The sequence below is a fragment of the Artemia sp. Qi Xiang Cuo genome, chromosome 13, assembly GCF_049724085.1.
Source record: "Artemia sp. Qi Xiang Cuo chromosome 13, ASM4972408v1, whole genome shotgun sequence".
NCBI classification, from domain to species: Eukaryota; Metazoa; Arthropoda; class Branchiopoda; order Anostraca; family Artemiidae; genus Artemia; species Artemia sp. Qi Xiang Cuo.
Window position 1 is genome coordinate 44509725 of NC_142806.1, and position 138209 is coordinate 44647933.

Here is a 138209-nt window from a genome sequence, read left to right on the forward strand (position 1 = left end):
CTAGTGTTTTTTTTTGTGTATGTAATTTTTTGTTTGCATGTAATTTTTTGTGTGCATTTAAGTTTTTGTGTGTGTGTGTTAGTTTTTGTGTGTGAGTGTAAGTGTTTTTGTGTCTAAGTTTTTGTGTGTGGGTGTAAGTTTTGTGTGTGTGTGTGTGTAAGTGTGTGTGTGTGTGTGTGTGTGTGTGTAAGTTTTTGTTTGTGTAAGTTTTGTGTGTGTGTGTGTGTGTAAGTTTGTGTGTGTGTGTGTGTATGTGTAAGTTTTTGTGTGCATGTCAGTTTTGACGTGTGTGTGTAAGTTTTTGTGTGTGTGTGTGTGTGTGTAAGTTTGTCTGTGTCTTAGATTTTGTGTGTGTTATTTTTGTAGTGTGTGTGTGTTAGTTTTCGTGTGTGTGTGTGTTAGTTTTTGTGTGAATGTGAGTTTTCGTGTGTTTGTGTTAGTTTGTCTGTGTGTGTGTGTGTGTGTGTGTGTGTGTGTAAGTTTTTTTGTGTGAGTTAGTTTTTGTGTGTGTGTGAGTAATTTTTTGTGTGTGTGTGTGTGTTAGTTTTTGTGAGTTTGTGTAAGTTTTTGTGTGAATGTAAGTTTTTGTGTGCATGTAATTTTTTGCGTGTGGGTGTAAGTTTTTGTGTGTGCGTGTAAGTTTTTGTGTTTCTTAGCCTTTGTGTGTGTGTGTATTATTGGGTGTTCCTTTTATTTTGTTTTTTTTTTGTTTTTTTTTTTTTTTTTGTGTGTAAGTTTTTGTGTGTGTGTAATTTTTTGCGTGCATTTAAGTTTTTGTGTGCATGTAAGTTTTTTCGTGTGGGTGTAAGTTTTTGTGTGTGTGTGTAAGTTTTTGTGTGTGTAAGTTTTTGCTTGTGTTTGTAAGTTTGTTTGTGTGTGTGTGCGTCTGTGTGTTTGTTTTTGTTTGTGTGTGTGTGTGTGTGTGTCAGTTTGTGTTTTTGTTTTTTTTTTTGTTTGTGTTTTTTTTTTTTTGTGTTTTTGTCTTAGTTTTTGTTTTTGTATTTGTTGTCGTGTGTGTGTTTGTTTTCGTGTGTGTGTGTGTGTGTGTAAGTTTTTGTGCATGTGTGTGAGTTTTTTTGTGTTCATGTGTAAGTTTTTGTGTATGTGTGTGTGTGTTAGCTATTGTGTGTGTGTGTTAGTTTTGGCGTGTGTGTGTGTGTTATAGTGTGTGTGTGTTTGTAAGTTTTGTGTGTGTGTGTGTGTGTGTGTTTTAGTTTTTGTGTGCATGTAAGTTTTTGTGTGCATGTTAGTTTTAGTGTGAATGTGTAAGTTTTTGTGTGTGTGTGTGTGTGTGTGTGTGTGTGTGTGTGTGTGTGTAATTTTGTGTGTGTGTGTATGTTTTTGTGTGTGTGTGTGTGTGTGTGTGTTTGTTTTTTCGTGTGTTTGTAATTTTTAGTGTGTGTGTGTGTTTGTTTTGGTGTGAATGTGTAAGTTTTTGTGTGTGTTAGTTTTGGGGTGTGTGTGTTATTTTTGGTGTGTGTTTTTGTGTGTGTAAGTTTTGTGAGTGTGTGTGTGTGTGTGTGTGTAAGTTTTTGTGTGTGTGTGTGTGATTTTTTTTTTGTTAATGTTTTTTTTTTTGTGTGTGTGTGTGTTATTTTTTTTTTGTGTGTAAGTTTGTGTTTTTGTGTTTTTTTTTTTGTGTGTGTGTTTTTGTTTGTTTTTTGATTGTGTGTGTGTGTGTGTGTGTATTTTCTTGTGTGATTGTCATTTTTTGTGTGAATGTTAGTTTTCGTGTGAATGTGTAAGTTTTTGTGTGTGTGTGTGTGTGTGTAAGTTTTTGTGTTTGTAAGTTTTGTCGTGTGTGTGTAATTTTTCGTGTGTGTTTGTGTGTGTAATTTTTGTGTGTGTGTGTGTGTGTGCAAGTTTTTGTGCGTGTGTGTGTGAGTTTTTTTTTGTTCATTTGTAAGTTTGTGTGTGTGTGTGTGTATGTGTGTGTAAGTTTTTGTATGTGTGTAAGTTTTGGAGTGTGTGTGTGTAAGTTTTTGTGTGTTTGTGTGTGTTAGTTTTTTGTTTGTTTGTGTGTGTGTGTAAGTTTTTGTGTGCATGTAAGTTTTTGTGTGCATGTAAGTTTTCGTGTGTGTTAGTTTTGGCATGTGTGTGTTAGTTTTCTTGTGTGTGTAAGTTTTCGTGTGTGTGTGTGAGTTTGTGTGCGTGTGTGTAAGTTTTTGTGTGTGTGTAAGTTTTTGTGTGCATGTATGGTGACCGGGGGAGGACATTTGGGGCCCAGGGAGGGCGTTTGGGGATTCGGAGGCCCTAGAGGATTGAGTGGTCTTTTGGGAGCCCGGGGGACCTTTGTGGACCGGGGGAGGGCCTATGGGAGCCGGGTGGTCTTTTGGGCGCCCTGTGGGCCTTTGGAGGTCCGGGGGGGCAGTTGGGGGCCTGGGGGACATTTGGGGACCGGTGAAGGGCCTTTGGGACCCCGTTGGTCCTTTGGGAGCTCGATGGGGCGTTGGGGGGCCGGGGGATGGCCTTTGTGGCACTGGGTGGGCTGTGGGGGGGCTGGGGGACCTTTGGGGACCGGGGAGGGCCTTTGGGGCTCGGGTATGGCCTTTTTGGGGTCTGGGGGCCCTTTGGGACCCCGTTGGTCCTTTGGGAGTCCGGTGGACCTTGGGGGGCGGGGGGAAGGCCGTGGGTGGTCGGGGGGGGCTTTGGGGAGCCTGGGGGACCTTTGGGGACCAAGGGAGGGCCTTTGGAAGCCTGGGGAGGGCCTTTGGGTGGCCCGGGGATTGCCTTTGGGGGTCTGGGTGGGCCTTTGGGGGTTCCGAAGGCCCTTTGAGACCTTGGGGGGCCTTTGGGGGGCGGGGGGAGGGCCTTTGGGGCACAGAGAGGGCCTTTGGGGCACAGGGAGGGCCTTTGGGGCACAGGGAGGGCCTTTGAGGCACAGGGAGGGCAGTTGAGGGCTTGGGCAACATTTGGGGACCGGTGGAGGGCCTTTGGGATCCCGTTGGTCCTTCGGGAGCTCGATGGGCCTTTGGGGGGCCCGGGGATGGCCTTTGGGGCTCTGGGTGGGCCTTTGGGGGCTCCGGTGGCCCTTTGAGAGCTTGGGAGGCCTTTGAGGACCGGGGGGCTTCCTTCGGGGCACAGGGAGGGCAGTTGAGGGCCTGGGGGACATTTGGGGACCGGTGGAGGGCCTTTGGGATCCCGTTGGTCCTTCGGGAGCTCGATGGGTCTTTGGGGGCCCCGGGGATGGCCTTGGGGGGTCTGGGTGGGCCGGGGGGGGTTCAAGTGTACCTTGGAGCGCGTGGAGGGCATGGGAGGCCCGGGGGGGCTTACAGAGAGGCCCAGGACGGGACGTTGAGGGCTGGGGGGACAGTTGCGGACAGGTGGAGGGCCGTTGGGATCCCCTTGGTCCGTCGGGAGCTCGAGGGGCCTTGGGGGGCCCCGGGGAGGGCCTTGGGGGGTCTGGGTGGGCCTTTGAGGACCGGGGGCTTCCTTCGGGGTTGGGGTGGGGTATGAGACGCCTTTGGGGTTGGGGTAGAGGACCTCACAACACTGTTAAAATACAACTTGTGTATTATAACGACCACACTCAAAACCTCTTCCAAAATCTCTTCAAAAATCACCTTTTAAAATGTCTCTAGCTGTTTCGCCGAAATAGTTCCATAAAATAGCTAAAACGGTTTCACCAAAATTAACCCTAAACGGAATTTTGGCATGTTCCTTTTGTTTGGCATCTCTGCGCCAATTCATTTCAAATTATTTGGAAACCTTTTCGCGCGCTAAGATCAATACGTCTGCTCGGAAACGATTCTCTTGTTAGAAACAACAAATTAATTTCCCTTTCGTGAATCAATTCTCTATAGAACAACAAATTAATTCCCCTTTTGTGCCAATCAATCAATCATGACATCATGTGTGATCTAACTGTTTCTCGGTGACAATTCTCTTTGGAAATGCAAGGACATTAATTAACTTGACGTCATCTGTCAGACATTAATTAACTGTTTCCGGGAACCTCATAACATCTGGCTCAAATAACAATAACAAATACTATTTCTGGATCATAACATCTGCCTCGAACAGGAAGGAAGTGTCATTAACTTTGCTTCGAACGACAACAACATTGACCCCATTAACCACGTGTTCTCTCTAATGACTCTGTTCAAAACAACAACAACATTGACCTTGGCATTTTGCCTCGGAAACAATAACAACATTGACATTCGCTAAGAGCGTGCCAAAAACACAGCTGGAGAAAGAGGTCATTGACCGATTACGCAATCATTCTCACTAATGACTCTATGCCCATATATGGTGTGCTGATCGGAGTATAAGATAGCTCTCTACTGACTTACGCATAAATTCTCTTTTCCACTTTCCTTAGCATTTCTCACCTAAACTAAAAAGTAACAGAACTCAAATAAAATATTCAAATTTGGAAAACCATGTTTTCCAAGAGGGGGTATTTTCCAGGGAGGGGTTTTTCCATGGGAGGGGGGATAAATACCTAGACCCGTAGACAGTGAAAGAGTGAAGGGAACCACCACTAACACACATAAAACAAGAGAAATAGATCTGGCCTTAAGAATTTCTGACTTAAGAGTTTAATTTTTGAATTAAAATCAGGTAGTTGTGGACGTCAAGTTATATGCTAATTGTAAAAAAAGCCAAGACAGATAGTCCGAGGGAGTGAGATCGTAAATCTGGCATGAGCCCTTTTTTAGGATTGTATAAAAATGATGTCATTTCACTTGTTGATATATAAGTCTATTTATTTATTTTCTATTATATTTTCTTTGTTTTTGTGACAACAAAAAAGAGCTTTTTTATTAATCATCTTTACAGTCATTTATATTATGACTTTAAAAATCTTGCACGAGAGTTTAGTTATACGAGGGTTCAGTTACCCGGTGGTTCAGTTGCACGGTGGTTCAGTTGCTTGGTGGTTCAGTTGCACGGTGGTCAAGTTGCACAGTGGCTCAGTTACACGGTGGTTCAGTTGCAGGGTGGTTCAGTTGCTTGGTGATTCAGCTGCACGATGGTCCATTTGCACGGTGGTTCAGTTGCACGGGGGTTCAGTTGCATGAGGGTTCAGTTACACGGGGGTTTAGCTAAATGGGGTTGAGTTGCAAAGGGGTTGAGTTGCAAGAGGGTTCAGTTAAACGGGGTTCAGTTACACGGGGATTCAGTTGCCCTGTGGTTCAGTTGCACGGTAGTTCAGCTGCACGGTGGTTCAGTCGCACGGCGGTTCAGTTGCACGGTGGTTCAGTTGCAGTGGTTCAGTTGCTTGGGGTTCAGTTAAATGGTGGTTCAGTTGCAATGGAACCGTACTACTAAATCAACGGATGCAATTGTTCCATTTCATTCATTCACAGGGTTTCTAGAAAAGGTTAAAACTTTCTTAGGTTTTTTGCGCTGGCTAGCCTTTTATCTTCGTAAGAGACAGCCTTGATTCCTCTAGAAAAATATGTTTAGCGATTCCTCACAAATTTTATCGGAATTGCTATTTATTTTCCAGAACCTTTGATTAAAGAAAATAATTTAAATTGTTGGTAATGGAATACTCACCGTTCTGAACTGTAAAATTGGAGGAACTTTGTCTGCATTCCTTCTTAGCTGAAATTAAGAGGTTTGTAGTAGGCTGGCATATTGAGAAGGAATGTAAAAACATTAGTAGAAAGGGGTAAGATGGTACGAACAATATATAATTTATTCATGGTTTATTGATCCACTAAGGGGACGAGATTTCTGAGAAATTGATTTGCATAATCGACGGAGAATTATTGATTCTAAGGTGGACTAAGAAACAATATGGCTTCTCTGGTCTTTAGGTCTGAGAGATAAATTAATATTCTATTTTTAAATATGGCTTCTCTGGTCTTTAGGTATGAGAGATATATTAATATTCTATTTTAATATGGCTTCTCTGGTCTTTAGGTCTGAGAGATAAATTAATGTTCTATTTTTAAATATGGCTTCTCTGGTCTTTAGGTCTGAGAGATAAATATTAATATTCTATCGAAGCCATAACAGTGTAACTAGGAACACCTTAGATTGTTTCGGAAATTCATACGAGATCAAGACAGATTGAATATATTTGACACGGGAAATGGTTTCCTGGGAAAATCCTGGGAATGTGACAGCGCAGGGATGCCGAAACAAAGAAACACACACAAATTACTTTTAGGGGATTATTTGGGCGAAACAAATTAATCAGCATTTTAGGGATTTTTTGGGCGAAACAGTTTGAAACATTTTAGAAGATGATTTGGGGTGAAACTCTGTGGTCGTTATAATACACAAGTTCCATTTGAACAGTTTTGTAAGGTTCCCTACCCAAACCCCAAAGGGGCCCCTGCACAGCTTTTTTGTCCCCCCCTCATTTTTTTTGTTTGGCACGCTTGAGACACATCAGGGCTCCCTCCCCCGAGGATCCCTCCACCCTGGGCCCCAAAAGAGCCCCCCCGGCCCCCCTTCCCAATTTTTTTAATAATTTTTTCCGCACTTGAGACACAGAAGATTCAGACATGCAAACAGAGAAAGACATGCACTTTAGACATACAAACCAACAAAGATAAATTCTTGGACTTGCAAACACCAACCCAAACATTCAACCAAATAGATTCAGACATACAAACAGAGAAAGACATGCACTTTAAACATACAAACCAACTAAGACAAATTCTTGGACTTGCAAACATCAACCCAGACATATAAACAAATAGATTCAGACATAAAAAAAGAGGAAGACAGACACTGTAGACATACAAACCAACAAAGACAAACACTTGGACTTGCATACACCAACCCAGACATACAAAAAAATAGATTCAGACATACAAACAGAGAAAGACAGTCACATTAGACATACAAACCAACAAAGACAAACACTTGGACTTGCAAACACCAACCCAGACATACAAACAAATATATTCAGACATACAAACAGAGAAAGACAGGCACTTTAGAAATACACACCAACAGAGACAAACAGTTGGACTTGCAAACTCCAACCCAGACATACAAACAGAGAAAGACAGACACTATAGACATACAAACCAACAAATACAAACACTTGTACTTGCAAACACCAACCCAGACATACAAACAAATAGATTCAGACATACAAACAGAGAAAGACAGACACTTTAAACATACAAACTAACAAAGACAAACACCAACCCAGACATAAAAACAAATAGATTCAGACATACAAACAGAGAAAGACAGACACTTTAGACATACAGACCAAAAAAGACAAACACTTGGACTTGCAAATACCAACCCAGACATAAAAACAAATAGATTCAGATATACAAACAGAAAATGACAGGCACTTTAGACATACAAACCAACAAATACAAACACTTGGACTTGCAAACACCAACCAAGACATACAAAAAAGTAGATTCAGACATACAAACAGAGAAAGACAGGCACTTTAGACATACAAACCAACAAATACAAACACTTGGACTTCAGCAAAAATGTGGAATTTTGCATTTTTGACAGAGTGGAAAGATTGTGTACGGGAATTAATTTTACATGAGGAGGGGGGTTTCCAGGAGTGAAATTTTCAGGGGGAAATTTTACCAATTTTTTCGAGGAGACAGAACGGACAGAATTCGAACCATAGCAAGGATTTTGTACGGGGATTAATTTTACAAGAGGAGGGGGTTTCCAGGGGTGAAATTTTCAGGGGGGAATTTTAACAGTTTTTTTTCGAGGAGACAGAAAGGACAGAATTCGAACTTTAGCATAGGGAGCTTGGTGTTGAGAAGGGAGACAATAGATATATATGACAATACACAATTGAAGCATCAAATACAAAATTCCACCATATTGCACAGAAATACCAAAACCATAGGTTAGGTTAGATTAGCCTACGTACGCGCGCGTACGTGAGCTAACCTAACCTATGGTTTTGGTATTTCCGTGCAATAATATGAAATTTTGTATTTGATGCTTCAATTTTATGCTTCAAAGTTGGTGTTTGCAAGTCCAAGTGTTTTTCTTTGTTGGTTTGTATGTCTAAAGCGTCTGTCTTTCTCTGTTTGTATGTCTGAATCTATTTGTTTGTATGTCTAGGTTTGTGTTTGCAAGTCCAAGTGTTTGTCTTTGTTGGTTTGTATGTCTAAAGTGCCTGTCTTTCTCTGTTTGTATGTTTAATTCTATTTGTTTGTATGTCTGGGTTGGTGTTTGCAAGTCCAAGTGTTTGTCTTTGTTGAATTGTATGTCTAAAGTGCCTGTCTTTCTCTGTTTGTATGTCTGAATCAATTTGTTTGTATGTTTGGGATGGTGTTTGCAATTCCAAGTGTTTTTCTTTGTTGGTTTGTATGCCTAAAGTGTCTTTCTTTCTCTGTTTGTATGTCTGAATATATTTGTTTGTATGTCTGGGTTGGTGTTTGCATGTCCAAGTGTTTGTCTTTGTTGGTTTGTATGCAAAAAGTGGTAGAGTTTTGGGTGAAAAGAATGAGTACTTAGGAGGGACATTAAGAAAGGAACTTGTTCTGAAATAATATAATAAAGCCTTTTGAAAAGTATTGCTTGATGTTGGAGTATTCAAACAAGTCGTAAAGTATTTTTGGGAGTGAAAAAGATGAGTACTTTAACTTATAAAATAAGATTATGAGGGACATTACGTAAATAGCTTGTTCTGAAAAGATATATTCGGGGGGGGGGGGAGCCAAAAATTTGGGTTTAGGGGGGAGGGGGCCCTTCTGTGTCTCAAGTTCACAAAAAAAATATTAAAAACGGGGGGGGGCTCTTTTGGGGCCCAAGGAGGAGGGGGCCCAGGGGTAGGGGGGCCCTTCTGTTTCTCAGGCGCGGAAAAAAATGGGGGGGGGGGGAAGTTGGGCGGTGGCCCCTTTGGGTTTTGGGTAGGGGACCTTACTACACTGTTCAAATGGAATTTGTGTATTATAACGACCACAGAGTTTCACCCCAAATTTTCTTCTAAAATGTCTCAAACTGTTTCGCCCAAAAAATCCCTAAAATGCCGATTAATTTTTTTCACCCAAATAATCCCTGAAAAGTAATTCCTGCGCGTTCCTTTGTTTCGTCATCCCTGCGCTGTCAAATTTGAAATTCCCAGGAAACCATTTTCCGCGTAAAATATATTAAATCTGTCTTGATCTCGAATGAATTTCTGAAAACACATCTAAGATGTTCCTAGTTACACTATTATGGCTTCGATAGAATATTAATATTTATCTCTCAGACCTAAAGACCAGAGAAGCCATATTTAAACATATAATATTAATTTATCTCTCAGACCAAAAGAGCAGAGAAGCCATATTTAAAAATAGAATATTAATTTATCTCTCACACCTAAAGACCAGAGAAGCCATATTTAAAAATTAAATATTAATTTATCTCTCAGACCTAAAGACCAGAGAGGCCATATTGTTTCTTAATTCCCTTAGAATCGATAATTCCCCGTCGATTATGCAAATCAATTTCTCAGAAATCTAGCCCCCTTCGTTGATGTAAATTAAGTTCTCAGAAATCTAGTCCCCTTAGTGGATCAAAAAACCATGAATAAATTATGTACTGTTCGTACCTTCTTACCCCTTTCTACTAACATTAAGTAGCAAAAGAGCAATAATCTGATAAGATGAACCACTTTTACTTCGACTGTCAATAAAAACACTGTCTTAAATCTTGAAATACCATAAAATATACCTGGCACAAATTATATGTGATAGAATATTCGTGTATCTGAACTAGCTTAGGTGTATTGAAAAAACTGGAATTCTACGTTTCAAAGAATGTCATCTTTCCCCATCAAAGCATTCAAATTCCAAATTGAGTATAATTATGACTAATCAAGGATTCTAATTATCGGTTTTCAATGTTACACATTTTAACACTGACAGTTTTCAACTTTTCAACACTAATGGTTACTTATTTGTAGGCAACGCATCCCTTGTATTCTGTCCAGTAGCCTTTATTTTTATTTCTTAGGTGCTGAACTTGATTTCGAGTTACTAGTTCTTGCGACATCCTCGGTGATAAATTTTGAAGTTTCGCTTACTGGGGGCAAAAGTTTGTTCTTGACTAGATTGCGTCTGACGCTGGAACCATGAAAAGCAAAAACAAAATCCTCGCGTGAGAGTCAAACTAAAAACACCAGCATGAATACGCAAGCTCATAAAAAAAAATGTCTTACAAATTAGTATATTAGAGCTTACAGTGTTTCTTGTGTGTAAAAATAATGTCTTGTGCTGCGAAAACAAAATTTCATCTGGAAATTATCTAGACGACCTCTTGACCCAACACTTTTGGGAAAGAAATAAAACAAGTAGCTCATTCTAACCTTCAAGAGACAAATAATCGAAGTCAAATAGTTTCTCAAAGTAAAGATATAATACTTTCACTACTCTTCTTTTTTTTACAGCTATACAACTATTCCACTTATAATGCTGGCATTATTTTAACCTTCTAATATATACATACTTTTATCGATATCGGTAGCAGGGCCGTATCCATTATTTTTTTCGGGGGGGGGGGTTCACAAAAGGTTCCTTTTTTCGGTGGGGGGTTTGCAAACAAAAATCTTTAAAAAAGGAAGTAAAAATTTCTTTAAATTTATTTGTTATGTTTTTACGATGCGGACAAAAATTTCGGGGGGGGGGGGTCAAACACCCTTCCCCCTGGATACGGCCTTGCTCGGTAGCATTACATTGGCTGTAGCAATAGTAATTTTAATACTTTCATTACCACGTTCAAGCCCAAAATATTTTGTTCTTTTCAACTTCTTTTTAAAAAAATTAAACATGCAATATTGAATGTATTTGCAGCGTATAAAGCAGTCAGTCTTAGTTATTAACTTTTAATAGCTTGAAGCTATTAAAAAGAAACTGAATTCATCTCAAAAAGAAATTCCTATGGTGCATACGTGAAAACGTAGATTCGGTCTGCAGAATAGCCAGCGGCAACTATTTCTCGGTAGCCATCTCCGTCCAGATCCGCAATTGCCATTTTTCCTGAAAGAAAGACGGTGCATTAGGCCTGGAGTTCGCAAGTGGAGTCTGCATGGGCTACTTTCAGTTCACAAGGTCCATAAAATATTTCAGGGGTTAACAGACAAAAGATAGTAAATTAAAGACCTTTAATGATATTTGGATAGTTGTTGAGTAAAATTAAATAAAGAAGCAAGCTTTTTCACCTGAAAGTAAGGAGCAAAATTAAAACTCAGAACGAAAAAAAACTATTCCTTATATGAAAGGGTTCCCCCTTCTCAATACCTTGCTCTTCAAATATCTTATGGACAAGGTCCATAAAATATTTCGGGGGGTAACAGACAAAAGGTAGTAAATTAAAGACCTTTAATGATATTTGGACAGTTCTTGAGTAAAATTAAACAAAAAATCAAGCTTTTTCAACTGCAAGAAAGGAGAAAAATTAAAACTCAAAACGAATAGAAACTATTCTGTATGTGAAGGGGTCCCCCCTTCTCAATACCCTGCTATTCACGCTAAAGTATTAAGCACTTTTTAAAAGGCTTCAAATTTTAATTAAACGACTCTTGTGTTTCATGAGTCGTTCTTAAAAAATTGTAACAAACAGCCAAAATTTAGCGTAAAGAGCTAGGTATTGATAAGGGGGGTAGCCCCATCATATATGGAATAATTTCTGGTTTTTTTTTAGTTTTAAAGTTACTCCTTACTTTCAGTAAAAAAGATTGTTTTTTTATTTAATTTCTGACCATTTTTCAAATAATCCACGTAAACCTGGCTCACCCTCCATAAAAAAATTCCCTCTCCTCTAGGGGAATTCCTCCGTGAAAAGTTCCTCCCACTTAAAATACACCCCCTCCCCAAAAATTCCTTCCGGACAATTCCATCCACATAAAATAGAGTCGCCAAAGAGAAATTAAGACAATTAGAGCGAACTTTGTAGGCCTATATTAATTCTGACAAATGTTTCTCTGTGTAAAATTTCTTCTTTAAAGTTCACCCCCAGAAACATCCCACCCAATTGAAAATTTCCCGGTAGAAAATACCCCTTCCCCACAGAAAACTCCCCTAAAAAAATATCTGTATACTTTCTAATGACCAATACTATATATAAGCAATGGGCATAGCTTGTAGTTCTACCCCAGGGGTAGTTGGGCCCAAGTCATCCTCAAGGACAAAGCTATTAGATCTTTCAACTATGCCGAACAAAATAGATATCTTAAAGTTATTATCGGACGACTTTGGGAAAAAGAGGCGTAAGAGGGGAGCTAGCTACCCTCCATTTTTTTTTTTTTTTTTTTTTTTTTTTTTTTTTGATTTTCGATCAAATGAGCCCAATCCCGATCTTCTAGGACCACTGGTTCGATACGATAATCGCTGGGGAAAAATTAAAAAAAATATATAAAACAAATAAACACGCATCCGTGTGTAGTAAAGTTTGGCTGTAGTAGAGTGGCTATTAATCTGGCCCGTGAAAAGGGTGTGGGGCACTGTCTTAAGGTGACTAATACTAGGATAGAGTTTCCTTAGTTTTGGCCTCACTAATTATACAAGGCGTGCCTACTGGTATAGATGAGAAGCTTCAATAATTTTATAGAGAGGATGAATATAAATATGATTAATTTTATCGGACTCAACAGCAACGATACATGGGTCTGGCTATATACATGCCACGGGGACTATTTGTCTCACAGAATATACGAACACAATAATATAATTATAAACTATAAGATATTCAAAAGTACTCCTAAGTAAAATGGACCAGAGGTCACCCGAAATAGCAATAATCAAAAAGTTGCTTGATACAATAAAATGTATCTTTTATACCTTAGGTCAACTACGTCTTTCGGCGCCACAAACGTACATAAGCAAGGAAGCGGTTATTTTTCAATATCTTTGAACGCCCGCATTCAAGGATAGTCTTCCAAGATATGTGGTGCTTCATATGGTTAGATTTCACTTCGTATCTAAATAAAGGGGTATTTCTAAAACCGATTATTTTATTTTGTGTCATAAATATTTTATTTCATGTTAAATCAATTTCTGCTTAATTGGTCAGGTTAGGTTCCTTAACTTTTAAGACCCCTTTTTCGAAAATCAAATCGAAATTTTTCAAAATTTTGAAGGGTGCAGGGGGGGGGGTTCTGGTTGCCCTCTGATCACTTTTGACTCTTAAAAAGAGAATTGGAACTTTCAATTTCCAATCAAATGAGCCTCCCCAAAAGTTTATACATCCACCCCTTCCATAAAACAATAACATGTTAACAATGAGCTGCTAGCAAAACTTATAGCCCTTGTCCCGGTGGCCGGAGTCAACCCCGGAGGTATAGTTATTTTTGCTTTTCAACTAATTTAAACAGAATGAGTAACTCGAAATATTGATTGGATCCATTTTGGGAAAAGAGGGCTTGGGGGAGGGTTAGCTGCCCTCTAACTATAATTGACTCGAAAAAGAAACTAGAACTTTCAATTTTCATTCAAATGAGCCTAGTCTAAAGTTTATACGACCACACCTTCCATAGAAAACCTTATATGCCCCGGGGCACAGCTTACAGCCCATGCCTCCGGGTTCTGGGGGGTTGTGTCAACCCTTGAGGCATTGTTATACAATCTTTGAACTATTTTTAACAAGATGGTTATCTCAAAATTTTGATAGGATGCGTTTGGGGAAAAGAGGGCGTATGGAGGGGGCTAGTTGACCTCCGATTAAAAAAGAGCGAAAACTTTCAATTACCGTTAAATTGAGCCTCATCTATAGTTTATATCAGTACCCCTTTCATAAGAACTTTATATGCCCCTGGGTTATAACTTACAACTCTTGCCCTTGGACTCTGAGGGGTAGTGTCAACCCCAAGAGCATTGTTATATGACCTTTGGACTATTTTGAACAGAATAGGTATCTCAAAATTTTGATTGGATTCATTTGTGATAAAGAGCGCATGGGGAGCTAGTTACCTTCAGATCACTGTTGACTCTTAAAAAAGGCACTAGAATTTCCGATTTCAAGTCGAATGAGCTACCTCCAAAGTTTGTAAGACCACTCATTCCATGAAAACCTCATATGCCCCATGAGCATAACGGACGACCTTAGCCCCCAAAGTTGAGGATGGGAGAGGGTGTCTTAGTGGTGTCAAGACTACTTTTGCCACCAATTATGCAGATCGAAATTTCTTGATTTATTGATTTAGGTTCAAACAGGGTGCAATCTGCTTACTCTACTAAAAAAATTAGTGACGAGAGGGCTGTTTCCCTCTCAGGACTTAATTGAAAGAGGACTTTATGGATATCCATGCTAGTTAGACTGTATAGACCATTCTCGAAGGATATCATTATGTAACCTGCTGTGTAATCACATCATCCTTCTACCAGAAGTTAGCCCGACTTGCTCTTCTTCAACAACCAGGCTTTTCCTTCTAAGCGTGAGTTAAATCAGGGTCTACAGCAGCTGTGAGTATTAAGTCAAAAGATTTGAAAAGCTTAATGGAAGACTGAAGGCGTGAGCCTCATCCCCAGCAAAGATTGATTCTTTTTGTGAGATTGGGTGACTCGAGACCTCACTTGAGTAAAGCTAGTCCGTGCTGAAAGACACTAATGCTGACCTGCAACCTGGATGTAGCAAATACTCTTTTCACGGGGGCCGAAAGATGTGCCTCCAGCCAAGAAAAAAAATGCCAATTTTATGCAGTCTTTGGTAACCCGAACAAAGCAAGAACTTATTTGTAGGGGGTGAAATTTCGAGCCCAACTGAACCAAATTTCTGTTACAGCCGAAGCTCCTAGCCCAGCTGGAAAAATTTCTTTTTGCGACATTTTCTAGTTCGCAAAAGATTTTCTTTTCGTCACCCCATAGCCTTGCAACCCAGGATTACCCTTTACAGGCTAAAGAATATTATATCTTTTTGTATATAGCTAAAAATTGTTTTTGACGTGATATCTTACCTGATGTTGTTGCTTGAGTATCAACCAATATCTGCTTATCATACGTCCAATCAGTTGGAACTTCGGACAGAGGTCGCAATACATACACTTTTCCATCATCGTCACCGGATACTGTTAGCCAGGGCTTATGCTGCCTAAAAATAAACTTTGACATATAATGAATTTCCTTTATAATCATATAATCAAAAAACCTTTAGAATACATTTTTTCAAGGGATTTCAAATACCCGTTTAGGATTGGGACTCTTGTTGGACCTGCAAGTAAATAACTTGTTGTCACTATTTATGTTTATTAATTAAAAAAGCTTTTTCCACATAATAAGTTTTTCAAAGAAAAGTAAAGAACTCCATTAAACAAAAAACAGAGCAAAAATAGAAATAAATAATCTACCAAGCGTGAAACTACCAAAAATCAGAATCGATAAATAAATGAAACCCAAAACGAACAGAAACTACAATTAATAACCGAGTCAAACTCAAAACGAGCAGAAATTAATATAAGTTGGGCTCAAAACCCCTATGCCTTCCCAAGGCCAGAATATAATTTGCACTTTACTGAAAAAAATACAAATGAATGTGTATTGTCAGTTTATTTACATATACTAATATTTAGTAATCAAAATGTTAATATTATTTGATTTATTAAAGTTATAAAAGTAAAAAATTTTTATTTTTTTCAGTAAAGTGCAAATTATGTTCTGGCCTTGGGAAGGCATAGGGGTTTTGCGCCAAACTTATGTTAATTTCTGCTCGTTTTGAGTTTGACTCGGTTATTTATTGTAATTTCTGTTCGTTTTGGGCTTAATTTATTTATCGATGCTGATTTGTGGTAGTTTCACCCTTGGTAGATTATTTTATTTTATTTTTGCTCATTTTGTGTTTAATGGAATTCTTTACTTTTCTTTGAAAAACTTATTTTGTGGAAAAAGTTTTTTTTTTAATTAATTTCTGTTCGCTTTATATTGACATAGTCTTTTCAGAGAAAAAGAAAATAATACTTTAAATCTTTTCGTTTTTTTAAGAATTTATAGTTTGGCCTGCTATTTGTATGCTGGAGAAAATTTTTCAGCCATTTTTAACAACATACACCCTCTTAAATAGTAGTGTTTAATTTAGTTTCATACCTCCTCTAGTTGAACTGAAATGGAAAACTTGATACCATTCGCAAAAAAATCTGTTTACTTTCTTTGATAGCTTGGATACATTTACGCTATTTTGATTTGGTTAAATTTTAAGACCAGAAGCAGTCCCAAAATTTAGAACATAATAGCCTCAGTCGTTCTTGGGATACTGCTGAGATGCCTTATTGGGAATTAGTATTAACACATTGCATTTTGATTTAATCTTATGGCAACATTTAGTTTTTAAACATAAAGTCAAATGGGAGGGCGGGCGTGGGAGGGGATTAGTGTCCCTCCAATCACTTTCGCCTATTAAAAAAGGGAATCGGCCCTTTCTATTTTTCAATCGAATGAGCCCTTTTCGAAGTTCCTACGACAACTCCCTCGATACAAAGTGCCCTTGTCTAAACAACAACAACAACAAAAAAATAATACATTATACCCACATCGATCTTTTCTATAAAAAATATCAAACCGTCCAATCACTTTCGACTATTAAAAAGGGCACCAGGCCTTTCGATTTCCAATCAAATGAGCCCTTTTTGAGTTTCTACGACAATACTTCCTATAAACACCTTATATGCCCCCAAGGCATAAATTACAACCCTTACCCTAAGGGCTGTGAGGGTGGTTGTCATCCTCTAAGACCTAATTTCAAGAACTTTCAAGTACGTTAAAACAAAAGGCTATCTAAAAATTTTGATTGGATGTGTCTGGGAAAATGGTGGACGTGAGAGGGGCGCTAGTCTTTCTCCAATCGCTTTCAACTATTAAAAGGCACTAGCCCTTTCAATTTCCAATCAAATAAGCCCTTTTGAAGTTTCTACGACAACACTTTCAATAAAAACCTTATATGCCCCCAGGGGATAACTTACACCCCTCGCCCTGAGGACTGGGGGGGGGGGGTTCATCCTCAAAGACCTAATTTCCAAAATTTTCTACTACGTCGAACAAACTGGCTATCTGAAAATTTTAATCGGATGTGTTTGGGGGAATGGTGGGCATGAGAGGGGGGTTAGTTACCTTCCAATCACTTTCAACTATTAAAAACGGCACTAGGCCTCTCAATTTCAAATTCAATGACTATCTAAATGACTATCAAGTGGCTATCTAAAAATTTTGATTGGATGTGTTTGTGGAAAAGGTGGGTGAGAGAGGAGGGCTAGTTGCCCTCAAATCACTTTCGCTATTAAAAAGGGCACTAGGCCATTGAATTTCCAATCGAATTAGCCCTTTTTCAAGTTTCAAGGACAAAGATCTCAATAAAAACTTATATGCCCCCAGGGCATAACTTATAACCCTTACCCTGAAGACTGTGGGGGGAGTTTCCTGCTCATAGGTATAATTTCCTGAACTTTAACTGCGTGGAACAAAATGGCTATCTCAAAAATTTGATTGGATATGTTTGAGGAAATGGTGAGCGTGGAAGGGGTGTTAGTTGCCTTCCAATTACTTTCGACTATTAAAAAGGCACTAGCCATTTCAATTTCTAATCAAACGAGCCCTTTTTGAAGTTTCTATGACAACGCGTTCTATAAAAACTTTATATGCCCCGTGGCATAACTTACAACCCTTGTCCTGAGGGCTGTGAGGGGGTTGTCATCCTCAAATACCAAATTTCCAGAACTTTCTACTATGATGAACAAAATGGCTATCTGAAAATTTTAATTGGATGGGTTTGGGGGAATTGTGGGGGTGAGAGAGGGATTAGTTACCTTCTAATAACTTTCAACTATTAAAAAGAGCACTAGCCCTCTCAATTTGAAATTGAATGAACCCCTTTTGAAGTTTTTACGACAATTCTGTCATTGAAAACTTTATATGCCCCCGGGCATAACTTACAACCTTTACCCTGGGGACTCTGGGGGGTTTGTCATGCTTAAATACATAATTTCCAGAACTTTCAAGCACATTTAACAAAATGGCTATCTCTAAACTTTGATTGAATATTTTGGGGGAAATGATGGGCGTGAGAGGGGGGTTAGTTACTCTCCACTCACTTTCGACTACTAAAAAAAGCAATTTGAATTTTCAAACAGATGAGCCCTATCTGAAATTTCTACAACAACTTTCTATCTAAACCTTATATACCACCAGGGCACAGATTACAACCCTTACACTGAGGGCTCGGATGGGGTTATCATCCTAAAAGACTTAATTTTCAGACATTTTAACTATGTTGAACAAAATAGATACCTCCAAATGTTTATTGGACGTCTTTGGGGAAATGGTAGGCGTGAGAGAGGTGATAGCTGCCCTTAAATCACTTTCGACAATTAAAAGGATGCTAGCCTTTTCAATTTTCCATTGAATAAACCCTTTATGATGTTTGTACAATATCGCTTTCTATAAGAATCTTACCTGCTCCCAGGGTATAACTTAGCCCTGAGGGCTGTGGGTGGGATGGGTCGTCATCCTTAAAGACCTAATTTCCAAAACTTTCAATTACGTTGAATAAAATGGCTTTCTAAAAATTTTGATTGGACGTGAGTAGTATGTTACCTTATACTTTGCTGACGCCCCCGTACCAAACAGGTTTCTGGGGGGTATAATCTGGTTTGGTGAGTACAGTCTGGTTTGGTGGGTATAATTCCTCTCACATGGCATTATACTTCTAGGAGACACATAGCAATTTCAACGTTATTCTATAGAAGCTTTGCATAACATGTTATGAAGGACAAGTTTTTTTTATATAATTTACATTTGACATTTTTGCAAAAAGGGATAAGGAATTCGCAAATTGGACTCTATGAACGATATTAATTAATGTTTTGAATAATAGGAGTGTGAATGATTCTAATTAGTGATTGGATTGTTTGACGGTGGAGAAAAAAAAGGATTAAACTGATTAACAGTTAAGGTAACCCCGAAGGGGTTGTTAACTCAGGTAATTTGTTACTTGACCTAGCTTTACCTCTCCGATGTGGTCTGTATAATACACAAGTAACGTTCGAAAAGTATTGTCAATTTAAAATAGGATCTAACGTTCCCTTCGTCCCCCCATTTCTGAGGGCAAGGGAGGGGGGGGAGGTCAATTTTGGAGGGAAAACCAAAAATGCTCAGAATCGAAAATAAATGGGATCTGCCTCAAGGCCAAGGCTCAGAGGCCCTTCGTTCCCCAATTTCTGATGGCAGAGGAGGGGGGAGAGTCAATTTTGGAGGGACAACCAAAAATGCTCAGAATCGAAAATAAACGGGATCTGCCTCAAGGGCAAGGCACAGAGGCACCATGTGCCCCTAGTTCTGCGGGCAGGGGAGAGGGTGAGTCAAATTTGGAGGGAAAATCAAAAATACACAGAATCAAAAATAAAGGGGATCGGCCTCACGGGGAAGGCTCAGAGACCCTTCTTTCCCCCATTTCTGAGGGCCGGGGAGGGGGAGTCAATTTTGGAGGGAAAACCAAAAATTCTCAGACATGAAAATAAAGGGGATCTGCCTCAAGGGCAAGGCTCAGAGGCCCCTCCTTCCTTCATTTCTGAGGGCAAGGGGGAGAGGGATTCAATTTTGGAGGGAAAACCAAAAATACTCAGAATCGAAAATAAAGGGAATCTGCCTCAAGGGGAAGGCTCAGAGGCCCCTCCTTCCTCCATTTCTAAGGGCAGGGACGAGGGGGAGTCAATTTTGGAGGGAAAACCAAAAATACTCAGAATTGAAAATAAAGGGGATCTTCCTCAAGGTGAAGGCTCAGAGGGCCGTCCTTCCTCCATGCATGAGGGTAGGGAGGAGGGGGAGTAAATTTTGGAGGTACAACTACAAATTTTCAGCATCTAAACTAAACTGCCTCTCACTCTCGGGGGAGTCTCAGTGGCCCCTCTGTCCTCAATTTATGAGGGCAGGGGAGAGGGGGAGTTACGTTTGTAGAGAAAACAAAAAATACTCAGAATCGAACGGGCTGTGTGTGTCTCTTTGGGCTGTGTGCCGCTGCGGGGTGTTTGAATCTTTTTGATCTGGGTATGTTTCTTTAGGCTGTTTGAGTCTTTTTCGTCTGTGTTTGTTTCTTTTGAATGTTTGTGTCTCTTAGGGACCGTGTGTGTCTCTTTGGGCTATGTGTGTCTCTTTGGGCTGTTTGTGTCAGTTCGATCTGCGTATCTTTACTTTGGATGTTTGTGTCTCTTAGGGAACGTGTGCGTCCCTTTGGGCTAGGTGTGTCTCTTTGGGGCGTTCTTTGGGCTGTGTGTCCCTTTGGGGTGTTTGAGTCTTTTTGATCTGTTTATGTTTCTTTGGGCTGTTTGAGTCTTTTTTGTCTGTTTTTGTCTAATTGGGGTATTTGTTTCTCTTTGGGCTGTTTGTGTATCTTTGGGCTATGTGTGTCTCTTTGGGCTGTTTGTGTCATTTTGATCTGTGTGTCTTTCTTTTGGATGCTTGTGTCTCTTAGGGACCGTGTATGTCTCTTTGTGCTATGTGTGTCTCTTTGGGCTTTTTGTGTCATTTTGATCTGTGTGTCTTTCTTTTGGATGTTTGTGTCTCTTAGGGGCCGTGTGTGTCACTATGGGCTATGTGTGTCTCTTTGGGGTGTTTGAATCTTTTGGTCTGTATGTGTCTGTATTGTCGTTTTTTTTGTATTTTGGGGGTGTGTTTGTCTCTTTGGGGTTTGTGTTTGTTTTTGGGCTTTGTTTGTCTCTTTAGACTGTGTGTGTGTCTCTTTGGGCGGTGTGTGTCTCTTTAGGCTGTGTGTCTCTTTGGGCAGTTTGAATCTTTTTGGTCTGTGTGTGTCTGTTTTGGCTTTTTTGTGTCATTTTGGGCTTTGTGTGTCTCTGTTGGATGTGTGCGTCTCTTTGGGCCGTGTGCATCTCTTTGAGCTGTATGTGTCTCTTGGGCTGTTTGAGTCATTTTGGTCTGTGTGTGTTTCTTTTGGCTGTTTGTGTCTCTTAGAGGCCATGTGTGTCTCTTTGGGCAATGTGTGTCTCTTTGGGGATGTTTGAATCTTTTTGGTATGTATGTGTCTGTATGGGCGTTTTTTGTCCAGTTTATCTGTGTTTTTGTCTCTTTGGGGGTTTTTTTTATATTCGGACTGTGTTTATTTCTATTTAGCCTGTGTATGTCTCTTTTGGCTGTGTGTGTCTCTTTAGGCCCTGTGTCTCTTTGGGCAGTTTGAATCTTTATGGTCTGTGTGTGTCTCTTTTGACTGTTTGTGACGTTTTGGGCTTTGTGTGTCTCTGTTTGATGTGTGCGTCTCTTTGGGCCGTGTGCATCTCTGAGCTGTATGTGTCTCATTGGGCTGTGGGTGTCTCTTTGTGATGTGTGTCTCTTTAGGCTGTGTGTGTCTCCTTGGACTGTGTGTCTTTTTTAGGGTGTCTGAGTCTTTTTGGTCTGTAAGTGTCTCTTTGGGCTGTTTGAGTCTTTTAGGTCGGTGTTTGTCTCTTTGGGTTGTGTTTCTCTTTGGGCTGTCTGTGTCTCTTTGAAATGTTTGTGTCTCTTGAGGCTCTGTGTGTCCCTTTGGGCTGTGTGTCTCTTTGGACTGTTTGAGTCTTTTTGGTCTGTTTGTGTGTCTCTTTGGGCTGTTTGAGTCTTGTTGGTCTGTGTTTACCTCTTTGGGCTGTTTGTGTCTCTTTGGGCTGTGTGTGTTTCTTTGGGCTTTGTGCGTCTCTTTGGGCTGTGTGTCTCGTTGGACTCTTTGAGTCTTTTTGATCTGTTTGTGTCTCTTTGTGCTGTTTGTGTCTTTTTGGGCTGTGTTTGTCTCTTTGGGCTGTTTGTGTCTCTTTGGGCTGTTTGTGTTTCTTTGGGCTATGTGTGTCTCTTTGGGCTGTTTGAGTCATTTTGGTCTGTGTGTCTTTCTTTTGGCTGTCTGTGTCTCTTAGGGGACCGTGTGTGTCTCTTTGGGCTATGTGTGTCTCTTTGGGGCGTTTGAATCTTTTGGTTTGTATGTGTCTGTATGGGCGTTTTTTGTTTCTTTGGGCTGTGTGTGTGTCTCTTTGGGCTTTGTGTGTCTCTTCGGGCTGTGTGTGTATCTTTAGCCTGTGTGTGTGTCTCTTTGGGCTGTGTGCATCTCTTTAGGCTGAGTGTCTCTTTGGGCAGTTTGGATCTTTTTGGTCTGTGTGTGTCTCTTTTGGCTTTTTGTGTCGTTTTGGGCTTTGTGTGACTCTGTTGGATGTGTGCGTCTCTTTGGGCCGTGTGCATCTCTTTGAGCTGTATGTGTCTCTTGGGCTGTTTGAGTCTTTTTGGTCTGTGTATGTTTCTTTCGGCTATTTGTGTCTCTTAGAGGCCATGCGTGTCTCTTTGGGCAATGTCTGTCTCTTTGGGGGGTTTGAATCTGTTTCGTCTATCTATGTATGTATTGGTGTTTTTTGTCTATTTTGGGGGTGTGTGTATGTCCTTTGTATTTTTGTTTATATTAAAGCACTTTGTCTGTATATTTATCCTTTGTGTGTCTCTTTTGACTGTGTGTGTCTATATATGGTTTGTTTATATTTTGTCTTTTTGTATATGTATTTTGTGTTTGTGTCTCTCTTTTGGCGGTTTGTGTCGTTTTGGGCTTTGTGTCGCTCTGTAGGATGTGTGCGTCTCTTAGGGCCGTGTACGTCTCTTTGAGCTGTATGTGTCTCTTTGAGCTGTTGGTTTCTCTTTGTGATGTGTGTCTCTTTAGGCTGTGTGTGTGTCTCGTTGGACTGTGTGTCTTTTTGAGGTGGCTGAGTCTTTTTGGTCTGTATGTGTGTTCTCTTGGGGCTGTTTGAGTCTTTTTGGTCTGTGTTTGTCTCTTTTGGCTGTTTGTGTCTCTTTGGGCTGTTTGTGTTTCTTTGGGCTTTGTGAGTCTCTTTGGGCTGTTTGTCTCGTTTGACTGTTTGAGTCTTTTTGATCTGTTTGTGTCTGTTTGGATTGTTTGAGTCTTTTTGGGCTGTGTTTGTCTCTTCGGGCTGTTTGTGTCTCTTTGGACTGTTTGTGTTTCTTTGGGCTATGTATGTCTCTTTGGGCTGTTTGAGTCATTTTGGTCTGTGTTTGTTTCTTTTGACTGTTTGTGTCTCTAAGGGGTCATGTGTGTCTCTTTGAGCTATGTAAGTCTCTTTGGGGTGTTTGAATCTTTTTGCTCTGTATGTGTCTCTTTGGGATTTGTGTGTCTCTTCGGGCTGTGTGTGTCTCTTTAGCCCGTGTGTGTCTCTTTGGCTGTGTGTGTGTCTTTAGGCTGTCTGTCTCTTTGGGTTGTTTAAATCTTTTTTATTGTTGTGGGTCTATTGATGCTGATTTTGTGTCTATTTTCTATGTGTGTCGCTTTGGACTGTTTGATTGATTTTTGCTCTGTTTCAGTGTATTTCTGCTGTTTGTGTCTCTATTAGCTATGTGTGTCTATATGGGGTGTGTGAATGTTTTTTGCCTGTATGTGTCTGTATGAGCGTTTTTTTGTCTCTTTGGGCTGTGTGTGTGTCTCTTTGGGCTTTGTGTGTCTCTTCGGGCTGTGTTTGTCTCTTTGGTTTGTGTGTCTCTTTGGTCAGTTTGAATCTTTTTGGTCTGTGTGTGTATTTTTGGTCTGTATGTGTCTCTTTGGGATATGTGTGTCTCTTTGGGCTGTTTTGAGTCTTTTTGGACTGTGTATGTCTCTTTCGGTTGTTTGTGTTTCTTTGGACAGTGGGTGTCTCTTTGGGCTGCGAGTTGATTGGCAGAAGTATGTATTAGTGAAGTTATAGTGGAGGGCGAGTTTCTAGAGAAAAATCTAAGTTAATAAGGGTTTTTGACCGTAAACTTTTGTAAGAAAATTATGGAAAATACAATTCGTCGGTTCATAGATGAAACTTAAGTCCAGGTATGGATCGAAATATCAGCTATTTCTGTAGAATCTGAGCTAAAAAGGGTTTTTGATCATAAACTCTAGTTTCCTATAAGAAAATTAGGGAAAATACAAGTCTATCGTTCAAAGATGAAACTTACTTCCATTCTCTGGTTCAAATGTAGAAAAACCCGTGTGGGTGAGTTGAAATAAAAAATAATTAACAAGAAATGACTGAAAAGTGTTTTGGGGGAGATGGCTTGATTGGCAGAAGGATGTATTAGCAAAGTTATAGTGGAGGGCGACAAAGTCTTCAAAGTCAAGGCTATAAGAAAAAAAAAAGTTCTGTATATTTTTGTAAGTTTGTAGTTTACGCACTAATATCATATCAATAACGATTCTATTTGAACTTTCTCCAAGTTGATCAATCAAATGTGAAACTTAGGTCCATTCTCTGCTTCAAATGTAGAAAAATCCGTGTGAGTGAGTTGAAATAAAAAAATTTTTTTTTTAAAAATGACTAAAAAGTGTTTTGGAGGAAATGGCTTGATTGACAGAAGGATGTATTAGCGAAGTTATAGTGGTGGGGTGACAATGTCTTCAAAGTCAAGGCTATAAGAAAAAAAAGTTCCGGATATTTTTGTTGGTTTGTAGTTTACGCACTAATATCAATATCAGTAATGATTCTATTTGAACTTTCTCCAAGTTGATCAAATCGGTCTCTAAACGGTTCATGATAAAAAAAAGTTTGAGACAAGAAAAAAAAACTAAAATAATGTCGTGAAATCATTTTCAACACTCAGAGAAGTTCTTTTTTTTGTGTGTAAGTTTTTGTGTGTGTATGTGTAAGTTGTGTGCGTGTGTGTGTGTGTGTTAGTTTTTTTTTGTGTGTAAGTTTTTTGTTTGTGTGTAATTTTTTTTTGTGTGTGTGTTAGTTTTTTTTTTATGTGTGTGTAAGTTTTTTTTTGGTTTGTTTTCAAGTTTTTTTTTTGTGTGTGTGTAAGTTTTTTGTGTGTGTGTAATTTTGTCTGTGTGTGTGTGTGTATTTTTTTTTCGTGTGTGTAATTTTTTGTGTGTGTGTGTAATATTTTGTGTTTTTGAAAAAAATAAAATAATGTCTTGAAATCATTTTAAACACTCAGAGCAGGGGGGGTGTTGGGATTTAATCATAGAGAAACAACGAATTTACTTTTTAAAAAAGTCTGACTCAAAGAAGTTTCGTTCTTTTCACTGGCTTGAAATTGCATACAAACGAGCCAATCAGGTGTTACAATCCTTTTGTTTGCTCTAAATTGTGTAAGTATCCGTGTGTGCGTAAATTTTCTGTGTATGTATAAGTTTTTGTGTGTGTGTAAGTTTTTTTCGTGTGTGTATGTGTAAGTTTTTCTGTGTGTGTGTAAGTTTTTTGTATGTGTGTAAGTTTTTGTGTGTGTGTAAGTTTTTGTGTGTGTAAGTTCATGATAAAAAAAAGATAGTTTCAGGGGAAGAAACGTGATTAAACACGTTTTGAAACTACATGTTATTTGCTTGCCTTTCCTTGGAACCTTTCCAAACGAGCGGGGATTCCCCACTGGTTCCTACCCATTGCAAAAAGTGAGCAGTACGAAAACTCCACGTTTTCAACCAGACTGGTTTTTTAGACAACACCCATTTTTAGGGACCAATCAGAGACAGCGCAGGTACACGCACAGACACGACACACAAACAGAGTCATAGTGAGAGAGATATCCAAAAAGTTGGGTTGATCTAAGTTTACTTAGAGTGGCGCGCCACTCTAAGTGAACTTAGATCAACCCAACTTTTTGGATATCTCTCTTACTATGACTCTGCTTGTCTGTCGTGTCTGTGCGTGCACCTCCGCTGTCTCTGACTGGTCCCTAAGAAATGGGTGTTGTCTAAAAAACCAGTCTGGTTGAAAACGTGGAGTTTTCGTACTGCTCACTTTTTGCAATGTGTAGGAACCAGTGGGGAATCCCCGCTCGTTTGGAAAGGTGCCAAGGAAAGGCAAGCATATAGCATGTAGTATCAAAACGTGTTTAATCACGTTTCTTCCCCAGGAACTATCTTTTTTTTATCATGAACTTACACACACAAAAACTTACACACACACAAAAACTTACACACATACAAAAAACTTACAAACACACAGAAAAACTTACAGATACACACACAAAAAAAACTTACACACACACAAAAACTTATACATACACAAAAAACTTACGCACACACGGCAACTTACACAATTTTGAGCAAAAAAAAGGATTGTAACACCTGATTGGCCCGTTTGTATGCAATTTCAAGCCAGTTAAAATAACGAAACGTCTTTGTGTCAAACTTTTTTAAAAAGTAAATTCGTTTTTTCTCTTTTATTAAATCCCACCCCCCCCCCCCCCCCTGCTCTGAATGTTGAAAATGATTTCACAACATTATTTTATTTTTTTCACACACACAAAATCTTACACACACACACAAAAACTTACACACACACGCAAAAAACTTACACACACACACACAGAAAACTTTACAAACACACAAAAAACTTACACACACAAAAAAAACAACTTACACACACACAAAAAAAAAACTTACACACACATAAAAAAAAAACTTACACACACACAAAAAAAAATTACACAAAAACAAAAAACTTAAAAAAACAAAAACAACTTACACACACACACACAAAAACTAACACAAACAAAAAAGAACTTCTTTGAGTGCTGAAAATGATTTCACGACATTATTTTAGTTTTTTTTTCTTGTCCCAAACAATTTTTTTATCATGAACCGGTTAGAGACCAATTGGATCAGCTGGGAGAAAGTTCAAACTGAATCGTTAATGATATTGATATTAGTGCGTAAACTACAAACCGACAAAAATATCCAGAACTTTTTTTCTTATAGCCTTGACTTTGAAGACATTGTCGCCCCTCCACTATAACTTCGCTAATACATCCTTCTGTCAATCAAGCCATTTCCTCCAAAACACTTTTCAGTCATTTTTTGTTAAAAATTTTTTTTATTTCCACTCACTCACACGGGTTTTTCTACATTTGAAGCAGAGAATGGACCTAAGTTTCACATTTGATTGATCAACATGGATAATGTTCAAATAGAATAGTTACTGATATGATATTAGTGCGTAAACTACAAACTTACAAAAATATTCAGAAATTTTTTTTTTCTTATAGCTTTGACTTTGAAGACTTTTTCGCACTCCACTATAACTTCGCTAATAAATCATTCTGACAATCAAGCCATCTCCCCCAAAACACTTTTCAGTCATTTATTGTTAATTTTTTTTATTTCAACTCACCCACACGGGTTTTTCTACATTTGAACCAGAGAATGGAACTAAGTTTCACATTTGAACGATAGAATTTTATTTTCCATAATTTTCTTATAGGAAACTAGAGTTTATGATCAAAAACCCTTATTAGCTCAGATTCTACAGAAATAGTTTATTTTTCGATCCGTATCTGGACTTAAGTTTCATCTATGAACCGACGAATAGTATTTTCCATAATTTTCTTACAAAAGTTTACGGTCAAAAACCCTTATTAACTTAGATTTTTCTCTAGAAACTCGCCCTCCACTATAACTTCGCTAATACATACTTCTGCCAATCAACCCGCAGCCCAAAGAGACACCCACTGTCCAAAGAAACACAAACAGCCGAAAGAGACATACACAGTCCAAAAAGACTCAAAACAGCCCAAAGAGACACACATATCCCAAAGAGACACATACAGACCAAAAACACACACACAGACCAAAACGATTCAAACTGACCCAAGAGACACACAGCCCAAAGAGACACACACACAGGCTAAAGAGAAACACACAGCCCGAAGAGACACACAAAGCCCAAAGAGACACACACACAGCCCAAAGAGACAAAAAAAACGCTCATACAGACACATAAAGGCCAAAACGATTCAAACACCCCAAAGAGACACACATAGCCCAAAGAGACATAAACAGCCCAAAGAAACACAAACAGAGCAAAAAGAAACAAACAGACCAAAGAGACACAAATAGCCCATAGAAACACAAACAGCCCAAATAAACACAAACATATCAAAATGACTTAAACAGCCAAACGAAACACACAGCCCAAAGAGACACACACAGCCCAAATAAGCACACTCGGGCTAAAGAGCCACACATAGCCTGAAGAGACAGACAAATCCCAAGGAGACACATAAAGATCAAAAAGATTCAAACGCCCCAAAGAGACACTCATAGCTCAAAGAGACACACATGACCCCTAAGAGACACAAACAGTCAAAAGAAACAAACACAGACCAAAATGACTCAAACAGCCCAAAGAGACATACATAGCCCAAAGAAACACAAACAGCCCAATGAGACACAAACATCCCAAAGAGAAAAACACAGCCCAAAAAGACTCAAACAGCCCAAAGAGACACAAACAAATCAAAAAGACTAAAACTGTACAACGAGACACACAGCCAAAAGAGACTCACAAATCCAGAAGACACACAAATAGCTCAAAGATACACAAACACCCCAAAGAGACACACCCACACCAAAAAGACTCATAAAGCCACAAGAGACACACACACATACCGAAAAGACTCAGACACCCCAAAAAGACACACAGACCAACAAGACACACACAGCCTCAAGAGACACATATCACAAAGAGACACCAACAGCTCAAAGAGACACATACAGCTCAAAGAGACGTACACGACCCAAAGAGAAGCACACATCCTACAGAGCGACATAAAGCCTAAAACGACACACACAGCAAAAAGTGACCTACACACAGACAATTCCTATTAACACTTCCAGCAGATATAAACAGCAATCGGAGACAAACCCATCAAAAAGAGACACACACAGGAAAAAGAGTAATACCAGCAGACCTAGTAGACACAAAAAGCTAACCGCGACCTAAACCCCCCTCAAAGAGACAAAAAACGCCCGTACAGACACATACATACCAAAAAGATTCAAACCCCCCAAAGAGACACACACGGCCCCTAAGAGACACAAACAACCAAAAGAAACACACACAGACCAAAATGACTCAAACAGCCTAAGAGACACAGACAGCCAAAAGAAAGACACACAGACCAAAATGACTCAAACAGCCCAAAGAGACATACATAGCCCAAAGAAACACAAACAGCCCAAAGAGACAAACACAGCCCAAAAAGACACAAACAGCCAAAAGAGACACAAACAGCCCAAAGAGACAAACACAGCCCAAAAAGACTCAAACAGCCCAAAGAGACACAAACAGATCAAAAAGACTCAAACAGTCCAACGAGACACACAACCCAAAGAGACTCACACATCCAAAATAGACAAACACAGCACAAAGAGACACAAACAGCCAAAAGAGGTAAACACAGACCAAAACGACTCGAACAGCCCAAAGAGACACACAAACAGACAAAAAAGACTCAAACAGTCCAAAGATACACACAGCCCAAAGGGACACACAGAGCCTCAAGAGACACAAACAGCTCAAAGAGACACAGAAAGCCCAAAGAGAAACACAACCCAAAGAGACAAACACCGACCTAAAAGACTCAAACAGCCCAAAGAGACACTTACAGACCAAAAAGACTCAGACACCCCAAAAAAGACACACAGTCCAAGGAGACACACACAGCCTAAAGAGACAAACATCACAAAGAGACACCCACAGCCCAAAGAGACACATACAGCTCAAAGAGACGTACACGGCCCAAAGAGATTCACACATCCAACAGAGAGACACAAAGCCCAAAACGACACAAACAGTCAAAAGAGACACACACAGACCATAAAGATTCACACTGCTAAAATATACTTACAACCTGATTAGACACACACAGTCAAAAGAGACACACACAGGATAAAGATAAATAAAAACATTTCGAAGATAAAAACACCCACAAACTAGAAACAAAATCACCTAAAATGGAAACACCACATACCTACAGACACAGAAATATCAAAAAGATTCAAACATCTACAAAGAGACACACATTGTCCAAAGACACAAACATAGCCACTAAGAGACACAAACAGCCAAAAGAAAAATACACAAAACAAAATGACTCAAACAGCCAAAGAGACACATACAGCTCAAAGAGATGAACACGTCCCAAAGAGACGCACACATCCAACAGAGACACACAAAGCCCAAAACGACACAAAAAAGCCAAAAGAGACACACACAGACCAAAAAGATTCAAACTGCCCAAAGATACACAAAGAATAAATAGACAAAAACAGCCAAAATAGAAAAAAAACAAGTCAATATAGACAACACAACCCCTATTAGAAAAAAACCCACAAAAGGGAAAAACCACCAGCACAAAGAGACAAAACACGCCCATACAGACACATACACACGAAAAGATTCAAACATCCAAAAGAGATACACAAAGCCCAAAGAGACACACACGGCCCCTAAGAGACACAAACATCCAAAAGAAAGAAACACAGATCAAAATGACACAAACAGCCCAAAGAGACACACATAGCCCAAAGAGACACAGACGGTCCCTAAGAGACACAAACATCCAAAAGAAAGACACACAGATCAAAATGACACAAACAGCCCAAAGAGACACACATAGCCCAAAGAAACACAAACAGCCCAAAGAGACACAAAGACCCCCAGGAGACAAACACACACCAAAAAGACTCAAACAGCCCAAAGAAATAGAAACAGATCAAAAAGACTCAATCACGCAAAATGGACACACAGCCCAAAGAAAGCCCCACAGAGACAAACATAGCCCAAAGAGACACACACGGTCCCTAAGAGACACAAACAGCCAAAAGAAAGACACACAGATCAAAATGACACAAACAGCCCAAGGAGACACACATAGCCCAAAGAGACACACACGGTCCCTAAGAGACACAAACACCCCAAAGAGACAAACACAGACCAAAAAGACTCAAACAGCCCAAAGAAACATATACATATTAAAAAGACTTAAACACCCCAACGGGACACACAGCCCATTCGATTCTGAGTATTTTTGGTTTTCCCTCCAAAATTGACTCCCCCTCTCCCCTGCCCTCAGAAATGGAGGAAGGAGGGACCTCTGAGCCTTCCCCTTGAGGCGGATCCCGTTTATTTTAGATTCTGAGAATTTTTGGTTTTCCCTCTAAAATTGACTCCCCCTCCTCCCTGCCCACAGAAATGGAGGAAGGAGGGCCTCTGAGCCTTGTCCTTGAGGCAGATCCCGATTATATTAAATTCTGAATATTTTTGGTTTTCCCTCCAAAATTGACTCCCCCTCTCCCCTGCCCTCAGAAATGGAGGATGGAGGGACCTCTGAGCCTTCCCCTTGAGGCAGATCCCGTTTATTTTCTATTCTGAGAATTTTTGGTTTTCCCTCCAAAATTGACTCCCCCTCCCCCCGGCCCTCAGAAATGGAGACAGGAGGGGCCTCTTAGCCTTGCCCTTGAGGCAGATCCCCTTTATTTTCATTTCTGAGCATTTTTGGTTTTCCCTCCAAAATTGACTCCCCCTCCCCTGCCCTCAGAAATTGGGGAACGAAGGGCCTCTGAGCCTTCCCCTTGAGGCAGATCCCGTTTATTTTCGATTGTGAGTATTTTTGTTTTTCCCTGCAAAATTGACTCCCCCTCCCCCCTTCCCTCAGAAATGGAGGAAGGAGGGGCCTCTGAGCCTTGCCCTTGAGGCAGATCCCCTTTATTTTCAATTCTGAGCATTTTTGGTTTTCCCTCCAAAATTGTCCCTCCCCCCTCCTCCGCCCTCAGAAATTGGGGAACGATGGGCCTCTGAGCCTTGGCCTTGTGGCAGATCCCCTTTATTTTCGATTCTGAGCATTTTTGGTTTTACCTCCAAAATTGACCCCCCCCCTCCCTTGCCCTCAGAAATGGGGGGACGAAGGGAACGTTAGATCCTATTTTAAGTTGACAATACTTTTCGAAAGTTACTTGTGTATTATACAGCCCACATCGGAGAGGTAAAGCTAGGTCAAGTAACAAATTACCTGAGTTAACAACCCCTTCGTGGTTACCTTAACTGTTAATCAGTTTAATCCTTTTTTTCTCCACTGTCAAACAATCCAATCACTAATTAGAATCATTCACACTCCTATTATTCAAAACATTAATTAATATCGTTCATAGAGTCCAATTTGCGAATTCCTTATCCCTTTTTGCAAAAATGTCAAATGTAAATTATATCAAAAAAACTTGTCCTTCATAACATGTTATGCAAAGCTTCTATAGAATAACGTTGAAATTGCTATGTGTCTCCTAGAAGTTTAATGCCATGTGAGAGGAATTATACCCACCAAACCAGACTGTACTCACCAAACCAGATTATACCCACCAGAGACCTGTTTGGTACGGGGGCGTAAGCAAAGTATAAGGTAACATACTACTGACATGTTTGGGGCAAAGGTTGGCGTGAGAGGGGGGTTATTTGCTCTCAAGTTAATTTCGACACTATTTAAAAGGGCACTAGCCTTTTGACTTTCCAATCCAATGAGCCCTTTTTCAAGTTTCTACAACAAAGATTTCAATAAAAACTTATATGCCCCCAGGGCATAACTTATAACCCTTGCCCTGAAGACTTTGGGGGGGGGGAGTGTCCTGCTCAAAGGTATAATTTCATGAACTTTAAATTGCGTGGAAAAAAATGGCTATCTAAAAATTTTTATTGGATTTGTTTGGGGAAATGGTGGGCGGGGAAGGGGTGTTAGTTGTCTTCCAATCACTTTTGACTATTAAAAAGGGAACTAGCCATTTCAATTTCCGATATTATGAGTTTTTTTTTAAGTTTCTACGACGACACGTTCTATAAAAACCTTATATGCCCCCAGGGCATAACTTACAACCCTCACCCTGAGGGTTGTGGGGGAGTGTCCTCCTCAAAAACATAATTTCTCTATGAGATCCTCAAAACTAAACAAAATGGCTATCTAAAAATTTGGATTGGATGTGTTTGGGGAAAAGGTGGGCGAAAGAGGGGGGCTAGTTGCCCTCAAATCACTTTCGACTATTGAAAAGGGTACTAGACCTTTTAATTTACAATCAAATGAGCCCTTTTTCAAGTTTCTAGGACAAAGATTTCAATAAAACTTATATGCCCCAGGGCATAACTTATAACCCTTGCCCTGAAGACTGTGGGGGGACTGTCCTGGTCAAAGGTATAATTTCCTGAACTTTAAACTGCGTGGAACAAAATGGCTATCTCAAAATTTTGATTGGATGTGTTTGGGGAAATGGTGGGCGTGGAAGGGGTGTTAGTTGCCTTCCAGTTACTTTCGACTAGTAAATAGGCCACTAGCCATTTCTATTTCTAATCGAATGAGCCCTTTTTGAAGTTTCTACGACAACGCGTTCTATAAAAACTTTATATGCCCCCTGGCATAATTTATAATCCTTGTCCTGAGGGCTTTGAAGGGGTTGTCATCCTCAAAGACCTAATTTCTATCTGGAATTCAACTACGCTGAACAAAATTGCTATCTCAAAACTTTGATTGGACGTGTTTTGGGAAATGATGGACTTGGAAGGGGTGTTAGTTGCCTTCCAATCACTTTCGACTATTAAAAAGGTCACAAGCCACTCCAATTTCCAATTGAATGAGCCCTTTTTGAAGTTTCTACGATAACATCTTCGATATGAAGTGCCCTGCTCTAAAGCAAAAAAAATAAGAAATGATACATTGTGCCAACATCGTTCTTATATGCCCTCAGGGCATAACTTACAACCCTTGCCTCGAGGTTTGTGGGGGAGTGTCCTCCTCAAAAACATATTTTCTATCTGGAAATCAACTACGCTAAACAAAATAGCTATCTCAAAATTTTGATTGGATATATTTGGGGGAAGGATGGCCTTGGGGGGCGGGGCTAGTTGCCCTTCAATTAATTTCGACTATTAAAAAGGGAACTAGACCTTTGAATTTCTAATAGAATGAGCCTTTTTTGAAGTTTTTACGACAACACCTTCTATAAAAACCATATATGCCCCAAGGGCATAACTTAAAGGATTTGCCCCGAGGGTTGTGAGGGAGTGTCCTCCTCAAAAATAAATTTTCTATCTGGAAATTAACTACGCTGAACAAAATGGCTATCTCAAAATTTTGATCGGATGTGTTTTGGGGGAATGAATGGCTTGGGGGATAGTTGCCCTCCAATCACTTTCGACTATTAAAAAGGGCACTAGCCACTCCAATTTCCAATCGAATGAGCCCTATTCGAAGTTTCTACGACAGCTCCTTCGATACGAAGTGCCCGGGTATGGAGAAAGAAGAAAAAAATAAATAATACATTGTGCCCACATCGTTCTTTACTTAAGCAGCGCTAGTGCGCTGTCTATGATTTGACCACGGCTGGATTCTTGTTCATTAAGGTACATTGTATCTTCAATTCACTATTAATGCCCAAGTACAAGCCGCTTCACTTTCGATTGCGATCAAGTTAATCTGAAAGGATGGATTTAACTAGTTTTGGGCGATATTTTGATTAATCGATAAATAGATATATTGATATTTTTACTTTTGATATTCTATATATCGATATCGATATTTCATATCAGCTTTTTGCTATCTCAAGGATTTGCCGACGTTCAGTAACGCAAATGGTAAATAAAGGGTATTTTGTATAACTTTTGTTATTAATGATTGTATAAATGATTTGAATTTTGCCATGGGCACGAATCTTGGTAGCTGAGCGCTAGAAACAGGGGTGCGCTGACGTTAGAGGGTTGCCGTAGAAATTCTATGATATTTTCCATATTATTACTACATTTTATGTTATCTCGAGCAAGATCGTTTTTAGCCTCTTTCATCACCTAGCCGAAGCCCGGATTCCGTCCCAGGAATGACTAGGCATAGATCAAACTCCCCTACTGCGTGTAGGATGGCTGGATTCCGTCCCTGGAATGAAACAAAACTGACCAAACTCCCCCATAGCAAGTGGGGTGGATGGTAGCAAGAATTTCTCGAAATAGAATTTTCCCTCCTTTCCGTGTTTGGATATTTTAGTGAAAAATGTACCCCTGGGCTAAGAGAAACCGTTCAGGGGGACTGGACACTTCCCCGGAGGTCAGCAGCAAGCAGTGGACGGAGGCTTGATAACAATAAATGTACGCTTGAATCTCCTCCCCCACAGATGGTTCCACCTCCTCTGGAGTCCTTTTCCTTCGTCTTTTCTTAAATTTGGCATGTTATTCTTTATCATTTTAAAGCCACAATAACACCTAAGAAAATCTACATCTATTATCAATGCATCCTCTGAAAATGAAGGCTACTAGGTGCGAGCCGGAAGATATTGTTAGGATATCGTGATATATCCATAAATTTATCTTAATGAAAAAAGGGTATTTCCTTAAACACTCTTAATATGTCTTAAATTTGCATCTAATATCACTCCCATCCCCCTTCTTATCCACCTGGGTCTTAGGTTAGAAGTCTCGGTTTTCAATAATGCACGGTTCTTTTTTTGCAAATATGATAATATGACACTTTCATCTTTAATTTTTTGTCGTGTTTTTTTTGTGTTTTACTGCTCGTCAATTCGTTTTTATTTTCATTGTCTGTGTTTTTAAGATTTTTGTTTGGGAGGAGTAAGACACGCATTTCCCCTTTATTTGAAAGCAAAAACGCCCCGGAGTGTATCAAATTTGGCTGTAAACACGTTGTTCTAGTGTTTGCCAACAAATTGGGAATCTCAGGTGTCGTGCAATAGTTTATTTTTAGAATATGGTTCAAGATACAAAATATTGATAAGGGTTTCATGGTGGACTTGCTTGGAGCGCTGCACAATTGGAATAAAATGACCTTTTGTGTCCTGGTGGGGTCAAGAACTCTAGAAAAAAATGAACGGTGTTTCGAGCGAAAATGAAACGCCGAAAAAGAAAGGCTTTTGGGCAAAAAATCTCAAAATGGTATTATCTGGCAGTGATGGATGCGCAATCATTACATAAAGTGTCTACCGCCATTAAGTTAGGGGATAAAGCTTTGGGAGTTTTGGGCGAAAAAAGAAACGCCGAAAAACATGAGGGTTTTCGGCGAAAAATGTCAGAATGGTATTCTCTGGCAGTGAGGGATGCGCAATCATTGCGTAAAGTGCGTGCCGCCATTAAGTTAATGAAAAAAAGTATTACGTGACACTGTTGCACAATCATTACGTATGGTTTGGGCTACAACCAAGGATTCCCCCATGGGTTCCTTAGGGTTACGCAAAATTGCGTCAAGCATATTAGACCTGTCTGTTTGAAACGGGGTAAGTCTAAAGATGTCAGTGGAGTCCAGAGGGATGTGTCATGGAGTCTTGCCAAGTATGTTCCCTTTAATAGAACAGGTGACTGCACTGTGCAGGTGCGAGGGGATGGTAGTTCCACTTATCTGGGCCCTTTAAGGGAAATGGGTGTGTTGCGTGGTGTAACATACGCTAGAAACAGGGGTAAGGGGCTAGGTGGTTATTATTAAATCTTGTGTATTATACGGACCACATTCCAAGTAATCATATAATATAAAAATGAAATCCTTTAAATCTTTCCAGCTGTCACCTAGAAACAGCTGGCCTAACCCAACCATTGAACTCTTGCCAAGGGCTGTCATAGAAATTCAAGTAACCTAACCTAACCTTTGAACTCTTGCCAAGGGTGGGAATTTGACAGGTGTGACGTCCGAGGGATCCGTTTAAAGTCCAATTTTAATTTTCCCATGGCTGCCGTGACGCCAGAGGGCTATGTTTGAATCTTGCCTAGAAACATGGCTGCGCTTGAATCCTATGGGAAAAGGGATAGGGCTCCGTTTGAAGTGCCTACATCCCCACTACTGGAGTGGTTAATAATAAAGGCACAGAAGTAAGAAGATGTGAAAAATTACAATGCGAATTGGATATTGACTCTATGATTAGCCATCAATGGGCTCAGTACTAGTACAGTTACGATTAATACCAGCATAACTGAAAAAAAAACAGAATTAATAAGAGAAAACTTTTTTTGAGAAAAGAAAATCTGTATCATCCACCACTGAATAGAATTAGTAATAGCAAAATTATTAAATTTTGATTTAACGGTATTCACGATGCGATTTTTTTTTCTTTTTTTCTTGCTTCAAAAAAGATTACGCTAATCCCAGCTGGGTGACTTTTGTTCTTCAGTAGTTATAGCCTGATTTCAATGGTGTTACGTGACTTTTCTCATAATATTATATATCACTCTACGTCTACCTACACTGAGCATGCAGAGATAAATGCACTGATTTGTTTTTCAGGTATATCATTTGGATCTTACGACATTTTAGTCTTTTATGGTTGTCAGTTCTGTTTTTTAATAGGTAATTTTCATTTCTTTGGTTTAAGAAAAAAGGAATAAGTATGTATGACGCTTGAAAAGAAAAGAAACATTTAACAATTTATGTCAGTTTTAAAAATTCAGATCCATAAATAAGTTTTAACACTCTACTTTAAAATCTTTGACATGTAAAGCAAAACTATTGAAGAGCCTAAGTCACCTTCCCATTACCAATTTTGTCCTTTAAACTTACCGTCCATCATTAAGAATCTCATTTTCATATGCCAAAGAAGGATAAAATGGTTTTGGTGATCCAGGAGACATGCTTTGACCTCCGAATATATAGTTTGGCTCAAATCCATCGGCTATTGTAATTCGGTTCCAGCTTCCCTCCCTAGATTGACAATATGTTCAGAATTACTAACTAGGTTAAAAGTTGCTCTGCTGCTGAAACAGCTATATAGTAATCAGATTTACAAAAGCAGAGTTTGCTTTTTGCCTTTTTTTATATATAAATCACATAGCTAATTCATAAAAGCATAATTTGTTACAACTTTAACATGATCGGAAAGCTCAAGTAAGATTTAGATTTGTTTAAAAAAAAAAAAAGTTCTTTATGCAATATTTGTGTTCCTTAAAATCCAAAACCATCTAAATAACAGGCAAAAACACACCGTGGCAGTAAAAAAATCTTTTCCGTTAGAAAAAATATCCTACTCATGCATAAGTACACTTACCAAATTCATCACAAAATTAAAGGATAAATCACCAAGTTTTCTGTAATATGCTACTGCTTCATCTCCTTAAAAAGAGCAAAAAAGTAAGAAATCACCTATACTAACGAAATTTTTATGTTAAACAGTTTCTATTTGATCTGAATTCTCTTGTAATATGAATAAAATATAAATGAAATACCTATTTTACGAGTCAAATAGTTTGGCACTTGATGAATTAATAACACACTGGGCAGGCCTTATACCTCTCATAAAAAATTATGCATCTAATAATGGTTGCCCCTGGTTGGTTACCCTTGACTGCTTTTGATTCTCGTTCCGTGCTGAGCAAAGTATAATCACCTACGGAACAAGTACTGACAAAACCTATCCTCTCCACACAAAAAAGTGACCCTTTGTATACCTATGCAAACCTGGCAACTAAAAAGCGTAGTTACACAATTCATCCCGGTCACTCGTCGCCTGAATCACGCTCTAGCATAATTATTGGCCGGAGCAAAGTACTTTGACTCGGAGCGATTAAGTAGTATAACATTTTGCGTCTAGAGGCGCTGAGGTACGCGGGGTCGCTTTTGGAGTGTTTTGTCAGTACTTGTTCCATAGGTGATTATACTTTGGTGCTGAGCTTTCTTTTGTCTTGTAAGGTTTCTAAATAGGTTCAAACTTTTAAACATGTTTTATGATAGGGAGATTGATGAAAATTAGATTTTTCTTTCATTTAGTCTATTTTAATTATGATTTGTATGTAGGTTAATGCGTATCACCCTACAGGATCCTGGTGAATTCTTGACACTATTGTGTCTATATAGAAAAAAAATAGAAATAGTTTGATAATGTTAACATATTGTTTACGCTTGGGTGTTAAAGATAAAGTACGTCTGTGCTTTGATTTAATTTTTTTTTTGTTTTTTCACACATTTAGACAGTAGTATGAGACTGTTCTGCTACAACAATATTAGCTAGGAGAAAAAAAAGGTCAATGAAGGTAGTGGTAAAGGAATTCGCTGCTTAGAAAGAAAGTTTTAATAGTTTTTGAGATGGTGACTAAGGTGTCATTATTTTATTTAGTTCAAAACTGCTCGACTTCTGTTGGCCTCAAGAATTCTTAGTCGCAGAGGTATTCTTCTTCAACAATATTTGGTACTTAGCAGTAGTCTACTCACCTTGAGCTGAAACTTAAACTTTTCTTGAAAATGAAGCTATTTTGTAGGCTATAGTCTTAAAAAGCCTTTTGTCGATTTTGGTAAACTGTTGATGCAAACCTTTTCCCTTATTAACATCTACTCCTTAGTAGCTTTGTTATTTTTTCTCGTTCAGCATGTTACAGAAACAAATTAAGGTTTTTAGTCAGTTTCTCTAAGTCAATTTTAATTCATTTTCATACTTTACCGGCAATAGGAGCTGTCTAATTAGGAAACTAAACTATCTACAATTTGTTGAGTTTTCTCTATTTTTTTGAAATTTGAGAATGATTTACATCCTCAAGTTCACTACATGACTATAATTTTTAAGTCCTAACAACGAGTTTAACTGAGGAGTTGAGCCAGGCACCAAAAGCTTAATGATTAATTAAATTTTAGGAAGGCTTTTTGGATTCCTTTGGCTAAAAATATCAGTCCTACTTTATACGTTTGCGATGACCTAAGTTAGGTCATAATTGCTCAGTAAAACTTTAGTAAATTAGCAAATTATTGTTTATTAAAATTAGGTATAATTGTTTAGTAGAATTTACTAAGCCTAAAAAGGCAGTGGAGCTGCTTGCCTTGGCTGGTTAGTAGGCTACTCCATTTAAATTATTGAGGAGTGACACTTTTGGCTAATTGGCCCTTTCCCAATATTTATATACATCTCTGTAAAGAATGATTTATCGAAAACTGAATTATTTCATTGCTAATTAGTAGAAATTCAATATCACACCATATTTATCGCTGGTTGCTGTATCAGGATTAGGTTTCGTATCGTATTTGTTGAAACTAGTAGCCTACTTATATTTATGTTTGGTTGCATACAATTTGTATTTGAGGCTAAAACAAACAATATTCCCTTTTTGGATTCACAGCTACTGTTTAGCCATAACAGTGCTCCGGTTGTTGTTCGGAAATATTAAACAATATGTAGTTCAACTTAAAATTAATAGATTGAGAGGAAACTTCTAGGGGGGGGGGGAATATGGAACGAATGCAAATGTGCTCTTTCAGGGGTATTGAGAGTAATTTTTTTCCCCAGAAGTAGCCACCATTGTACAAAATTATCATAGTGTTACCGGTATGTAAGCTAAAGATATTGAGAGGCATAAGTCCTCGGGTCTATAAAATGATTCCAAAGGCATAGTTTTTGGACCTTTCAATTATGCTGAACAAAGTGGCTATCTCAAAATAATTTTAATGTATCTGATTAATATAAACGGAAAAAGGAAAACTTACGGGAAAGAGTCGGGGATTTCATAGACATAAACACTCCCAACCTTGATGCTAGTATTGTATGCGGTGGCAAGGAATTCAATTTTTCCATCTCTGTTGAAATCGTCAACATATACATCAAAAACTTGACCGCAGGTGTCGTCAATGATAATTGATTGAATCTAAAATAGTTATGTTATCACTTCAAGTAAACTATTTAAAAGGATATAGTGTGAGTTGTGATTTGGAGTGGGCAAAATTCCACCGAAGAAGGGGCTTTGGCTCTGGGTCCGTTTACAGCCGTTATATAGCAAAGTACTGGCATTTGAGTAGACCCAACTTTTTAAAGCTCAAAGCTATGGATCCTGGCGAAAACATATACTCAGTTGGAGGTGTATGGGACTCCTTGGCGTAAAATTTTAAAATATAATATATTGAACAGAGTCAAATATTTCGTACATCTTATAGGTAGTAGTGCCCTTTTTCTTGTATTAATTCAAAGGACATTTTCCAAAAGCAATTTTTCAAAGGATTTAGCATCGATTTAGCAAATATCCATTTAGTTGCACTAGTTAAACTAAATTTAAAGAAAAACAAAGCATTTCCTTGGAAGGTAAAAAGCAAGTTTAAAACTTAAAATTGACAAAAACTGCAAAAATTAATAAATAAAGCCTGAAACGAGCAGCAATTAAATTTAACAATTAGGCTAAGCATATGAATAAACAGAAATTTGTTATGAATAGATAAAACAAAATCCTAAGACAATTATAGATTAAAATAAAAAAATATTAGTAACTTTCTACAAACAACAGCAGAATCCAACCCATAAACATTCTAAAGGTTATATTGTCATTTAAATTCTACTGAAAATCAAATAGACTGCCTCAAACATTCCTGATTTTTAAGTTTTACTTTGAGTGTCTGTTTTGTACACTTTTCGATGAGATGAAATGGAGGGGGAAAAAAATGATGAAAAAAAAGTCCTTTTAAAATAGCAAATTATAAATATTCTCTAACGTATTTGAGGAACTGCAGTTGCGTACAACGAATTTTTAAGTCTATCTGCAAAGGAAAATTTGGGGTGGGTGGAGAGACGGATTTTCAATCATACAATTGAAAATGTATGTATGACTCTGGTTTGGGCAAGCAGCAACATCCCCAACTTTCTGCTAAAAGGATAATTATTGGGGATGAGTGTTTGGTTTTGAAGGATTAATGGGCTGACTACATGGCTCAGTCATTAGATTCAAAGTCCTCAAAGGGTTCCCGTTGAACCAACGAACAACATGCTAATCTTTATGCAAAAAAGGGGGTGTAGGCGATGGAAGAGTCATAATCCCTCTTTTTACCTCCAATAATACAATTTGAAAGGCTATAAAGCTAACGATGGGCAAGATAAGGTATATTCGAGAGACTAAGAGATTACTTCGAACCTTCAATCATGCAGATTGAAAATTCTCTTGCGGTTCCAGTTCCAGCAAAGTGGCAAGTGCCCAACTTCCCAATATAAAGCCGACCAATAGGTGACAAGGGGAAAGGCCGAAGGCCTACTTTGTAACCCAATTCATTCAAAATTAAAGCAGTAGCGATGACTAATTAAGTAAAAGACCAATGCTTCTCCCATGCATGCACAATTCGGTGTAAACCGTTATACAATAAGTAGCCAGAAAAAACAACAACAAATAAATAAGAATACACTGAAGTCAAACCACTATTTACTAAGTCGACACTACTGCTCTCGCTCAGATTTCTGCTAGTTTAGATTTAGTTTAGTTTTTAGTTAGATTTTGTTTTAGGTTTAGATTTGTCATCTTATATTTCTCGTTGGTGACTCAAATTAACATGTGGAAATTTTCTGGGGAATTGTCCGGAGGAAATTTTCAGTGAAGTTTGAATTCTCTGTTTTTTTTTTCGTGGAGGGGGGAATTTCATCGGGAGAAATTATCTTTGGGGGAATTATTACCAGGAGAAATTCTCATTGGGGACATTTTCTGTTGGAGAAACTTTCTATTTGGGGGAGGGAGGATTTCCGGGAAAATTTTCCACAATGGGGAATTCCGCCAAGAACTGAAAAACGATCAGAAATTAGCCAAAAAAAAAAGTCTGTTTCAAATGATAGTATGCCAAGGAGAATTTTTATGGCGGAATCATTCGCAAAAAAATTTCTGGGGCAAAGTTGCAGCGAAGATGGAATTGTCCGGGGATAATTTCCCGAGAGGAAGGATTTTAAGTGGGAGGAAATTCCCACGGAGGAACTCTTGGGGGAGGAATTTTCCATTGAGAGGGAGGTGGATTTCCAGGAATTATTTGAAAAACGATAAAAAATTAAACAAAAAAAGCAATGTTTTCTACTGGAAGTGAGAAGGAACATTAAAACTTAAAACGAACCAAAATTATTCCGTATATGAGGGGGGATGACTTTCTTCAATATCTCGCTCTTTACGTTAAAGTTCGACCTGTTTTTCAATTCTTTAAGAACGACTCCTGAAATCCAAGGACCGTTCGATTAGAATCGATAACATTTTTAAAAGTACTAAAAAACTTTAGGATGAAGAGAGGGGTATTGAGGAGGAGGCATCCCCCCTCATATACAGAATAATTTATGTCCGTTTTAAGTTTTAATCTTGCTCCTTACTAGTTTTTTTTTTACTTAAAACAATGTAGAGCAAACACAAGATCAGTCGATTCATGTACGTACATTAAGAGGATCGTTCCAGCCACCAGGTGCACTTTTATCAATAAAATAGAGCGTCACTTTTTGTTGCCAAAATTCCCCTCCTAAAATGCAGTCATAAGTGTCACCATTGGAAGTTAACTCCAGTGTTCTGAAATGTACATCTGGTCCCATAGTAACTAAAACGTGTTGATTCCATCCTTCGACAGCTGCACCAGGGTTTTCAAGCCATGCCAGTTGTTGCTCTTGGTCAGCTACAAAGAAAACAATTCTAATCAGATTTTTTGAATTTTTTGTTTTGTACTGTAATTTTATAAAGCCTACTTTTACAGGAACTATTAAAATTAGTATATTTTTTTTTCACTTACAACAACGCGATGTTAACTAGCTTGACTTCCCAGAATACGTTTACAATTTTGTCAACACTTACCATGTAATTAAAATGACTCAGGTATTGTTATTCATTGCTCCTAAGAAAATAAATCCCAAATAGGGAGGTGGTAGCTCTTCTCTTATTTTTGGTATTTTTGTTCGTTCAAGATGTCAACTGATTATTCATTTAAATGTCTGAGCGTTTTAAGATTAATTTATTGATCCATAGTAGCCTATTATCTGTTATATAAATTTTCATTCCTGTTCTATGTTTCCTTTTTTTCATTTATATTAATTTCTGTACGTTTTTAGAAGAATTACAGCGTGAGGTTTTAATATAGCTCGTTACTTTTCTTTGAACCCCTATTTATTTTGGAAAATAGTTTTATAAATTAGTTTTTTCTTTTTTAATCTACCAAGTTTTATTATGGATTAATTTTAATATTAGTTCTGAATTTTTATTTTGACTCTGCTTAAAAACTAAACGTTGAGTTGTGATTTAAATTTTGGGCAAAACTTGAATGTTCAGTCAAATGCATAAGAAACTCAATCAGTAGTAATTTTGCACAATAGTTTTTTATTCATATTTTTACTATATAATTTAGGATGGATGGTGAGCGGGAGTTTTATTCATATGAATTGGAAATATACGTAATTTTTTGTTTTCTATAAGGCTGAACTCATTCCTTTGATAAAGTGGCGGAGACCTTCATTAAGACAAAAAGGTCGATACCATTCCTTGAACATCCTTGGATATATATATATATATATATATATATATATATATATATATATATATATATATATATATATATATATATATATATATATATATATATATATATATATATATATATATATATATATATATATATATATATATATATATATATATATATATATATATATATATATATATATATATATATTATATATATATATATATATATATATATATATATATATATATATATATATATTTATATATACCAACTTTGCTCCTTAATTATCGTCTTAAAGTAGGTTCCCCTGCGTTCATTTAAATATCCTGAATTTTTCAATTCTATCGGCAAATAAAAAAAAGTCATGCAAATGATCGATACAACCAAATTTTTATGCAAAAATTGTTTTCCTAATTAAGGTCCCCGTGGTCAAGCATACTTACAATGAAAGTTCGCTACCAGACAAAGAAAAACTAGCTTTGACCAATTTTGGTGTTTCACGAATTCATACAAACCTTTTTTTCGAAATCTTTTCTTCTCTAAAATTGTTTTGTCTAGTGTATACGCCCCGTATGTTGCTAGCTGATCGGATACAAAAGAAATATAGGCCTATTACAGGCGTCGTGAATCAATACAAAGTTTTGTAAAAAAAAAAATCAACAGTTTTGTCTTTATTGACATCCCTTTGTTCCTGTCTTTATACCTAGTGAGTTAAGAGAACAGGAGAAAATAAACTTGTAGCACTGTTACAGCCATCACCCATCGATACAACCAAATTTCCAAGCCTTTGTTTTGATTGAGGTCTACCTGGCCTTGTCTACATACCCCTTAAGTTTCGCAAAGATGTAGAGTAGTAGAGATGTAGAGCATGCTTAGTAGAGATGAAACCAATTTTTGGGCCCCTTTTCAGGTGCCATAAATTGATTCAACCCAAATTAGTGCCCGATATTTACCTATATAGATTATTTTAGTTTTCTCTGAATAGAATTCCGTTCTTAGTACTGACCGAATTGCTGTTTTGTGAGTAGGTAAGACGATGTGTTACCTTAAAGAATTGCCCCATTTTTTCTATTATGAACTTTTTTAGTTTGTGTGGCCAAACAGTTTAGATTATGATTGGGCAGTCTTGCTAAAAAAAAAGCAGTAAAGCTTAGATAAGAGATTCGAATAAGCATCAGAAACTAAGAACCAAATATACATTCCTGGAAATCCTAAGAAAACACTTAATTTCACCCGTTTTGTGCCGGCGATATAGATATCCCGATTAAATGAAACTTACATCATGAAAGTGAGAATGTTGTTTTTTCGATTAAATGCAGCATAATCTTCTTTTTAAATTCAGAAAAGAGCAGTCCCTAAAAATGTTTAAGTATACTTCCAAGGAAAATGTTAGAAATCAGCTAAAGGAAAATATCATTCGAGTAATTTGATAGCTGTGGGAGTATCCTGTGGTGCTACCCGCTTTGATTGAAAGCCTTACTGTCACAGGAGATGTATTATTTATGCTTTAGGCACATTGAATAGGCAGCGCTTTGCTTATCAATTAGTCTAAAATTATGTTTTTCTTTATTTTTTCTTTATTAACTAGCCTTTTGTTAGTTTTTTTTTTAATTGTTGAAAAGTTTAAGTCTCCCTATTAATTTTAGCCCAACCTTTAAGGAAATATCAGTTGAGCGGCCTGGCTGGTTTGGGAGTTCCCTGTGGTGCAGGGAAAAATTGCTAATTTTACATTGTCTTTGAGACGGCCAGTCAATGTTGAGGCTCACAAAATAATTTATAAGGAATCGAATGACCTTAAACATTAGGAGTGGGACCATACACACAAAATACTATTTCAGGGAGTAGACTATAGAAAATTGTAGACTGTTTCGTGGTAAACACAGAAAAATATTGCCATAAGTTTCTAATGTCACGAATCAATGCAACCTGTTTTATCAAAATTCTTCGCTTTTATTTAGGTTCTTTTGGCTCTTCTGCGTATAACTTAAAATCCGATCAGCCAAGTATTTTTCCCTTGTCCCAGGGACTTACGGTGGTAAGTTTCAAATAAATCAAGAAGAATAAATTTTGACCCCTTACTGGGCCCCTTAAGAACCCCCCCCCCCCAAAAAAAAAGAATGTGCAGTCCTCTTAGCTGATGCAGCAAGCTAAAATTTGCAGGCTTTATGATGGCCGTCACTTAACCCAATCAAGATGGTAAGCAGCTCGGGCCTTACACCCTTATGTCACAAATCGCTCCTAACTTGAAATTAACTTAAAAAAAAATTTCACAAATAAGGTTTTCAAAGAAAGGTAAAGAGCTCTACTAAGCCAAAAAAGAGCAGAAATAAAGGCAAATAACCTTCCAAGTGTAAAATTACCCCCCACGACAATCAATAAATGAATGAAACTCAGAACGTTCTCACTAAATAATTGAGTCAAATTCAAACGACCAAAACTTACCATTAATAGTGCTGAAAACTCCTATGCCTTCTCAAGACCAGAACATAATTTACACTTTACTGAGAAAATGCAAATGACCGCGGATTGTCAGTTTAATATAGGCCTATATATATATATACTTATATTTATTCCTTTAATTTTAATAGTTTTAATTTATTAAAGTAAAAAAAAAAAAAAAAACATTGTAAGCGTATTTCGTTTTCAGTAAAGTGAAAATTATGTTCTGGCTTTGAGAAGGCATGTGGGTTGTCAGCACCACTCATGTTAATTTTACTTGGTTTGAGTTTGGATTGATTATTTATTATAATCTCTGTTCGTTTTGAGTTTCATTTATTTATTGATGGTGATTGGTGGTAGTTTTATGCTTGGAAGGTTATTCATCTTTATTTCTGCTTTTTTTTTAGGTTAGTGTTGCTCTTTACTTTTCTTGAAAAAAAAACTTTGAAAAAGTTTTAAAAATCTATTTCTGTTCGGTTTTTATTGAGATAGTCTTTTTCATGGAAAAACAAAATATTTATATATTTTCTTTTTTTCAATAAGAATCAATAGTTTGGCTGGCTATTTGTATGTTGGAGAAACTTCTTTCAACAATTTTTAATCCTGACAGAAATAGTGTTGTCTAATTTAATTTTATACCTCCTCAAGTTCACCTAAAAAATAAAACCTAATATCGTTCCCAAAAGATTCTATCTATGTTCTTCGACAACCTGGATACACCTACACTCTTTCTATTTATTTAAATCATCAGAGCAGAAGTAACTAAATTAGTAGCCCCAGAGTTCAAATTAATACCCCCAGTCGTTCTTGATATATTACTGAGGTGTCTTATTGGCAACCATATACACAATGCCTTTTGACTTAATCCTAAGGCAACATTGAGTTTTAAAGCGTAATGGGCCCATTACATAATTGTGGGGGGTTGACATACCCATTATCCCTAGAGACATAGTTGCTGGACTCTTCTGCTATGCTGAACAAAATTACTGTCTCAAAATTTTGATTGGAAATGTTTGGAAAATGAATGGCTTGAGAGGAGGGCTGCTTGCCTTCCAATCTCTTTTTATTCTTAAAAAGGGCACTAGAACTTTTAATCTTGAATCGAGTTATTTCATTTAAAAGTATCAATGATATTTCTAGCTATTATAGAGCGACGCTGCCTATGATATTGCTTATATACTCTTTTGAACACCTTCATGCATATAGTTTGTTCGTTTAATTGAAACTCCACCTAAACGTTCCCTAAAATTTTCACCTTAAATCCCTTAGCATCATTAGTTACAGCAGCTGTTGTGGTAATATTAATAGTAAATGTATTGCCTTTTGGTGATTTGAACATCATTCTCATTAAGTCCTGGAATTTTCATATTAATACAGTTAGCCATTGCTATGACGTTGCTGATATATCTTTTTGATAACCTCTATTTTTACATACTTTTGCTATTTTCATCTTAATGCTCTTAGCTTTACAAGTAATTACAATTACTTAATAACTTAATCAGGGTTTTATTTACATTAAACAAATGAATACATCAACCGCCAGAAGCAAACTTGTTTAGGCTATACACCCTTCAAAGTAACCCTGATATTTACATCACTATTAACAACAGAAAACAATACTAAATAAAAAAAAGTAAAATAAAAAAAGATACGGAACAACCTAGTGTGACTCATAACCTGCAACTTAGTGTGACTCATAAATAAAAACCAAACAATAACTAATTATCACCATTCTCTCACTATCACCCTCTCAAAACCACAAAAAAAATACAGCTGAGAAACCACCCGAGGGAAAATCGCTAAGAAATATTGTATTCTCCAAAACAGAGATTTTAACCTCCAAAACACAGAGATTTTAAACTACTCCTAAAACTAGCAGTATTTTCTTCAACTAATAATTCATTTGGTAAACTATTATAAAACCCTGGTCTAACGTAACGGATAGAGAAGAATAATCTTCGTGTTAAAGCCTGAAGTCATCTTATCTGGGATGCTGTTCTGGTTGAGTATTCGTGGATGTTACATCCAACCAGGAATATTTGAGCGAAACATTGTGGTAATAATCCACGCGCAAACTTAAACAATAACAAAGCTGAATAAAATTTAGAAACTCCATATAAAGGAAGAATATGTCCTTCAACATATCTCCTTTTCGCTAATTAAAAAAAAACAAGTTTTTTTAACTGAAAGTAAGGAACGACGTTAGTAGTAAGGCAATAGGGAATCCAGCCAGTGATTGCGTAATATGCCTTACCACGGGTCAGTCACCTATTACAATGAACGGTACATGCCTTAGCAGACAGGTTTTCTAATGTGACACTCATTTTTTTGTGTGTCAATCGGTTAGAGAAAGCTGGTGGTTACTCCATATGATAACTTGATTAGTCGTTTTTTTAAAAAACTTGGCAAGCTATAATGTACTCAAGCAAAAACCCTATATAATGTCCATACACTGCATTCCGTTTTTCATTATGTTTTAACACATTGATTATATTACACTATATATTATTAACTTTGAAAACAATGGATTCGTCAATTTTCAATGTGATTACACTTTTCATTCTATTATTCCCCCCCCCAAAAAAAAACAAAAAAAAAACGTTTTACTAGTAAATTCAAATTTCAGGGGGCACTTAGCCCCTCCCCTCCAACAATACAAAATCTTAAGAATATGATGAGTATATTCGATAGAAATGGCAAAGCACGCTTTTTTCCATTATGTAAATAAAATCTCTCCTCCACAGCTATGTTTACAAGTTTTAATTGTTTTGAAAAACAGTTCTTTATCATTCAGAAACAAGCTTTTTCCAAACATGTTGTATTTTTCCGGTTTGAATGAAAAGCTTGCGTGTTACAAAGAGATTGATAGTTTTGGGAGTCAAATTTCACAGGCTCTTGCTATAAAAACTCGACTTTACAGCTCTTAATGCTGTTCTGGGTGCTAAACGAGTCATTACCAAGGACTGGAATCCCCCATGAGAATGGTGACATACGCCAACTGGCAAAATACTGGAAAAGGGTACAGAAAATCTGCAACTACGAGTGCCTGCATGGCTTCTGATTCAGATTGCTTCTGAGTGATGTTTAATGTCATATTTTTGGTCATTTTTGGTGCATTTACAGAGTAGTACAGAGTACTACTTTGCAGTTTTTCAGTTTTTGCAGTTTATCCAGAGTTTTTGCAGTACAGAGTAGTTGGAACCTCAGATAACTCAAAGCTTATAAACCCAGTTCCAGTTTTAAAAATAAAAGATGCCGTTATCTAGATATTTAAGGTGATTTAAGAAATAGTAAAAGATATGGTCTCTATTGTACAATTTGTGGGGGTATAGCCAACTCGAGCTTATAAGGTGAATGAAGGATCTTTTAAAGGCATTTTGGAGAAAAATATTGTTTCAACATTAAAATCTCCAGTACGTGTTAGACCAGATCATAACCCCCAAAGTCACTTCTTTTATCAGTCGTAATTTAAAAAGATTTTTTTTCCTGTATTGTTTGTAGGCGGTAGCGTACATTAGGAGAGGGCTATATGAGCAATCCCCCCTCCATCGAGATCTTCATAAAAGGGAAAAGGAGGATTTGTATGCAAACTATTAAATGTAAAAACATGTCACAGCAACTGGTTTTGGGCCATATTCTTTAATAATACAATGTTAAATTAGGCCCTGATTAGTATTAACATCTTCATCTAGGACCAATTTCAGCCTGGTGCTATAAACGATCGTAAACGGCCGAAAAATAACTACTTTTTTTGGCCTGTAGTAAAATATTACGGTACTGTTGTATTAGCTGGAACCCACGCGATATATTATATAGGGAACACCTTTAAGCCATTATATACATCACGCCTTAATGAGCAATAAAATTTTTGCCTTTAAACAAGAGGAGGAGGAGGGCAAAATTTGACATCTTAAGCATTTATCCAACAAAATTGAAAAAGGGGATTTTTTTTTTCATATTACATTTTGCCTTCTTTTTAAGGAAGAGGATACGTGCAATTACCCCCCTTTGGAAAAGAAACCAAGATGGAGTGAAGCTACATTCATGCAAGCCGCAAGGCCATCTATTATCAAATATGCTGGTAGAATTACACATGATCTGGACCAGCCAACGACCACACAACTTATGATGCCAGGGCCCTCTCACGCCAGCGTTAGGCCTATGCAAACTGGAAGGAAATTGAACAGAGATTGGACTGCGTCTCATAATGCCCCAAATAAGTTTATTCATCATAATGCGGTTTAACTCTTACATTTTTGGTCAGGGGTTTCTTATGTAGCAGCATAATTATATTTTTTCAGTATATATATATAATTTTTGTTTTTACTCTTTTCAAACATAAGACACAATTTCTTAAGCGCATAACTTTTGATGAGTGAAACTTAAATTTGTTTCTAAACTATTCTATAATAATCATATTTCATTTTATTTCATTAACCAAATTAGCAGTATATAAAGGAATGCTTATAACACTGAAATAGCTTATCATACATTTCTAAAAAACCTTACCTCTAACTTCTCTTCTAACCAAGACGTTTTCTAATGCAGTAATCCAATAGTCCTTTAAACAAACTAACTATATAAAAACAGAAAATTCACTATTTTACAATTGAGAACCATTCTTAAACTGCTATATGTTTTTGCACTAAGCTTTTGCGCATTCCGGCGCTTATCAAAATCTCCCATCACTACACCTGAATTTTTAATCCCCCCGACAGGTATAATTTGAATTTTAAGTGCGACTTGCAAAGTGGGCTTTAAATAACAGGATGTCTATCTCCGATAAGATATATTAACACAGGAAAAAGGTATTTTACTAATTTCCAATTATGTCTTCACAGTGATGTCAAGAAACATTATTTGGGCGAACCCATTTCTAGCAATTATTTCGAGGAAACAGTTAGGGGCATTTTAAAAGGTGTTTCCGAAAAAAAACTTGAGGGTGTTATATTTGAACGGTATTGTGAACTCCAACACCCCAGCTCGGAAGGGCTTTAAAGCTCCTACACCTAAGGGAGCTCCTGGTTCCCGAGGGACACTCACGGGGGGGCTCTACAAAGGAGCATCCGTCATTTTAATTGCGCTTTTATTGTTGATATGGATGGAAAAAAAAGTTCTTCTCTCTTACGATGATTTATTTCGTCCAGGTCAACTACGTCCACGACTTCAAACAAATCTGTTGCAAAATGACATAGGATAGTCCAGAATATCGAGAAATTTACTCCAACACCACCCATTGATATATGGGCTTCGTGTCCAATAACCAAAGCTGAATAGCAAGGGTTCATACAGTATACTGCATCAGTTGAACGATGCTTAAATTTTATTGAGAGTTATATTCATGAGGGTCAAGCACTCGAATTGGACCCATATTTCACGTTTTTAGTCTAAAAATTTTCGTAATAAAACCATTAGTTTTATATGTCATCGTTTTGTTCTAACTTATCTCCTAGGAATAAGAGTTCATTTTCCTGACTAAAACAATATATATTTTTTTAACTAGTTCTCGTTTAACTATGAAAGACATGGCATTTTAACTTTTTTTTCTTCTTCTTTTAATTTTTCAGGTGGTGGTGGGGGTGGGACAATGACTCCGAAACATTGATTTTGTTTATTAGCTTTATAAAAAATAATGGTTATTTCACATAAAAAATAAAACTTTTTTTCTACTTATTAATGATATAGCACCACCGCCAGCATTGAGTGATGAAACACGTGAATTCACAGGACCAATTCTTTCACCACCAACGGAGTTCAGTGATGAACCTACACTAGTTCTAGAGAGTATGGAGTGGCATAGGGGTTTCCTCAATGATGTTTTTGGGGAAATGGCTAGCCTAGACGACTTAACCTGTGATATTGACATACTTGAGGATCCGGGGTGGGCAGATAGTCTTATGCGTGAGCATTTAGGTGATGTTACTAGTGCATCTGAACCGGGTCCTCATAACGAAATTCCATCACAGGACAAAATAGGCTGGCTCGGCCAGTGGTCCCCAAACACCTTGGAATATGTACTAGAGGACTGCCTCATGCCATATTCCCCCAATGTTATTGAATAGACTGGGAGTGATGGTGTTATTAACAATTCCCTGTCACCCTCCACCATTCCACTTAAAGATATCGGTAGTAGTAGTAATACAACAGCAACAGTATCCCCTCTTCCGGATTTTTTCTGTCCAACTCTGCCTTGCACCACACATTGGTCTACAGTGCCAAATTCGGTGACCCCTTCAACTCTCTATGGTTAGGGGATATAATAACAGATCCCTCGGCCATTACAAATTCATATACTGATAATATTCGAGCCATTCTTGAACAAAAAATGAGGGTTTGGGGAGTGGGGGTCAGTTTAAAAGCATCAATAGGACTAAAAATATTTTTTTTAAATGAAAGTGCAGGTGAGATGTATTCGAAATACTTGCATAAAGAGATGTTGGCAATTCACCCGCATTTATCAAATTACGGGGCAGTTTTTCTAAATTGGGCTAATAGTATTCAAATTAAGTGGGAAAATTATCACAAGGGGGGTAGTGGATCTGTGGTTTTATTTATTGAAAGTTTAAATGTTAATATTTGTAGGTTTAAAAAGGATTTTATTGTAAGAGGGGGAGCGGGGAATATTGAATTAAATATCATTCAGATTTAGAGGGGTCTAAGGGGATACAACGAATCTGTTTCGATACGAGGCTGCAGTGTTTCAAGTATGCATTTTTAATTGCCGCATACAGACCTCTTTAAATAGATGCATCTAAGAAAAAAGTTGGATGAAATGGCAGTTAATGATAGGGAGGGTTCAAAGTTCCCCAAAGTAGATTTTAATTGTTTAAAAGATCAATTTCCCGTGACATTAAAAGGAATAGATATTTTCGAGCGGGCTAATGCACATTTAAATATTGGTTTCACGGTGTTGCAGTATGAACCAGAATTTGAAGAGGGTCAGCGTTCGGATAAGAAGGGTGTATTATTTCCAGTGCGGGATCCTTCAATTGAATCAGTAGAACATTGGGTGTGGCTTCTATACACCCCACCCACAGACTCCGATTCAATTGGTCATTTCAATCCAATTACGGATATTAGTAGGGTTTTGCGGGAGGGTAAAAAGTGGGAAGGTGTGTGTTATTACCGTCCAACATGCCTCTCAATATTTCGCTCTGATATAAAGTTAAAGGATCACATGAAACACTGTAAACGTCATCGATACCAGGCTGTGGAGACGGTAAGCGGAGATAGAGCGATCTTACGTTTTAAAAATTTTCAAAACACGCTCCTGCAGAGCAATAAGATCGCTTCGGACTGTGAGGCTAAACTGACAGACGTGTGCGATCCGTCAAATTCAAATCGTGTTAAAATACATGAAGCCATAGGGGTCTCTTACGCTCACGCGCAACGAGATTCCAATAATACCATACAAATGTTGGATATAGTGGAGATGTTTAGTCACAGTGAAGACTGCATGCCCTCGGCATTGGTCAGTATAATCAAAACAGTGAATTGTGCGAGGTTACACCTTCGTTATACAAACGATCTGATGTACATATCACCACAAGAACTAATGGCTAGTAAACTTAGTAACATGGGTTTTGGGTTTGCAAGGGGGAATCCTAGGACGGTGTGGGGACGGGGGGCAAGAGGACGTTGATCGACCATGATCATTTATGGCAGGACATTACATCGAGGGGGGAGTAACTTTAGAGTGGTAGCACACCAGTCATGCAATTTAAACGTTAGACAACAATATTTCGTACCTGTTTTTATACACAATTCCAATTAGGACTTAAAGTTTGTTCTTCCGGAGTTGGCCCGCATTGCCAATGGGGGAGTTGTAGATGAAGCATGGATAGATGGTTCTTTTTCATATAATATCATACCCAAATCATCGGAGAATCTACTGCTGCTAGAATTCATGTGGAAAACAGTCTGACAAGGGTAACACGTGCCTGACTAAAATCCGTTTTTTAGACTCTTTCAGCTTCTTCCCCAAATCTTTAAGTCAATTGTTTCAGTTACAGAAAAGTGACAATTTTTATAGCTTCCCCCTCCTCAAACAGCGTTTCCCCGATGATTAAATGTATGATTTATTAACGTGTAAGGGTATATATACATATGACTATTACAACTCTGGCTCGAGGCTAGATGAGGTGTCACTACCACCCATTGAAGCTTTTTACAATTCTCTTACTGATAGTGAGTGCACCACTAGCGACTACGAATTTGCTAAGAGGGTTTGGGCAAAGGGCGGATGTAAAAATGAGTGGGATTACTGTAAACTTTACTTGGCCAGTGACGTACTCACTCTTCTGGATATTGTGTTCAAAAATACGGATAAAATCTATGGGGAATTTGGGTTGGATTTAGGTTATTATTTTTCCACTCCTCATTTGGTGATGGACTTGATACTTAAAATCAGCAAAGAAGAAATAGGTCTGATCGCCGATGTGGATCGGCATCTTTTTGTAGAGAGATAAATGTGGGGGGGGTATGTTTTTTACGGGGATCGTATCATGAAAACTGATCCGAGTGGACAGCACACCGATTAAAAGTCTGACGCATTTTTTTTGGATATGAATTCTCTCTACCCATCGGCAGTGTCTCACTACTGTTTGACGTGTGGCAATTATAACTGGCCTGACAATCTCTGTGCTTCGAATGTCCCTGACAGTGCCAGTGTTGACGAGAATGGGGCACAGGGATGGTTTTTTGAAATTGACGGTTAAATAACCATGGAAATCCATGACTCGGTAAAAGACTTTATTTTTCCGTGCATAAATAGACCGGTGGGTAGGGACTCTCTGAGCCCCTACAATTTATCTTTAGTAGAGGACGGGAGTATGCAATGGGTACCTTCAAAACAAAAACTAATTGCCAACCTCAACCCGAAGCATGAAATCGTCGTTCAACCCGTTCATTTAAAATGGATGATTGCTAGTCTTTTCAAAGTCAGAAGTATTTATAGAAACCTCAACTTTGATCAAAAGACTTATATAAAAACTTTTATTTACATCTGTATCTGTAAACGTTCACAATCGAAAACAAAGGTTGAAAAAGAAGTCTGTAAAATCATTTTGAACTCAGCTTTCGGTAAAATGTGCGAGAGCGTACGACACAGAAGTTGATGTGACATTGTAACCAACCCCAAAGATTGTGCTCGAATCATTGCGGATCCAAACTTCACATCGTTCACAATCATAGACTCTAATATGGTGCTCCTACATCGCAAAATAAGAAACATTGTATTAAATAAAAATATTGCAGGCGGAAGTGCAATAACTGAAACATCCAAGAAACTCATGTTGTCCTTTTATTATAATGTATGCAAGGTACAGTGGCCGATTGAGGGACAAGTTCAAGTGTACTACAGGGACACTGATTCACTCACTGACACTGGACACTGATTCGAAACTGAAAATCTATTGAATGATTTGGAAAATGGCGAGTACATTAGCTCACGAATGGACTACACTATTTGAGACAAATCCCTCTATCCAGAGCAAGTGAAACGCCTGGCCCCAAATCAATAGTTAATGCTAAAATCTGAAATGGATAGTAATATTATATAAAGTAGTGTTTTTGCTGGACCGAAGGTTTACTGTGTGGAAACGAACAGCAAGAATATCAAACAAGTTTGCAAGGGTGTAAACACAAAAATTGTAAAAAATAATTTCTATAAGAGTGTGAATGAAAACTGTGGAAAACGTAGTCTAGTAACATGAGTAAAAGTAATGGTGAGTCGCGCTCTACAGTTTAAAAACTACACAGTTGTAGTGGAGAAAAACGAAATGTCAATCATATTGTACAAATTATATGTACTTGAGGATGGTGTGAAGTTACTACCACACGGTCATTATTTAATTTCACACCGAGTTGAATGTAATTATTAAAGAACAAAACTCGGTATATAAAAATTAACTTAAATTCACAAAAAAAAAATTGGATGGAAGGGATTTTTGGGTAATTAGGTGTTTTTTTTTTAATTCTTTTTTTTTCTTTATCACAATCAATTTAAAATGTGTGTGTGTGTGCAAAGAAGATACATTTAAACTATTTACTGCCAGCCCCGGCCTAATCCTGCAGGACCGGGCCCCCGCTTCCGGCCCCGGAACTCCCACCCCCGGCCGCCGCAGAAGCCGCCCCCCGGGGGGAGGGGGGACCCCAAAATTTAAAATGTTGTAAATAAAAGTGTATGATATTATTTTAAGTGCATTAGTCCAATAAATGTCGTATTTTTTTTATAAATAAACAAAAAAAAAGTGTATTTATTTAAGTGTTTTTTTTCTAGTGGTTATGAAAATGTTGTATTTTTTTATTATAAATAAATTAAAAAAGTGTATTTTTTTTATTCATGTTCAATGTGCCTTTTTCAATGTAGTATTTTTTAAAAGTATTCTTACCTTTTTATGTATATAAAAAAAGAAAATATTATTATTTATTGGTCTTCTTCTTCTTCTTCTTCTTCTAATTATTCTTGAATTGAGTAGTAGTAATAGTGAAATTATTTAGTCATTAAACAGACATAGTCTACAGTTAGTTGTCTAGGTGAACTGTTGAAGGGAACATGTATCAATTTAAAACACCATTCAGATCGTTTCTGTGTGGACCGTCAATGTCGGGCAAAAAAACACTCTTAAAGAAAATAATTAAAAACTGTGATAAAATATTTGTGGAAAAGCCGAAAAAAATCTACTATTGTTACAGTATTTGGCAGGAGTCATATGATAAAATAAAAGCAATTGCCACGACGGGGTTGGTGCATATACAATTCATACAGGGACTTGATGTTTTCAGCATTATTGAACAAAACTCTTGGTTGATCATTGACGATCTGGCTGAATCTATTGAACAATGGTCCCAGGAAATGCTGCAACTGTTCACTGTTCGCTCTCATCATGAAGAGATTTCCGTTACTCTGGTTCTACATAATCTCTTTCATCAGAGCAAATGTATGCGAACACTTGCATTGAACTGCACCTACTATATCATCTACAGAGTTATTCGTGATTCTAGCCAGCTAATAAACTATCAATAAAGAAATATATCCAGGAGCCCACAATCTTCTGCTCTCAGCATACAATCAGGCAACTAATAAACCCTACGGTTACATCCTATTGGATCTTAATCAAGATACACCCGAGGATCTGCGTGTAGTCACAGATATTTTTGACGATGAAATTACAGTATATCTCTCTGTGAACACTAAAAAGACCTATTAGTTGCTATCATGACACTGAAGAAACTACATGAAAATAGACATTTGTTTTCAGTTCTAAGCACTTCAAAACCTCCGCTTAGGAAAGCAATACTCAAACACGGTATTGACAATGATTTCATTAATCTAATATCCGAACTTTGTTTTGACCAAGGGTAATGTTCAAGTGCCAGAAGTAGTTAAGCAACAGGCAAAGCAACATCGTTCCATTGTACGTACATTGGCCTCTAAAAAGAAAGGAAATAATTTTAAAAGGAAACGACTTCTTCAGGCGGGCGGTAGCTTTTTCACACTTTTACTGCCAATAGTTGCAGGACTTGTAAACAGTTTTCTCTAGACTGAGAATGGCGAAACCCTATAAATTGACTCCAATAGAACTCGCTCTCTCACCTGTCGAACACTTTGAGAACAATCTGAGTAAATTCCTTGACAATGAGAATATTGAGGATGATAAAAAACTGCTTTTACTTCAAGATACACTTCGCTGAGTGGAAAAACACAGGTTCTATTAGTTAAAGCTCACTGCTGCTGCTGCTGCTGATTCAAAAAAAGAGTCATCCCCGTAACAGTCTGCTGTAACAAGATTGTAGAAGGAGGAATTGGATTAAATTGTATTATAAACTGGAGCTCTAATGCCCCACTCTTATCGTGAAAAATGTACATGACTCATAGCCTATCTCCTGGAAAGTGGTCAAGATCACATTCAAGTTGAGAGCAATGGGACAGGGATTATAATTCAGGGCAAGAGCTATAATCCACTTGATTTAATCTATGACATGGTTACAAATCGTAAAGGACTATTATCTTTTGACAGTCATCTATACAATTTTATAAAGACATTAAACTTCCCCAAAAGTCTTATTGGAAATAGAAAAATTCTAAAAAAATTAAATGAACATGCATCATCATCATCATCATCATCAAAACATTTGAGACAATTAAAAAACGAAATTGTGGAAAAAGATTTTAACTCAATTTTGGAAAATACTAGTACACCGCTGATAGCTAGACAAAAGCGAAGACACATCAACTCAGTGTCACCAACAACCAGCCAGTCACCAACAGCCAGTATACAAAAGGGTAGTGGACGTTACACAGCGTGTTTACGTTTAAAATGTTTGAAGTTTTGAAAGGTATTTATGAAAATATTGGCGAGGCGGGGAGTTTAACTTCCCCCACCACTCTATCCAAAGTCACTGGTGTTCGATCTAAAAGTGTAAAAGACTATCTAAAAAATGAATCAAGTTAAACTCTGCACTGAAATCATAGACTTCATGCCACTCAATATTGAAAAACTAAAGCCTTTCACCCATTGCATATAATGCAAGCAGATCTCCTGACTCTAGATGAGCTTCAAAGACGTCACAATACACCGTACAAGTACATTCTACTTGCAATCAGTTTTTTTAGTCGCTATGAATATGCAATTCCATTGCGATCAAAGAGAGGTGTTGAAGCTGCTCAGGCCATTGAAAGTATTCTCGAAGAGGATTCGTATAAAAAAATTCAAACGGATCGCGCTAGTGAATTTGTTAATCCCATGTTGCAAAAGTACTAGAGAAATATAGTACACTGCTCTATCATAGTAACGGTCCTATAAAAGCTGCATTGGCCGAACGATTGATAAGAACTATTCGACTTTTAATTTCAAGATATTGTACATTTAAAAATACATCGTCTTTTATTCATGATCTAGATAAAATCATATTGACTAATAATAAACGACCTCATCGATTATTGTCCAACTCTACGCCAACGGAAGTTCATCATTCTGATCATGATACAATTGTAACCTTTCTTAAACAGTATTCCAATGAATCGGCTGTCAAGAAGAAGAAAAATAAATTCAATGTTGGTGATACTGTTCGAATTAATAGAACAACTAATATTTTTGAAAAGGGAAATTACTTATGGTCCACAGAACTTTTTAAAGTGGCAAAAATACTAGACACTAAGCCCATAACTTATCGCCTGCGTGATACCAAAGATGAAGAGATTCTCGGCGGCTTTTATGACTATGAACTATTAAAAGTTAAAAATGCTAGTGAAATCTATCAAATTGAAAGATATTAAAGACACGTACTCGCAGGGGTAAGAAACAGTTACTTGTTCGGTGGCTAGGATACAACTCTGATTTTGATTCTTGGATCGGTGTTGAAGATATTGACAATGCCCAATGATTTCTATGTAACTTTCATGTCCAACGTTTCCGATCCTCTCTACAATGACTTGAATACGACAAGTGATTTTTGGACAAAACTCTCCCCTGCCATCAAATTTAACGGTGCATATGAAGTGGCTCTTGTCGACTGTATTCTTAAAAATACCTATGACATCCTGAGAAAGGATCGTTCTTATGATATAAAAGTTATACCACTCGATTAGACTATGAAAGGGTTGAACTCTGTCGACTGTGAATCGGATGAAGCACTTAAATCTAGTTAATATACACAGGCTAAGTTAGAAGAAATTGAATACTATAATAGGGGGGATTTGTGTGGTTCTATCAAAAGAAAAATCTCATATCACAGGAATGGTAATTTTTACTTTATTTATTCATTGGAACATGATAGGATTTACATTACCTCACCTCTTGACACTGAAATAATTATTCTCAATGATAATCTGAGAGATGTTCTTGACTTTAAACAGAATATGATCAATGGGAAAAATGGTGACACCGTTTACAGGATGAATCAAGTTATTTTTGCTGATTATCCACCTAGTTTCGACTCGGACTCTTGAATATTTATCTATGCATCCTTTTTGTAAGCATCGAGAGTCTGTAATTCAAATATCCCCCTTCTCAATTTTTTTGAGTGCAAAAAAACCCTTGAACTTGTTAATCACTATAACATAAAGCAGCTTCAGTATGTTCCTGTAAACACTTCGTATTTGGAACTCTGTCAGTTAACACTAAGAAGTAAATTGGGTGATCCTCTAGCAATAACAAAAGGCTTAGCAGTGATTACATGTCATTTTCGACCCATTGTCAACGACAGTACAATCGTCAAAAATTAACAATAGATTTGTTCCATTTGTCTACCCACAGACTGATTGTTATGTTGATGCACTTTGTTTGTATTAAAGAGAGAATGAGTGGATCTGTTCCCAGGGACGTTCTGAAATGGCCGACTACGATCTTGATAGTCTGTGCGCTAGGCTATTTTGTGTAGCGCTATCCCTTTACGAAAAATATATTATACCTGCCACGTAGAATATTGCAGTCTACACACTCAAGGTTTGGGGTTCGGGCATAAATTTCAAGGATAGTGTAAAGGAAAATATTCGATCTTCAGTAAGAGCCATTGGTGAGCAACTAAAATTTTGGAACACCGGGGAGGGGTTGAAAAGGATGCGTTCGCGTCATTCACTCATCAGTCTCCACCCAGTCAAGAAGAAAAGAACAACAATAATGACTCCGAGGAATAAAATAAGGAAGATCGATAAGCAGAAGAAGAAGAAGAAAAAGAAAAAGATTGTTAGATCAAAGAAGGAGGTCTTCTCTTAAAATGACTTATCTCCCCCACAAGGGATCACATCCACCACTTAGCTCCTCATTATATATATTCAATGCTGAATATGTTGATGTCAGTGTCAAGTATGGACTTCTATGAACAATTGCACCCCCAACAACCCCTCTCGGAAAATATACACTTTCAAATATTTTCCAATGAAGATTATTTCATTGATTTGTCGTCAACATTTATTTATCTAAATGTTGTAGTCAAGAAAAAGTAAGATACTACAACTCAAACGGCTGGCGATGGTATCTCCTATGAAAACTGTATTCTGAACAACCTTTTAAAGCCAATTAATGTATTTATTAATGGAGTATTGGTGACCAATAGCAATAATTTATCCAATTATGCAAGCTATATACAATTTATGATGATGACGCCAAAGGCTTACAAGGAATTGAGAGGAAAATCATTGGGCTATGAATATCGATTAGGTGTTGATACTGACGGTTAGTTGACTACTGCAGTGACCCAGGAGTATCATCTAGCTGGTAAATTAAATCATAACATATTCAATATATCCAAATGGCTACCCCCCAATGTAAAGATTGATATAAAGCTACAGATGGCCCCATCAAATTTCATTTTGAGAAAAACACTTCCTGCAGCACCCGATGCAAATGTTATTATCACATCGGCAATTCTCCACGTCCGAAAACAACAGGTTATGAGCTCTGTTGCATTGGCAGTGGAAAAGCTAAGAGCCAATGGTAACAACATTAAACTTCTTGTCCCCCATACGATCACCAATCAACGTCACATTGCCACCGGCTCTCGGAGCTATAGCGAATCATCATTTATCAATAGAGAAATCCCATCAAAATTGGCTTTGTCCTGTGTGAAGAGTGGCAGTGCCATTGGATCCTGGACTGAATCCCCCCATGATTTTAATATTTTTGGTCTATTTAGCCTAGTTTGCAAAGTGAATAGTATTCCACTGTACACTTTATCATTTGACAAAAATCCTATAGAACTCTGTACAAGTTGACTATGCAATCCCTAGATTATGACTCTCAACTATTTGAAAATGGAATAACCGATTCAATGTTTTCAAAAAATCATGGGGTTATTGTTTTGGATTTGTCAGGCACACAAGATATGACCATAGTACGAACAGAGAATGTACGTTTAGAGTGTACATTTGCCAATGCTCTGACCAAGAGTATCACGCTAATATCACTGAGTAAATTTGAAACCTATTGGGAAATCACCCCCGACGGCAGTGTTCTACTAGACCTAGCACCATGAACACAAACCAAATATTCAACGTATTCAGTATGGATCCATACATGTCCCGGAACAAGTCCCATTGCATACCTTCGGACTTCATTGAAAAATTTCCAAGTGTTAACAATACCCTTATCAGTGTTAATAGCAGTCCATAAACTTTGACGACCGGTCATGGGCTATGCATCTTTCAAACAGGGAAGAATATTGAATTTTTTGACCCTCTTGGCCTATCGTATAAATTCTACGCGCCACACATCAGCAACTTTATTGAAAGCAGTGGGAAAACCCTTATTCAAAATCAACGACGAGTACAGGATTTAACGACTAAGACATGTGGCTTTCATGCACTACTCATTTTCATGTTCAGATGTCGTGGCTACACTTACAAGCAGTTTCTCAACATCTACGTTGACTTACCTCAATTGAACGACTTTCTAGTGGAGAATATACTTACAAGTGTATTTAATATTGATTTTAGTGCCCTGAGAATTAAATGTTCTAAAGATGTATGTGAAATTGTTTATTGATAAAAAAAAAATTTATTTACATGATAAAATGAATTTTCTACTCTTTAGATTTCCTCCACTACTCGGTCTTTTCTAACGAAGACGAGCGTGGGTAGATTTTCCGAATTAGAAACGCAATGATCCTGAAATGCTACAAATCCAGGGTCATATTATCTACAATAGATTGAAACTTATATCTTTCCATATCTCTTTGTATAGTAAATAACACTCTTAGCATTCATTCTATAGAATTCACATGTTTGAATTTGCTTATTTGAAGGAATTTCACAAACAGTGTGCTCAAGTGTCGAATCACATTCCGTCACAGCCAAATAAAAATCAGTGTGCTTATAATCATAACACCCAGTGTCCTCACAACGATGAAGTAGAAACCAAATTCTTTTCTTGTGCCAACAGTTGAATTGTTGACCCGGTTTCTCCTCCCAGAACAATCTAAAACCACGACGATACCAATCTCGTAGCAATAAACTAAAATCGCGGTTAGAATTCTTTCAAATCATACCGAGATATGTATTCTCCAACTGATTACATTTATCATAATGACAATTGGAGCATAGGTGGCCTCTAGGATGAGAGTCACACACCTCTTCAAGACAGGAATTACAACCTTTAATTTGTATAGCATATCCTCTATGCAATTTACACGGGTTGCATAATCTACACTTTTCATCATAATCATCAATCATTGTGCAATTCCCACATGATGATGACCTTGCAAAGTGTGTACATACATGAACGGACATGTATGAAACATTTTGTCATAGTTGACACTCGCTACCACAATGAAACTGAGCTAGCAACAACAAAAAATTGTCTGAGATAGAGAGAGAGAGAGGAGTAAAATCATCCTTGAGCACCATCTTTCTCATGAAAAAAGTCCTAAATTTCAAAACTAATGTTTAAATGCTTATCCACAATATCATTTTGCCGTGTTGTGATCAATATATCAATAAATTGGATAAATGCATCTGGACTACGACATAGAAGCTTTATACAATAGTCTAAAGATTGAGAATCAGTTTTCATTATATCAACAAGCATTCCCCGAAAAAATATCTTCCTTTGAATAGACAACTGTAGAAAATCATCATCTAGAATCAAACATTTTTCCATAAGAATTTTTCCATAAGAACTAGATTCCTCATGATTCGCTCTTTCTCGGATCTATCCATTTCTTAGAATCCTAACTCTCTCTCAACCATGTTCAGAGTAATCCGAATTGCTTTTTGTACTTTTGAAAATATACACTAATCTTTTATAGAAAGAAAAAAAATACCTTCGATTTAGAAACATTTTTATTGAACATAATTACAATAATAACATTCACTGATGCATTTTTTTCTCATCACTATATTTCGATAGGACATCTAATGCTGATCAAAGTTTATTTATATGGAGAAAATTCACTTTCTCAGCAAAACATAGTTGCTCCTCCTTCTTACACTTGCTTAATGATATCACGTATCCTGCATAAATAATTTCCCATTCAAGATATAGGCCACAACCAGCAGATATTTCCATAGCTACATTTGGTGCTCGTATATTATTGCTGCTGCTGCTGTAGGTTCCATCAATAATATTCAATAACGTAAATGCACCACTAATTTTTTTCTCCACTAATATCCTCTAAAATAAACTATTCTCTCTCTGAAATCAATTCTCCTACTAATAAGAACTACATTGAAAATTACTCCTTATATCCGAATCCAACTACTAATCAAGTTAGTGTGACCGCCGCTCTCTCTCTCTGTTTGACCTCCAAAAAATGGGTGTCACATTATAAAACCCGTCTGGTAAGGTAAGTATCGTTCGTAGTAATAGGGGACCGACCAGTGGTAAGGCATATTACGCAATCACTGGCTGGATCCATAGATGACTGACCCGTGGTAAGGCATATTACGCAATCACTGGCTGGATTCCCTATTGCCTTACTACTGACGTTAAAACGAACAGAAATTATTCCGTATATGAAAGGGGCTGTCCCCTCCTCAACGCCTCGTTATTTACACTAAAGTTTGACTTTGTCACAACTCTATTTTTTTTTTAACAATGAAAAACTTTAGCGTAAAGAGCGAGGCGTTGAGGAGGGGACAGCCCCTTTCATACACGGAATAATTTCTGTTCGTTTTAAGTTTTAACGTCGTTCCTTACTTTCAGTTTTTTTTGTTTTTTTTAATTACAAACAAAGAACTACAGTAGTTAAATCCCACGCGCAAAGCAAGTACTGTAACACTTGTTCAATTCCCCTCTCTTTTCATCGAAAGATAGATTATCTTGCACAATTTCCGATTGCAATCTGTGTGGAGTAATCCTTGTGTGGAGTAGTTTTTTCTTATATTAAATGCTTACTAGGAATCTTAATTTTTGAATCCGTCTGTTTGATCTCTCTTTATTATTAATTAGTTAAAAAAGCTTTTTCTTCAAAATAAGTTTTTCAAAGCAAAGTAAAGAATTCCACTAAACCAAAAACGAGCAAAAATAAAATCAAATAATCTACCAAGCGTGAAACTACCACAAATCAGCATCGATAAATAAATGAAACCCAAAACGAACAGAAATTACAACAAATAACCGAGTCAAACTCAAAACAAGAAGAAATTAAGATGAATAGGGCTCAAAACCCTTATGTCTTCCCAAGACCAAAACATAATTTGCACTTCACTGAACAAATATAAATGTTTTTACTTTTATAACTTTTATAAAATCAAATAATATTAACATTTTGATTACTAAATATCAGTATATGTATATTTAACTGACAATGCAAATTCATTTGTATTTTTCAGTAAGGTGCCAATTATGTTCTGGCCTTGGGAAGGCATAGGGGTTTTAAGCCCAACTTACGTTAATATCTTGTTGTTGAATCTTAATCGGTTATTTATTGAAATTTCTGTCTATTTTGTGTTTCATTTATTTATCGTTGCTGACTTCGGATAGTTTTACGCTTGGAAGATTATTTGATTTTACTTTTGTTCATTTTTGTTTAATGGAGATCTTTACTTGTCTTTGAAAAACGTATTTTGTGGAAAAAGTTTTTGTAATTAATTTCTGATCGTTTTATATTGACATAGTCTTTTCAGGGAAAAAGAAAATAATAATTGAAATATTTTCGTTTTTTTAAGACTTTATAGTTTGGTCTGCTATTTGTATGCTGGAGAAAGGTTTTTAGCAATTTTTAACAAACTACACCCTTTTAAAAATCTGGACACAAATAGTAGTGTTTAATTTAGTTTCATATCTCCTCTAGTTGACCTGGAATAGAAAACTTGATAACATTCGCCAAAAAATCTGTTTACTTTATTTGATTGCTTGGATACACTTACGCTATTTTGATTTGGTTAAATTTTAAGAGCAGAAGTAGTCCCGAAAGTTCGAAAATAATACCCTCTGTCGTTCTTGGGATACTGCTGAGATGCCTTATTGGGAATTAGCATTAACACAGTGCATTTTGATTTAATCTTAATGCAACGTTTAGTTTTTCAACATAATAGGCAAATGGGAGGGTGGGCGTGAGAGGGGGACTACTTGTCCACCAATCACTTTCGACTCTCAAAAAGGGCATGAGCCCTTTCTATTTTCAATCGAATGAGCCCTTTTTGAAGTTCCTACGACAACTCCTTCGATACGAAGTGCCCTGGTCTAAACAAACAAAAAAAATAATACATAGTAGGCTACCCATATCGATCTTTACTATAAAAACGTCAACCCTTCCAATCACTTTAGACTATTAAAAAGGGCACTAGCCCTTTCAATTTCCAATTGACTGTGCCCTTTTCGAAGTTGCTATGACAACGCTTTCTATAAACACCTCATATGCCCCCAGGGAATAAATTACAACCCTTGCCCTGAGAGCTGTGAGGGGGTTGTCATCCTCAAAGACCTAATTCCAAAACTTTCAACTACGTCACTCAAAATGGCTATCTCAAAATTTTGATTGGATGTGTTTGGGGAAGTAGTGGGCGTCAGAGGGGCGTTAGTTGCTCTTCAATCACTTTCAACTATTAAAAAAGGCCCTAGCCCTTTCAACTTCCAATCGAATGAGACCTTTTGAAGTTTCTACGACAAAGCTTTCAATTAAAAACATTATATGTCCCCAGGGCAAAACTTACAACTCTTGCCCTGAGAGCTGGGGGGGGGACTGTCATCCTCAACAACCTAATTTCCACAGCTTTCAACTCCTTTGAAGAAAATTGCTATCTTAAAATTTTGATTGGACGCGTTCTGGGATATAGAAGGCATCAGAGGGGGTTATTTGCTCTCCAATCAATGTCGACTATTAAAAAGAACACTAGCCCTTTCAATTTCCAATCAAATGAGCCCTTTTTAAAGTTTCTATGACAACACTTTCTATAAAAACCTTGTATGCCCCAGGGCATGACTTACAACCCTTGCCCTGAGGGTTGTGAGAGGGTTGTCTTCCTTAAAAACACAATGTCTGGGACTTTCAATTAAGTTGAACCGAGTGTTAATCTCAAAATTTTTATTGGATGTGTTTGGGGAAATGGTGGACGTGAGAGGGGGGTTAATTGCCCTCCAATCACTTTCGATTATTAAAAAGGGCACTAGCCGTTTCAATTTCCAATCGAATGATTCCTTTTTGAAGTTTCTACGACAACGTTTTCTATAAAAAAAACTTATATGCCCATAGGGCATAACTAACAACCCCTGCCCTGAGGTCTGTGGGGGGAGTGTCCTCCTCAAAAACATAATTTCTGGACGTTATACCTACGTCGAACAAAATGGCTATCTCAAAATTTTTATTGGATGTGTTTGGGGAAATGGTGAATGTGAGAGAGGTGTTAGTTATCCTCCAGTCACTTTCGACTATTAAAAAGGGCACAAGCCCTTCAAATTTCCAGTCTAATGAGCCCTCTTCGGAATTTCTACAACATCAATATCTATAAAAACCTTATTTGCACTCAGGGCATAACTTACAATCCTTGCCCCGAGGGCTCTGAGGGGGTTATTATTCTCAAATACCTAGTTTCTTAACTTTTAACTACGTTGAACAAAATGGCTTTCTAAAAATTTTGATTGGATGTGTTTTGGGAAAAGGTCGGTGTTAGAGGGGGGTTATTTGCCCTCCAATCACTTTCGAACTTAAAAAGGGCGCTAGCCCTTTGAATTTCCAATTGAATGAGCCCTTTTTTAAGTTTCTACGACAAAGTTTTCTATAAAAACCTCATATACCCCCAGGGCATAACTTACAACCCTTGTCCTGAGGACTGTGGGTTGGTTTTCATCCTCAAAGACCTAAGTCACAGAACTTTCAACTACGTTGAACAAAATTACTATTTCAAAATTTTGATTGGATGTGTTTGGGGAAATAGTGGGCATGAGAGAGGGGTTAGTCGCCCTCCAATCACTTCTGACTATTAAAAAGGGCACTAGCCCTTTCAATTTCTAATCGAATGAGCCCTTTTTGAAGTTTTTACGACAACACTTTCTATAAAAACCTTGTGTGCCCCAGGGCATGACTTACAACCCTTGCCCTGAGGGTTGTGAGAGGGTTGTCATCCTCAACGACATAATTTCCGGACCTTTCAACTACGTTGAACAAAATGGCTATCTCAAAATTTTTATTGGATGTGTGTGGGGAAATGGTGGGAGTGAGAGGGGGGTTACTTGCCCTCCAATCACTTTCGACTATTAAAAAGGGCACTAGTCATTTCAATTCCTAATCAAATGATTCCTCTTTGAAGTGTCTACTACAACGTTTTCTATAAAAAAAAAAAAACTTATATGCCCATAGGGCATAACTTACAACCCTTGCCCTGAGGGCTGCGGGGGGAGTGTCATCCTCAAAAACATAATTTCTGGACGTTTTACCTACGTCGAACAAAGTGGCTATCTCAAAATTTTGATTGGATGTGTTTGGGGAAATGGTGAATGTGAGAGAGGTGTTAGTTATCCTTCAGTCACTTTCGACTATTAAAAAGGGCACAAGCCCTTCAAATTTCCAGTCGAATGAGCCCTCTTCGAAGTTTCTACAACATCAATATCTATAAAAACCTTATTTGCACCCAGGGCATAACTTACAATCCCTGCCCCGGGGGCTCTGAGGTGGTTATCATTCTCAAAGACCTAGTTTCTTAACTTTTAACTACGTTGAACAAAATGGCTTTCTAAAAATTTTGATTGGATGTTTTTTGGGAAAAGATCGGCGTTAGAGGTGGGTTATTTGCCCTCCAATCACTTCGACTACTAAAAAGGGCACTAGCTTTTTGAATTTCCAATCGAATGGGCCCCTTTTCAAGGTTCTACAACAAAGTTTTCTATAAAAACCTTATATGCCCCCAGGGCATAACTTACAACCCTTGCCCTGAGGACTGTGGGGGGGGGGTTTCATCCTCAAAGACCTAATTCCCAGAAATTTCAACTACGTTGAACAAAATGTCTATATCAAAATTGTGACTGGATTTGTTTGGGAAAATGGTGGGCGTGAGAGGGGGGTTAGTTGCCCTCCGATCACTTTCGACTAACAAAAAGGGCAGTAGCCCTTTGAGTTTCCAATCGAATGAGCCCTTTTTAAAGTTTCTACGACAATGCTTTCTATAAGAACCTTATATGCCCCCAGGGCATAACTTGCAACCCTTGCCCTGAGGGTTGTGGGGGAGTGTCCTTCTCAAAAATACAACTTCCATGTGGAAATCAACTACGCTGAACAAAATGGCTATCTCAAAATTTTTAATGGATGTGTTTGGGGAAATGGTGGGCGTGGAAGTGGTGTTAGTTGCCTTCCAGTCACTTTCGAATATTAAAAAGGGCACTAGCCATTCCAATTTCCAATCAAAAAGCCCTTTTCCAAGTTTTTTCGACAACTCCTTCGATACGAAGTGCCCTGGTCTAAAGAAAAAATAAATAAATAATACATTATGCCAACATCGTTCTTTACTTAGGCAGCGCGATTGCGCTGCCTATGATATAAAATAACTTTGCAAATATTAGTTGAGATTAAAAAGTATCGGGAAGCATCACTATGCAGTGAAATTTTCCTCGCTTTACTTGATGATTTTGGCCGCAGTGAAGTTAACATAGACACAAAAACCAATTTCACTTTTTGACGGCAAAAGAAAAACTTTAAACGGAATATTCTTTACCACTTTGCATGTCCAAACTTTTGCCCAAAAAACATATCCATTTTCCCATCTGTCATAGAAATGTCGCATTGGTTTGGCCTGCATGCAAACAAAACCAAAAACTTAGATCACCTAATTAGAATATTCCGAACTCAGGAAATTTAAGTCCCTAGCCTAGATCACCAACGGTTTAAGAATGGAACTTAGAAATATTCTTTGCATGTCTACATAACCGAGTCCTCAATCTTTTGTGACGTTTGTTTTTTCAGTTGAGTGAACAATTATTACAAAACATTCAAAAAGTTTGATGGGCTTGAATCGGCCATTACAGTATGCAGATGAATTTATTTTCGAACGGGAATTGAATTGGGGGTTGAGTTTTAGAAAATTCTCTTTTATTTTGGCCTAAAAAACTAGATACTCAATCAGTCGACCGTCATAACCAGTCCATTTCCTTGTCACACGGGCGAGATTGAAGGGAACCTTCCGCTATTCACCCTTCACAGGAATATGTTTCGTCATCTTTCAGTTGTTTCAGGGATATTAATTATACTACTACCTCAAACAGAAGCACAGAGTATGTAAACAAAAAGCGTGAACATGAATTATTACAGGGACAAACGGTGGCCTTTCATGAGGTGGCATAACTCGATTGGGAGAAGGGGAGGGAATACCTCTCTAAAGATTTTTACTTATATACACGTTTCCAGGGGGAGTTTTCCGATTCAATTTTATGTAAATTTTATGTTTAATTTTGTGAACTAAATGACAAAATCTTTGGGAGCAAATTTAGGGAAAGTCCCTGGCTTCAGCCCACGGTTGAATATGCTCACTATTGAAAAACCCCGTATTTATTATTAACATTATAACTATTGTCATTTCTATTATCTTGTATTGCTGTAACCATTAGACTATTACTGTTTAATCGTTTTTATGTTTGAGATTTCCCGAAAGAAATTAAGAGTTTGTCTTGGGCAGGTGACAAGAAAAAAGAAACATTTCATAGGCGTTGTTGAAAGAACTTCTCTCCCACGGTGCCCATTCTGACTCTCTATGATTAGGGGTGTCATAGAGATGTCATCTCTTGACAAAATTTGTCAATATTCTTTTCCTAAAACGCTTTTTTTGTCCTAAATGACTTTTAAATTATATATTTCTTTGTGAACAACAACTCTTTTGGCATCTATATTTATTTGCATTGTTATGTCTCTATTTTCAATGAAAATTTGTTGTTGTTCCAAATTATTTTTTTTCTTTTCTATATTTTGGCTTTCCATGTTTTTCTATATTTACAAATATTTTTGTATGGGTGAAAGATTTTGTTTCCTTTATGTATTAAATAAATAAAAAACAAGTTTTTTTAACTGAAAGTAAGGAGCGACGTTAAAACTTCAAAAGAACATAAATTATTCCGTATATGAAAGGGGCTGTCCCCTCCTCACCGCCTCGCTCTTTACGCTAAAGTTTATCATTGTTTAAAAAAAAATAGAGTTGTGAGAAAGTCAAACTTTAGCGTAAAGAGCGAGGCCTTGAGGAGGGGACAGCCCGTTTCATATACGGAATAATTTCTGTTCGTTTTAAGTTTTAACGTCGTTCCTTACTTTCAGTTAAAAAAACCTGTTTTTTATATTTAATTTTTGAACGTTTTTGAATTAATAAAGGTTTTGATTTCGGCTCACCGTATAGGAATAATAAAAAAAAATTGAATATTAATTTTACTTTTATTTGGTTAAATGGCTTTCTCGAAACCTGTTTAATTTTATTTAGGAACGTTTTTATTAGTAATAAATATACGTAACTTACGAATTAACTTACGTAACGAACCTCTATATTCTTATATTTTTAATACGTATATTAGAGGGTTCACCCCCTAGTCAAAACCTTGCTCTTTAAGCTAAAGTTCGAATTTTGTTCCAATTCTTTAAAAATTACCTCTTAATCACAAATGCCGTTAATTAGAATAAATAGCTCTTATGAAAGTACTAAATAATCTTTGTCTTAAAGAGCGAGGTATTGACTAGGGGATGAAACCAATCATATATGTAATGTTTTCTGTCATTTTAAGTTTTGATGTTGCTCCTTACTTTCAGTTAAAAAACTCGTTTTTTTATATATAATTTCTTATCTATATTTAAAAAATGCTGGGAAATCCGGTGCCCCCTTCATAGCAATGTCTCTTCTCCCATGAAAACTTCCTTCATGGAAAGATCCTCCCATATAACCCCCGATCCACCCCCCCCCCTACCAGAAAAAGTGCCCTCTGAAAACGTATGTATACTTCCCAATAACCAATACTATATGTTAACATTGGGTAAAGTTCATAACTTTCAGCCCTCCCCCTGGGGACTTCGGGGGATTAAGTCATCCTAAAAGACATATTTATCATATTTTCAACCATGTTGAACAAAATGGCTATCTCAAAATTTTGATCGGTTGACTTTGGGAAAAAAATGAGCGTGGGAGGGGGCCTAGTTGCCCTCGATTTTTTTGGTCACCTAAAAATGGCACTAGAACTTTTAATCTCCATTTGAATGAGCCCTCCCACGATATTTTAGGACCACTGGGTCAATACGATCGCCCCTGGAAAAAAAAAACAAACAAATAAACACGCATCCGTGATCTTTCTTCTGGCCAAAAAATGCAAAATTCCACATTTTTGTAGATAGGAGCTTGAAATCCCCGCAGTAGGGTTTTCTGATACGCTGAATATGATGGTGTGATTTTCATTAAGGTTCTATATATTTTAGGGGGTCTTTCCCCCTTTGTTTTGAAAATCAGCCAAATTTTCTCAGGCGCGTAACTTTTGATAGGTATGACTAAACTTGATGAAACTTATATATTTGAAATCAGCATTGAAATTTAATTCTTTTGATGTATCTATTGGTATCAAAATTCCGTTTTCTATAGTTCTGGATACCATTTAGCCGGGTCGCTCCTTACTTACAGTTCGTTACCACGAACTGTTTGATACACCTTCTTTATCACCACAAAGCACTTTAATAGCCGAGTTCTGCATCGCATGAGGCGGAACTAAATGTGTTGGGAAAGGGCCAAACAACATTACAACAACCAAACAACATTACAGTACAAAAGGTTCGGGTGAACAGTAGAAAAATACGAAGACCTTAGTACATCACAGGGAAAAAAATTCCTCAACTTTCTCATAGTCCCAACATTCCTTGCAATCTTGCTACTTAACAAATCTATGTTGGGTTTATAACTTAAACTTTCGTCTATCAGGACACCAAGGTATTTGACAGTCTTTTGTCACTGGATTCAAGCATCAACAAGTCTAAGCTCATTAATCCATGGATAGTAATAGGGGCTTCTTCCGTAAACCAAAAATCGTGATTTAGTATTATTTGACTTCAGTTTGTTAGCTCTAGTTCATTTACCAATTTGGTTCATACCCAGAATAAGCTTTTTCATGAGTTGCAGTTCCGTCTTCACTGCCACAGCAAAATGTACATCATCCGCAAATAGCGCAATAATTAACTTTATAGTTTCACTGACGGAAAAATTCAGGTCAAACGACAAATCCTCAACAGCTCCGCACAAGTCATTAATGAAAATTAAAAACAATGTAGGCCTGATCACAGACCCTTGTGGCACACCATATTCAACTTTCTTTGCACCCGATAAGGTACCACAAACACTCACATACAACGAACGATTATGAAGGAAACGCCTTAAAAGACCTAAGAACGCACCTCAAAATCCAAAATTATCAAGTTTTGCAAGCAGAATACCATGATCAACCGAATCAAAGGCCTTCACAATATAAAGGAAAACTGGAGCCACTTTCAAACCAGCCTCCAGGGCATCATTAACGAGTGGCACCAAAAACAGAACGGCCTGATCCGTCGACCTTCCTTTTCGGAATCCAAACTGGGTTGGACTTAGAAATCTCCGTGATTCCAGAAACTCTATCATTCTAGCATTTATTATCTTCTCAAACACTCTACTTAACACTGGGAGAAGAGAGATAGGTCTATAATCATGGAAAGAATTCTTACCACCACCTTTAAATAACGGAATAACATTAGCCGACTTAAAGCAATCAGGAAAAATACCACATTCTATACACTGATTAAATAGGTGCACCAAATGCTCTGATACACCTGGAAATCCATGCTTCATAGCTTTCAGGGAAAAACAATCATTACCTGCAGCATTAATCTTCATGCTCCAAACTGTCTTTTGGAGCTCCTCAACATTAATCAGACGCAAATGAGCAGAAACATCACTAGCCACAGGTAAATACTGAACAAAAGACTCTTCTAAAGAGGATGAGGATCCTGTGCCTGAAATACTTTTTGCAATATTTGCAAAGTGGTCGCACATATGGTCAGCTATTTCCTGAGGTGATAAGGCACAATCTGGGGTAACTGAACTCTGGGTTGGGCGGATTACCGAGTTGATTGTTTTCCAGGTCTTGGCAAAATTTTCTTCCGACTTTTGAAATTCTTCTCTGAAATATTCTATTTTAGCTTTTCAAAGTAGCTTATTCAATTCATTATAATATTTTCTATACCTCTCTTCAGTATACGGTGATGTATTAGAATGCTTGAATAACCACCTCCTTTTCATTATTGCAGCCATCAGTCCTTTAGAAATCCAAGGTTTAACTGGTGTCTCAATTCGAATTGACTGCCTTCACGTATTACAACATGACTTCCATAATTTGTTCACTTTACCATACCATAAACAAAACTTCATATTTACATCAAATTCACTATCTTCAAGGAACTCAATAGAGGTAGTGGTTGAAGTATCAGCAGTAGCAGCAGTATTAAATTTAGCAGCGGTAGTAGCAGTAGTAGTAGCATGCAAATATTGCCTTTTGCTCAATTGATCTTCAATTTTAGGCATTTTCTGAAACTTCCAACTTAATACTCAAATCCATTTTTGAGGTAAGTTCTTTTGACATTTTGAGGTACCCTCTTGTAATTTAGTTCAAATTTCCCCTCAATATTTTAAATGTAGTAATTTAGTTGGAATAGCAGTAGCTGTGGAAGCAGTAGTAGTGGTGGTAGTAGTAGTAGTAGTAGCAGTAGCCTACAAATGTCACCTTTTTAGTCAATTAATGCATACATTTCCCAATAACATATACTTTGTGTAAACAGTTAACGAATTGCCTAACTTCAACCCTTGTTCATGGGGCTGTGAGGAGGTTGACATCCCCAAAGAAGTAATTAAAGGATCTTTAAACAATGCTGAAGAAAAATTATGGTTGTGAGGGGGGACAGTAGGGAATTAGGTATTCCTCCGAACGGGGCACCTCTGCTGCGATCTATAATCGAGGCTAACGGTACCTAACCACATAGACAATGTTATTGATCCACGAAGGGGAACTAGATATCTGAGAAATTGATTTGCATAATCGACGGGGAATTATATCATGAGGGGATTTCATTTTTAAATATGGCTTCTCTGATCTTTAGGTCTGAGAGATAAATTAATATTCTATTTTTAAATATGGCTTCTCTGGTCTTTAGGTCTGATAGATAAATATTAATATTCTTTCGAAACCATAATAGTGTAAGTAGGAACACCTTAGATTTTTTCAGAAATTCATACGAGATCAAGACAGATTGAATATATTTTACGCAGGAAATGGTTTCCTGGGAATTTCAAATGTGACAGCGCAGGGTTGCCGAAACAAAGGAACACACAGAAATTACTTTTAGGGGATTATTTGGGTGAAAGCAAATTAATTGGCATTTTAGGGATTTTTTTGGGCGAAAAAGTTTGAGACATTTTAGATGATGATTTGGGGTGAAACTCTGTGGTCGTTATAATACATAAGTTCCATTTGAAGAGTGTTGTAAGGTCTCTTAATCCAACCCCAAGGGCCCGCTCCCCCTGGGCCCCCAAAGGGCCCCCGGGCCCCCAAAGAGCCCCTCTCCCCCCGAAGCCCAAAAGAACCCCCGGGCCCCCCAAAGAGCCCCCCAAACACACACACTTTCTTAATACTTTTTTTGCGCACTTGAGACAAAGAAGGACCTCCTTCACCCTCAACTTTTTGGCTCCCCCCCCCCCCGAATATATCTTTTCAGAGCAAGTTTTTTACGTAATGTCCCTCCTAAACCAATTTTACAACTTGAAGTACTCATCCTTTTCACCAACAACTTTACAATATGGCTTTTTGAATACCCAAACACCAAGCAATACTTTTCAAAAGGCTTTATTATATTTTTTCAGAACAAGTTCTTTACGTAATGTCCCTCCTAAACCAATTTTATAACTTTAAGTGCTCATCCTTTTCACCCACAAATTTACTTTATGCTTTTTGAACACCCCAACACTAAGCAATACTTTCCAAAGGCTTTATTATATTTTTCAGAACAAGTTCTTTTCTTAATGTCCCTCCTGAACCAATTTTACAACTTGAATTACTCATCCTTATCACCCACAACTTTACTTTACGACTTTTTGCATACCCCAACACCAAGCAATACTTTCAAAAGGCTTTATTATATCTTTTCAGAACAAGTTCTTTACGTAATGTCCCACCTAAACCAATTTTACAAGTTGAAGTACTCATTGTTTTCAAACACAACTTTACTCTACAGCTTTTTGAATACCCCACCAAGCAATACTTTTCAAACGGCTTTATTATTTCTTTTCAGAACAAGTTCTTTATGTAATGTCCCTCCTAAACCTATTTTAAAAGATGAAGTACTCATCCCTTTTCACCCACAACTTTACCTTACGGCATTTTGCATACCCCAAAACCAAGCAATACTTTCAAAAGGCTGTGTTTTATCTTTTCAGAATAAGTTCTTTACGTAATGTCCCTCCTAAACCTATTTTACAAGTTGAAGAACTCATCATTATCACCCACAACTTTACCTTACGGCTTTTTGCATACCCCAAAACCAAGCAATACTTTTCAAAGGCTTTATTATATCTTTTCAGAACAATTTCTTTACCTAATATCCCTCCTAAACCAATTTTACAAGTTGAAGTACTCATCCTTTTCACCCACAACTTTACTTTGCAGCTTTTTGAACACCCCAACACCAAGCAATACTTTCAAAAGGCTTTATTATATCTTTTCAGAACAAGTTCTTTGCGTAATGTCCCTCCTAAACCAATTTTACAACTTGAATTACTCATCCTTTTCACCCGAAACATTACTTTACGACTTTTTCCATAGCCCAACACCAGGCAATACTTTTCAAAGGGCTTTATTATATCTTTTCAGAACAAGTTCTTTGCGTAATGTCCCTCCTAAACCAATTTTACAACTTGAAGTACTCATCATTTTCACATACAACTTTACTTTACAGCTTTTTGAATACTCCAACACCAAGGAATACTTTTCAAAAGGCTGTATTATAACTTTTCAGAACAATTTGTTTCCGTAGTGTCCTTCATAAGCCAATTTTACAACTTGAAGTACTCAGCCTTTTCACACACAACTTTACTTTTCGGCTTTTTGCATACCCCAACACCAAGCAATACTTTTCAAAAGCTTTATTATATCTTTTCAGAACAAGTTCTTTATGTAATGTCCCTCCTAAACCAATTTTACAACTTGAAGTACTCATCATTTTCACACACAACTTTACTTTACAGCTTTTTGAATACCCCAAAACCAATCAATACTTTTCAAAAGGCTTTATTATATCTTTTCAGAACATTTTCTTTACGTAATGTCCTTCCTAAACCAATTTTACAACTTGAAGTTCTCATCTTTTTCACCCACAACTTTACTTTACGACTTTTTGCATACCAAAACACCAAGCAATACTTTTCAAAGGCTTTATTATATTATTTCAGAACATGTTCTTTACGTAATACCCCTCCTAAACCTATTTTACAAGTTGAAGTACTCATATTTTTCACCCACAGCTTTACTTTACGGCTTTTTGCATACCCCAACACCAAGCAATACTTTTCAAAAGGCTTTATTATAATATTTCAGAACAAGTTCTTTAGGTAATGTCCTTCCTAAGCAAATTTTACAACTTGAAGTACTCATCTTTTTCACCACCAACTTTACTTTACGACTTTTTGCATGCCCCAACACCAAGCAATACTTTTCAAAAGGCTTTATTATATTATTTCAGAACAAGTTCTTTACTAATGTCCCTTTTAAACCAATTTTACAAGTTGAAGTACTCACCCTTTTCACACACAACTTTACTTTATTGTTTTTTGAATACCCCAACACCAAGCAATACTTTTCAAAGGCTATATTACATTTTTCAGAACAAGTTCTTTTCTTAATATCCCACCTAAACCTATTTTACAACTTGAAGTATTCATCCTTTTCACACAAAACTTTACTTTAAGGCTTTCTGAACACCCCAACACCAAGCAATACTTTTTAAAGGCTTTATTATATAATTTCAGAACAAGTTCTTTACGTAATATCCTTTCTAAACCAATTTTACAAGTTGAAGTACTCATTGTTTTCACACACAACTTTACTTTACAGATTTTTGCATACCCCAACATCAAGCAATACTTTTCAAAAGGCTTTATTATATTATTTCAGAACAAGTTCTTTACGTAATGTCCCTCCTACAGCAATTTTACAAGTTGAAGTACTCACCCTTTTCACACACAACTTTACTTTATTGCTTTTGGAATACCCCAACACCAAGCAATACTTTTCAAGAGGCTTTATTATATTTTTTTCAGAACAGGTTCTTTACGTAATATCCCACCTAAACCAATTTTACAACTTGAAGTACTGATCCTTTTCAAACAAAACTTTACTTTATGGCTTTTTTAATACCTCAACACCAAGCAATACTTTTCAAAAGGCTTTATTATGTCATTTTCGAACAAGTTGCTTTCTTAATGTCCCTCCTACACCAATTTTACAAGGTGAAGTACTCAACCTTTTCACCCACAACTTTACTTTAAGGCTTTTTGAATACCCCAACACCAAGCAATACTTTTCAAAAGGCTTTATTATATTTTTTTTTTGAAAAAGTTCTTTACGTAATGTCCCACCTAAACCTATTTTACAACTTGAAGTATTCATCCTTTTCACGCACAACTTTACTTTACGGCTTTCTGAACACCCCACACCAAGCTATACTTTTCAAAAGGCTTTATTATATTATTTCAGAACAAGTTCTTTACGTAATGTCCCTCCTAAACCAATTTTACAAGTTGAAGTACTCACCCTTTTCACAAACAACTTTACTTTATGGCTTTTTTGAATACCCCAACACCAAGCAATACTTTTCAAAAGGCTTTATTATATTTTTTCAATACAAGTTCTTTACGTAATGTCCCTCCTAAACCTATTTTACAACTTGAAGTACTCATCGTTTTCACACACAACTTTACTTTTTGCTTTTTGAACACCGCAACACTAAGCAATACTTTTCAAAGGCTTTATATTATCTGCTCAGAAATGTTCTTTACGTATTGTCCCTCCTAAACCAATTTTACAACTTGAAGTGCTCATTATTTTCACCCACAACTTTACTTTACGACTTTTTGCATACCCCAACACCAAGCAATACTTTCAAAAGGCTTTATTATAAATTTTCAGAAAAAGTTCTTTACGTAATGTCCCTCCTAAACCAATTTTACAACTTGAAGTACTCATCTTTTTCACCCACAACTTTACTTTGCGAGTTTTTGCATACCACAAGACCAAGCAATACTTTTCAAAGGCTTTATTATATTATTTCAGAACAAGTCCTTTACGTATTGTCCCTCCTAAACCATTTTTACAAGTTGAAGTACTCACCCTTTTCACACACAACTTTACTTTATGGCTTTTTGTATACCCCAACACCAAGCAATACTTTCAAAAGGCTTTATTATATTTTTTCAGAAGAAGTTCTTTACGTAATGTCCATCCTAAACTTATTTTACAACTTGAAGTACTCATCCTTTTCACACACAACTTTACTTTATACTTTTTGAACACCCCAACACTATGCAATACTTTTCAAAGGCTTTATTATATCTTTTCAGAACAATTTCTTTACGTATTGTCCCTCCTAAACCAATTTTATAACTTGAAGTACTCTTCTTTTTCACCTTGAACTTTACTTTACGACTTTTTGCATACCCCAACACCAAGCAATACTTTCAAAAGGCTTTATTATATCTTTTCAAAACAAGTTGCTTACGTAATGTCCCTCCTAAACAAATTTTACAACCTGAAGTACTCATCTTTTTTAACCACAACTTTACTTTACGACTTTTTGCATACCACAACACCAGGCAATACTTTTCAAAGCCTTTATTATATATTTTCAGAACAAGTTCTGTACGTAATGTCCTTCCTAAACAAATTTTACAACGAAGTACTCATCTTTTTCATCCTCAACTTTACTTTACGACTTTTTTCCTACCCGAACACCAAGCAATACTTTTCAAAGGCTCTAATATATCTTTTTCAGAACAAGTTCTTTACGTAATTCCCTCCTAAACCAAATTTACAACTTGAAGTAATCGTCCTTTTCACCCACAACTCTACTTTACAACATTTCTGCACACCAAAACATCAAGCAAGGTTCCACTTCAGTTCAGATTTTTCCCCAAAGACATAAATTTAAAGTCCTCCTCCCAATTTTTGTAGAAGATAGAAAAGTTATACATTGATCGTGAATATTTCACCATGAAGATAAGGAGCTTCACTTTAATTCTGAGATTTTTACCAAAGTCATAAAACCATAGGTTAGGTTAGGTTAGGTTAGCCTATGTACGCGCTCTTACATAGGCTAACCTAACCTAACCTAACCTATGGTTTTGGTACTTCTGTGCAAAAATGTGGAATTTTGTGGTTAAGTTAGTTTAGTATTGTCATTAATATCTATTGTTTCCCTTCTCAACACCTAGCTCTTTACGCTAAAGTTTGAATTCCGTCCGGCCCGTCTCTTCGGGAAAAATTTGTAAAATTTCCCCCAGAAAATTTCACCCCTGGAAACCCCCCTCCTCTTGTAAAATTAATCCCCGTAAGAAATCCATCCACTCGGTCAAAAAAGTAAAATTCTACATTTTTGCTGATAAGAGCTTGAATGATTGTCTTTAATAATAGAACGACGCACTCTTTTTCTAATTTAAAAATTTGAGGAGCAAATCCCTAAAATAAAAGAGCTAAAATTTAATTTAAAAGTTAGCTTACGTCTCCGGAAAAAATTGGTAAAATTTCCCCTGAAAAATTTCACCCCTGGAAAATCCCCCTCCTCATGTAAAATTAGTCCCCGTGCAAAATCCCTCCACTCGGAGACTTTTTATTTTTTTTGAGAAAATTAGAATTGGACTATAACTTTTTTCTTTTCTTTGAGAAAATTCAGAAGAGAACTTGAACTTTTCTTCAATTCGTTTTGAAAACTCAAAATTAAAGTGGAACATTTTCTCTTCTTTGAGAAAAAATTCAGAAGAGAAATTGATCTTTTCTTCACTTCTTTGAGAAAATATAGAATTAAAGCAGAAGCTTTTCTCTTCTTGGAGGAAGAATTCAGAATTTAAGTATCTACAGTAGAATTTAGAACAGAACTTTAAATTTTTCATCTCTTTGAGAAAAATCAGAACTGAAGTGGAACCTTTTTATTTTCTTGGAAAAATTAGAAAAGAACTTGAACTTTTCTTCACTTCATTGAGAAAATTTAGAAATAAAGTGGAACTTTTTAGCTTCATGGTAAGTATTCACATCTAAGGTATTACTTTTTCTATCTTCTACACAAAAATTTAGAACAGGTCTTTAAATTTTTCATCTCTTTGAGAAAAATAGAACTAAAGTGAAACCTTCTGATTTTCATGGGAAAAATTAGAATTGATCTGTAACTATTTAGAACAGAACTTTCAATTTTGTCATATCTGAGAAAAATCAGAATTGAAGTGGAACCTTTTTATTTTCTTGAAAAAAAATACAATTGATCTTTATCTTATTTCTTTTTCATTGAGAAAATTCTGAAGAGAACTTGAATATTTCTTGCCTTCGTTGATAAAATTTGGAATTAAAGGGGAGCTTTTTAGTTTCATAAAAAATATGCACAAACATAATTTGACCTTTTCTATCTTTCATGGAAAAATTTAGAACAGAAATTAAAATTTTGTATACGTTTTGAGAAATAATGAAGTGAAGTGGAAACTTTTTTTTCATTTTCTTTGGTAAATTTCAGAATTTAGTTAACTTTTTCTCTTCTTTAAGAAAATTTAGAGGAGAACTCGAACATTTTGCACTTCGTCGAGAAAACTCAGAATTAAAGTGTAACTCCTTATCGTCATGGCGAATATTCACGATCAAAGTATATCTTTTTTCTATCTTTTACGAAAAATTTGGCACAGAACTTGAAGTTTTCTTCACTTCTTTGACAAAATATGTAATTAAAGCTTAACTTTTTCTCTTCTTGTAGGAAAAATTCTGAATTGATGTAACTAGGATAAAGTTTAGAACAGAACTTAAAATTTTTTCATCTCTTTGAGAAAAATCTGAATTGAAATAATAAAAATTTAGAATTAGAGTGAAACTTTTTATCTTCATGGAAAATACACAATCCTAGTCTAAATTGTCCTATCTTCCATGGAAAAATTTGGAACCGAACTTAAAATTTTTATGTCCTTTGAGAAATTAAGAACTGAATTGGAACCTTTTTATTTCTTGAAAAAATAGAATTGATATGTAAGTTCTTTGGTAATTCCGAATTGAGCTAACTTTTCACAATCAATGTATAACTTTTTCTATCTTCTATGAAAAATTTGGAATAGTACTTTAAATTTTTTCATCTCTTTGAGAAAAATCAGAACTGAAGGTGAACTTTTTTATATTCTTTGGAAAAAATAGAATTGATCTGTAACTAATTTCTTTTTCATTGAGAAAGTTCAGAGGAGAACTTGAACTTTCCCCCACTTTGTTGAGAAAATTTAGAATAAAAGTGGAACTTTTTATCTTCATGTAAAATATTCACAACTATGGTATAGCTTTTTCCATCTTCCACGGGAAAATTTAGAATAGAACTTTAATTTTTTATGTCTTTGGGGAATTAAGAACTGAAGTGGAAGCTTTTTATTTTCCCTGGAGAAATTAGTATTGAAGTGTAAGTTCTTTGGTAAAAGTCAGAATTGAGCTAACTTTTTACGATCAGAGTATAACTTTTTCTATCTTCTATGAAAAATTTTGCACAGTACTTCGAATTTTTTAATCTCTTTGAGAAAAATCTGAACCGAAGTGGAAAACTTCTGTTTTCTCTGAAAAAAATAGAATTGATCTGTAACTTATTTCGTCCCATAGATAAAATTAGAATCTAAATGGAACTTTTTATTTTCATGGAAAATATTCACAATCATAGTATAACTTTTCCTATCTTCAACGCTAAAATTTAGAACAGCTTTAAATTTTTTTATGACTTAGGGGAAAATCTCAGAATTAAAGTTGAGGTCCTTATTGTCATGGTGAAATATTCACGATCAATGTATAACTTTTCCTATCTTCTACAAGAAATTTGGAGGAGAACTTTAAATTTATGTCTTTTGGGAAAAATCTGAACTGAAGTGGAACCTTGCTTGATATTTTGGTGTGCAAAAAAGTTGTAAATTAAAGTTGTGGGTGAAAAGGTTAAGTACTTCGAGTTGTAAAATTGGTTTAGGAGTGACATTACGTAAAGAACTTGTTCTGAAATAATATAATAAAGCCTTTTGAAAAGTATTGCTTGGTGTTGGGGTATGCAAAAAGTCGTAAGGTAAAGTTGTGGGTGAAAAGGATGAGTACTTCAACTTGTATAATAGGTTTAGGAGGGATATTAAGAAAAGAACTCGTTCTAAAAAGATATAAAAAAGCCATTTTAAAAGTATTGCTTGGTGTTGGAGTGTACAAAAACTTGTTCTGAATAGAACTGTATTCAAAAAGCTGTAAAGTATAGTTGTGTGTGAAAAGGATAAGTACTTCAAGTTGTAAAATTGGTTTAGGAGGGACATTACGTAAAGAACTTGTTCTGAAAAGATATAATAAAGCCTTTTGAAAAGTATTGCTTGGTGTTGGGGTATGCAAAAAGTCGTAAAGTAAAGTTGTGGGTGAAAAAGATGAGTACTTCAAGTTGTAAAATTTGTTTAGGAGGGACATTACGTAAAGAACTTGTTCTGAAAAGATATAATAAAGCCTTTGAAAAGTATTACTTGGTGGTGGGGTATGCAAAAAGCCTTAAGGTAAAGTTTTGGGTGAAAAGGATGAGTACTTCAACTTGTAAAATAGATTTAGGAGGGACATTACGTAAAGAACTTGTTCTGAAAAGATATATTAAAGCATTTTGAAAAGTATTGCTTGGCGTTGGGGTGTTCAAAAAGCTATTATTTGAAAAAAACTACGTTTTCTAAAGAGTTAAAGAGGCTGAGTTACAAGGTCGAACCTTAAAACGTGCAGGGATTAGGAGGCACAGTTGGGGGGCTGCCGCCCCCAAACCCCGCTTTCGCAGCCTTTAAATAAAAAAAAAATTTAAACTGAAAGTAAGGAGCGACATTAAATCTTAAAACGAACAGAAATTATTCCGTATATGAAAGAGGCTGTGCCCTCCTCAACGCCTCGCTCTTTACGCTAAAGTTTTTATTGTTTAAAAAAAGAGTTGTGAGAAAGTCAAACTTTAGCGTAAAGAGCGAGGCGTTGAGGAGGGCACAGCCTCTTTCATATACGGAATAATTTCTGTTCGTTTTAAGATTTAATGTCGCTCCTTACTTTCAGTTTAAATTTTTTTTTTATTTAAAGGCTGCGAAAGCGGGGTTTGGGGGCGGCAGCCCCCCAACTGTGCCTCCTAATCCCTGCACCTTTTAAGGTTCGACCTTGTAACTCAGCCTCTTTAACTCTTTAGAAAACTTATTTTTTTTCAAATAATTTCTGCACTTTTTTGTACATTTTATTACTTATTATTGCTTGACTAACTGTTAGCTGATCGTGTCAGGAGTTAATGTTGGGGGGCTGCCGCCCCCCAAACCCCCCGCTCTTGAACATTCTTGTGTTAAGGCTTTTAATTCCTGAATACTCAAATCACGTCGTACAGGGTGCCTCCTAATCCCTGTACGTTTTAAGGGTTGACCTTGTAACTCAGCCTCTTTAACTCTTTAGAATTATTTTCAAATAATTTATGCACGTTTTTGTACAGTTTATTACTTATTAGTTGCTTGACTAACTGTTAGATGATTGTGTATTATTCTTTTCTTTCTCGACAGGGTGTTTTAAGGGTCGACCTTGTAACTCAGCCTCTTTAACTCTTTAGAAAACATAATTTTTTTCAAATAATTTAAAAAAGAAACTGAGTTTTTTTTTTAATTTAAATTCATTATATAAAAAATTTGACCTAATGGTGAATCGAACTCGGGTTTTCCGCCTGACTGTCAGGAATCTCACCACTACACTAAATAGACATAACTGAAATTGTTTTTTAATAACTAAATGAATCTTCTTGACGCAAGCAAAACTTGATATTTGGTTTTTGGAAAACAGAGAAGAAGTGATCAGATTGAATTGAAATTTTGAGGAAAAGCTCCCAGGCCCCAGGAAAGATCATGGTTCAAATTTCAGCCCGATCAGACAACGTTAAAGGGGGGTTGTGGTCAGAAAAATTAACATGGGCTAATATAGGAAAAGAAGGTTTTTCGTAAATATAAATTCGGGGGATATTTTTTTCGGTCTGAAAATATCAAAAGGCCCTAACAGGTCGAATTCTGCTTCGAATGAGTCCTCATTCAACCGGATCCAGTGCCAACTGTGGCCTGTAGGCGCGGCTAAGAAAAAAAAAAGAACTGATGATGAATTTTAAGTGGCTATATTTGGTTTTTTGAAAACAGGGACGGAGTGATCAGATTGAGCTGAAATTTCGAGGATAAGCTCCCGGGCCCTAGGAAAGCTTAACCTCTAAATTTCAGCCCAATCGGACAACGTTAAAGGGGGGCTGTGGTGGGAGGGTCCAAACTTCCGGCCCAGTTTACCCCATGAAGATAAAGTCGGAGGAGGATGAAATTTTGCAAGTTTCTTAGTTTGAGTTTGGGCTACAAAATGCGATTGCCGCCGTCTCTCTGCGACCTCTAGGACCTGAAATCGCTTAACATTGTGGTGGGTCGCCTCTTTATAGAGGCACAAGTGTGCCTCCTTGATAAAGTAAAGTTGTGTGTGAAAAGGATGAGTACTTCGACTTGTAAAATTGGTTTAGGAGGGACATTACGTAAAGAACATGTTCTGAAAAGATATAATAAAACCTTTGAAAAGTATTGCTTGATGTTGGGGTATCTAAAAAGCTGCAAAGTAAAGTTGTGGGTGATAAGGATGAGTAATTCAAGTTGTAAAATTGGTTTAGGAGGGACATTAAGAAAGAACTTGTTATGAACAATATAATAAAGCCCTTTGAAATGTATTGCTTGGTTTTGGGGTATTCAAAAAGCCATTGTGTAAAGTTGTGGGTATAAGGATGAGTACTGCAAGTTGTAAAATTGGTTTAGGAGGGACATTACGTAAAGAACTTGTTCTGAAAAGATATATTCGAGGGTAGCCAAAAAGTTGAGAGTTTGGGAGGCCCTTCTGTGTCTCAAGTGCACAAAAAAAAGAATTAGAAAAATTTGGGGGGGGGGGGCGCGGGAGTGGAGCTCTTTGGGGGAGGGTCGGGGGGAGGAGGCCCTTTGGGGGCCTGGGGGAGGGGGCCCAGGGGAGGGGGGCCCTTGGGATTGGGGTAGGGGACCTTACAACACTCTTCAAATGGAACTTTTGTATTATAACGACCACAGAGTTTCACCCCAAATCATCTTCTAAAATGTCTCAAACTGTTTCACCCAAAAAATCCCTAAAATGCCGATTAATTTGCTTTCGCCCAAATAATCCCCTAAAAGTAATTTCTGTGTGTTCCTTGGTTTTGGCATCCCTGCGTTGTCACATTTGAAATTCCCAGGAAACCATTTCCCGCGTAAAATATATTCAATCTGTCTTGATGTCGTATTAATTTCTGAAAAAATCTAAGGTGTTCCTAATTACACTATTAGGGTTTCGAAAGAATATTAATATTTATCTCTCAGACCTAAAGACCAGAGAAGCCATATTTAAAATTAAAATATTAATTTATCTCTCAGACCTAAAGATAAGAGAAACCATATTTGAAAATGAAATCCCCTCATGATAGAATTCCCCGACGATTATGCAAATCAATTTCTCAGAAATCTAGTTCCCCTTCTTGGATCAATAACATTGTCTATGTGGTTAGGTCCCGTTAGACTCGATTATGGATGGCAGTAGAGGTGCCCCATTCGGAGTAATACATGATTCCCTACTGGTGGCTGGTTGCCCTCAATTAACTTTTCACTCTTAAAAAGATCATTTTAACTTTCTATTTTCAATTAAATTAGCCCTATCCAAAGCTCATACGACCACCCATTCAATAGAAACCTCATATGCCTTCGGGACATAACTTACAACCCTCACCCCCAGGTTCTGAGGGGCTATTTCAGCCCCAAAAGCCTTTTTATATGATCTTCAGACTGTTTTGAATCATCTCAAATTTTTTTTCGGATGCATTTGGAAAAAAGAAACGCTGAGTGGGGCTAGTTGTCCTCCTATCAATTTTTTACTCTTAGAAAGGACACTAGGACTTCTGATTTCAAACTAAGTGAGCCTTATGCGAAGTTTATGTGACGACCTTTTCCATAAAAACCTCAAATGTTAAGAATGAGTAACTAATATAACCTATAGCCCTTGCCCTAAAGACTGTAAGGAGAGGGGGGTCATCTCCAATGATATAGTTGCTGAACCTCTCAAATATGCTTAAAGAAGAGCTATCTTAAAATTTGGATTAGATGTCTTTGGGGAAACGATGGGGGTGGAGAGATGACTGGCTGCTTTACAGTCATTTATGACTATCAAAAAGGGCACTAGAATTTTCACTTTCGAATCCAAAGAATCCCCTCGAAAATTTATGCGACCATCTTTTCAAAAAACCTTATATTCCCCCTGGGCATAACTTACAAACCTTGCCCTGAGGGCTCTGGGGGGTTTCAATCTTCAAAAACATAATTACTAGGCATTTACACTACGCTTAATAAAATGGATATCTCAAAATTTGGATTAGGTGTGTTTGGGGAAAGGATGGGCGAGGAGAGGGGGCTGGTTGCTTTCCAACATTTTCGACTATTAGAAAGGGCAGTAGAACTTTCAATTTTGAATCCAATGAGTCCCCTTCGAAATTTAAATGACCACCTTTTCCACAAAACCTTATATTCCCCCAGAGCATAACTTACAACCCTTGCCCTGAGGGCTCTGGGGTTTTTTTATCTTGAAAATCATAATTACTAGTCCTTTCAACTAAGCTCAATAGAATGTGTATCTCAAAATATTTATTGGATATATTTGGGGAAATGATGGGCGTAGGGGGGGGGTATGGTCGTCCCTCAATCACTTTAGACTATATGAAATGGCAATAGAACTTCCAATTTCCAATCGAATGAGCTCCTTTTGAAGTTGCTACGAAAACTATTTCTATACGAAATGCCCTGGTCTAAAAAAAATATTAATAAAATGAAAAGAAAAAATATATATATACTAGTAATGCGTTGTGCCTACATCGCTTTTTACTGTGGCAGTGCAATTGTGCTGGCTATGATCTTTGGACTATTTTTTGAAAAAATGGCTATCTCAAGATTTCTCTCAGATGCATTTCGCGAAAATACGGCGTGTGGGGGGGGTTGCTTCTCTCCAATCACTTTGACTCTAAAAAGGGCACTAGAACTTCAGATTACCAGTCCAATGACCCCCTTCTGAGTTTTATACAACCACCTTATCTATAAAAAACCATTTATGCCCCCAGGGCATAACTTGCAACCCTACCCTGAGGGCTGTGGGAGGGGGAAGTGTGTCTTTCTCAAAGACATAATTTCCGGACCTTTCAACTACTCTGAAAAAATGGCTATCTCAAAATTTTTATTTTGGGGAAAAAATTAAAATTTTAGGGAAACGATGGGCGTTGGAGGAGGGGGGTCTGATTACCCTCTAATCACTTCCGGCTATTAAAAGGGCACTAGTCTTTTCAATTTTCAATTGAATGAGCCTATTTTGAAGTTTCTATGACCACACTTTTTATACGAAGTGCTCTGGTCTAAAACCAAAGAAAAAAAAATACATTGTGCCCACATCACTCTTTACTTAGCCAGCGCTATTGCACTGCCTATGATACCAAATTTCGGTTGATTTTAAGGAAGTTGAATTAGTCGGACTAAAAATCTAATTTAATTTGTTAAATCCCCAGTTGACTATAATAAACCGCTTGCAAAAAATCTAGCGTTATAGGATGGCTTCGAATATACTGGCCCTCGTTGCATAGCTTCTTGGCAAATTGGTCTTTAGTATATTCACGTGAAATGTTAAATTTGGCATGAACTGAATAGCAGATTGGAGGTATTATTTTTCGAATTAAAAATTTTTCAACTAAAAAATGCAATAGTTGCTAGTTCTTTTAGATCAATATCCTAAATCGTTTTTGCTGTTACGAATTTAATGTAATGTATCTTTTTCTTGCTTTAAATTTTCCCCTCTTGTAATATATAATTAAGATTATTATCTTTACTACTTTGACTTTTATTCATTGTTTTTCATACTTTCTTTTCTTATATTAAATAAGTAAAACAAGTTTTTTTTTAACTGAAAGTAAGGAGCAACATTAAAACTTAAAACGAACAGAAATTATTCCGTATATGGAAGGGGCCGTCCCCTCCTCAACGCCTCACGCCTTACACTAAAGTTTTTTATTGTTCTGAAAAATAAAGTTGTGAGAAAGAGTCAAACTTTAGCGTAAAGAGTGAGGTGTTGAGGAGGGGAAAGCCCCTTTCATATATGGAATAATTTCTGTTCGTTTTAAGTTTTAACGTTGCTCCTTACTTTCAGTTAAAAAAAAAACTTGTTTTTTTATTCAATTTCTGAAAGTTTTTGAATTAATGCTGGTTTTGATTCTGGTTAAGCGTACACAAATAATTAAAACGGAATTTGCATATTAATTTTACTTATTTTTGGTTAAATGGCTTTCTCGAAAGTTCTTTAATTTTAATTACGAACGTTTTTATTAGTAATAAATATACGAAACCTACGAATTAGCTTTAGTAACGAACTTCTATATTCATATCTTTTTAACACGTATATTAGGGGGTTCGCCCCCGAGTCAATACCTCGCTATTTACGCTAAATTTCGAATTTTGTTCCAATTCTTTAAAAATGAACCCTTAATCACAAAGGCCGTTAAATAGAATAAATAGCTCTTATGAAAGTACTAAAAAAAACTTTAGCATAAAGAGCGTGGTATTGACTAGGGGGCGAACCAAATAATATACGAAATAATTTCTGTTTGTTTTAAGTTTTGATGTTGCTCCTTACTTTCAGTTGAAAAACTTTTTTTTTAAATAATGCTGGGAAATCCGACGCCCCCTTCATAGCAATGTCCCCTTCCCCATGAAAACTTCTTCCATGGAAGGATCTTCCCACGTAACTCCCGAAACACCCGCCGACCCCCCACTACCAGCAAAAATTAACCCTGAAAACGTCTGTATGCTTCCCAATAACTAATACTATATGTAAACATTGGGCTAAGTTCATAACTTGCAGCGCTTACCCCGGGGACTGTGGGGGATTAGGTTATCGTCAAAGACATAGTTTTTATATTTTTCGACCATGCTGAACAAAATGGCTATCTCAAAATTTTGATCTGGTGACTTTGGGAAAAATTGAGCGTGGGAGGGGGCCTAATTACCCTCAATTAGCTGCCCTAGTTGCCTAGTTCTCGTGATATTCTAAGATCACTAGGTCGATATGATCAGCACTGGGAAAAGAAATAAAAAAAAACAAATAATCACGCATCCGTGATCTTTCTTCTGGCAAAAAAATACACAATTCCACATTTTTGCAGATAGGAGCTTGAAACCTCTGCAGTAGAGTTCTCTGAGACGCTGAATCTGATGGTGTGATTTTCATTAAGGTTATATGACTTTTAGGGGATGATTCCCCCTTTGAAAGTTGTTGAAAAAAGGCAAATTTTCTCAGGCACGTAACTTTTGATGTGTATGACTAAACTTGATGAAACTTATATATTTGAAATCAGCATAAAAATGTGATTCTTTTTACGTTTCTATTGGTATCCAAATTCTGTTTTTTAGAGTTTCGGATACTATTGAGCGTTACCACGAACTGTTTGATCATCTAAAGCCAGTGCATAGTTAGAGCCAAGTATTATAATATTATTGCCTGAAATGAAACAGCTGTTAAGATAACTGAGCACAAGTACTTTGAAGATTGTACTCCTCCCGGAAATTGGCCCTAAGGACCACTTCTCCTTGAAAAAGATAAAAAATTCATGGACTAATTACTAATTTTTTTCCAATTTCAACAACACCTATTAGAAAAGGGCTTAAACCAACAAATTAAGTATCGAGTCCTTAGTAAAATATTACACAGTTCTTGTCTTTTTTACGAACTGTCAAATATTCCTTCTTTATTTCGTTTTTGTTGATTTTTTAATTCAACTAATGCAATTTTGGCCCTTTATATGCAAAGCACGATCTAATCTTATCAAAAGTCTTTACAGACTGCTTCATTAGACACAGCTTGATATCTAGTAGAGGAATATGATTTTCTCTGGTGAACCTAATTGAACATTGTTGAGATTCTTTTCCCCAATGGCCGTGTTTTCTCTCTTAGGCCGCTCTTTTCCATCACAGTAACGTGTTTTATCTTTACTATTCCAGAGGCACAAGATGTCAAGACATTTTGTGTCGCTGTCCAAAATCTGGTAAATGTCGGCATTCGCCGGTGATTTTCCGAAATTCCTTTTTATCTGCTTTTATTCATTCAGCTTTGCCAGTCAGCTTTGTCAGTCTTATGCAACATTGAATGGTTTATGGTTGATGGCAAGGTTGATTGTAAAAGTTGAAGTTAGTTTAGGTTAGGTCGGGTTAAGTTAGGTTAAGCTATGTTATAAATCTTAAAAATGGGTTTAAAACCTAACCTGTCACCATCAAATCTTGCATAAATCTGAAAAAGCAAAGCTGACTAAATCCAAGGAGAAAAAAAAGGTATTTTCGGACATTCACGGGTGAATGTCGACATTCTCCATTTTCAGAAATTCACAATATCATTGCCACGTAAATGATAATAGTAATTTATTTTTACCTTATTTCAATGTATTGCAATGGAGGGCATAAGGAGATATATATATACATAAAAATGTATATGCAATAAATTGTCTACTGCATAATAAAGTGGCATTCATAATATACAAACAAAGGTACAGAATTCAAAGCAAGATCTATCAAAAAGGCCTATCTGTCTATTTAACTAAGAGCTGTACGTGGTTAAGCGGAAAGTTTTTAATTTTTTATGTCGTGATAACGAACTGTAAGTAAGGAGCGACTAGGCCCAATAGTAACCGGAACTGTAAAAAACAGAATTTTGATATACCATTTGATACAATGAAAGAATCAGCTTATTATGCTGATCCCAATATAAGATTTATCAAGTTTAAAGTTACCCATCAAAAGTTATGAGCCTGAGAAAATTTGCCTGATTTTGAGATAGGGGTAAAACATCCCCTAAAATTAAAGAAATCTTAATGAACATCACACCATCAGATTCAACGTACCAGAGAACCCTACTATAGAAGTTTCAAGCTCCTATCTGCAAAATATAGAATTTTGCTATTTTTGTCAGAAGACAGATAACGAATGCGTGTATATTTGTTGTTTTGTTATTGTTGTTGCTGTTGTTTTCGCCCTGGGGTAATTGTATCAAAATAATGGTCCTAGAAGATCGGGAGAGGATGCATTCTAACAGAAATTAAAAGTTCTAGTACCTTTTTTAAGTGACCAAAAACATTGGAGGGCAACTGAGCCCCCTCTCACACCCACTTTTTGCCCAAAATTATCGTATCAAATTTTTGAGATTGCCATTTTGTTGAGTATAGTTGAAAGACCAAATATTAATGTCTTTAGGGGTAAAATGACCCCCCATAGTCCTTGGAGAGAGGCCTGTAAGTTATGAAATTCGACCATTGTTTACGTATAGGCCTAGTATTTGTTATTGGGACACTGACGCATCAAAGGGGGGGGGGATCCACCCCCCAATATTTTTCTGACGACCTCTTATCCTGTTTTCTTTTCTTTTTTTAGAATAAATTTGTCAATTTGGTCAATCATTGTCACATTTGTAACGTTGGGCCTCCCCCAAGATTTTGCTCTGGATCTGCCCTGTATTGGAAAGTATACAGACAATTTTTGGGGGGAGGGGGTTGTGCTCGGGGTGGATTCTATAGGAATAATCTATTTTTGGGAGGTAAATTTCTGGGGCGTGAATATTCCAGGGGAAATGTTACACTGGGGGTTTGACAAAATTACTATACGAAATTCTTTTTAAATGTCTTACATTCTCTATGCCAAATTTTTCATCTGGAGATGTTCCAGGGAAATCATCCAGGGGCTTTTTTTTCGTGTTTTGATTTCTGGGAAATAATTTCCACGGAAGGGGGCATTTCTGGACTGATTGAGAAACTGATTAGAGATTAAAGTCTTATTTAAAGGAAAGAATGCTAGGGAGAACTTTTCAGGCTGAATCGTTTGCAAGCAATTTAACAGGGAGCGGGATTCTCAGCGATGATGGAACTGTCTGGAGCAAATTTGACGGCGGGGGTGCACTCTATGTTGGATGAAATATCCACGAAGGAGTTTTCCGTGAGGGGAAGGGGTATATTTCATAGAGAGAGAGCCAGATTCACCTGCACTATTTGAAAAACAAACAGAAATTATTCCCATATATGAAGTGTTGATCCCTCCTCAATACCTTGCTCTTTACGCTAAAGTTTGACTGTTTGTCCCAACTTTTTAAAAGTCGGTTGGGACTTCGAACCTCCACAATACGAGGCTTCAGACATTCGGGTTTGATCGTGTAGTTTACATATAGATACAAAATCACTTTTCGGTTTTCTCACCTTTATGTCAAATTATACAGAATTTATGCTGCTGATAACCTCTCAATGGTGACTGCAAAGTTAAAAATGTATGTATCTGGAATCAGCATAAATGCAGATTCTTCTGGTATATATATTGTTACCAGACTTCGGTCTTTAGAGTTTTGGTTGATATTCACAAAGGTATTCACAAAGACTTACTGACCGTGCAATACCGCGAATGGTTTGATACAGATATAAATTACATTGAATTTCATCATGGCTTTTAACTTAGACTTTGCACTTACCATTATGGAATCGTGCAGTAAGAGCATCTAAATCTCCATCTCCATCCATATCTTTCCAAATGACACGATGATATGAAAAATGATACGGCTAAAATTAAAGTCGGGTTACATAAGTAATACAAACTTTGATAATGAACATGTGACCAGAACTATCACTCAAACTTTTGACAAGATAAAACTCGTAGAGCTATAAATAAATCTTTGTCACAAGCTTGAAGGCGTTTTTTTTTTTTTTTTTTTTATTAACTTTTCTTCCACCAAGTATGTGAAAATTTTGTCGGGTTCGAAATTCAGAGTTCATTTATTCAACAAAATATTAGAACAAAAAACAAAAAATCACAATTGTATCTCCCTCCAACACAGAAAAAGATTTGTAGTTGGGAATACAGGGAGAGACAGAAATAAACAATAAAATAGTAAACTCGCACTAAATAAACAAATAGAAAACTTATATCCACCATTTACTACCCTCCGTAAACTAAGCCACAATTCCCTGCCGTGAGCGGTAAACATTGCCAACATACTTTTCCAACATAACCCAGTGACATCCATCCCAGTGGGGCATAAAGAACGAATAGATAATTTAAAAACAATAATAAAAAAAAAGAGAAAGAACAATCACAATTACAAATTTTTTTGACCATTTGTTTGGAAGTACCAAACGAGTGACACCCTCTAGCGGACTCGGGCAGAGTATTCCAGGCAACATGACAGGCAGTCAGAGATTAAAGTCCAATCTTACTAATAGGGTGAAGAGGATAGAAATGCAGGCCGAATTGTGAAGATAATATGAAGCTTGATAAGAGCCAAGAAATAGAGCGATTTGAGAGTCACAGAAGTATCGCCGAGAAAACATAAAGTGACATCAAATCCAGTAATGATGAAGATGCTGAAAGATTTGCTTCAAGGATAAAATTCCTCGTCTGATCATATGTCCTGGAGAGTAGTTTCCGAAAGAACAAAAGGCTATAATCCATATGATAGGACAGGAAGAGACGTAAGACAAAATCAAATAATGGAGCATAATTTTTAGAATCCATCCTTGAAAACTATGCTCAAGTTTCCTAAAAATTCTGAGACTCTTCAACATTTTCATTATCATTAACTATTATAATACATGAGCAAGAGATTTTCATCAAGAAGAATGCTGAGAAACCAGAAATACCGATTTTTAGCTTTACTATTAAAACGAAAGATAGATTGCAGACAGTTGAGTTAAAACACGCGTGAAAAGAACTTGCCAATATTCAGGATCAGACGGTTAACATCAAACCAAAGAATTATCTTCTCAAACCAATTAGCGATTTGATGCGGATGTCTATATTAGTTATGACCCCAGTGCTGACTTTAAGGTCGTCAGCGAAAGCAACTAGAGCGTCCTCATCCAGTGAAAATATATGGGGCGACATGGATGACATCAAGCAGTTAGTTTTTGATTTATCACCACAATAGTACGGTCATTAACGTGAATTAAGGATAGAATTGGCCCTAGAACCAAACCTTGAGCTATAGTAACTGGGAGCCATACAGTTTCGAATGTGACTGTGTTATGTGCGGAAAAGCTGCATGCTTCGTTCCATGTTGTCGTTTGCCGTTATTTTAAACGATAGCATTGTGCACGAGGCTTAAAAAAAGAAAAAAAGAAAAACCGAAAAACTTTGACGGAACCCTTTATCAACAAAGCTCGTATTTATTATCAATTAAATCTTCATTGACATTTTTATCTGTGGATGATCTCCCTTGATTGTGGACCGTCCGTAAAAGGACCAGTTTACAATTCCAAAACGCACCTTAACCAAAAATATGAATCAAGAGCTGAAAGATCATTTGGCATTTGCCTCTAATAGCAAATACTCTCTAAATGTCAGATTGGGATCAACTATCTTCAAATAGAACTAAAATCTTAGTTACTAATCCCTACAACACTTAACTAGGTCTAATCTAGGTCCCTTGTGATGAAAGTAGACGGCAAGGTTTTATCCGTTTCCTCACATAGGAAAGCTCAAGCACATTACTGTAGCTGTTGATCAAGTCAGATTAAATTCATCCATTACGTCTATCAATACTGATGATCACAAGATATTTTGAAATCCATGTAACACCATCCACAGAGGTTGTCTTAAATACAGACCCAAGAAAGTTCAAATGCTACACCAGTCGCATCTGTCAATTATTCTTTAATTAGTAAATTAAGGCAACAGGCCGCATATATAAAGTCAAACATTCTTTGGGCTTAGTTATGCTTGCCGCTTGCAGAATTCTCAGCCATGGTGACCAGTTCATATATTTTATGAGTATTAATCAAAATAAAGTTTTTGCACAAAATAAGTTTTTCAAAAAAGTAAAGAACTCCACTAAACCAAAAATGAACAAAAATAGAATCAAATAATTTACCAAGCATACAACTTCCACAAATCATTATCAATAAATAAATGAAACCCAAAACAAACAGAAATTAAAATAAGTCAAACTCAAAATGAGCAGAAATTAATCTGAGTAAGGTTCTAAGCCCTATGCTTCTAAAAGCCAGAATATAATTTGTACCTTACTGAAAAAAATTCAAATGAAATTGCCAAAAACATATGCTGCATATGCTATATCAGCATATGCTGATATTTATTCCTTAAAATCTTAATTAATTTTCGTTTTCTTAAGGTTATAAGTGAAAACATCCGAATTTTTTTTTTCAATAACTTACAACCCTTGCGCTAAGGGCTGTGGGGAGAGTGTCATCCTCAGACATAATTTCTACATTTTTAAACTACGTTGAACAAAATGGCTATCTTAAAATTTTTATTGGAAGTTTTTGGCGAAATGGTGGGCGTGGGAGGGGTGTTAGTTTTCCACCAATCACTTTTGACTAATAAAAGGGGCACTAGACCTTCGAAGTTTTCGAAGTTTTTACCACAAGGCTTTTAATAAAAACCTTATATGCCCCCAGGGCATAACTTACAACCCTTGCCCGGAGGGGTAGAGGGGGGAGGTGATCATCCTCAAAGACATAATATCCAGAACTTTAAACTACGTTCAAAAAAATGGCTGTGGGGGAGGGAGGGTTAACATCCTCAACAACATAATTTCCGGACCTTTCAATAACGTTGAAAAAAATGACTATCTGAAAATTTTGTTTGGATGTGTTTTGGGAAATGGTGGGTGTAAGAGGGAGGTTAGTTGCCCTCCAATCAGTTTCGACTAGCCTTTTAAAAAGAGCACTAGCCCTTTCAATTTCCCATTGAGTGAGGCTTTTTTGAAGTTTCTACAACATTTTCTATATAAAAAAAACTTATAAGCCCCCAGGGCATAACTTACAACCTTAGCCCTGAGGGCTCTGGGGGAGCGTCATCCTCGAAGACCCAATTTCCAGAACTTTCATCTACGTTGAACAAAATGGATATCTCAAAATTTTGATTGGATGTGTTTGAGGGAATGGTGGGCTTGAGAGGGGGGTTAGTTGCTCTCCATTCAATTTCGACTATTAAAAAGGGCACTAGCCCTTTCAATTTACAATTAGATGAGCCCCTTTTGAAGCTTCTATGACAACATTTTCTATAAAAACCTTATATACCCCCAGAGTATAACATACAGTCCTTGCCCTGAGGGCTCTGAGGGGATTGTCATCTTAAAAGACCTAATTTCCAGAACTTTTAATAACGCTAAACAAAATGAATATCTCCAAATTATGATTGGATATTTTGGGGAAATAGTGGGCGTGAGAGGGGGGTTAGTTGCCCTCCAATTACTTTCAGCTATTAAAAAGGGCACTAGCCCTATCAATATTCAATCGAATTTGCCCTTTTTGAAGTTTTACGACAACGATCTCTATAAAACTTTATATGTCCCCAAGGCATAACTTACAACCCTTGCCCTGAGGGCTGTGTGGGGTTGTCATCCTCAAAAGATGTAATTTCCAAAACTTTCAACTACGTTGAAAAAAATGGCTATCTCAAAATTTTTATTGTATGTCCTTGGGAAAATGGTGGGCAAGAAATGGGGTGTTAGTTGCCCTCCAATCCCTTTCGAATATTAAAAAGGGCACTAGCCCTTTGAATTTCCAATCGAATAAACATTTTTTGAAGTTTCTACGACAACGCTTTCTATAAAAATCTTGTACGCCCCAAGTTAATTACTTACAAACCTTGCCATGAGGGCTCTCGGGGATTGTCCTCCTCAAAACTATAATTTCTATCTGGAAATCAACTCCGCTGTTCAAAATGACTATCTCAAATTTTGATGGGCTGAGTTTGGGGAAAAGGTGGTCGTGGAAGGGGGGTTAGTTGCTCTCCATTCACTTTTGATTATTAAAAAGGGAACTAGTCTTTTCAATTTCCAATCAAATGAGCCCCTTCTGAAGTTTCTACGACAATATTTTCTATGAGAACCTTATATACCTCTAAGGTATAACATACAATCCTTGCCCTGAGGGCTCTGAGGAGGCTGTCATCTTAAAAGACCTAATTTCCAGAACTTTTAATAACGCCAAACAAAATGAATATCTCAAAATTTTGATTGGATATGTTTGGGGAAATGGTGGGCGTGAGAGGGGGGTTAGTTGCCCTCCAATTACTTTCAATTATTAAAAAGGGCACTAGCTCTATCCATTTTCAATTGAATGAGCCCTTTTTGAAGTTTTACGACAACACTCTTTGTAAAACCTCATATGCCCCCAGGGTATAACTTACAACCCTTGCCCTGAGGGCTGTGTGGGGTTGTCATCCTCAAAGACATAATTTCCAAGACTTTCAACTACGTTGAACAAAATGGCTATCTAAAAATTCTGATTGTGTGTTTGGGGAAAAGGTGGGCGTGAGAGGGGGGTTAGTTGCCCTCCAATCACTTTTGACTATTAAATAGAGCAATAGCTCTTTGAATTTCCAATCGAATAAACCTTTTTTGAAGTTTCTACGACAACACTTTCTATAAAATCTTATAGGCCCCCAGGTCATTACTGACAGACCTTGCCCTGAGGGCTCTGGAGGATTGTACTCCTCAAAAACACAATTTCTATCTGGAAATCAACTGCGGTGTTCAAAATGGCTATCTCAAAATTTTGATGGGCTGTGTTTGGGGAAAAGATGGGCGTGGAAGGGGGGTTAGTGGCTCTCCATTCACTTTCGACTATTAAAAAGGGAACTAGCCTTTTCAATTTCCAGTGAAATAAGCCCCTTCGGAAGTTTCTACGACAACATTTTCTATGAGAACCTTATATACCTCTAGGGTATAATATGCAATCCTTGCCCTGAGGGCTCTGAGGGGGATGTCATCTTAAAAGACCTAATTTCCAGAACTTTTAATAACGCTGAACAAAATGAATATCTCAAAATTTTGATTGGATATGTTTGGGGAAATGGTGGTCGTGATAGGAGGGTTAGTTGCCCTCCAATTACTTTCAACTATTAAAAAGGGCACTAACTCTATCAATATTCAATCGAATGAGCCCTTTTTGAAGTTTTACGACAACGCTCTCTGTAAAACCTCATATGCCCCCAGGGCATAACTTACAACCCTTGCACCGAGGACTGTGTGGGGTTGTCATCCTCAATGACATAATTTCCAAAACTTTCAACTACGTTGAACAAAATGGCTATCTAAAAATTTTGATTGTGTGTTTGGGGACATGGTGGTCGTGAGAGTGGGGTTAGTTGCCCTCCAATTACTTTCAACTATTAAAAAGGGCACTAGCTCTATCAATATTCAATCGAATGAGTCATTTTTGAAGTTTTACGACAACACTCTCTGTAAAACCTCATATGCCCCCAGGGCAAAACTTACAACCCTTGCCCTGAGGGCTGTGGGGGGGGTTGTCATCCTTAAAGACCTAATTTCCAAAACTTTCAACTACGTTGAACAAAATGGCTATCTAAAAATTCTGATTGTGTGTTTGGGGAAGTGGTGGGCGTGAGAGGGGGGTTAGTTGCCCTCCAATCACTTTTGACTATTAAATAGGGCAATAGCTCTTTGAATTTCCAATCGAATGCGCCCTTTTTTAAGTTTCTACAACAAGGCTTTTAATAAAAACCTTATATGCTCCCAGGGTATAGCTTATAACACTTTCCCTGAGGGCTCTGAGGGGTTTATCACCCTCAAAGATCTACTCTCCAGAAATTTCAACTACGTTGGACAAAATGGCTATATCAAAATTTTGATTGGATGTGTTTGGATAAATGGTGGGCGTGGAAGGCGTGTTAGTTGCCTTTCAGTCACTTTCGACTATTAAAAAGGGAACTAGCCGTTTCAATTTTCAATCAAATGAGCCCCTTTTGAAGCTTCTACGACACCACTGTCTATAAAAAATTTTATATACCCCCAGGGTATAACATACAACCCTTGACCTGAGGGCTTTGAGGGGGTTGTCATCTTAAAAGACCTAATTTCCAGAACTCTTAATAACGCTGAACAAAATGAATATCTCAAAATTTTAATTGAATATGTTTGGGGAAATGGTGGGCGTGAGAGGGGGGTTAGTTGCCCTCCAATTACTTTCAACTATTAAAAAGGGCACTAGTCCTATCAATATTCCATCGAATGAGCCCTTTTTGAAGTTTTACGACAACGCTCTCTATAAAACCTTATATGCCCCCAGGGCATACCTTACAACCCTTACCCCGAGGGCTGTGGGGGGTTGTCATCCTCAAAGACATGATTTACAAAACTTTCAACTATGTTGAAAAAAATGCTTATCTCAAAATCTTGATTGTATGTGTATGGGAAAATGGTGGGCGTGAAAGAGGGGTTAGTTGCCCTCCAATTACTTTCAACTATTAAAAAGGCCACTAACCATTTCAATTTCCAATGGAATAAGCCCTTTTTGAAGTTTCTACGCCAATGCCTCCTACAAAAACCTTATATACCCCAGGGCATAACTTACAACCCTGGCCCTGAGGGCTGTGGGGGGGGGGGGTGTCATCCTTAAAGACCTAGTTTACAAAACATTCAACTACGTTGAACAAAATAGCTATCTAAAAAATTTGATTGTATTTTTTTGGAGAAAAGGTGGGCGTGAGAGGGGAGTTAGTTGTCCTCCAAACACTTTCGACTATTATAAATGGCAATAGCCTTTTGAATTTTCAATTGAATGCGCCCTTTTTCAAGTTTCTACAACAAAGCTTTTAATAAAAACCTTATATGCCCCCAGGGTATAACTTATAACCCTTGCCCTGAGGGCTCTGAGGCTGGGATGCCAAATGGACACTTTTAGTTGCTTTTGGACACTTTTTCACTCTGTGGGACACCGGGACACTTTTGGGTAAAAAAAGGCAGCTTTTAGAAAAAAAGGACACTTTTTGGACATTTTTCCAAACCAAAACCAAATGTCTTTATTTTCTTCTTTTTTTATAAATGCGACTGCTTTTAATTTGTACTCTACTTTTAAGCTTTGGTAACGGCTTGGGGATTTTACTTAGATGTTTTTGCGCCCAGCGCAAACACCATTTATCAACCGAATAGGAATAGGACCTGAAGTCTTAACCAATGTGGTATGCTAGAACAATTAAATCCATCTTTTTCTTCTATCTTACGGTTGACGTTTGTCATCAAGTCAGTCAACTTCAAGGACCCACCTACTGCTGGTGGCAAAGTCACCAAGGCCGCTGAGAAGGCTGGAAAGAAGAAGTGAATGACCATTCCCTGCTGGCACGCTCCGCGTAAATCCCTGTGGCGTGTAGCCGTGTGCATATGGCTATTATTACTCTGCTGCCATAGAAAGAAAGGAGTTTCGCAGAAAAGCTGTGTTGCGGCTCAATTTTATTTATAACCGCTAGCAAATGTTTCTGTTTTATATTCTATACTTTCAGCTGTGTTTTTTTTTTTGTCAAACGGTGGTCGCCAGTTTCTATCGAGTATAACTGAAGCGAATTTATTTCAATCGGCCTTGTCTTCTCACATTTTTAGTTCTCGAAAACGTCATTTTTGATCAGGGCTACTTTTAAATGTTCAGGAAACGGCAAGATAGAGGAGATGTTAAACGATTTTAATCACTTGACCAACCAGTTGACTGAGTGTTAAGGAGATTGACGTCTTTTGTTTATTTTTTAAACCATGTAAGTCAAAATAGACATTTCGTTGCTACAGCCGTTCGGATTTTGTCGCACCCAAAGATTCTTAATAGCTACCGAAGATCGACGACTCGCATCTTTTTCGCATAACTTATGAAAATGCCAAAGTGAAAATAAATCTCTATGATTGGTTCTTTACTTTTTGCCTAAGATAGGCAGTAGAATCGATAATCGATATAAACTTTCGCTCTGTTGACATTCTCATGACGATTTTTTTCTGCCATCTCTTCAAATTGAACTAGCACTTAACTTAATTTATTGGTAGCTTTAATGTCAAAGCTGAAAATACCCGAAGCACTCATGCAGGTAACAGACCGCTAGGTAGCAGAACAAAGAAGGACGAATTTCACAGGGTTTTTTGCACTTTTTTCATAGGTTTTAAAAATTAATAGTGGCAACCCTGTATATTGGCTAATTTTCTAGAGGGACTCTAAAAGTGTCCTTTTTTGACTGGTTTGAACACTTTTGTCCATAAAAGTTTTGGCAACAGGGTTTTATCATCCTCAAAGACCTAATTTCCAGAACTTTCAACTACGTTGAACAAAATGGCTATCTTAAAATTTTGATTGGATGTGTTTGGATAAATGTTGGGCGTGGAAGGGGTGTTAGTTGCCTTCCAATCACTTTCGACTATTAAAAAAGGCACTAGCCATATCAATTTCCAATCAAATGAGCCCCTTTTCAATTTCTAACGACAACGCTTTCTATGAAAACCGTATATGCCCCGAGGACATAACTTATAACCCTTGCCCTGGGGGCTGTGGGGGGTTGTCATCCTTACAGACGTAATTTTCAGAACTTTCAACTACGTTGAACAAAATGGCTGTCTCAAAATTTTGATTGGATATGTTTGGGGAAAAGGTGGGCGTGAGAGGGCGCTTAGTTGCCCTCCAATCACTGTCGACTATTAAAAACGGCACTAGCCCTTAGAATTTCCAATCGAATGAACCTTTTTTGAAGTTTCTACGACAACGCTTTCTATAAAAATCTAATAGGCCCCCAGGTCATTAGTTACAACCCTTGCCCTGAAGGTTGTGGGGGAGTGACCTCCCTAAAAACATAATTTCTATCTGGAAATCAAATACGCTGAACTAAATGGTTATCTCAAAAGTTTGATTGGATGTGTTTCGGGAAATGGTGGGCGTGGAAGGGGTGTCAGTTGCCTTCCAATCAATTTGGACTATTAAAAAGGGCACAAGCCACTCCAATTATCAATCGAATGAGCCCTTTTCGAAATTTCTGCGACAACGCCTTCGATACGAAGTACTCTGGTCTAAGACCAAGAAAAAAAAACAAAAAAATAAATAAATAATTCATTGTGCCAACGTCGGTCATTATCTAGGCAGCGCTATTGCGCTGCCTATGATTTATGGCCGCTAAGAAGTTGACTGCGGACTTAAAAATGTTTCGTTTTTTTATTTTATAGTAATTAATAGGCCTTGAAATACGATTTTCATTATTTGAAAAAGTACTAGAACTTTTGCAAAATTTGTGAGAAGATCTCGCATCAGAAAAAGGTTATAATTTTTATCTCTTTCAATTTCCATGATTCGAACCGCAACTCAAATGAGGAAAATTACAAAAGCACTTCTAATATTCTTGAGGTCAATTACATCGCTGTACGGCAACCATGCTCTATTTTCCAAAAAATAAACGAAAGTTTTCATTAATTATATCATCACCAGTAACTATCTATGTGGATGAAGCATAAACTTACGTCTGCACTGGCGATATTGATTGCGGGTGCCGATAAGTCATGTCGATTGTATAATTGTAACTTTCCATCAGTTTTAGAAGGGACTAAAAACCCAGATGTCCACACAACTCCTTCGAAGCCAACAACAGAGGCTGGAAAAGATGTGAGTACGATGAATATATATTAATATGAGTAAATATATAAGAAATGTTAAAAAAACGAATGAAATACACATACAAGTATTTTGGTAGCGGTGCTTTTAGAAAAGCATAAACACATTCAACGCAACAGCGTTGACTTAGTAAACAATGTTGTTTTCTCGTGTATTTTTTTTTTCACCCCCGTGTCATCATGTGCAACATATGGTTAAGCAAAGTTGGGAAAGACCTAGTTGATGGAATTGTAATATGACGTCCCATCAACAAACCATGTGAACTCAGCCGTCCCCGCAGGTCCATGTGGCCACAAATAAAAACTAAGCCGTCAAGCAAAACAGGACAATTGCACTCCCATGATGAGAAACCCAAATTATACAAATAACCGTATAAAACAGAAGCTTTACTGATGTATTTTATTTGAAAAGTGGGCATAGTACACCTGGTCAAAATCAGAGACACGGGAAATCTTAATTTCCAGGATAGGAGTACCATAATAGGTGAGGCTCTTGGGCCAGTCCCTAACCAAACTCATGTTAACGTCTTTTTTTGTGTGTATTCGTTTTTGTTTTTTGTTTTTTCAATAGAAAAGTGAACATACAACCAGGGGTGCCATTTTGCTAAGATATGTGGGGGGAGAGCAAGGATTTTTTGCTTAATTTGAAATGAAGCTGCAGAAAAAGATATTTTTCGAAATTTTGAGGGAGAATGATATCTAGGGGGAAATAAAGGCCTCCTGCCTTTGCTCCAATTTGCACTTCTCTATATAGCATAATCTAAATTCAGATTTAAAAGAGTTTTGAGTTTGCAAATTAAAATGGGGGGGGGCAAAAGTTTTGATCTATATTTCCAAATTCAAAACACTTTAGGTAGGCTGTACACAGAATGCAAAAACTTTTAATTTTTATGATTGGAGAGCCCTAACTATAATTCTTGGGCCAGTGCACCCTTCAGTTATTAGACCCTTACCCGCGTATGGCCATACAGCTCCCCTTTTGACTTAGGATTATTCAGAAATAATTTGAGAAAGAGTCTTTCGCGATTTATGGCGAATTGTCAAAAATCTTTAAGACAAAAATCTTTAAGACAGGATAGCTTATGTTCGTTTTAAGTATTAATGATACTCCTTACTTTCGATTGATTTTTTTTTTTTTTTTTTTTTTTGAAAGAAACGTGTACTTTACACAGACGTTCGTTTAGATTAAAGAAATTACAGATAAAGGAAAGATAATTAGCCCACTGTCTTTGCAAGTCGAGAATGCTGACACCTTTGAAGTCGATCTGTCCTCTTTTTATCTTTTGATTTTCAAACAGTTCGTGGTAATGAACTGTATAGTATAAGAGCGACTTGTCTCAATAGTAACCGAAATTCTAAAAAACACAAATTTGATACCAATAGATACATTAAAAGCATCGGGTTTTTATGCTGATTTAAATATCTAAAGTTTCATCAAGTTTAATCTTACCCATCAAAAGTGACGAGCCTGAGAAAATTTGCCTTACTTTCAAAAAAGGAGAAAACACACCCTAAAAGTCATAGAATCTTAATGAAAACCACACCATCAGATACAGCGTATCAGAGAACCTTACTTTCGGAGTGAATTTTGTATTTTTTGCCATAAGAAAGATCACGGTTGCGTGTTTATTTGTTTTTTTTTGTTTTTTTTTATAGAGGTAATCGTATCGACCCAGTGGCCCTAGAATGTCGCAAGAGGTCTCCTTCGAACGGAAACTAAAAGTTCGAGTGCTTTTTTAATCAAAAAACTAAATTTAATTAAATTAAAAACTTTTTTTATTTAAATTTTACTAAAAACAGCATTATTATTGCCAATCTTGACAAATGGCAGCTATCCTAACCAATAGTATGCTTGCCATTGTGCCATCGGAGATTTATGAAAAACAAGTTCCATATAATCACATTGAATAGGCTACTGTTTACAATATGTTGAAAAGATACAAAGGGATTGATTTTTCTCGTATCCGGGTTGCACCGGTAGCCAGCAACCTAGTAAGAGACGATCACGTTCAATACTAAGAAACATAATAATCTATAACTCCTAAATATAAAGTCAGATCAAAACAAGAAGTACACTATTAGAACCACCTTGTCCGAAAGCCCTATATAGAAAACTTACCGTCCCTTGGCCAAACTACAAATTCTTAAAGAAAAACCGAAAATAAAATTAAACTATTATTTTCTTTTTTCCTTAAAAGACTATGTCAATATAAAACGAACAGAAATTAATTTTTTTAAACTTTTTCCACAAAGTAAGTTTTTCAAAGAAAAGTAAAGAACTCCATTAAGCCAAAAGTGAGCAAAAATAAAATCAAATAATATACAAAGCGTAAAACTGCCACAAATCAACATTGATAAATAAGTTAAACCCAAAACGAACAGAATTTACAATGAATAACCGAGTCAAGCTCAAAACGAGCAGAAACTAACATGTGTAAGGCTCAAAACCCATATTCCTTACCGAGGCTAGAACATAAATTGCACTTTACTGACAATTTTTTTTTTTCACTCTTATATATTCTAAAAGGATGAATATTTGCTTTTAATAAGTTTCAATTTTTTAAACTTACATGGAAGGATGTCTGGGTTATTTGGCCAGTACGCAGAGTTGTCTAGCTCAACAAGCTCCCAGCTTGAAACATTGTTGAGATACAAACCAGGAGCCCTCAAGTAATACACTGGGTCCGTCTGAAATAAAAATTGATTTAAAAATGAACTTATCCATCATCAGTCATTATAATGACTTATATTGGCACTCAATGATGTATCACCAGATGTGTTTTTTTAACTTCCTTTATATACATTTCCTGAACAAATTACTGAGGTATCTTTCCAAAGCTCAGGCGGAGTTGACACTTCATTAGGCTAACAAAATAAAAATTTAGAATTGTTTTATTAGAGTTGATCAAGTCCAGAAAAGTGAGTTTGGAAAACAAAATTCTCAAAGAAAAGACCCCAAAACTGAATCTCTCGTTTTGCTACGGAGGCTCCTATAATTTTAGAGAAATAGCAGTGGGTTCTTCGACAACGATAATAAATAGAAATTTGGTGTACGAGTCATGAAAAGAGAAGAAAATTTCAGCAGAAAGTGGCAAAATTTCTAGAAGTTCTCCGGGAATTACATGTTTTTTTCTACTCTACTAAATAGTAAAAACAAAAAACAAGACAAAACTGCCCAAATCCCAAAAACAAACTTCATACTGATCGAATAACGCTTGAATTATATAAACATAATGTTATTACTTCAAACCCTAATACCTAAAATTGTTTAAATCTTCGAAAACTCTAGAAAATTATTTTAAATACTTCAGTATAAAACTTCTAATTCCCAATCATTTTTTATGAAACTTCTAAGTTTCTGGAAATTTCAATTGGATACCAGGCATGGGCCAAAATAGGTAGGCTAGAATAAGTCCAACAGCAAATTAACTCATTGGAGAATGGGAAAGAGGGGTTTTGAAATTACACTATCTGCACATCTACCAGAAGGAGTTGTCATATCTCGATCAAAATAGATATGTAGTAAAACTTTTTTTTGGCCTCTGGAGTATTTGGACGGAATATTACCTCTACTGGGAATGTGAAAACTTAGAAGAGCGAGGGGAATTCCTAAATTCTTATAATCAAAAAATTTAGCTTAAGATGTTATCAAACCTCAACTGAACTTCTAATTCAGTCTTTTTATTTAGTGAAGAGTAACCCTTCTAATTTTACTTTTTGGACATCCATGTGGAATCGAACTTTGACAAAAGGTAACATTTGATACGATACGTCAGACTTTTTTAAGACTAAGACCAAATTAACCCGGGGAGGGGGGGCGGAAGAATAAAAGAAGATTCGTATATCTTGTGGCAAATATATTTTATAGAAAGTATTCTTATATCTCAAGCATATTCAGTGGAGACTAAGTGCTAGTATTCTATAAGATAAGATAAGATTCATTGCAAAAAGCCTGCGGGCTATAGCAATACATAATACAGTCTACAAACAAAGCTCAGGAACAAAATACAAATTTAGGTAATGAAATCCAAAAAGAAAAAGAAAAAAGAACAACAAAACAACAAAAAAAAGAAACACACCGAAGTTCAACATTTTAACCAACAATCACCAATAATATTAAAATCCAATTCCAAAAAACCGTAACAAGCAATCTCCTCAAACATGATTCCCTGTGTTTAATCCCTAAACGAAGAAACTTACACCATTGTTTAATAGCATATTCGTTCATCTTAGCCATCCGCTCAATTAACCAGCATTCACTCTCAAAAACTCATCCAAAACATTCATTCTGCAGCTCAGACAGCTCTTCACACTCGGATACAAAATGAAAGAAGGTCTCATTCACACATCCACTCATTGGGCAAAAATAAGGGCCAGTCGCCAGGCTAAACTTTCCCAAAAATTTCCTTCTCTCACCTAAATCCAAACTATCCCCTCTTACCAACAACAAATTCTTCAAATCCTCTTTATTCAACCCAAATTTAAAATAAACCTCCTCCCTTCAACCGTCTTTGGCTTGGGAGTAAAACTTCAAAGACATAGATTGGTCCTTATGAGCTTGCCACTCTTGGATTTCTTGGTCATTTAGGGTTTGCTGGACTTCCTTCCATACGGACACGGTTTCACCCCTTGGGCCTTTTCCTTCATCCCACATCTCCGAAAGTCCACAAAGGTCCAGTATTTTTTTTTACCTGATTTGACCATGAATCATGTCTACCGTCCTTCAAGCTCTCCAAATAAGCTGACTTAAGAAGCCGAACTCTAGATAACCTAATTAACTTCTCCCAGAATTTTACCATTCTAACCAATCTAACACTCCTTAAAGAGAAAAGCCCCAAATCTCCTTTCAGTACCACTAAACTAAATGAATCCCTCAAGCCTAAAATTCTCTCACAATATCTTAGCAAAACTACTTCTAGCTTAGCTGAATTAGCAAAACCCCAAACCTCAGAGCCCCAATGTAGACTAGAAGCTACTTTTGTTTGAAAAAAACTTTTCTGGATCCTCATGTTGGCTAGATGATTTAAATTACTTCTCAAAAGCATATTTATTAGCCTATTACCCCTTAAATTACAATCTTCTGCATGCCTAGACATCCCCCTTAATTCACTAAACTTAACACCCAAATAAACAAATTCTTCTTTAGCCTCTAAGACCTTTCCTCCAAAATTAAAATGAGCCTCTGAATCAACATCTGCTTTACTCCTAAATACTAATACTACTGATTTCTTAGCGTTCAATTCTAAATCCTTCTTTTCTAAATAATTTTTCATTGCACCTAATTGCTTCTGAAGATTATCTCTGCTATCCGCCACTAGAACTATGTCATCTGCGAATAACATGCATTATAGCATAAACCAATCCAAAGATACATAAGGGGCTCCATTATTTTTCATAAACCTATATAAATCATTAACAAACAAGGAGAAAAGCTTAGGAGATACTTGTACATACTTGTACATACTTGTACACACCCACATGAGACGTAACCACCCTAGACAAATTTCCCATAACCTTCAAAACAAAATTCACCCTCCGATACATATCTGCTATTATTGCTACAAACTAAGACGGCAAACCCATTTCTAACAGACTTTCAATTAATAACCTCCTATTTACCGAGTCAAAAGCACTTTTCAGGTTTAAAAAGGCTATGAATAGCCGATCATTTTTTCCTCTAGCATATTTCCTTCTCAATACATCCAAAGTAAAAATACGGTCAACAGTACTGAATGTCGATCTGAATCCCGGCTAATTATGGCTTATCAACAGTACCGGCTGTCGATCTGAATCTCTGAATTATGGCTAAGTATTTCCTCCTTATCTAACCGATCTCTGAGCCTAAATTCCAATGAATATGAACTTTTTAGGATTCTAGGCCACCCAACCTTTTCGGGGCAGGTACGGGGGATTTCCTAAATTCTTGTCATCAGCACGTCTATCGAAAGGAGACGTGAAGTCCTAGCCGAATTCAAAGGGGTGTGAGTGTTAGTGTCCTAGATGCTCTTTTTGATAAGGGTGCAATATTATCTTTGCAGAGGGGGGCGTTCTCTAAATTTTCATCTGCAGAACATCTAGCAGAATTAGCTGTCGCCTTGTCGGATCTCAAACAAGCATGATGAGAGAAAGACCTTACTGAAAGATATAGAGGGGTCCACCTTTTGGAGATGCGTACCTGGTCTGGCCTTAATCGAGGAAGTGGGCCCCTTCATTCTTGTCATCATGGCCTACACCAGGATGAATTACCAGACATAAAAAAAAGGTGTTGTAAATTAGTGCTGGTATCCTGTTTGCGCTCTTTCACGTCTAGAACTGATTCTACCGCTGTGAGTAATAGGAGATGTGGATAGGCTGTTGTAACAAAAAAAAACAATTCAAATGGTTTTATGGATTTTAACAAAAGTTTGTTCAAAATTGAAAGCTAATTTCTGCGTTGTACCTTTTCAGGGTCCAAAAACAATCCTACCTCTGTAGGTGCAATCCTTGAATTTTTCAACCTGCATATCTACCAGAAGATACCATTAAACCCCAACCAAACTTGATGACAGATAATGTTCCAGTTTGGTCCTTGGGGAATTAAAAATTTTAGCTTTGAAATGGGGGTAGTAAAACTCTAGTTATCAGGATATCTTCAAAAAAGAACTGGTGAATCTCAAACAAACTTATTCAGAGGCAATGATTAATTTCCTTGTCATACCATTTCTGAGTCCAAGATGGAGTTGACCCCAGTGGGGTTTCGAAAAGTTTTTTCGAAAGAAATTCTACTAAAAGGGAACGTCGAATCCCCACAAACTTGATGGGAAATTAAAGCTAGCCTCAGTGTTCTGCCCTTTTCTTTTACCTTGTATGACCAGAAGGGAAGGGGGTAGGGGAGGGCGGCAGTTTCAAATTTAAAAATTTCATGATTTTAAGGTGGAATTAATTCAACCAAATAACAGCTGACATTATGGCACCCGCTGTTCGTGGCAGACCAGACTTCTCAGTGGGAAGGACTGTATTCTTGTGATCCTGTTCCAAAGAAGAGCTCAATGAATCCCACTTACAGTTGATAAAAGTAACTGCTAGGGCCTTTTTTGCCCCATGTAGGGAGTTTGAGTCTAATCTAGTTGACTGTGTCGCTTGTGCTGTCACTTTGCAAGTCTGAATAATGGGCTCAATTTCTTAAATACTTCTTAGGGTCTTAAAACGGGGGCGTAGTTTTCAGGTATTATTGAAAAAGACTAGTAAATCATTGTAACGACAAACTTCTGTAACTTAAAAAAGCATTGCACATTTCCAACAAAAGATGAAAACAACTAGCTAAACGACGTAAGGCGGGTCTGGTTCACTATGCCAGTAATAGGTGTAAGACATTATTGCAGCCCGTTTGCAACTACTAAAACATCTCAGTTAATGCACTACAATGTAAAAAAAAAAAAAATTTGAGATTCAACAAAAATTGTTGGTAATGTTTATCAACAACAAATTGGAATTTCAACGCCTAAAATTGATTATACTCAAAATTCAATTAGCATCCCCCTTTTTCTGCTATAATTCGAATATTTGAATTGAACTTACACTGAACATATTACTTTCAATGGTCCTATAGTCAAATCTAAAATGATATTCAAGAAACTTCAAACTGCTGTAGAAGTTCAAACCGTGTTGATTAATAAAAACTCTTTACGTTGAAAATTACATTTTTTCTACTGAAAAGTACATAAATCTTAATAATCAGGAGTTAAGCAAGGATGTGTTCAATCCCCTTTATATGGATTATTTTGACGGACTTTGTTTTAAGGAGGACAGGAAAGGCAATGGGAGACTACGGAATCAAATGGGGAGGAAAAACTCTCCCCGATTTAGATTATGCTGATGAATTAAGCATTCTAGAGGAGAGTGTGGGCAAGATTAATGAGCTTTTTCAGGCTTTGTGCGTTCCAGGGGTTAAAGTAGGTTGGGAAATTAAAATTAAGAAGACTAAGTCACTAAGGCTAGGAATCAGTGAAGATGAAAAGGTAACGTTGAGTAATGAAAAGATTGATCAAGTGGGCAGCTTCACTTACCTTGGTAGCATTATTAGTAGAGACGGTGGAAGCAGTTAAGACGCTAAAAGTAGAACCGCCAGTGTTTTTGCGCAATTAAAAAAAGCTTGAGAGAATAGGAAAATAAGTCTACAAACCAGGAATAGAATATTGGAAGTTACAGTGATGACAGCGGTCAAATACGGCTCTGAAGCGCGGGCGCTTCGAAAAGCAGATGAAGATTTGCTAGATGTTTTCCAGAGAAATTGCTTAAGGATTGTTCTGGACGCCCGGCTGACTGAACGTATTTAAAAAAATAGGCAGTACGAAAAATGTGGTTCAATATCCCTCTGTAGGGTTATAGTGAAAGAAAGGTTGAGGTGGCTAGGGCATGTTCTGCTGATCAACGATGACAGATTCCCGAAGATTGTGCTTTTCGGCCAACCGTCTACGGCTAAACAGAAAGCAGGTCGTCCTCGTATGGGGTGGGAAAACCTCATAAAGAAAGATTTAAAGGAAATGAGAACTTCATGGGAGGGTGTAAAAAGGGAGGCTTTGAATAGATTGGGATGGAGAAGGAGCGTGCGTAGCTGGGTTGGTCTCAAGCGGCTTGGTGCTGCGGAAAGTTGTTAGTAGTTAGTAGTAGTGGTTCTAATTCAATAAGCAAGTCATAATTCCAACACAAAAATTCGATTTTTTTTTGCTTGTTTGAATTCGAGCAAAATATTCTGTTGGAAATCAAATTTTTTTACAGTCAGAGTAAAAACCATTATAAATATTGGCTATAAATATCATTATAATGTTTGGAGGTAATGCTTCTGTGCAGCCGATATATTTAAATGACTTAACCAAAAAAGAAGCAATATTTGTCCTTGGATTTACTCAGTCACGTGTTCTAATTTGAAATTCCAAAAACGTAAGGTTTTTTTTTTATTTATCCTCGTCCTTCGGAAAGGCTGCATCACCTTCAAAGCTCAATCAAAATATTATGCATAAGCATACCTTATAGAAAGCGCCAGGATTAAATGTTGAAACGTATAAAGTCTGTTTTTCAATACTCCCAATACTTGGATCTTCATCCTCGAAAATTTCCATAAATGCTGGAAGAGGAAATGCAAAATCTCCTAGTGATCTAGGAAGAGTTGGAATGTCTTGTGCATTTAACTGAACAATGAAGAATAGGAAAATAATTTTTCCAAATTGTAGCATCGTCATTGTGATTGGCATACAATTAACTGATTTTCTAATTGACGATAATGTTTTATAAAGGAAGAGATAAGAAACTATTTTTGGTAATTTTCCAGATACTAATCAGAACAGGATCATCTTTTGTCTTTGATTGAGTAAATTCCCTCTTGAGGACAAAAGCAAACAACGAGCAGGTCAAAGTATAGATGCAACGTGAGGAAACGTGTGTTAATAAAAAACAAACAAAAATCATTACAAACTTGGAGCTTTGTGAGATGCAGTTTGACAGCGATACAGTTTAACCTTAAATGAAGTTACTTAAAAAATGAAGTTTCAAGAAAACTTCATTTTTTTACTTCAAAAATTATGCATTTTTTCAACTTCAAATTCAAATTAGCAGTGCATAGGAAAATTTATCGTCTCAAAAAACTGTTTGTCTGAGACTTCCGCTGACCAAATTTTCTTGAAAGTACAAACCACTCATAAGAAGATATTCAAAAATTTCTGAAGGAGAGCAAATAGATTAAAGCTAGTCTATTTCCAAAAGCTATTCTCAAATAAGTCAATGTCACCTGCTACTTTCAAAAGTGCTGATAGACAGGGGACATAGCAAGTGAAAATTTGGGAAATAATGTGTAAGGTAAGACACAGACTATGACCATTGACTATTTTTTTAATTCTCAGTGTAGTTAGTGTCTGATATGAAGCAATAATTTTCAATACGAACTCATTTATTCCAGTAAAAATTCAGCGAAATCCAAGTGAATTAATTTTTTTTCCAGAAATAGTTCTTTTTATACAAATGTTATTCACCATGGGCTTTGATAATTTCTTTGGCTTTAATATGGCTCTTTACTTTTCTTTTAAACCCTCTTTTTTAATATTATTTGAAAAAAACTACGTTTTCTAAAGAGTTAAAGAGGCTGAGTTACAAGGTCGAACCTTAAAACGTACAGGGATTAGGAGGCACAGTTGGGGGGCTGCCGCCCCCCAAACCCCCGCTTTCGCAGCCTTTAAATAAAAAAAAGTTTTTAAGCTGAAAGTAAGGAGCGACATTAAATCTTAAAACGAACAGAAATTATTCCGTATATGAAAGAGGCTGTGCCCTCCTCAACGCCTCGCTCTTTACGCTAAAGTTTGACTTTCTCACAACTCTTTTTTTAAACAATAAAAACTTTAGCGTAAAGAGCGAGGCGTTGAGGAGGGCACAGCCTCTTTCATATACGGAATAATTTCTGTTCGTTTTAAGATTTAATGTCGCTCCTTACTTTCAGTTTAAAAAACTTTTTTTTTTAAAGGCTGCGAAAGCGGGAGTTTGGGGGCGGCAGCCCCCCAACTGTGCCTCCTAATCCCTGTACGTTTTAAGGTTCGACCTTGTAACTCGGCCTCTTTAACTCTTTAGAAAACGTAGTTTTTTTCAAATAATTTCTGCACGTTTTTGTACAGTTTATTACTTATTATTGCTTGACTAGCTGTTAGCTGATCGTGTCAGGAGTTGAAGATGGGGGCCGCCGCCCCCCAAACCCCCCGCTCTTGAACATTGTTGTGTTAAGGCTTTTAATTCCTGAATACTCACATCACGTCGTACAGGGTGCCTCCTAATCCCTGTACTTTTTAAGGTTCGAACTTGTGACTCAGCCTCTTTAACAGCCCCCCCCCCCAACTGTGCCTCCTAATCCCTGTACGTTTTAAGGGTTGACCTTGTAACTCACCAGTAGAATAGATCCATGCAATTCTACAACGCTCGCGTACAAACAGGTTTTTTCTAGTAGTTACGGATCAATACACTCTGCGCCAAGAGGAGCGTGTATAACTTGATTAGTTATTAGGATTTGAATAAAATGACTGTTTTTCAATACGATTCATATTATTAAGAGAATTTAATTAAAATAGAATAGTTTTTTATTTGAGAGGATCTTAGTTGAGAAAAAAAAATGAGTGGTGAAGTTAAATTATATGAGATTAATGATGGAAATGACAGCAGCAGCAGCAACGATATCCGATTACACAATGTGGCTGTGGACATAATTGCTGGTTGTAGAATGTGTCTTGAATGGGACATTATGTATGCTAGATATGTGATATCATTAAGCACATTTAAGCAGGAGGAGCAGCTGTGTTTTGCTGGAAAAGTAAATATTCTCCATATAAATAAACTTCGGTCAGCATTAGATGTCCTATCGAAATATATTGATGAGAACAAAATGCATCAGTGAATATTATTATTGTAATTATTTTAAATAAAAATTTTTATAAATAATTGGTATTTTTTCTTTTTTTTTCTATAGTATAAAATAGTATAATTTTATTAAAATATGTGAGTATTATGATTATGAAGGTTTGTTTTAGAGAGTTATGACTCTAAAAAATGTATAGATTATAGACAGATCGAATCACGAGGACTCTAGTTCTTATAGAAAAACATTTAATTCTAGATGACGAATTTATAGAGCTGTCTATTCAAGGGTAGAAGTTTTTTCGTGGAATACTTGTCAATAGGATTAAAACTAAGTACCCGTCACTAAACTATTTCATGAAGCTTAGACGACTTGGTAAAAATTAATTTGAAAAATATATTTATGTACTTATAACGACGCTGAAAACCTATTTTGGGGATTCTCTTTTAAACGTAATGTTTTAGAAATTTATTACTTTTTTTTTCATAAGAAGTTTTCTTCACTAGGAGTATATACTCCTCTCTCTCTCTCTCTACATAGGAATATTTGTTTAGGTTTATAGAGAATTTTAATGTTTGTAGAGAGAGCTTTAACACATGACAAAATTTTTCATAAATGTCCATTATGTATGTATACACAGGGCAGTTGGTCATCATGTGAGAATTGCACAATGATTGAGGAGTATGATGAAAAGTGTAGATTATGCAATCCGTGTAAATTGCACAGAGGATATGCTGTAAAAATTAAAGGTTGTAATTCCTGTCTTGAAGAGGTGTGTGACTCTCATCCTAGAGGCCACCTATGCTCCAATTGTCATTATGATAAATGTAAGCAATGGGAGAGTACATATCCCGGTCTGATTGGAAAGAATCCTACCCGGGATTTTAGTTTATTGCTACGAGATTGGTATCGTCGTGGTTTTAGATTGTTCTGGGAGGAGGAACCAGGTCAACGATTCAACTTTTGGAACAACAAGAGAATATGGTTTCTACGTCATTGTTGTGAAGACACTGGATGTTTTGATTATAAGCACACTGATTTTTAGTTGGCAGTGAAAGAATGTGATTCGACACTTGAGGACACTGTTTGTGAAATTGCTTCAAATACGCAAATTGAAACATGTGAATTCTATAGAATGAATGCGAATAGTATCATTGACTATACAAAGAGATATGACAAGAGGGAAGTCACACTCTACTGTAGAAAATGTGACCCTGACATTGCACTACATCAGGATCAGTACACTGTGAATTCAAATAATCTACCTGCACTAGTTGTTGTTGACAAATACCTAGTAGTGGATGAAATCTAAAGAGTAGAAAAGTCGTTTTTATCATGTATATAAATTTTTTTATTAATAAACAATTTAACATACATGTTTATAACATTTTATTATCAGGGCACTAAAATAAATATTAAATAAACTTGTAAGTATATTCTCCACTAGAAAGTCGTTCAATTGAGGTAAGTCAACGTAGATGTTGAGAAACTGCTTGTAGGTGTAGCCACGACATCTGAACATGAAAAAGAGTAGTGCATGAAAACCGCATATCATAGTCTTTAAATCCTTTACTCGTTGATTATATTTAATTATGGTTTTCACACATATATAAATCCAGTTATTAATGTATGTAGTATAGAATTTATAATAGATGACAAGAGGGTACAAAAATTCAATGGTATTCTACATGATGCCGATGCATAGACCATTGACGGTAGTCCAAGTTAACTGGATGATTTTAAAAATGATCAGGGTATTGTTAACACTTGGAATTTTTTCAATGAGGTCCAAGGGTATGCAATATGACTTGTATTGGGACATGTATGGGTCCATACTAAATACATTGATTATTTGATTTGTGTTCATGGTGCAAGGTCTAGTAGAACACTACCGTCAGGTGTGATTTCCCAATAGGTTTCAAATTGGCTCAGTGATAGTAGCGTGATACTCTCAGTCAGAGCATCGGCAAATTTAAACTCTAAACGTACATTCCCAGTTCGTACTATGGTCATATCCTGTGTGCCTGACAAGTCCAAAACAATAACCCCATGATTTTTTTAAAACATTGATTCAGTTATTCCATTTTCAAATAGTTGAGAGTCATGATCTAGGGATTGCATGGTCAACTCGTACAGAGTTCTATATGATTTCTTATCAAATGAGAGAGTGTACAGTGGAATATCAGTCACTTTACACACAAGGCTAGATAGACCGAAAAAATTAAAATCATGGGGGGATTCAGTCCAGGATCCAACGGCGCTGCCACTCTTCACACAGGCCAACGCCAATTTTGATGGGATTTCTCCATTGATAAAATACGACTAAAGAGAGCTATGAAAGCAAACGTTAAATTGTCGGGGTGTAGTGTGTTTGGAATAGACAAGAGGATCAATTGGTGGGAAAGATGTTCGGATCATGTCATATTAAACCGATCACTATCTCATTACTGTGTTATTCATGACATGTAGTCGATACGTTGGTTTTTTGCATGTTTACGATTGGCATTCTGGTCGCGATTAACTAAGACTTTCATTCTCCTGTGACCGAGGTCCCTTTATGTCGCTCGTGACCGTGTTAGGTAACCTGTGGGATATATTGACTATCTCATTATTTAATTTTCCAACTAGATGATACTCCTGGGTCACTGCTGTAGTCAACTCACCGTCAGTATCAACACCTGCTCGATATTCATAGCCCGATGATTGTCCTCTCATCTCCTTGTACACCTTCGGTGTCATCATCATAAATTGTATGTAGCTTGAATAGTTGGATAAATTATTGCTAGTGCTCACCAAAGTACCATTAATAAATACATTAATTTGTTTGAATAGATTATGCAGAATACAGTTTTCATAGGTGAGACCATCAACGGCATTTGGAGTTGTATTATCTGAATTTTTCTTCACCACAACATTTAAGTCAATAAATGTTTATGACAAATCAATTAAATAGTCTTCATTGGAAAATATTTGAAAGTGTGTATTCTCCGATAGGGGTTGTTGGGGATGAAATTGTTCATAGTAGCCATACTTGACGCTGACATCAACATTTTCAGCATTGAATAGATTCAATGAGGAACTGATTGATGGATATGATTCCTTGTGAGGGAGATAAGTCATCTTAAGAGAAGAAATCCGTCTTTGATCTAACTATCTTCTTCTTTTTCTTCTTCTTCTTCTGCTGCCTATTGGTCGTTGTTTGTTTATTTCTCAAATTCCTTGTTGAGGTCCTTTGATTCCTGAATGGGTGGAGACTGATGAGTGAATGACTAGAACGCATCCTTTTCAATCCCTCCCCAGATTGTCTAGATTTTAATTGTTCACCAACGGATCTTGCTGAAGATCTAATATTGTCCTTAACACTCTCCTTGAAATTCTTGCCCGACCCCCAGTCCTGTAGTGTGGAAGCAGCAAAATTTGATGCAGCAGGTACAAGATATTTTCTGGCAAGGGGTAGTGCAGAACGAAATAGCCTAGCAAACCAGCTACCAAGACCATAGACAGACATCGTAGTACGCCCCTTGTAGTAGTCCAATCCATTGCATATTTGACGTGGACTCAAAGCACCGAGATAACTATCGATATCGGGACAGACAAATGGAATTCTTCTTTTGTTCATTTTTTAGGTTATTGTACCGTTGTCGTTTACAATGGGTCGAAAATGACATGTAATCACTGCGATGCCTTTTGTTATTGCTAGAGGATCACCCAATTCACTTCTTAGTGTTAACTGAAAGAGTTCCAAATATGAAGTTTTTACAGGAACATACTGAAGATTCTTTATATTATAGTGATGACCAAGTTAATGAGTTTTTTTTCGTTCAAGAACACGTATGAGGGGGACATTTGAATTACCGACTCTCGACGTTTCCACAAAGGATGCATGGAGAAATATTCAAGAGTCCGAGGCGATACCAGGTGGGTAATCGCCAAAAATAACTTGATCCATCCCGTAAACGGTGCCAGCATTTTTCCCATGGATCATATTCTGTTTAAAGCCAAGAACATCTCTCAAATTGTCATTGAGAATAATTGTTTCAGTGTCAACAGGTGAGCTAGTGTAAATCCTATCATGTTCCAATGAATAATTAAAATGGAATGTACCATCCCGACGATATGAGATTTTTCTATTGATTGTACGACACAAATCCCCCATATTATTATATTCAATATATTTCAATCTGACATGTGGATATTCACTAGATTTAAGTGCTTCAACCCATTCATAGTCGGCATAGCCCAACCCATTCATAGTCCAATCGAATGGTATAACTTTTATATCAGACACGCGATCCTTTCTCAGGATGTCGTAGTTATTTTTGAGGATACAGTCGACAAGAGCCACTTCATCTGCACTGTCAAATTTGATGGAGGTTGAAATTTCTGTCCAAAAATCACTTGTCCTATTCAAGTCAGTGTAGAGAGGATTGGACACGCTGGACATGAAAGATACATAGAAATCATTGGGCATTGTCAATATCTTCAACACCGATCCAAGAATCAAAATACGAGTTGTATCCTAGCCACCGAACAAGTAACTGTTTCATACCCCTGCGAGTACGTGTCTTTAATATTTTTTCAATTTGATAGATTTCACTAGCATTTTTAACTTTTTGTAGTTCATAGTCATAAAATCCACCGAGAATCTCTTCATCTTTTGTATCACGCAGGCGATAAGTTATGGGTTTAGTGTCTAGGATTTTTGCCACTATAAAAAGTTCGGTGGACCACAAGTAATTCCCCTTTTTCAAAAACATTAGTTGTTCTATTAATTCGAACAGTATCACCAACATTGAATTTATTTTTCTTCTTCTTCTTGACTTTTGATTCATTGGAATACTGTTTAAGAAAGGTGTCAATTGTATTATGATCCTAATGATGAACTTCCGTTGGTGTAGAGTTGGACAATGAGCGATGAGGTCGTTGATTATAAATCAACATGATTTTATCTAGATCATGAATAAAAGCCTATTTATTTTTCAATGTAAAATATCTTGAAGGTAAAATTCAAATAGTTCTTATTAATAGGTCATACATTGAATCTTTTATATTGCCGTGACAATGATAGAGAATCGTTCTATATTTGTCTAGTACTTTTGCAACTTGGAAATTAACAAATACACTCCTATAATCCGTTTGATTTTTTTTAATATGGATCCTGTTAGAGACTAATTTAAACGGCTAGAACAATTTCAATACCTGTCTTAGATCGCAATGGCAAAGTATATGCATAGCGACTAAAAACAGTGATTGCAAGTAGAATGTACTTGTACGGTGTATTGTGGCGTCTTTGAATCTTATCTAGAGTCAGGAGATCTGCTTGCATTATATCCAATGGGTAAAAGGCTTTAGTTTTTCGATATTGATTGGCACGAAGTCTATGATTTCTATGCAGAGTGTAACTTGATTCATTTTGTAGATAGTCTTGTACTCTTTTAGTGCGAACACCCGTGACTTTGGAAAGAGTTGTGGGGGACCTTAAACTCCCCGCCTCGCCAATATTTTCATAAACACATTTCAGAACTTCAGCCATTTTGAATGTAAACACGTTGTGTAACGTCCGCTACCCTTTTGTATACTGGCTGCTGCTGGTGGTGGGGACGTTGACGTGATACGTCTTCGCTTTTGTCTAGCTATCAGTGGTGTGCTAGTATTTTCCAAAATTGATTTAAGATCTTCTTCTTCTTCAACTTGATATTTTAATGTTGATGATGATGATGATGATGCCCCTTCATCTATTTTTTTTCGAATTTTTCTATTTAAAATAATATTTTTGTTGAAGTTTAATTTATTAAGAAAGTTTTATATACTAGTTTCAACTGATAATAGTCCTTCAATATTTGTAACAATGTAATAAATTAAATCAAGTATATTATAGCTATTGCCCTGAATTATAATCCTTTCCCCATTGCTCTCAACTTGAATTTGATCACTTTCCAAGAGATAGATTAGGAGTCGTTTACGTTGTTCACGATATTAGTGGGGCAATAGATTTCAAATTTTAAAAAAAAATTAATACAATTCCTCCTTCTTTAATTGCGTTCCAGCAGCAGCAGCAGCAGGAGACTCTTGAGGAGATGATTCTTTTTTGGGATCAGCAGCAGTGGGCTTTGATCGATAGTGTTTGTCCACTCGGCGAAGTGCATCTTGAAGTAAAATCAGTTTTTTATCATCATCAATATTTTCATTGTCAAGGAATTTACTCAGATTGTTCACAAAGTGTTCCACGGGTGAGAGAGTGAGTTCGAATGGAGTCAATTTATAGGGTTTTGCCATTATCACTAGAGAAAAATGTTTACAAGTCCTGCAATTATTGGCAGTAAAAGTGTGAAAAAGCTACTACCTGCCTGAAGAAGTCACGTCTTTTAAAAAATTTTTCATTTCTTTTTAGAGGCCAATGTACGTAAAATGGAACGATTTTGCTTTGCCTGTTGCTTAACTACTTCTGGCAGTTGAACACTAACCTCGGTTAAATTTAAACAAAGTTCAGATATTAGATTAATGAAATCGTTGTCAATACCATGTTTGAGTATTGCTTTTCTAAGCGGAGGTTTTGAAGTGCTTAGAACTGAAAACAAATGTCTATTTTCATGTAGTTTCCTCATTGTCATGATAGCGACTAATAGGTCTTTTTAGTGTTCAACGGGAGATATACTGTAATTTCATTGTCGAAAATATCTGTGACTACACGCAGATCCTCGGGTGTATTTTGATTAAGATCCAACAGGATATAACCATGGTGTTTATTAGTTGCCTGATTGTATGCTGAGAGCAGGAATTTAGGGGCTCCTGGATAGATTTGTTTATTGAGGGTTATTAGCGAGCGAGAATCACGAACAACTCTGTAGATGATATAGTATGTACAGTTCAAAGCAAGTGTTCGCATACATTTGCTCTGATGAAAGAGATTGTGTAGAACCAGAGTAACGGAAATCTGTTCATGATGAGAACGAACCGTGAACAATTGCAACATTTGCTGAGACCATTGTTCAATGGATTCAGCCAGATCGTCAATGATCAGCCAAGAGTTTGGTTCAATAATGTTGAAAAAATCAAGTCCCTGTATGAACTGTATCTGCCTCATCGATCCCATGGGGGTGGGGGTGGCAACAATTGCTTTTATTTTATTGTATGACTCCTGCCAAATTCTATAGCAATAGTAGATTTTTTTTGGCTTTTCTGCAAACATTTTATCACAATTTTTAATTATTTTAGTTAAGAGTGTTGTTTTGCCCGACATTGAGGGCCCACACAGAAACGATCTGAATGGTGTTTTAAATTGATACATGTTCCTTTCAACAGTTCACCTGGAGAACTAACTGTAGACCCTAATTGTCTAATGACTAAATAATTTTTTTTTTTCCCTACTACTCTGTTCTTCAAGAAGACAAAGACAAAAGACAAATAATCATATTTTTTTCTTTTATTATATTCAGATAAAAAAAGTAACAATACATTGAAAAAATAAACTTTTTTTTTTTAAATTTATTCATAATAAAAAAATACAACAACAACAACAACAACATTTACATATGTACACACACAGATAAAAAAACACTTTGTTTACAGACAAAAAAAAAAAAAAAACGTTAAATTAGAGAGAGAGCACTTGAAAAAATAAATTTTTTTTTTTAATTTATTTAAAATAAAAATACAACAACAAAAAAATTTACATTGAATTTACATACAGATATAAAAAAATTTTTTTTTTTTTTTTTTTTTTTACAGAGAAAAAAATATTAAATTAGAGATGACACTTGAAAAAAAAAAAAAAAAAAAATCTGCTCTAAGTCCAAAAAAAAAGAGATAACTTTGGTGTCGGTGCGCCTCCCGCGCTGGCGGCGGCCGCCCCCCCCCCCGGGCCGCGAGGCCCCCCCCCCCCCAAAGGCCGCGAGGCCCCCCCCCCCCCCCAAAGGTTTTTTTTTTAGGAAATTAGTTACAGGACTTTATTTAAACCGAGACTTTCACGGTGGGCAGTACATTCGATCCGGTCTGAAGTTAAATAGTGTCCAAGGGGGAGGGTGGTCACACCATCTTGACAAACATAGACCTTGTCGGAAATGGTACTCATGGCTATTTTTTCTACAGTTACAGTATAGTTCTTGTACTTTAACGAACGAATTGCCAACAATTTGGCTCGTGGAATTGTATTTTCAGTAATACAATTCCTATAAATGTCCATATTGAAATTCTTGTCCACATAGCGCGTGGGTACTCCTTTGCAACGTTTCTTGATTTCCTCGTCGTGTGTCTGTATAAAGTACGCCTTCGGACCTACAAACATACCACGGGAAATCAAGTCGCTACCCGTTTCAGATTTTAAAAATAAAAGTTGATTGGGTGCCTGACGTTTTACGAGCTCAGGGTAAAGACCAACACTCCAATCGGTGTAGTCCATCCGTGAGCTGATAATTTCACCTTGCGCCAAATCATCAATTAGATTTGATGTTTTTACTTTGAGCAGTAGAGAATCCGTGTCACCGTAGCAGACCTCTACTTGCCCCTTTTCCGGCCACTGTACCCTAGCTACATTGTAGTAGAATTCCAACATGAGCTTTTTTGAGATCTCTAAGATAGCACTGCCTGCAGCAATATTTTTATTTAGGACAATACGTCTTTTTTTCCGATTCAAAAGTACCATGTCTGGGCCAATGATTGTAAAGGAAGTGTAATTGAGGTCAGTAATAATTCGAGCAGATTGTTCTGAATCGGTCACAACGTCAAAACGATTCCTATTACGAACACTCTCACACATTTTGCCGAAAACCTAATTCAAAATGAGTTTATAAAATTCTTTTTCGGCTTTCGTCTGTGCTGCAGAACGTTTGCTGACAAAAGTGTCAACACATGTTTTCAAATAAGGTTTTTGACTAAACTCGAGTGCTCGTTGAACCTTTTTGACTTTTAAAGCGTTTTTTAACATAAATTTTAAAGCTAATTTGTTTAAAAATTTTTTTTTTTTCTGCATAAGGTCAGCAATAAGTTTTGTTTTGAAGGCGCACAATGCAATCCGTCCACCTCTACTAAACTCATATTGCGAGGACTCAAATAGTCCTTAGTCACAGGTCTATTGATACACGGGAACACAAAATCCTTTAGTGAATAGTGAAGCTCGACTGGTATCTCTCCATCAATTTCAAAAAACCATCCAACCGGTCCATTCTCCTCAACACTGTCGTCGCAAATGTTGGTGAAATGGGGAGCTTGAGGGTCACTGAGCCATTTATAGTCGCCGCAAGGTAGTGCATAATGGGACATGGCCGAGGGGTAGAGAGAATTCATATCGAGGACAACTGCATTTGATTTTGTCCCCGTCTTCTCCCCCGTTGGATCGGTTTCCAAGATACGGTCTCCGTGAAAAACAAAACCCCCCCTCATTGACCTCTCGATGAACAAGTGCTGATCAATGTCAGTGATTAGCCCGATTTTTTCCCCACTAATTGTCAGGATGAGGTCCATCACTAGATGAGGGGAAGAAAAATAATAGCCCAAATCAAGATTAAACTCCTCATAGATTTTATCCGTATTTTTACACATAATGTCTAAAAAAGTTAACACGTCACTCGACAAATACAGCTTGCAGTAGTCAAATCCATTTTTACACCCTCCCGCTGCCCAAAGTTTTTTAGCAAAACTGTATTCCTCGGGGGTGCACCTACGATCGTGAAGACTGTCGTAAAACGATTCAATACAAGGAATAGTCTCCTCGGCGACTCTCGACATGGAACAATAAAAGTAATAAGGATATATGCCATTGACCGTTAACAAATCATATAAATAATTTGGAAATTGTTGCTTGAGAAGGGGGAAAACGTTGCTGCCGTCATCGTTTTTCTGCACTTGAATTAATTCGCTCAATGATTTGGGAAAAAAACTGTAGGAATCTAAAAAGCGAATTTTATTCGTTTACTCAACACCGGCTTCAACAAATTTCCACATAAATTCCAAAACAAGCAACTTTTCCGATGATTTAGGTATGATTTTGTACGTAAAGCTGTCTATCACCCCTGCATCATCATCATCATCCACTGTTCCATTTCTTTGAAGATGTGCCAATGCAGGTAGCACATACTTCAGATCAGAGTTAGAGTTATGTATAAAAACCGGTAGAAAAAGTTGTTGTTTAATTTTTAAATTACACGAATTATGAGCCCACCGCCGAAAGTTACTTTGTCCCGTTGAATTGGGGTCAATAAGGTGATTGTGGTCCTGCACTGCGTCTTTTGGGGCAAGGGCACCCCTACACACCCAGCAAATTGGTCCCTATTCCAACGCCAGTTGCTCTTTATCCGACATTGTCATCGGGTAATTAGTATGACGTAATCGTGAAATTGCCCTGTTTACAGTTTTTATTAAGTAAACCAATAGCTTGTCCATACTGCCCTCCTCGTCCAGAGTAAAAAAAAAATCGTCCAATTGCATTTTATTGTTGGCATCGCGACGGGCATGTGCATAGGAACACGCAACTAGTATGTGTTCCTTGACTATATTTGGCCTTGATGGGTCTGATACCTCAACCAGTCTTGTTTCACAATCCAAAGACATTTTATCAGATTGTAAAAAAGAATTTTGAAAATTTTTAAATTGTAAAATGTCTTTGCCTTCTGCCGGCATTTCTATTCTTTGATTTCCGTGAATTTTGCAATGTCCCATGTGATCTGAAAACGTTTGCTCAGATTTAAATGGGGAAAGGCACATGGGGCAATAAAAACATTCTCCTCCTTTGTTCGTGCCTTGACAGAAGAGTCGATTTATCGCCGTAACGGGGAAAAAATGACCATAAGAATTTACATCTTTGGGAGGTTCGTAAATAATCCATACCCAATTTTTAACATTTTCCCCCCTCGGTGTCCTCACCGAGTACAAAACTCCCTTTTTATTAGGTTTTTTCCCCCCATCTACACATTCAGTGTCGGTCAGGAGACACACTACTGACCACCCCATATGTTCATGTTATTTTTCTAATAATAGTAGTTAATGACATAACCCCGTATACTGTCCCTCTAAACACACACAAATTAATTTATGAAAATACTTCAAACCTTTATGAGCACGTTTGTCGGTATTTTTTATTATTGATTCATTTTATAATGTCCTATGGACTGCCGCTAAAAACGCATACTTGAAGCATTCAAGCCCAGTGTCAAATCTGATACTCTTAACTCCTTTGGTAGCCGACAAATCCGGGTGATATTTTAGTCTTTTACCCCGCCCAACCATTAAACTATAGTTTTTTTAAATCTGCTGATATTCAGATCCTTTTGTTCAACCCATAAAATTGTGGAATCGCTCTCTCTGTCACTAAGCTTGTCCAGAGTTGAAATTATTTTATTTAACAAGTTGAAAAAGATTTCTTCAAATTCGTTTAGACATGGGTAGAAAGTCTGGTTGCCCGTCTAAAAATTAATATAAAAAATGTCCCCAGATGTCACATTTTGTAAAAAAAATTTTTGGTTCACTGATGCTTTAATTCCCCCTGACCTCCCCATTTCTGGATCTGAATATCAATAAGTGCTCGAATTCTGTCGATATAGCTATGGAGATTTTTCACGGGGTCAGTTAAAATAATGCCAGCGTTTTCCTCGGGAAGGCTAAAATCTACCCTGTTTGTGTGCAAATGGCTTAGATCAGATTCTAACAGATAAAAATCAGGCAAGTCCGGGGACGTAGTACTGTTTTGATGTCCTGACCCTGTTTGTTAAATCACATTGGAGGGATGTGACATGAGGTTCACTAGTACATGTTCTAAGGTGTTTGGGGACAATTGGTCAAGCCAGCCTGTATTGTCCTCTGATGGAACTTCATTATGAGGACCCAGTTCAGATTTACATGTAGCATCATCATCTAAATATTCGCGCATGAAACTATCTGCCCACTCTGGGTCCTCAACCATGTCAATATCACAAGTTAAGTCCTCCAGGCTGGCCATTTCCCCAAAAACATCATTAAGGAACCCCTCATGCCACTCAATATTCTCTAGAACCAGTGTAGGTTCATCCCTGAACTCTGCTGGTGGTGACAGAATTGGTTCTGTAAATATACTTGCATCATCACTCAATGGTGCTGCCGTTGGGGGTGATATATTTTTAATCTGTATAAAAAAAAATTTTTTTATTTTTATGTAAAATAATAATTATTTTTTTTTTTATAGTTAATAAACTTTTTTCAATTTCTCATAGTCATTGTCCCACCACCTGAACAATTAAAAGAAGAAAAAAAGTTACATTGCCTTATGTCTTTCATAATGTCAACTGAACATGTTAAAAAAAAAAATATTTTTTGTCGGGAACATTTAGTCGTATTAGACGTTTACTTTAGAACACGAGAATTAGATAAATAAATAATTTAATTAGAACAAATTTTTTTTTTAAAATAAAAACTCAAACGATTATTCCAATTAGCTAAAATTTTCCTATTATGTATTAATTTCTCTTTATCGGTAACCGTTTTCTTCTGATTCATTAGTGTCGTAGATTATTATATCTTTGTTGTATGGGCAATTACAATTTCTAAATATGTAGGATCCCTGTTTAGCCTCCGTATAACTTCTAATGATCGTCCTCGGTCGTGTAAACAAATGTTTTTTAAAGCGGTTATCAATAAATACTGGTAAGAGAGAAGAACTTTTTTCTCCATCCATATCAACAATTAAAATGTTGGATGGCCCCCCCTTTTTTTTAAGCCCTCCCCCCCCCCAAACCCCTCCCAGGGAGAACCCTTGGGAACCGGGGGGGCTTCCTTCGAGGTAGGAGGATCGATAGTCTTTCCGAGTTGGAGGGGTATCGGATTTCACAACACTGTTCAAATAGTCTCAAATTCTTTTCTAGAAAACACCTAAGTGTTTCAATGAAATGGCCAAAAACAGCTTCATTCAAATAATGTTTTTAAAATTGCTGCGATGACATAGTTGGAAAGTATCAAAAAACCTTTGTTCCTGTGTAAATTGCTTATTGAAGATATACATCTTGCTATTTAAAGACCACTTTGCATGCGACTCTACTTAGAATTCAAATCGGCTTAAAAAGCGGTGGTAGATCTGATCAAGTATAGCATATGTATTCACATGCATTAGGCACGAAAATACTAGTCTCAAAGTGTGCGTTAACTTTATATTGGAAATTGTTTTTTCGCTTTTCGTTTTTTTTTCAAATAGTTTTTTTTTTTGTATAAAATGAATATTGCATTAGAAAGCATCTTAGTTATAATTTACTAGTTAATGTTTTTTTTTGTTATAGAAATGTATTATAAGCACTCCATAAATATCATTTATTTTTTTAATTAAATAAAATTAAAGATATTAGAAAAATATTTTAAGTTTTTTAAAAAGATATGCCAAATATAAAATTTTTTATTATTTTTTGAAAATTTTGATAGAAAAAAATTATGTATATGATTACAAATTATGACTGGTCTTCTATATATGAACTCCTGTGTCATACTTGAGGGGGGGGGTTTGCCATGGAGCCAGCGGGGGAGTCAGAGGGTTCTGTCACTATAAGTTGTGTGATTGATGCATGATCGTGTGTAACTTTTCTAGCGAATTTGATAACAGACGCTCTTGTGGGCTGTATTAATGAATGTTCGTCATATCTAGCTTTTTTCCCAGAATGATGATTATGTCAAGGCAATTATTCCTTTAAAAAAAAAAAAAAATAAATTAGCATGTAGCAAAAATGCATTGTGGGTTTTTGGAAAATAAGTTATTTTATTTTATATATATTGATTTAAAAATAATAGGTTTTTATATTGGGATGTAGGCCCTGTTCTTCAGGGCTGCGCCCTCCTCCTATGTCCATGCTTCCGTGACTGTATTTGTAAATTCAAACTTAAAAAGCAGTATTTGCGTTACTTATTAAACAATATGGAGAAGAATTCCATATGACAGTCAAGTAAAACTATCAGATTTCAATCAAATGTAGACATAAAGAGAAATTTAAGAGGTGGAAAATTTAATTAGCACGGCTCAGTCAATCCATCTTATGATATAATTAGTCCCGTTAAAAAAAAAGTATATATCACAATTTTTTTTATTAATTTTGGTTATCAGGAAACAAATTTTTTTTTTGAGTAAATGGGGGGGGGGTGAGGGTTTTTAAATAATTAAATGTACTTACGATATTAAAAAACGACTAAGTTAAATTAAATATTTACAAAAAAAAACACCCCTAAAAAAAACCCTTATAGTGATAAAAAAAAAAAATCGAAAATTAATAAAACATTGATATTTTTTCAAAATAAATAAAGTAAATTAATAAACATTTTATTCTAATACCAATTTACCGATCGAAAGCTAAGCAATTTTTTTTAAAAAACATCCTTAAAAACGCCACTTATCTTTAAAAAAAAATCACACCATAAATCCATACTGGCATGTAAGTATTTAAAAAAAAATCCATAAAAAAAAAACACTTAAATTTATAAAAAAAAAAGCCGCATATATTTATAAAAAATTAATATTTTTTAACAATTAATAAATTAAAAAAATCAACATTTTATTATATTTAAAAAATTAATTATATAAATTATAAGAACTTTTTTTCAAAAAAAACATCAAAACTAAAACTATATAAAGATAAAAAAAAATCACCCATAAAATGCAGAAGGGAATTTAATTAAATAAAAATTAAAAAAAAGAAAAAAAAAAAAAGCCACTTAAATTTATAAAAAAGGATTATTTTTTAAAAATTAATAAATTAAAAAAATAAACATATAATTATATTAACAAATTAAATTATCTAAAAGATAAGCAATTTTTTTCAAAAAAAACATCTAAAATAAAAATTGATCCCGATAAAAAAAAATCACACCGTAAATTTCAACCTATAAGAGAATTATAGGTTTTTTTTTCAGCTCCTAAAAACAACAGGCTTCTAAGTGTATAAGTACCCCTTAATTCTATTTTAAGGAAATAATTTATTCCTTAACTTAATGACAATTTCTTTTTAATAATGCGAATATTTTTTACTCACCAGAAAAAGGTTAGAATTATCCATTTTTTCTCTGTAATTATAAAAAATGCTATCTCGAATATAAACGATTCGAAACTGATGGCTAATCAAATATGGAACCTGATTATATACAAAAAATAATAGGCGAGTAAAAAAGAAGAGACACCGGTTTTTTGAACTAAAAAAAAAGACATTGAACTTTTAAATTGCGTCGTTCCTCTTGGCAAAGAGTGTGATGATCTGTAAAAAAAAAAAAGACATTGAAATTTGAAATTGCGTCGTTCCTCTTGGCAAAGAGTGTGATGACCTGTAACTACTAGAAAAAACCTGTTTGTACGGGGGCCTTGGCAAACTGCATAGACCTATTCTACTCTCAGCCTCTTTAACTCTTTAGAAAACGTAGTTTTTTTCAAATAATACACATAAACAGGTTAGACATTCTTTGTTATGAACATTGACGCGCAGATATTTTCATAACAAAGCATGTCTAACCTGTGTATGTGTATTATTTGAAAAAAACTAAGGTTTTTCGTAAATGTAAATTCGGGGGATACTTTTTTCGGTCTGAAAATATCCAAAGGCCCTAACAGGTCGAATTCTGCTTCGAATGAGTCCTCATTCAACCTGATCTGTTACCAACTGTGGCCTGTAGGCGTGGCTAAGAAAAAAAAAAGAGCTGATGATGAATTTAAGTGGCTATATTTGGTTTTTTGAAAACAGGGAAGGAGTGATCAGAATGAGCTGAAATTTTGAGGTTAAGCTCCCGGGCCCTAGGAAAACCTAACCTCTAAATTTCAGCCCAATCGCACAACGTTAAAGGGGGGCTGTGGTGGGAGGGTCCAAACTTCCGGCCCAGTTTACCCCATGAAGATAAAATCGGAGGAGGATGAAATTTTGCAAGTTTCTTAGTTTGAGCTTGGGCTACAAAATGCAATTACCACCGTCTCTCTGCGACCTCTAGGACCTGAAATCGCTTAACATTGTGGTGGGTCGCCTCTTTATAGAGGCACAAGTGTGCCTCCTTGATTATTTAATTAATTTTTTTCACTTTTGATTACCTTTCTTAATATTATGATTTACTACTAAGAGGTAAAGACTGTGTACAAAATAATACATCATGGTTGCGGCAGCAGCTGCAACCTAGTAAAGAGCGAACCACGGCCCACGGTAACTAAAAGTTAAAAAAAAGCGTTTAGAAAAAAACAGCCTAGTGAAAAAAATTTCCATCTGACACTGATTCAGGAATGGTAACTATCATTACACTTCGTTTTCAAAATGAAAATTTACTTGGAAAAGAAATTTATGGTTATTTCCATAAAAAGCCTGAAACCCCTCGAAAATGGCGTCAGATCAAAATGAAAAGTATACCATTGGAACCAGCATAAATAAAGCTCCCAACCTTGAAAAACGAGAAAAATCACTTTTTTTTATGGGTAGCACTGATCTGTCTCCCTTTTTCAGGGAAATAAAGCTCCCAACCTTGAAAAACGAGAAAAATCACTTTTTTTTATGGGTAGCACTGATCTGTCTCCCTTTTTTCTCCTTTTTTTCCAGGGCTAGCCAGTGTTTACCAGAACATCATAGAGAGATGCTTAATGGCTCATTAGAAAGCTGTTTCTCACATCTACGTGCTTTTTATAAATTTCACTATCTGTAAGAGCCATATGGGACAAAAATGGCAGAATATGTGCCATTTCTCAAGGGGTGGGACTAGCGGGCTACCAAAAACATCGTAGACAGATGTTTAATAGCTCTCATTAAAGCCATTTCTCATATCTACTTTTTATTTATAAATTGCACCACCTGTAACTGCCAAATGTCACTAAAAATGGCACTATTGATGCCATGTCTCAAGTGTAAACGCTAGGGGTTAGTGTGCTGCCAGAACTTCTTAGAGAGATGTTTAATGGCAGATTTGAAAGCTATTGCTCAAATCTACGTGATTTAAATCAGTTTTGCCATTTGTAAGTTCCAAATAGCACAAAAAACGGCACCTTTTTTGCAATTTCTTAAGTTGAAAATCTTCGAAATATAAAACAGTACCATTGTAATTTTTATGTTCCAAAACCCGTAACTGGAGATTTACAAGCTACCCTTCCCGTATAATCCTCCTCCCAGCCCCCTTTGTAAGTCTCATTAGTCTGTTGGGAGAATTTACTATAAACTCTTTAACACGGTCAGAATCAAAAGTAAAAAATCATGTTTAGGAAAAAACTGCCGTGGATCAACAAATTGCCATCTGACACTGATTGAGGAATGGTGACTATTATTTTGGTTCGTCTTAAAAGTTTATTGCGAGAAGAAATTTATGATGATTTCGAAAAATACCTGAAACTCCTCGAAAATGGCGTCAGATCATAAGCAGCGCGCTAGCGCTGCCTAAGTAAATAACGATGTGGCCACAATGTGTTTTTTTTTTTTCTTCGTCAGGCACTTCGTATCGAAGGAGTTGTCGTAGAAACTTCGAAAAGGGCTCATTCGATTGGAAATTGGGGTGGTTAGTGTCCTTTTTAATAGTCAAAAGTGATTGGAGGGTAACTAGCCCCCTCCCCCCCGCCCATCATTCCCCTAACACATCCAATCAAAATTTTAGCCATTTTGTTCAGCGTAGTTGATTTCCAGATAGAAAATATCTTTTTGAGGAGGACACTTCGCCACAACCTTCGGGGCAAGGGTTTTAAGTTATGCCCTGAGGGTATATAGGAACATTGTTGACACAATCTACCATAGATTATTTTTTTTACTTTAGAGGAGGGCACTTCATATGGAAGGGGTCGTCGTAGAGACCTCAAAAGGGGCTCATTCGATTGGAAATCGAGAGTTCTAGTGCCCTTTTTAATAGTCGAAAGTGATTGGAGGGAAACTAGCCCCCCCCTGCCTATCATTCCCCCAAACATATCCAATCGAAATTTTGAGATAGATATTTTATTCAGCGTAGTTGATTTCCAGATAGAAAATGTGTTTTTGAGGAGGACATTCCCCTACAACCCTGAGGGCAAGGGTTTTAAGTTATGCCCTGGGGGCATATAAGGTTTTTATAGAAGGCGTTGTCGTAGAAACTTCAAAACAGGCTCATTCGATTGGAAATTCGACGGGCTAGTACCCTTTTCAATAGTTGAAAGTGCTTGGTGGGCAACTGCCCCCCCCCCTGCCCATCATTCCCCCAAACACATCCAATCAAAATTTCGAGATAGATATTTTGTTCAGCGTAGTTGATTTCAAGATAGAAAATGTGTTTTTGAGGAGGACACTCCCCTACAACCCTGAGGACACGGGTTTTAAGTTACGCCCTGGGGGCATATAAGGTTTTTATATAAGGCGTTGTCGTAAAAAATTCAAAAAAAGCTCATTTGATTGGAAATTCAAAGGGCTAGTGCCCTTTTTAATAGTCAAAAGTGATTGGAGGACAACTAGCCCCCCCACGCCCAGTATTCCCCCAAACACATCCAATCAAAATTTTCAGATAGCTATTTTGTTCAGCGTAGTTGATTTCCAGATAGAAATTATCTTTTTGATCAGGACAATCCCCCACTACCCTCAGGGCAAGGGTTTTAAGTTATGCCCTGAGGGCATATAAGAACGATGTTGTCACAATGTATCATCTATTATTTTGTTCCTTTAAAGCAGGGCACTTCATAATGGTAGGGGTCGTCGTAGAGACTTCAAAAGGGGCTCATTTGGTTGGAAACCGAGAGTTCTAGCGCCCTTTTTAACAGTCGAAAGTGATTGGAGGGTAACTAGCCCCCCCCCCATCAAGCCCATCATTCCCCCAAAGACATTCCAATCAAAATTTTGAGATAGCCATTTTGTTCAGCGTGGTTGATTTCCAGATTGAAAATGTGTTTTTGAGGAGGAAGTAGAGAGGGGGGTGCTACTCCGACACGACACCCATGCTGCCACCTACAACTTTTTTAAATAATTTATGCATGTTTTTATGGGTTTTCTAACTTGAAAAACATGAATTTTCTCACTTTTATGGATGTTTTTTGGACGGTTATGTGTGTTGGTCAGTTTATTTGATATTTTTCATGGATGTCAACATCAATTTATGGATGTTTTATGGTTTTTGTCAGTGAGAATGAAAAAACAGGATTTTTCTCACTTGAAAAAACAGAAATTTTCTCACTTTTATGGATGTTTCTTGGACGGTTATGAGTGCTAGTCAATTTATTTGATTTTTTTCATGGATGTCAACATCAATTTATGTCTGTTTTATGGTTTTTGTCAGTGAAAATGAAAAAACAGGAATTTTCTCACTTTTATGGATGTTTCTTGGACGGTTATGAGTGTTGGTCAATTTATTTGATGTTTTTCATGGACGTCAACATCAATTTATGTCTGTCTTGTGGTTTTTGTCAGTGAGAATGAAAAAAGAAGAATTTTCTCACTTTTATGGATGTTTTTGGATGGTTATGAGTGTCGGTCAATTTATTTGATGTTTTCATGGATGTCAACAGTAATTTATGTCTGTTTTATGGTTTTAGTTAGTGAGAATGAAAAAACAGGACTTTTCTCACTTTGATGGATGTTTCATGGTTTCGATGAAATTGATTTACATAATCGAGGGGAATTATTGATTCACGAAAGGGGAGAGAATTTCTGAGAACTTGATTTACATAATCGCTATGGGGATTATTGATTTACAAAAAGGGGAATAAAGAAACAAGTATGGCTTCTTTGATCTTAGGTCTGAGGGATAAACGCTCTTTAGGTCAGAGAGAAAAATTAATGTTCTATTTTTAAATAGGGCTTCATTTATCTTTAGTGTCAGGAATTAGAAATGACATCACTTGCTATCTTTGAATTATGTGGGACTCTAAAGAGATAGAAATTCTATTTTTAAATACGGCTTCACTGATCTTTAAGTCGGAGAGATAAATTGATATTCTAACGAAACCTTAATAGTGTAGCTAGGAACATTTATGAGATGAAGAGATTAACGCGGGAAAGGGTTTCCCAGTAATTTCAAATGTGACAGCGGAGGGATGTCAAAAACAAAAGGAACACGCAGAAATTACGTTTAGGGGTTATTTGGGCGAAACCGTTTTAGACATTTTAGGGAATTATTTCGGCGAAACAGTTAGAGACATTTTAAAAGATGATTTTAGAAGATGTTTTAGAAGAGGATTTGAGGGTGAAACTCTGTGGTCGTTATAATACACAAGTTCCATTTGAACAGTGTTGTGAGGTCCTCTACCCCAACCCCAAAGGGCCCCGATCCCCATCTCCCAACCCCAAAAGGCCCCGATCCCCCTACCCTAACCCCGAAGGAACCCCCCGGCCCCAAAGGTCCCCCGGGCTCCCAAAGGACCACCCGGCCCCTCAAGGACCCACCGGACCCCCAAAGACCCTCCCGGATCCCCAAAGAGCCCCCTCCCCATTTTTTAATACTTTTTAATTTGCGCATTTTGAGACAAAAGGACCCCATCCCCCAACTTTTGGCTCCCCCAAACACCATTAGTGTTTCGTCGTGGTTTACCATGTCACAGTTACATTCTCTTGATTTTTCAAAGCTCATTAAGATTTCTTTCGTTGAAATGCGAGAGTTGGAATATTTCAGTAGTGTTTTGTCATGGTTTACCTTCTCACAGTTACATTCTCTTGAATTTTCAAAGTTCATTTTGAATTTCTTTCATTGAAATGCAAGAGTTGGATTATTTCAGTAGTGTTATGTCGTGGTTTACCATGTCACAGTTACATTCCCTTGATTTTTCAAAGTTCATTTTGGATTTCTTTCATTGAAATCCAAGAGCTGGGATATTTCAGTAGTGTTTTGTCATGGTTTACCTTAACACAGTAACATTCTCTTAATTTTTCAAGGTTCATTTTGAATTTCTATCGTTGAAATTCAGGAGTTGGAATATTTCAGTAGTGTTTTGTCGTGGTTTACCATATCACAGTTACATTCTCTTGATTTTTCAAAGCTCATTTGGATTTCTTTCGTTGAAATGCGAGAGTTGGAATATTTCAGTAGTTTTTTGTCGTGGTTTACCTTCTCACAGTTACATTCTCTTGCATTTTCAAAGTTCATTTTGAATTACTTTCATTGAAATGCAAGAGTTGGATTATTTCAGTAGTGTTATGTCGTAGTTTACCATGTCATAGTTACATTCTCTTGATTTTTCAAAGTTCATCTTGGATTTCTTTCATTGAAATGCAAGAGTTGGAATATTTCAGTTGTGTTTTGTTATGGTTTACCTTAACACAGTTACATTCTCTTAATTTTTCAAGGTTCGTTTTGAATTTCTATCGTTGAAATGAAGGAGTTGGAATATTTCAGTAGTATTTTGTTGTGGTTTACCTTGTCACAGCTACATTCTCTTGATTTTTCAAAGTTCGTTCTGAATTTCTTTCATTGAAATGCAAGAGTTTGAATATTTCACTAGTGTTTTGTCATGGTTTACCATATCACAGTTACATTCTCTTGATTTTTCAAAGTTCATCTTGAATTTCTTTCGTTGAAATGCAAGAGTTGGAATATTTCAGTAGTGTTTTGTTGCATTTTACTATGTCACAGTTACATTCTCTTAATTTTTCAAGGTCCATTTTGAATTTTCTTTCATTGAAATGCAAGAGTTGGAATATTTCAGTAGTGTTTTGTTGTGGTTTATCTTGTCACAGTTACATTCTCTTGATTTTTCAAAGTTCATTTTGAATTTCTTTCGTTGAAATGCAAGAGTTGGAATATTTCAGTAGTGTTTTGTTATGGTTTACCTTAACACAGTTACATTCTCTTAATTTTTCAAGGTTCGTTTTGAATTTCTATCGTTGAAATGCAGGAGTTGGAATATTTCAGTAGTGTTTTGTTGTGGTTTACCTTGTCACAGCTACATTCTCTTGATTTTTCAAAGTTCATTCTGAATTTCTTTCATTGAAATGCAAGAGTTGGAATATTTCACTAGTGTTTTGTCATGGTTTACCAACTCACAGTTACATTCTCTTGATTTTTCAAAGTTCATCTTGAATTTCTTTCGTTGAAATGCAAGAGTTGGAATATTTCAGTAGTGTTTTGTTGCGGTTTACCTTGTCACAGTTACATTCTCTTAATTTTCCAAAGTCCATTTTGAATTTTCTTTCGTTGAAATGCAAGAGTTGGGATATTTCATTAGTGTTTTGTTGTGGTTTACCATTTCACAGTTAAATTTTCTTAATTTTTCAAAGTTCATTTTGGATTTGTTTCGTTGAAATGCAAGAGTTTGAATGTTTTAATAGTGTTTCGTCATGACTTACATTTTGATATCTATATTACGTTTATTTTTCAAAGTTCATTTTGAATTTAACTAGCTGAAATGCAGGAGCTGGAATATTTCAGTAGTTTTTTTTATTGGTTTTACCTTTTCACAGTACATTTTCTATATATTTCAAAGTTTATTTTAAATTTCTTTCGTTGAAATGCAAGAGTTGGAATATATCAGTAGGGTTTTGTTGTGGTTTACCTTGTCACAGTTACATTCTCTTGATTTTTCAAAGTTCATTTCGAATTTCATTCATTGAAATGCAAGAGTTGGAATATGTCAGTGTTTTGTCGTGATTTACCATTTCACAGTTACATTCTATTGATTTTTCAAAGTTCATTTGAATTTCTTTCATTGAAATGCAAGAGTTGGATTATTTCAGTAGTGTTTTGTTGTGCTTTACCTTGTCACAGTTACATTCTCTTAATTTTTCAAAGCTCATTTTGAATTTCTTTCGTTGAAATGCGAGAGTTGGAATATTTCAGTAGTGTTTTGTCGTGGTTTACCTTCTCACAGTTACATTCTCTTGATTTTTATAAGTTCATTTTGAATTTCTTTCATTGAAATGCAAGAGTTGGATTATTTCAGTAGTGTTATGTCGTGGTTTACCATGTCACAGTTACATTCTCTTGATTTTTCAAAGTTCATTTTGGATTTCTTTCATTGAAATGCATGAGTTGGAATATTTCAGTAGTGTTTTGGCATGGTTTACCTTCACATAGTTACATTCTCTTAATTTTTCAAGG

General features: G+C 36.7%; 1 protein-coding gene across 1 annotated transcript; it reads right to left on the bottom strand.

Moving 5' to 3' along the window:
• Positions 1 to 10727: 10727 nt before the first annotated feature.
• On the bottom strand, positions 10728 to 113131 carry LOC148945325 (uncharacterized). Its single transcript, XM_089098529.1, has 9 exons — positions 112918 to 113131; positions 106483 to 106600; positions 103763 to 103893; positions 93995 to 94082; positions 42745 to 42974; positions 40071 to 40228; positions 37167 to 37307; positions 14840 to 14973; positions 10728 to 10928 (listed from the first exon to the last, which is right to left on the bottom strand). Exons 1-9 carry the CDS (start codon positions 113128 to 113130, stop codon positions 10828 to 10830), a joined length of 1314 nt encoding a protein of 437 aa, XP_088954655.1. The 5' UTR covers position 113131; the 3' UTR covers positions 10728 to 10827.
• Positions 113132 to 138209: the final 25078 nt, after the last annotated feature.

Coding starts and splice junctions, on each gene's coding strand:
- LOC148945325 (XM_089098529.1), bottom strand. CDS start 113,130: ATGACGATGCTACAATTTGGAAAAATTATTTTCCTATTCTTCATTGTT. Junction 106,601..112,917: donor ATCCTGGCGCTTTCTATAAG/GTATGCTTATGC, acceptor TTTTTATTTCAG/ACGGACCCAGTGTATTACTT. Junction 94,083..103,762: donor TCAATATCGCCAGTGCAGAC/GTAAGTTTATGC, acceptor CTTTAATTTTAG/CCGTATCATTTTTCATATCA.